Here is a 101,635-nt window from a genome sequence, read left to right as displayed (position 1 = left end):
AAACCTTGTAGAGTGCTGGTTTGATTGAATAGACCCCTCATTAAAGACAACAAGTGACCATTGGAGAAGGGCAGTGCAAATATCCGTTCCATGGGTCCGTTCTTCACAAATATCAACATTACTGTAGACTTAAAGCTCTACTGTACCGTTAGCTAGCAGGCTCGCAAACTCCACATGGTGAGAACAGTTACTGCAAAGAGCTACACAGCTGCACAGAAACTGCACATATTGATTCCCGCTGAACACAAAGGAAATTATCCCACAGTAAAACAGTTTAAACCTTTCCCCCTCCCACAGACCCCCAAAAAACTGCGACTTCTCTCCTGGATTTTATGCTATTTTTCCTTCAAACTAAAAAAAGATGCATGAAATTCAATGGAAGGATGTGCATTCATTTTACTTCAAACCTTGTGTGTGATGCATGTACTGTAAGTGAAGTGCTGCTTATGTACAGTCTTACATGGATTGCTTCACCTTTCTCTTGAAAATTTTTTTTCCCTTTTACCTGAGCACGACAGACCGCTGTAAACTGCATGAAGGAATGCCTATTGAGGTGATTAAAGGAGCAGGGAGCAGGTGATATTTAAGAGCGGGGTGGGGGGAGTGGGGGTGAGGACGGACTTCTTGAAAGGAGGTGAAAGTATGAGGCTCAAACCAGCGTGGACGAGGCTCCTGTAATCCTGCAGCAGAGTTCCATCCTGTTACATGCACAGCCTTCTGTTATTTATGTCAGCCACTCATCACTCACACATCCTGCAACAGGAATGGGATCCTGCTCAATTTGGCCTCTGTGAAAAAGCAGAGCCATTGAAAGGAGTGCCGCTGAGGTGATCCTGACCAGGATCAGATTCCCCAGCTACCTGGTTCATGTGTAGATGAAAAAACTCTAATATACTTTAAGGCTCCCCCCCTCCCCCGCCCCACCACCACCACCACCACCACCCTTTTCCGGGGTAGGGGTGGGAAGCAGACGGGGGGGCACCTGAAACAGTGTTGTACCCACCTTTTCAATATGAATGACTTTTCTTGTCAGGTCTGAATGTGGGATTAAATCTTTTGAGCACACCCACTTTGTAGAAGCTGAATGTGAAATAAAGGCTGCTATTGTGTGACGGCAGCTTCCCTCAGGGCCTTCACAGCTCCCCGGCCTTCCCAGCCCACCTCACACACTCTCTCAACCCTGAACCAGCAATTACACGGTCAAATCAAAACCCGGGCACTCAAGACTAATTGTTTCTAGCAGGCCTTTGTAAAGGGAGGGCCATGTTGTTTCCCATTCAGCGCGGCTTCCCTGCCTCCTCGTGTGTCAGATAGGGGAAGGCATCGTTCCAGCCGGGAGATAAGCCACAGGCTTTTTTTTTAATGCCCCAAAGTAGACTTAATTTTCACCTTCCTTTCACGGTTCAGGTGCACTTGTGTATTGAGGCGGTCAGAATCTGCAGTGGGTGGGTTGGCCTGACGGATACAGTACCTCACAGGATGTCATTCATCGGCTGCTTCCGGAATGTGTTAAGCAACGAGTGTGTGTGTGTGTGTGTGTGTGTGTGTGTGTGTGTGTGTGTGTGTGTGTGTGTGTGTGTGTGTGTGTGTGCGTGTGTGGTTTCACCACTGTCCTGCATTTTTCTCCCCTTTTCTGCACTTTTTCTGAAGACAGTGTGCCTCTCAGATGTGCGTAATGATGGAGTGGCAACATTTTTGTTCTTACAAGCATTACCTTCTTCTGGTCTCATGCTATGTTGAGCAAGTGAGCAGGTACAGTACGGTTATGTTTACCATTTATTAAACCCTGAAAAAAGTCAACAAGATTTAACATTCAAAGTAATAGTTTTATGTAACTGTTCTTTTCTTTCACAAAACACAAGAACATTTTAATTGCTGAATAACAACACTTCCCCTACACTGCAGCTTCATAGTCTTTCTTTCCGCCAGTTTGTTCTTCCCCATTCTTTGTTGAGGAGGATCGTCCACTTATCAGCAATTCAATCTCCGATGGCTGCAGTCCAAATGTCCGAGTGACCGACAGCAGGACACTGAACCCTAAACAGCTCCACTGTGTGAGTGTGTTCCAATGAAAAACATTTAGATCTGATGGGCAGGTTGACACCTTGTATGACAGTCTCTATCATCAGAGTATGAATGTGTGTGTGAAAAGTTGAATGTGCAGTCATGTAAAATGCTTTGGGTATAGTCAGAAGGCGCTGAGTCATAACAAACGGGGGAAACAATACACATATGACAACACTGTCTGGAAGAACAAACCACTCCTCAGTGATGGATCTCACTTTTGATATTTCCAGGGAATATCAACCTCACAATAAGAATAATGCAGCATATCATTAGAGACCCATGGACTAAAGCGTTATTGCTGACAGAGCATTAAGAAGATCTTACAGTAGCTAACAGGTTGTCAAACTGGGACCTGATGAAGCAGCAGGGACATTTAAATCAATATAACAGATTTCAGTAATGGGTTGATTATGAATGTTTGTCAGACTTCAATATAAAATGCTGTCAGCACTTGGATTAGGATCGAAACCCGGTTCCATAAAGACCTGGCTCTACTTTACAAAACTCGATCAATAAAAATCAGTAATGTTTGAGCTTATTGATGCAGCTATCAAGTCACATGACAGTATTGTGATGTGAAAGTTGTCCTGACACGTCACATTATATCTAGAGTCTGTTACGCCTCCAGTATAGTTTCTTTTTTGTTATTCTATAATGAAACACTACAACACGTCTTCCCTGGCAAAACCCTCGATAAACACTGTCAATAGAATAAAAGCTCCATTTTGAAACATCTCTTTCCCCAGCGTCCTCAATAATCCATGATGGATTGGAGGGGTCTCCTCGTACATCTTCTTTTTCTTTGGTGTAAAAGACAAACAGTGTCAGGAGAAGGTGTCTGATCCTTTCTGCACCCGGCCTCACTGAGAGCAGGCCGGGGCTGCTGCTGTTTGAATTGGAGTGTGACTGGAGCTATACTGGGAGCCATGGGGAGGGGGTGATGCTTGTCCATCACTGCCCCCCATGCATGCACACACTCTCACACACACACACACACACACCCTGCTGTGGACCCCTGTGTCTGCTGCTCAGCCTGTCAACCTGGTAGAGGACGGGGGAGGACGGGGGGGTTTGGAGTGCTGAAGTGAGGTATAGGCAGACATTTTCTCAGGAATGCTGGGAGCTATCAGAAGTGACATGTAACCGTATCCGCTGTCAGATCTCAGGCTTTATCTCTGCGCTGCTGTTGACTGCTGCCTCAGTCTGCTGATGCCTCCTGTCTGAACCTGAGAGCCGCGCTGGGAGCCGATCCTCCCGCCTGCATCACCTACAGGAACAGTTTGATCAGGATTCGACGAATAAACCCGCCATGGTTTCATTACAATTGTCTGTGTGAGCATCTCTGAAGAGTGTACGGATATTTAGAGGTACTCCCAGGGGGTCCCACTGTTACTAAAATAATATTTAGTTTCAACGTCAATCAAACAGTTTGAAGGGATCATTAAATCCTGCCGTTGATGTGAGCTGGTAATCAGCTTGGATAATGTTCTGCCTGTTTTCTGCTGCCCACATGGACTGTTTATCCTGAATACACCTCGGACCACAAATGTACTCCAAACAGAAACCAGAACACTTCCTATGCACATCCAGACCCGTGTGCAGATTATACCTTTTTAGGAAGAATCTGTAAATAGAGATAAAAAAAATACATGATTCACACATGAGCACATGTTTGTATATACCAACGACCGACAACTACAGGACAGAACTCAGAAAACTGTTGCACACCACTTGGATAGGTAGCTTAGTAATCGAGAATAACATCTGATAAAAAGTTGAAAATGGCGCTGGTTGTTGTCAGCCCTCGGTCTTAGTGGAAAAAGAAAAGCAGAGGCGGAGGCAACATATAAGGAGAAACCGCACTAATGGGTGAAAGCATGGAAACTACAGCGGCATGCTCAAGCAGCCAATCAGAGAGATCCCACCGCAGGCGATGATTCAACATGTCGAATCGGCCTAAAAAAGCTGACGTGGAACGAAGGGTGGCGACCGCTTAACGACGTTCCAACTAGGACCGACGATCTCCTTGGTTTGTCAGGGCCATAAGACAACCTAACATATTGACAAATTTAAAAGTAGTAGTAGTATTTAATGCATAACAAGTAATGTGTTGACATGAAAGACTTACCTGGAAGCCTTCAGGACATTAAGCCTGAGAATTCTTTCTCCTTTAACCCCGAGGTGCTGCTTCTGTCTGGTGTGAAACCAGAGGTCCACCACTTGGATGTATTGTTTTAGCCTGATTGTTATTGTAATGTTTATTATTGTGTTTGATATATTATTTAACTGGTCACCCTCACCACATGTCTAGCAGAATTTTTAGCTCTTCTAAGATTCTAAGTTAGATGCACAAACTATAGGCTACTTCCCGTTATGCTGGTTGTCACGGGCAACAAAAGGAAATTTGTGCAAATTTACCCAAATCTATGAATTACTCCCTATTTTATTACAAACTGCTGTGGGGCTTGGTTTGCTTCTGCATATCATCTTTAAACTACCTCTTTCCTCGTCCAGATATGCAAATGAATTGACCCTTTCCCCCCCAATAGGTGTCGTGTTTATCATGAAACCAACTCAGCCCAATTAAAGAGTAATTGAAAGCCAATTATTTACTGCATGATAGTGGTAACGCCTGTTTGAAGCTCCACCGCCATTACTCTGTCAGTTCATGCTTTTGTGACCCCACTGAGGGGGCTAATGGCATTACTGCAAACGTCTTTGACCCCCACCGCTGTTTGCTTTCTCATCAAGCAAAGATCAAACGCTGTTATCAGAGCACACACAGATAGAGGCCACTTGACCACCGACAACTCAAGTGAGATCCAGGCTTCTGACGGCACTAATGCTGCCTGTTAGGGTCTAATGGAGACAATACAGGGATGATATGTTGGGGCTGCTGAGCCTCCATGCTGGCGTGTCAGAGCCCCTCAGGTCCTGTAGAGACTCGCCCTGGGCTTGATGCTGCGGCTTCACAGGTGAGCAGAAACAAGAGACGCACTTGTGTTTTTTCTCTCTCTAAGTGTTTAAGTGCTGTCTTTGAAAGTGTCCTGTTACACTGCCCCCTCCATGACCACCTGACCCCACCCCCTCTTTCTGCACAGGTAAGACATTCTGCAGGATTTAAGCAACAACAAAAAGAAGACATTTCATAGAAATTATTTTAAAATGTTTAAACCCTGGGAAAATTGTCCTTACTCAAGACTCAAGTTGATCGAAAAGATTTTTTCCATCCAAGTAATAGATGTGAATTTTAATGATTTTTCAGGTTGAAATGTAAAACATGATTGTTTCAGCTTTTCAAATATGAGGATTTGTTATTCCTGGCAGTTTATAAAGACTCTTTTGGGACTGTTGTTTTGACAAAAAGCGATTATCGGTCCCTGCAGTTTTTTTGAGAATATTAAATAAATCATAAACATGATCAGTGGATATATTAATTCAACAGTTCCAGCTTCCTCCAGTCGATCATTTATTTCTGACTTTGTTGTTAAACTTCTGATCTTTTCTTAATCTGCCATGCAACACCTCTCTTGCCGACTGATGGCAGTTTTCCCTCCTCTTAGCCGAGGTAACGCCACACGGGTTCTGTTTGTTTGTGTCACTACGTCTGAGGAGCATGTGACTGATGCCTTTCTGAGTGGCTCGGTGCTTCTGTCCCCAACTTCAGAGTCGGCGGGGCCACTGAGCTGCTGAAGGAGCCTTAAGAAGAGTAACAAGAGGCTGGTAGAGGTGAGATGTGAGGAGAGATTGACCGAGTTTGATGGCAGCTCCCAAAGAGGTCACAGCCAGGTAAGAGGGCAGACAATACCTCATGTTATACAGACACACTGCACTAACGACTTCAAAAAAAAGGTGCCCCATTTTTCCTTAACCAAACTCTCAAAGAAATGACTGTAATGATGCACCTGTTGTTCATGCTGCAGTTTCCTGTTCAGCCTTTCATTGAAGTTTGAGCCCTCGGTAGACACTCTATTTCTTTTAAACATTAGAATTATTAAATGGTTTTTTAGAGTCTTCACACTTTTATATATATATTTTTTAATATTTGGTGATTGTTCAGCAGATTAGCAGGATGAGGGCTAATAACAGCTAACATACCACATCAAACTTTGTATAAGTAGTTTACATGACTCTGATCTACTGATGACAAAAGGCTAATACCAAGACTGTAAATGATATCCTTTAGCTCCCTCCATGATGTAGTGAGCATTATCACTGTCTTTCATCACACTTAACTATGTGCCTTTACTTGAATAGAGCACTGGTTACACTCTGATTCCTCCAAAGAAACTGAGTCATGGAAGCGAGCCTGGAATTCCAGGCGAGCTGTTGTGTGACTGCCAGTGTGGTTGTCGCCAGCCACCGAGTTGTAGGGGGACCACTTGTCTTGCCGTGGGTCTGGGGTCTGTTGTGTGGTAGGGGGGAAGGGGAGGGGGGGAGGGGCGGAGACAGAAAATAGAAAATGGAAAATTCCTGTGTGAAGTGCAGTCGCTGTTGATCAGGTGTGAACTGCAGAGCAGAGATCAGAGCAGGAAGGGGCGGAGGGAGCAGACAGCTGCTGCAGCCCCACATCAAGCCTTTCCACTGCAACACACCAGCTGGGACAGGGGCCCGCCGCTCCCTGTCAGAGGGGCCGATGCAGGGGGGACCTACCATCAATTCTTTCCTGCTGTAACAGATGATCTATTTTCATTTTTTTTTAACACTTACAGAATTTGTTATTTGTTATAAATAACAAGTTGCCACTTTTCTTCATTAAATGTGGTCAAATGGATTAATTACCGTCAAATTGGGTGCAAAAGACACACTTTTAATACCATTTTTTTCATCTACAAAATGGACTGTATACTACAGTATATTGTATACATACATCCTATACTAGTACAACCATTATACAAGAATAAAATGCTGAGACATGAACCTATGACACCACCATCACCCACTACATGAGACCTGACATGATTGAAAATTAGCCCCCTTTAATTTTTGAAGGTTTATTTGGGCTCTTTTTATGTCTTTATTCAGAGGTATGACAGTAGATGGAGTCAGAAGTAAGGGCGAGAGAGAGAGAGGGGGGAATGCCATGCAGGAAAGAGGCCACAGGTCGGATTTGAACCCATGCCGCCAGTTTGGAGAACTCTGTCTCTGTACAGGAAGTGTGTGCACTAACCACCTGCACCTCCAACCCCTGTGATTTTAACATATTTTCTCTTTCATGAGGACATAATCCTGCATTTAAAGAAAACAGTGATATACTATTAAGCAAATAAACTTTGTGGTTCGATTGAAAAGTCTCCTCAATTAAAGACAACAAATGACCAGCGGCGGTCCGCAGCGTGTCTCTAAGCAAATTGGCTGCAGGCTGAGGACTTCACATCCATCAGCGTTACAGTAGGCTCAGAGCTCAGCTAGCGTACTGTAGCTATCAGGATTGTAAACTACACATGGAGAAAACAGATGGTACTAAAAGAGCGACACAGCTGCACAGAAACTGCTCCTTTTGGACTTTGCTGAAGACCCCCCAAAACAGACTGCATCTTATTAACTGGTGCAACTCTTACTCTAGATTTTCCTGTGATAGATAAAGTAAATTAATTACTAAATCTTCAATCTCGTAAACCATCGGCTATTGTCTGATGATGACATACTGTGAACGATAGCCAACTTCTCTGTGATTTCAGTGCTTCCAGCAGCTCCCTGCCAAGACTCATTTTAACCTGCTAAGTTGTTTGCAGTCCAATTAGAAACTTCAGAAGAAGCCATGTGTTCAAAAGTAGTATGTAGAGAAATTCACCCCCTCTAGATATGTCTGCAAGAACACACTGTCATTTCTCGATTTTGTTCCAGGAAGTTGGGAAATCTGAAAAATTGATTGGCTTTTGTGACACAGGGTTGATCAGACTTGTCGCTTTTCAGTCTTTAGTCCTGTGATGATGTAATTGATATTAAAAGAAATTAAAGCATGTTGTTGTTTTGTGCTGGATGTCTTACTCGTGTTTAATATAACCTTTCAGGGGCTGCCAGAAAAGATGAGTGACAGTGTGTAAATCTGCACCCAGGGGTGAAATGTTTGGCACTTTACCCCATGCCAGGCTGGAATAAATCAGCAAACTCCCAAGCAGTCAAAGAGAAATCAAGAGGAATACATTTTCTGTTTTCTTTCCTTTGTGTTTGTTTCACCTACAGCCTCTGTGTCTCTCTGTGTCACAGACATTTCTATTGGAATAAACCACAAACGGACTCACAGTAACAGTTAACGTAGAGGTAATGAACTAATGTAAGATACCTTCACATTTATTTTAGACTGGTGCAAGATGACTTTGATAAAAGAACATCAACATATGTTTGAAATGATGAGTTTTTGTGAGCTGTTTCAAAATAATGCTATCTAGTAAGAAATATTTTGCAATTTAAAGACCGTTGGGGGAAGAAAAAATTAAAATTAAAACCGATGAAAGAAGGGAGGTTTTATTTTTAGTTATTGAGAATATGACCGGACATGTCCTGTTGATTTAGTCAAGATTGAATTTTCTCTTGTTTTCTTTGGATTACCTGCGTACTCACCTGGACTGTAACGACACTCTGCCTCGTTATGAGCTGTGCATTCTTGGGTCATTTATTCTTCTGGTTCTTAAAGGATAAAGGGAGGAAGGTGAGAAAAAAATTCAAAATTCTGAGAATTAGGTCAAAATAGGGAGACGTTTAAGTGTCAAAATTTTTACAATTGAAGTTAAAGTGCTGGGAGAGAAGTCCCCCTGTGTGGGTTCATTTCAAAATGTAACACATTAATTCAAGTGTCAACAACTAAGTCACAATATTTACAATAATTTCAAGATTTAAGGTATGTTGAGGAAAGAATAGAATAATTATGAGAATAAAGTTCAAATGTTGAATTGGATGTCAGTTTTTCTGAATTTATTCCATTGCATGAGAAAAAAATCTGCAAATACAAAATATAAACAAATATCTCTTCCTCTTGGGTCTAATAGTTTATGACAACATCACAGAAATAATCACGGACATAAACGTCATTAGCTGGTAACTCTTATCCCATCGTGATATTTTTCACTAAAGTGAAGGGTTAACTATGTCCTAATAAGAGAAAGTTAATTGTGTTCATTATGTAAACGTTTGGTGCTGTTCTTTATGTCTCACTCCACATATAGGATTAACATTTCTGTTGTTGACTTATCTTGTGAGGTAGAGAAAACCGTCCTTCTGGCTGCAGTTGTGTTTCGTCTTATTTTAAAGGATATCTCTGAAGAATTCCTCGGGGGTCTGAGACGTGTTTTGACTGCAGGGCCCAGTGACATCAACGACATATGTCTGTGGTCCTGCCGTCAACTGATGACAGAATAAATCTTGAAAATGGCCATCAACCAGTCCTTGAAATCCCAAACCAGTCAAATATAATGGCCTGATGTGTCCTCTGGGAGCAGGAGGTCACATGTTTCTCCATCCATAACTAATTTCTAATAAATGGCCAGTTTCCCAATGTGAGTGTTCAGAGGTCAAATTGTTTGCATGCTTTTTTTTCCCTCTCCTGCCACAGATTCTCCGGCGTACCTTTCCACTTTGCTGAGTGTGATGTGCTTTGCATGTTATTGGGCATGTTGGTAAAAACACCTTTATAGTGTCTATAGACATGATCCCTTTACCCCAATTTAAATGTGAATGTGACTTCAGCTGTGTTTTGGAACTGGGTGTTATTGTGGATGGGAGACCATAGCACATGGAATATGTTTCATTCACTCATATTCACACTGTGTTGAAGTACCCGAATTGCTTTGTCTTCTATTATGTGCTTCCCCGTTGCAGGAAATGTCATTACTGCATGTGTTGCACTTCATTATGTCATTTTCTTTTTAAGTGAAGCTTAGCTAAACTTTGATCACTTGTAACGGTCCACCATCGTCCTCTTCTCACAACTTTGTGGTCTATGCGTCTGGGTCACAAATTAGGTAATGAACAACATCTGAATATTTCTTGTACTTATTTCTTGATATCTTACTTACATTCTTATTCTATTCTATTAATATTTTATTACTATATTTCTACTGCTATATTGTATATTTTGGAGCAACTGTAACGATTGAATTTCCCTCTGGGATTAATAAAGTATTTCTGCTTCTGCTTCTGATCAGCACAGCGGGTCCTGGCTGAGAAGTACAACTTTAATCGAAGAAAACATTCTCACTAAAGGTTTCATTCTGACCAATTTATGTAGCTGTTAGCACCCACGAAGAGGATTATAAATTCAGGTTCCTTATCAAATCCACAAATCTCAGAAGGTTAGATTAGTCCTTGATACCAAATCCTACTGGTTACGTTAGGTCTAATTCATGGACCAGACAAGTCTGATTCATGAGTCTATCTTCTCACTAGCCTTTTTCAAACATGAACTCCTGACATTTGAGGACATTAAGGACTTAAAAGAGTCTAGAATTGTCCTGTCACACATGCACCTCATAGCAGGAGATTGTCAGTATCGGAAAAACTCGCAAAACTTGAAATACTCGGTTCAGGCGAAAAGAGTGTGTGTTCAGTAATGGTGACAGTTTCTGTGTTAATATATCTATAAACACACAACACAACAGTCAAAACATAATGCCAACAACTGAGGTGAGCAGTAAAGAGTATAAAGCAGAGAAACTGCTCAACATGTAGGACATCCTTCTGGACTATTACCTGCTGCATTCATACACCGACTCACCCCAACATCACACAGACTTTTCACAGGAAGCTGCAGGAAAAAGTCTGCTGTTTTTATTCACACATGAACTTCACAAGGACAGTGTGGGGGAAATGTACAGGAGAGTTGAATTTGTGTGTAAGGTACTTCGGACATGCATCAGCTCGGGTAAATACTATTTAAATATTTATTTTCAGTTGTTTGGACCTGACCATTGTCAGAATGAATTTCTTCTTTCAACTCTATCACCTATTGCGATGTTGTATGAGCTTAGCAAAGTAACCTAGCTTCTGGTAAATCCTCAAATTGCCTTTACATTTTTTAAAGCTGTTTGGAAGGTTTGCATAGCAGCAGCTTCTGATGCTTCATCTATGCTGTTCAAGAAGACACTCAGCCTATGATGGATATGATGCTATCATTTTCTTCAAAGTTGCTGATCAGCTATAAGAAGATGTGAAATGATAATAATGTATTACATTATGTATACGACTTGAGATAAAAAAGAAAAAAGGATATAACTGTCTCTACAGCTCATTCATATTAACAAAGTTCTCCAAAGAAGGTCTGCTATACAGCTATAGCAGACCCTAAATGGCCTTAATTGACTACACAGCTGTGTAGTAAAACAACAATTGAGCTTTCCCTCCTGAGTAGTGATGGGTGATACTAAACTTTTTCTAATCGAAAATCTGTCTGTGGGAGAAAACTGTGTATTTCAGTGTCTCATATGCATGGCTCAAATACACATGCAAGCAAAACACTCTCTCTCACACACAATCTGCATCACCAACAAACACAAGTTTACTAGCAGCTAAATCATAGAAACATGCCCTGTCGGCTGAAGTTTCCCAAATATATCCTGCCAACGTTTCTTTCATGACAGAATATTGAAGACAGATTAAACAGAACATATCTCTTGTTGATTTTTGGAGCTGTCTGTGAGTTTGTTCTGGCACTATCAGAAGAAAAAAAACCTCCCAAAGTTGGCTCATGGCTCTGCTCTCACTATATGCGAGTGTGTGCAGTTGTACCACCGAAATTTCAAAACATGCCAGAAAATTAAGGTCGGGAGGAGTTTATCGGACCGTGTTTGGCCAGTGTAGCTCAGTGAACACTGCATTACTAACAAACATTCCTTCTTCTCTGCAACCCTCTGAGTCAGGGTCCATGTGCACATGCCAGCACAATCAATTAAAAGCTAACAATGAATTTCTCAGGATCTTCAGTTACAACTTCAAAGCAGTAGCATGTGTGTCACTACCATTTACAACAGCGTTTGTCTTCAGAAAGCGATCTGGCTTCGGCGTGACCTTGCATCTAACCCTGTTAGATATGCGCCTTGAGCATGTTCATTGCTCAGTGACATTTTGCTCCTTAAAAATAACACAGATGCTGGGCCCTGTCTGACTCTGAAGCCTCTGCGTAGCTGGACGTCCGGCTATTTTCATTACCACCCCTTTGTAACCCCCCTACCCCACCCTCTCACTGAGTGTCCGCGGCTCTGAGAAGGGCATTTGTGTGAGTCACTTTATTAGTTTTGAAGTCCGACATGTTCCCAGTTTCTTGGCCTGCAGATGAAGCAGTCAGCGCCTGTCTGCAACTGGCGGGTGTTAATCACGGATCAGCAGCTCGGGTATCACCTGTCGGAGATCGCAGCGCTCGGGGACTCTGGGGGATTTGCACAGTCTGGTCACCCTGACAATGTTGTCTGTCACCTATGAGCTCTGACAGATCCTCTTTAGAAATACACAACATCATTCAAACATGCCAAGTTAAAAGTTTAAAGCAATGTTGTGAAGTTGCAAGGTTTTTTTTGTCTTTCTTATGACAAAAACAACTTGATCCCATGATTATCCCATTAGGATTGCTGGTATGTGTGCACGAGTGTGTTTGTGTGTGTTCAAAGGCTTTGCAGGGCAACACTCATTATGGATAAAGGGGGGTGGGGAAACTAGTTCAAATTTATTGCCCGCGTCAGCTGTGTCAAATTTGGCAAGCTCAAATGGTCAGCTTGCAAATGGCAGGGCGATACCTAAGGGTCAGCAGCTTCAGTAATAAGAACAGAGTTGAACATTTTTCCACCTGAGTGTATAAACTCAGCAGTCGTTTACATTAAAAAAGAGCCTTAACCGTTCTATTCTCGTTCCCAGCAGCTGAATCAGTCGACTGAGAGCGGTGAAGACTGACCTGATCGTGGGTACGGGTTGAGAGAAGGAAAAGAAGAGCCCCTCTGCTGCTGCTGAGAAGCAGGCTGCCCGTCCAAGTGAATCCTCCTCCTTTTTTTTTTTTTTTTACTTTTCTCTTCTTTTGATCATTCATAAAGGGGACCACCCACTTTCTGAACCCTTGCCTCTATTTTTGCAGGGTCAGAAAGAGTGGCCAGTTGCTCTTTATGGCGGAGAATTTTACGATGTGGTCAGAGCTGTTTGGAGACCACCAGTTCCCCTTTCACTTGTCACTGCAGCTACAGTCACCCTGAGGAGGCCGAGCTCGATGGGAAACGTGTTCCACTGTTTTCAAGTGTTGGGAAACTTGGCAGCTGATCAGAAGTATATCAAACTTTGTTTCCTCACAATAATAAAAAACCACTAGAGAACCTTATTGTCATGTCATTTACTCCCAGAGACATATACTGTGGTTATTAGTTTGAGATTGAGGGTATTTCTTGCTCCCATGCTGTTCTATTGATTAAAGCACATCTTAGCACTCACTATTATCAGCAACAATAAGAAACAACACTCATTCATATGATTTAAATTTACTGTTAAATAAGTAGGTAGCTTAGAGAAATGTTTGGTGCATTTGCCTCTCACTGCATCCTTTAAATGAACAGAAAGAAACTCACTGTTTGGGAAATTTACTGTACTGTCCACCGTTGGATTAACCTGCTGTTGCAGAAATTTGCTGTATTGTTCAAATCACTGAATGAGAGGAAACAACTCTTACATTCATACAGCATTGTAGACATTTTCAATATAAAGGCCTTTTGCTAATTAGCTCGCTGAAGGCAACAGACTCAACACTTGATATGAGGCGTGTCGTCAACAACATACTGTACGTCTATCGGTCTGTTTGATCCTGGCTTACAGACCATGGAGCTGTCTGATCTAAAATCAAGTCTTGTCCGTTTGTAAGGAGTGACTCCTCTTCGGTCTGCCGAGCTAACGTGAGCGCAACCTGGGTCTATGGTGTTCGCAGCGCCATGGCTCTCTGACAGCTAGTTTAGTAGAAGCGTGTTGTTCAGCTCCGTGCTTCATAAGATTAGGATGACTATTCTAGGCGCTGGACAGAGTTTTCCTTCCTGCCCATAGACATCGCCTCACTGCTATATTCTTGTCATTTAACTCGTGAAGGGAAAACAAAAGACATCTCATACCTCGTCCGCCAAACCATTGTCAATAAACCTTAATCTTGTGTTGTTGTTGGCTGATGCACTTACAGTCATGAGTAATGTGTGATTTTAAATGTTAGTAATTGTAATGGCGTTATTAAATCTTAAAAGTAACTACATACGCTACTAACACCGACAGAAGTGGCGTACATTTTTAAGTACAATTGTTAAAGTGTTTTGCACAAACATTTCTGGTTCAATTCTGGAAACTAATCCGGCCGTTATGTTGTGTTAAAAAAAAAGTTGATTTATTGTGTTAGTCCAACTAAAACTGGACTTTTAAATAGATGTAAACAGTCTTACTGAAGTCGAGTTTCTGAAAGTCAGACCAACCCACAGAGATAATGCAGCTGGAAATTAATTACCTCTTGCATACTGAACACCTCAATCAGCCCCAAATTGGCCAAGGTGTTCTGATCATGATCCCCAGATTCTGTGCTTTTGACTTGACCCAGAACAGTATAAAGGCGTAGAAGAAGAAAGCCCGGAAGAAAACAAGATGAAAGAATCAAAATGGCGAGTGCTTAAGCAGGAACAACACATTGTTCTGGTTAAACAAATCAAACTAAAACTGTAGCTCAACTTAACGGAGCAAGTTAACTTACTGAGGTGTTGGCCTCAAATAATACTTTTTGCTTCACACAGAACTTAAAATTTCTAGTTGAGAGTCCTGTTTTGTTTGATGCCTCCATGGCCCATGAATGCCAGACAAATTGGACTTTATTGGTCCTCCTGCTATGTCACTAAGAGTGTAAAATAATGGAGGCTGAGTTAACACCGGAGCTACCTGGAAGCCTGGTGCATCTCCTGCTGAAGATTATGTGGTTTATGAAGCAGTGAAACAGCTTTCATTTGTTTTAGTATTAACTGTTTCAACAGATTAAACCCAGGTGTATCAATGTATTCATTGATTTAATAAAGAAAGAGAAAGAGGACTCTGGGTAGTTGCTCCGAAAGGCTTAACTGAAGACAGCACTCTTTTGAGCTAAATGCTAACCATGCTAATATACTCACAATAGAAAATGCCAAGGCTGGAGTCTGTCATCAGACTCTTCCTGTCAGCCTGCGGTCATACCTGCAGCCTGAGTGCCTGACGGGCTGCCTCAGAGGCACTCAAAGAGAAGATCAGGTTCCATAGCCTCAGGTAACTTTGTAAACTTAAGTGTGTGCAACCGATTCTGTGCCTCGGGCCGTCCGCGAGAAATTCTGCCTGAAGACATGTTGTATATCTATATCCTTGTTCTCTATAGGTACACAAACAAAAAAACGTATTAGGTGTGTACTCTTTACACTTGAAGACACCAAAAATGATTTAAAAAAAGGAAGAAAGACCGAAATACCCAAAAGACATAAGCCACTTTGGAGTAAGAATTCATCTTATGTACCATCTGTGGATGGTAAATAGTCATGGAAATCGGTCTTGTTTTTAGTGTATCACATCATGGATCAAACTGCTCACCAAGTCTGACCAATAGAAGTAAAAAAAAAAAAAGAAAGAACATTTATTATTTTGTAATTGTAAAACCTGGCTGGAGAGCACATCCAAGAAGCATCACAGTGGTGCAGATATTTTAAAATAAAATAAATAATACTTTCAGATTGAGATGAACAGATAAAACCCAACTCTTAGCGCCACAGCCTTTTCTGAAGTTTGTTTTTTATTCAATCAAGTGAACAACCTGTATTTTTATAGTTCTTTTTATAGGCTTTGTCTGTACGACGGAAAACAGTGCATGTGGAGAGTGAACTAAAGTCTGATTTATACTTCTGTGTTGAATCTACGTGGTAGACTAAGCCTACGTAGGTAGCCTGACATGTACATCTTCAAAAATGTAACTATGCACCAAAACAACGCAACTGCGAGTTGCGTTGTTTTGCCAACTAACGTTTTCAGGCTGATTATTGCAGCGCTATAGGCAGACACACCAACGCTCAAGTATGTAGTACTCACAACAGCGTAGGCCATTACGACTTAGTGACTCTGTAGATTCAACACAGAAGTATCAACCATGCTTCAGTCCAACATAATGCAATCCTGGATCCTGTTAGCTTTAATTTATATCTTTAAACAGACATATTCATTCAAGTGTAGCAATCTCCATTCTTATATTGTTTCTCAACATTAGATAGTAAAACAATCCTGCGATCCTATACTGCTAACCGCTACACTAAAAATCCCCTTTAAAAGTTGACTGTTACTTCAGTTAGATGTTAGCCGATGTCTTCTTAGATTGAATGAGGTCCAATCTCCTCTTTTTCTTTCTTTATTCCTTCAAATAAACTTCTTACTGATTGCCGATATCTGTGAAATCCACAGAGACGACAACAGCTACTGCAAAAGTACTCGCATCCAAAACCAAAAGTCCTATTTTCTTTAAGCAGCAGACACTTTGTTTGGGTGATGCGTCATCATATAAAGACTTTAAAGTGTATTGACACACAAATAAAAAACCACACTTTCTGCACCGTGCATCATGCTGCAAATCATGGCCTGGCTCCTTTACATCACTCACAGATTTGTGTGTTTTAAGTTTAAAACAATGTAAGTTGTTGTGATGTAGGAGGAGCCCTGAGTGATGGATTGACGAGCTGACGCTGTGTTTTTTACAGTAAGAAGCGACAGGGACGAGTGGAATCAGATGCTGCTCTGTCAGAAGCAGATCAACATGTCAGAGGTGCCTAACTGCTGCATTTTATCACTTTATTGCCCATAGACCGGGGTGACCGAGGTGGTGGAGGGGTCAAGAGAACGTGAGAAGGGTAAGATGTGAAGGCACTTGAAGCTTCGTGTTACACTGTTGTTCATGGACACAAACTCTGCCAACGGGCTCTACCACGCTCGGGCTCAGGGGCCCAAAGGGTCAGGGGGGGGCCTTTGTTTGAGGAGACCCTTAACTAAGAAGTCAATGTAACATTCACACAGATACAAAACAAACACAAAAAAAGGGAGACAAAACAACACACTAGAGATACTATGTGACAAAAAAGAGTCATGAATAGCAACACAAGAGATGTGAAATCTAGAAGAAAAGCAAAGGGACTTCAAAGAGACACAAAATAACTTAACAGAGATGCTGCCAAAAATTGTAGACAGACTGCATGAGACACAGAATGAACCCCAAAAAGACAAATAATTGAGCCAAAAGTCTTCATTCACACTGCAGGCAAAAGTGACTGGTATCTGATTTTTTTTTTTATTTGCTCCTATGTGACTCAGATCTGATTTTTCTACGACAGTGTGAACAGCACAAGTCAAGTGGAATCTGATCTTTTCAAATTAGATTTGAAAAGATCATATACAGGACACATTTAAAAAAGCAACGAGAACAGCCAAACAAATACACAGCTCTGAGAGAAGATTTAGAATCTAGCATTAAAGCTTGCATTGTGAGCGTACATTAACCAACTACAAAGACAAACAAAACAACCTGACAGAGATACTGTCAATCACAATTACACACTAAAGTACCAAAGACACTCAACAGAACTAAAAGAAACATACGATGAGGGTACAAAGATGCAAATTGACTGCAACAAAACGCAAAAGTAAAAAAAAAAAAAAAACTTGCACAAAGGCCCGAAAAAGGCACCAAAGCTTTTGATTCTATTTGAAACGGTGACCGGGCCACACAGCGTTTGTGTGTTCACCAAAGAATAGACAGATACAGACTGAAACAAACATCTTCCTTCTCTTGTTCACAGTGTTAATTAAATGTTGTGAGAGGAAAAGGAAACAGTCTTCTGCCCGTCTTAAGGATGTTGATTGCTTCTGATGAAGAGATGAAACAGGCCTTTTGTCTCTATGATTTGTTTCGGCCTCCTTTAACATGAGCTGGAAGTGTGACCAGTTAACATAAGATAAAAGAGATGTAAGGGCTGGGGGGTGAGGGGGGGGGGGGGTTGTTTAACACCTAATTGCCACACCCATAAGGCAACTTATGAGGCTACTGACCTTTAAATACAATGCTGCAGTGATGATCTACATGATTTAGCGTCAAGGAGAGTTTCTGAATGAACTTGTTGCGTTTTCTGAAGAGTTGAACGTTATTTATTGATGTATTTATTGCATTTTGTTTTTCTAATCTTAAATTAGTTGAGTGTGTTCTTTTTTATCGCACATCTGCCTCTCCTATTAAATCATCATTAAGGGGTCCTGTTGCTGTGCCCACCCACCACAGCCTGCAGATTTCAGGGAGGGGACTGTGTGTCTCTACATTTAACCAGTGAGCAGCCTGATCCCGGGGAGACAGAGGGCTTTTTCAAAACCTGGACTAAACCCAAGCAGAGCAGCACGGAGCCGCACGGAGGTCCCTCACAGTCTGACCCGGGGATGTGCGAGAACATCTGAAATCAGCTTTCTTTTTCTTTTTTTTTGAAACAGGATGGATGTGGTTTTGACGCGCTGCGCGGATCTACTGAAGTCCTCACCTCTCAGTCAGCTGGATCAGGTTTTAGATAAATGTGAGGGGATATACTGCTATTAAAGACTCTGCTGGTTTGGATGGACAGGTCAGGAGAGCTGGATTTATTTACCGCATCCTTGTGGGATTTATCTGCCTCCAGATTCCTGATCGGATGAACTAAAAGGGAGGATGTATGGAATAAACCAGCGCTGTATTTACATGTAAGACGACTTATCAAGCTGATATTAAAACACAACTAACATTAAAATACTTATATTAACAACTCATCTTACGTTTATTGTCCCTCCTGCAGATCGTTTCATTTTTTCGTGCTGTGGTGCCATGCTCAGGTAAGCGCATTACACTTTTGACCTTTTCTTTAGTAGGACAATGCAAAGATATACACTGAATGCGTAATTATAAAGCGGATATTATTCCCTTTATTTGTTTAATAGTTTAAGGGAAAAATCCATGTATAACTTGTTATACAAATTGGCTCATTACATTTACTTTTTTAATATCAGATTAGAACGAAAAAAATTATGCATTTCATTTTTCCCTTTGCATAAAAAAAGGGGGAGAATCACCCGTCTCCTAATTTTAAGCAGTATGTGAGGACGCAGGGCGCAGTGACGGACCAGCTGAGCCGCAGACAGGTCCGGGTGTACCAGCTCTACAGCCGCACCAGCGGGAAACACGTCCAGATTCAGGGCAAAAGGGTCACCGCCACAGCTGAGGATGGAAACCTGTACGGTAAGAGCTGACCCTGCGCCATTTAGCTGTGCTCGGTTTTTATTTTTGATAGGCCTATTTCACTATTCACTACTATATGTGTTATAATTACAGTGGGATTGGACAAGCCCCAGAGATCCTATTTTAAATAAATGCCACTGATCTTTAAAAACCCAGAATAATGGTTAAAATTGCCCCCTTTACTCTGAAGATATTGCTAAAAACTCTCGAGAGGAAAAACAAATAGACTCCAGCCTGTTTCTCAAGCGACTCCTTTAGTTTAAAGTTTAATATTTCATCCCTATGAATGACTGTTTTTCAAATCAAAATAAAAAGGAGATGTAACAAGAAAAACATAAAAACGGACAACGTAACAGAATTTATTTTAATCTTTCTCTGCCAACAAAATCACACCGCAAAAATAAAAGTGACTCTTTCAAAAACGTATTTTTTTCCTTTAATTTCTTTAGCATAAACATTTTTATAAAAATATAAAATACTGGGAAGGACCATCAATGTAAAAGGCCTACAAATAAAACTCATAATGTAATGTGAATATTTTGGTAGACCTTGTGAAAGTGAGGTGAGAAGAGTTTTTCATTTCCAGACGTGATTTTTTGTCTAAATTTAGAAATAAAGTCACAACCTGGGAAACTGATAGAGAACCTTTTTTAATAATGAAGAGTGAGGAAAAAGCTTGTTAGACACTTATAACCCTTAGAGGGCGCTGTAACAAGGACATGTACCAATTTAGGTATAAATGCCCTAAAAATGTAAATCCTCATGTAAATCCTCAATCACACATGTTTTACATGAATTGATAATATTTAACAAATCCTGAAAATAGCCAATACATAACTATAAGAATCAATAATGTTCAATAAGGATTACATTAAAGAATATAAATGTATGTCCATGTTTCAAAATCTTTAATCATATTTAGCTTTTAGAGCTTGGATTTATCAGGGGGGCCTTTGGTTCAATTCATTGTAAAAACAGAATCATAGTGATTAAATTGATGTTGTAGAACACACCACCATATGCATGAAAACGTTAAGAAAATGAAACTCAATATGAAATATGATCAGTGAAATCATCATTTTATTTATCCCAATGCTTTTAAAATCCAATATATCAGCAATGATTAAAAAACAGCATTTCCTGTAATCTGTCACTGAGCATGGTATACATACAAACAGTACTGCATCAAAAACCACAATATCAACATAACTCAAATAAATGAATGAATGAACTCGGTTAGTTTAAATGCTAAGTAGCTGCCTGAAAAAGACAAAGGCCTTATACATACGAGTTTAAAGACTTGTAATGAAGAAATAAGTTGAGTGTTTTGTTTCATCTAATACAAAAAAATGTCTCGTTAGTCGTCTCTGTAAACTCATGAACCCTCTCCTCGTTTTGAGCTGCCTTTTGATTTTTGCACCACTGTCAGCTGAAACGTAGTACAACCTGTAATAAAAGCCAGAGACATCTGCAGCGATTCATCAGGTGAAAACCAGTCGGTCCTCAAAGCCCCCGCCGGGGTCTGACGTCCTCAGGCAAACCAGCAGGTGGACCTCCAGTGTGCTCGTCCCTCCCTCTGTGAGCCGCTCTCAGGGCCGTATATGTTAATTCAGCTCCCTGCTGCATCCATGAAGCCATCGTCTGGCAAATTAACAGCTGATTAAGACCACTGCTTTGTCTGTGAAGCTCCAATACGCAAGGCTGTTGTGATGCCAATGGCCATCATTGACTGCAGGACAAATTCAATTGAGAATGTATATTCCGCTCTTTAATGTGGCGTGAAAACATTTGTGTAATCATTTGGTGTTAGAGGGTTAAAAGTCAGAGAGGCTTACCTTTATTAACTCAACAGTTGGTGCTGTCTGTGTGGAGTTTCTTCTCGGCCAGAGAGATCGCTCAGAGGACTTAATTTATCTTAACAGGTTGATTTGTTTAGATGTATGGAATGCAGATGAGCCTCAAAGTAGCTGATCAGAAATACTTTGCAGATCTGATGTTGTGCAGCTATAGGAGCATCATGTCAAGAGGAAAATCATTTAGTCCAATTTTGACTAAAATTAAGTGAACGTCCATATGACACAAAACTACTTATAGAGTTTGAAAAAAATGTGATGTCTCTTAGTTGGTGATGTTTATGTGTTTATTTGAATCCAGCTCTTTAACTCTCTCTCTCTCTTTTTTCCCTTGCAGCTCGTCTGTTCGTGGAGACGGACACGTTTGGCAGCCGAGTGAGGATAAGAGGTGCAGAGAGCGGGCGCTACCTCTGCATGAACCGGAAGGGGAAACTTGTGGGAAAGGTAGGATAGTCACAAACACTTCTTGTCTGAGACCAAGAAGACTCGATGCATTAATACTGATCTGAAAAGTTTGGACTCAGTGCTTTCAGAAGAAATGAAAAAGCAGCTTGATGTTTAAGATGGCAAATAAGGCAGACATATTCTACAAGAAGACTTTGAAACCAATTATTTAAAAAAACGATCTTAATTAATAAAGTCAAATATTTAAGTCCCACTTCCCACGTGATAAACATTTCGGGGATACTTTTTTGAAGAACTGATGAAAACTATTTTCTTGCCCTTTAGTGTGACTCAGTGTTTAATGTTTTATTTTTAGCTAAATCTTTTTGAGTTGTTTTTTTCCCTCCATGAGATAAGCAGAAAACAAGTGTTTCTGGATAATCTTTCTGCATTATTGGATATTCAAACCAGCTCTCACCTGAAATAAAACTCAAGCCCTTTTTCTTATACTGGAAAGTTGTGCACTTCGCCCTCTTGTGTCTGTAACGGGTATTACAACAACAAAAAAACAGAAAACGCAACCATGCTTAATTTTTTTAAACCCTTTAGAAAACAAAATTATTTTAAAAAAAATGCATCCCTTTAAATCTTGATATTTTTACTTGCAAGAAAAAGTCAACATCCCATGTGTTTTACAGATTAAATAAAACTAAGAAGCTAACTCTATGAGGAAAGATTGTGCAGGTGAATAAAGGAGAGAAAACTCTTGAAATAGAAAAACAAACCTGTCCCTCCTTTTGCCTCTCAGGGTTTCTGAGATGATTTAATAGGTAAGGCAGGTGTTTGAACCAGATCAGCTCTCAAACAGGCGGACAAAAAGCTCTCTGTGTCTCTAAGAAAACATTCTTCAGTACAACCCTTTCATTTCAGAGCTTTTTCAGAGGGCTGTGCCTGCATGGCTTCACCTTATCGGATCTCACATCCACTAAAACAAACACTTGCAGCTCCCACACTGAAGCTTCACTCCATTGTCATTGTGTTCTCATAACTTGTCCGTCATCCCAGGACATGATGTGCTGGAAACAAGGATCCCTCAGAGGACGCAGTGAGTGTCGCTCCCTCTTATTGGCTGACAGCGACGAGGGGAAAGTTCCCTCCCATCATGCACTGGTCATAAGTCAACGCTCGACTTCCTTCATGGAAATGGAAAAGATAGAATCACATATCTGGCTGTCATGACAAGTCATAAATCTGTTTGTCATCATGGTGGCATCCCCGTTTTTTATAAAGAACAAAGCTTTTTTCGGGCGAGCCCAATGACGTTGGCTAAAACTTTTATTTAGTTGATATTTGACTTCAGCACATTAATTAGGTGATCTTTTACTGCACCTCGCCGAGGGTTTTAGTGCCTCTTTTAGAAGACTGCATCTGCTATTGTCTGTTTTTTTTAAAGAAAAAAACACTTTAATGTTGACTTTTAATTTTAACAGGACACAAACAGTAGTCAACATGTAGTGAGGATGTTCTTTGAAGATTAAACGTTAGCTATAACATCAGCTTGTGTCAAAAATACTACTATTGTTCTGTTCTTTATTGCTTAAATACATCTTTACTTTTATAAAATCAAAGTCGGATTTTTCCTCTTTAAACTTAAGAACTTAAGATCATAAATTACTTAAAAAAATTGCTGTAATGTGAAGAAAAAAAAACTCCAATTGGTTGAATTGAGATGACATGACTTGGATATCGCTACAGCTGTATGATGAAGAGCAGGACTAATACATTGGTTTGATTTGAAAAAGATTAGCTGATTACAGATATATTGTTCCATTATGTGCAGATATAAAAACTTTAATTTTTTCAATGTTGGAAACTTTGATTAAGAAAAGGTGTCATCACATAGTTTGTCCGGCCGAAGAAGCTCTGGCTCAATTGTTTTTTAATACTCTTTGCATTGTCTGCAAAGCATCACAGATGAGCAGACTCCTGTCTGATCCCAAATCTGATGAAAACATACACTGATGTAACATTTTCATTAAAAGCTACTGTGAGGAACTTTTAGTTTGAGTGGATTATGGCGTCTCCTGTGGACATCGTGCTACATTTGATCTCTTTTCTGATCTGGTCCTGTAGAGGTGAAAGTCTTGTTTTCTGAAGAAAAACCTCCTCTTGCTGATTTTTAACAGTTGAATGTATCACTTGCTGTGAATCTTTGCTGTGGGAAAACTTCAGCAAAGGCTACTCCTGCAGCGTCCAGCTAATAATTTCATCTGACACCTACCCTGCGGCAGACTTCAAAAATCAAAAATTATCAGGCTGATGGTCTTATTTGCTATAGTGGCTCATCCAGGGGCATCAAAAGTCAGATTAAGAAAGTAGCCTTTTGATTATTTTTGCATTGTCAAATTGGTGCCAAATGGTTGCACAATGCACAGAATAAAGTGTATAAGTTATTCAGCTCATAAATGCATGCATACCACTTTAGTAAACAGAGAATTTTACCCTTTCAGATTGGTTTTGGTATCAAAACGTCCATTTCAATGGGGTTTACTGTTTGTTGCAGCAGTTTTTTTGTTTGATTTGTACTTGAATGAAAGGATCGCAAACTTCCTACTGAATGTGCAATTAACTCAAACCTGTGTTCTCTCTCCTCGTGCAGCCCAACGGCCGGAGCAGGGACTGCATCTTCACAGAGAAAGTGCTGGAAAACAATTACACAGCCTTCCAGAATGCCAAGTATGAGGGCTGGTATGTGGCGTTCACCAGGAAAGGGAGGCCCATCAAAGCCTCGAGGACGAGGGAGAACCAGAGAGAGGTCCACTTCATCAAGAGGCTGCACACGGGCCCGCCTCCCTTCCCCAACACGGACCAAAGCAAACACTTTGAGTTCATCCGATTTCCATCCACACGTCGCGCGAAGCGGAACAGGAAATCACGTACCTCTTCCTAACACGCAGAGACAGCAAAGGACTGATGACAGAACTGTGATATATGGAAGAAACAGATGCAGTTTTATTTTTGTATATTTTTGATAGGTATAATGTGGTTAAAAAGCCATAAATCTAAAGTAATATTGCTGTAAAATGATCACGTGTAAATACTGAAAGAGAGTAAAGAAGATGGGTTATATTTAATCCTCCTTTGTGTGTGTGTGTGTGCATGTGTGTATGTGTTTGTGTTGACTGGTGGGAGGCTGGGATGAGGGGAGTCAGTCACAAACTGCTGCATAACAAAGGCCAAACTGCATCAGATTTAAATCACAAGGCTGTGACAAATACTTTCCCCAGGCTAAAAAAATCATGCCGTCTTAAAGGCAGGGTTGGTAATTTCCTCCAGATACAATTTTTAAGATTTTGGTTGAAGTTGTCTTTAGGTCCTGACAGATATTAATAACTCCTGTGCTCTGAAAAAGGAATGAAGAAAATACGCCATCTGTAGCAGTTGTAAGCCTGTAAAAACTTTGACCAATGTCTGCCATGAGGTACCAATCTGATGAACCAATCAGATGCCTCCCTGTCTCCCTGCTCGTTCTCGACCCCATGCGTTCACTAGCCAACACTCAAAATGGTTACCGATGACAGAGTTTATACTGGGAGTTTACTGACTGCTGAATGAGACAACATAGTTTCTACACAAAGCAAGCGATGAGCTGAGTCTAGTTCTGGAGCAACAACAGTGAGGGGACGTGGCTTTTGAGGGAGCACAGAGGTGGGGGGGGGGGGGGGGTGTGTGTAGACGGAGCACTGAGGGAATGCTACTTTCAAAATCATGGTAGTTTTCGAAAATGTCCAACCCTGCCTTTAATATGGAGCCAAAATACCCTGATAGCACACAAGAAATATTTAATCCTTTCACATCGATCATAAACGCGACATTCCCCTTCAACTTGTGTCTTATTTTATTCAAGTTTTTCTAAGTATTTAGTGTGTAGTGTTTCACATTGTTTTGAAAATGTTCTGGGTGAATTCTCCGTTCTGATTGGCTGCAGGGTGTCCAATAATTACTGACCATGGACACAGCCTGTTCACCGCTCTATATTAATGCACTAATGTTAAGATCGATGTATTTACTTGAGCAGAAATCATTGTTTCCATCAGATGAAAACTTTAGAAGATGGTACTGACAGTTTCAGGTATTATTCAAACCCTAAAGTGTTAAAAAGGGAGTCCAGAATCGTCTATTAATTCCTGATATTGGAGCCTGTTGGGCATTATACTTGATATAATGCATGCTGAATAATGCTAATCATAGTAATGTCATGGTGCTGGCAGTGCTTCAGTTTTTTTATCTGATTTGATTGCAGTTAACTCTCTGCTGCGACTTCAATCTACAGTATCAATCAGCACTCTGATATGAGAGTTTTCAAAACAATAGAGAATAGGCATGTCATTTGAAAAGTAAAACAGACTATTAAGAACATGTTAAAGATTTATTTCCTAAAATTTTGAGATTAAAGTAATCAATTTACGATTTTAAATTTGTAATGCGATTGAAATGAGGCTATGGTTGAAGTGATGATTCTGACAGGTTGTATCAGAAGAGCAGCTATCCGCCTGCTTGAAAATGATGAAGCAGGTCCTTCACAGGATGCTTCACGTTCCTCATTTTCTTACAGGCAGATGCTTCTCTTCTGATTTAACTGTCGACTAAATTTACAACTTTATTCTCATAAATTTACGACTTTAATCTCAAAATCTAAAATGTTCTTTCTCCTAAAGGTGGCCCTAATACTCCTTTGTAAAAAATATTGTTTTGTTATATTTTTTTTAAATATATACATCTTAACATACCTACAGCAATCATAAACCCAAATGCTCTGATAGAAAACAATGAAATGGGAACAGAGGAGAACATTTCTTATGCTTGAGCTGAGTGTGATGAGTCTTAAAAGCGTGACTCTTTGTTGTGTTACCAGTTATACAGACTTCAATGACAGCTGCTAACAAAGACACAAAAACAGTGAAGCTGACAGGAATGGCAGAGATTCAGAATAGAGTTAGTTACATATATGATGGCATTTTGCTGAGGACCGACCTGAAGGTGAAACATCAGACTGAGGGACTGACGAGGATGAGATGAGACTCCTTCATCAACAACCTGCACAGATTATGTCCCGCAGCAGAATGTCTCAGATCTATCTACACCATGTTTTGACGGATCAAAAGGCTATTTGGAGTTCAGCCAAACAATGAAGCTGTTCTAATGAAGTTGGCAGAGGAGGAAGACAGAGGCCTTAAAAAGATTTAACAATGACTGTAGGAAATGTGGCCTTGTTTATTCCGATGTAATGAGATCTATTTTTCGACGTGCTGACAGGAAAACATTTGATAACGGGTCGGTGGGAACACTTTCTGCTCCGCATGAAAAGTATTAAATGCCACCAACTCAGTGAGAAATATTTTAATTACTCGTCACTTGCTTTTGCCAAATTGCCTTTGATGGGCTCCACTCTGTTTTTACAGATAAGCAGGACTTAAAGGATCTCGTTAGACTGGAACAAAAGTTTAGACTAATCCTCCTGACCTTCTGCATTTATGACACTCATGTTATAACGCTGATATTGACTGATCTATGCAGGGAGTCAGTTTGTTCCACTGGTACTAATCAAAGCCTATCAGGACATCCATGCATTTGATTTCACTCTTCAGCGTGATGATGAGTAAATGTTGGTTGTTTTACAGAGATCGTGATTTATTTAGCGTCATATTTCATGCTGGTTTTCTCTTAATAACAAGTTAAATTTTCAGGATCTCGTGGAAAATGACTTTCATTACCTCATTATAACAGAAAAACCAGCGTTCAGTGGCGATTCAAGAGTCTGTTGGGTGTACTAGGTAAAAACCTCTTGGGGGGCCCTACAACAAGCATTCATCACCATCACGTCTGCCAGCCGACTCTTACTCCTCTTCCTCTTATTTTCTTTTTTCTCTGCTGTAGTCAGATTATTCCTCTTCCTTTTCCTTCGGTGACTTTGACAAACTTATCAGGGCAACGAGAATGAAAGGTGTCAGATGGGGCCCCCTCAGGGAAGTTTCCTACTGTCATTGCAAAATTTGCTCATATTTGGCCACTGCTTTGGTTTAAGTTTGTGAGCCCTCAGGGGCCCCTTACTGGTTTGGGGCCCCAAACAGTTGCCTGCCTTGCCTGTTGACAAGCAGCACCTCTGGCAGCATTGTCATCTCGAGATAAAGAGATAAATGAGTGGAGATTTCAATATTTCCTCTGGGAAAACTGACCATAAGAAAAGTTTGGATGAACGTCCTCTTAGGGCTTCCGTAATATTTACCTCCACAACTTTCAAGATTAAAGAATTTATTGAATTTATTTTGTGGTGAATTTGCCTCCATGTTGCAAGAATCTTAAAGTTGTGACACCAAACGACCTTTTCCAATTCATCTTCTACATTTTATGTCTGAGAGGACTTAAAGGCAGAACGTGCAACATTTAAAACATTAATACAGCAGAAATCAATATCCTGTGTAAATGTCTCTTTGAGTCATGACTGTCTACAATGAGAGAGAAGCTTGAGTCCCTCCAGCTGTACTGTTGTCAGAGCCGTGTTTACATCATGTTTACATGGCCGGGACGGCCTGGTGTATAAATCTGTTTTAGTCAAGGACTAGAGAAAAGAAGAACATAATCACTGCTTATTTGGATGTCACATAGGTGTCAGATCTCTGTCATTCTGTGTCAATTTATGTGCAATATGAAGCTACGTGCTAATCAAGGTGTGCTAACATTAGCCTGCTAACACAACAATGTAGGACACAGGCAATTGCAGCTCGAGCAGAGAACAATTGTGTCTGCTGCTTGTGCTTAATGGTGCTTAGTTATGGTGCATTCTTATCGGTAACTCCTTCGTGTGAACAAGTGGAGAGGGGTTAGAGGTGTGTCGCTGGAGGAGAGCGGAGGCTCAAGGGCGACATCTACTGGATCAAAAAGTCAGACATTCTTCCTTTGAGTTATATTCATAAATAGATTTTATTGATATCATTAAGTATTTATGACTCAACTTAAGTGGTTATTTCATGAAAATACTGTTTTTTCTCGTCTTACGGCACTGTTTGGAAATGTATTTGTCCGGCAGCACTTAATATACAAATAACTGTATAGATAAATCCTCTGCTTCATACATATTATTTATATGTTGAGATCAATAAAAAGCTCACTATTCATATGATGAAAGCCAGCTGGTTCCCATATTACAGTTCATAAATTATTGCGCTTCTGCATTCATATGTTGAAATCGGTCTATATCGATTTATTTTTATATAAAGAAATCCTCTCCTCCTCTTCGCCCTCACGTAAGGTCAAAGGTCAGGGCTGACTGAACATTACTTTCAACTCATGCTGACCTTGTACCACCGTCTTCTCCAGGACTATCTCAGCAGTAATGTAATCCTCTGACGGTCAAATATTTGGGATTAGAAAGTCATTCATTTGTCTTCAGCGTGGAGCTTTTTTTTTTGCTGGTAGTTTTTTCAATTTTTTTCCTTCTACAGATTTTTCTTTGATTTGTGATTTAATCCCAGACTGAACATTCCCTCAAAATACACAAAAACATAACTTTGCTTAACTTGTAATCAGGGTTAATGATAATCATAAGGCAAGGTCAGGCAAGGGAAATGTATTTATAGAGCACATTTAGGCAAAACAGACAACTAAAGGTGCTACAAACAAGACATCGAAAGCATCATGACAAAGGGAAACAGAAACATTTAAAAGGTGGCATTCAAATGATATTATCTCATACAACTTAAAAGCGAATACGATAAGGCAGTTTCAAAATAAAAGAGTAGAATTATAATTAAAATGAGTATAAAGAAAACTTCATTTAAGGAAGGCAGCTGTCAACAGGTAAGTCTTCAACCTGCAGTTTTATGTGAGTTTGATCCAGATAAACGGAGCATAGACACTGAACGCTGCTTGAAGACCTGTCCAAGACGACCTGAGCGGTCAGGATTGTTCATTATGAATCAGAAGGCCACTAATGCATTGTGTCCCTAAACCATTATGTGCTTTATAAACTGAAAGCAGTAGACTATTTTAAGTTTTATTCTATTTTTACTCATTTATTTAGAATTGTTGCTTGTTTTTCAAAGAGTTCTGACTTTTACAGTGTTTAGAGTGTTTAAGTTCAATAAAATCAATAAGTAATTGTGTTTAATAATCGTGATCTCAATGTAACTTTAAATAATCTTGATTATCATTTATGCCATAATCGAGCAGCCCTAGTTTTGGATCAGCTGCAGTTGTCTTATTGACTCTGATTATCAAGATTTACTTTATAATATTTGTCACTCTATACTAGGAGAGCAAAGTTACATACATTGTAAATACCATAATAAAAACAAAATAAAAAAATACATAATACAGAGTTGAATATTACCTGCGTTCACCATGTTTCTCTGTTGAGGCTTCACGTGAAATTTCCAAGTGAGGTACTGATTTGGCCGATTGTTTAAGAGTGCTTGAACGCAGCATTGGCATGCCGCTGTGTTTGTGGGTCATTTTGAAATCCTGTTTTTAGTCTTTGGCGCCCTCCAGCGGTCACTGCCTCTTACTGATTTGGGATCAGGTGGAAAGTCAGCTGATCGATTCCACCACAAACAGGAAGGGGAAGACACAGTTTAACAAGCAAGCCATGTAAAAATAGCTCACTCATTTAGTGCATTTCTTTTATTTTACAACAGAAGTTTTTAAACTAAAAAGATGTTCGTCGGGGACGATGAAGACGGAGACTTCCTGTTTCCCTCCGGAGGGTGAGTTTGTTTGCACACATCAAGCTAATGCTGCTGACTGGTGGGCGAGCTAACTAGCTTAGCCACTGTTAGCCATTCTGTCATATGTGCCAAATCTCACTCAAAATCTGATTTATGTACCTATGCGACTTCATTTGGAGGAAATACCTTTAAGTAAATATCTATAAGGTTTTTTTTTGCTCCTTGTATAATGCCTCTTAGATTTTCCTTTAACAATGAAGCAAATGTTTCAGCTTTAAAATGATTATTTGCTCACATAATTGATATGATAACACAAGTGAGGCACAGTGAGCAGCTTCAAAAACATGAAAATGTAAGAAAAATTAAGCTTAAAGAGGCTTTTAGATGCCGAATTATAAAATGACATTGTACTGCCAAATCTTTATTCAAAGTTAAAATTGTCCACAATAAAGGACGAGATATTGCAGGAAAGCTACAATGATATGTGTACCAAATTTACAAGTGTTCAAGTCATGGAGTAATTTTTTTATTTCAGCTCAAATCAGAAACAATCCAACTTTGATTTCATGTTTCATATGGACTGCATGAGTTATCACATGCCTGTCGTCATCTGTTGCTGCCCAACACTTTTTATGCCATGCTCAGGTCTGCCATGACATTTGATTTCACATTTCTATGAAAGCCACTTCGCTCATCAGCTCCTGTTATGAACACAATTACTTGATGTTATGATTTAAACAGTTTTTATAAAAACACCTCTGCGTTAAAAAACTACACAGATTGTCAGAACAAAGAATAGATCTGATCTGAAGTATTTTCTTTGTTTATATGCTGAAAATAGAGCTTGTAGTGATGTTGACAAACACATAAGATGCTTCATCAATCCAAACTGCTCCGTTTGTTTTGACACTGACTCAGTCACTATTGATACAACTCGACTCTCTGTTACGAGGCATTCAGTTACAGCTTTGCCACATTTTCAGCCTGACCACCATGTGTGATGGCATTGTGTGATAGCAGCAGCAGCAGTGCAGTGTGTGTATGGGCTCATGCAATAAGCAGCCTGTGTAGGGTAACCCTGCTCTGCTCCAGGAGGGAGGGGTGTTATGGCGGCTAATTCCTCTCACATGCTGCCAGTTAGAGGAGTAAGGTGAAGGTCCCTGCCACAGCCCAAAGCGCTCAGTGGAGAAGAAGTCGGAGCTCCTCGGTTTCTTCCCCCTGCTATGCTGTTGAATGTGCCATGTTGGTGTGAGGGCACCGGGGGGGAACGAGAGATCAGGGGTGGCCCGGGACGCAGCGCGTTGGAACGTACACTAGAAGGATTTCTACTCACACATGCAAACGGACTCCCCCTCCTCATCCCAGCTCCTTTCCTTCAAGGATGAGGAGGGCCTGAAGGCTCTCAACATGGCTGTTCTTGGGGATCCCAGTGATTACCATTGGAGGGAGTTACCGGGGTCAGTACAGTCAGCAGGGCAGATTTCCATGGCTCTTCACAATTTCAAACCAATGAAAAGTTTGCAGAAGTTTTCTAGTCTGGCACATTTTGATGCTAATGATGGAGGAAGTTGATGTAAGGGTGTAAGAGTTTTTAATGGTGTAGTAATAATCAAAGCTCATGCTTTAATTGCTGTTGATAAGACAATTATTATCCAAAAGATTTGATATTTGATTGAATAATGAAGTCTGCTGTCTCTGGTTCATAAAAAGGACGTGTTGCTTTATTGTCTCCGTCTTATGCAAATGTTAAGAACCAATATTTTGAGCTTGAAATGGGATCCACTTCCTTGTTGTTCGTTGGAGCTTCACTCGCTGAATCTCGGGGTTTTCCTCAGTGGACGCTGTTTGCCACTCGTCACAAAGGGCTGTCGAGCTAAATCTGCAGAAGAAGACCACGAGAAGCTGCCGTTAGGACAATCTGGTGTGTTGACATTGAAGCAGCAGTGTAAAACTTTGATTATGAGTTCATTTTGGTACCCCTTGTGGTCAAAAGTTGAACACTTGATTTTGTAGAGATTTTTTGAACGTGCTAGTTTGTGTCTTTGTCTGGAGAGGTAGCGAGTAAGAGGGAACTCCTTTTTTTGACGTTCTCGTCCTAACAAAAGTGGTTTCTGCCTGTGTTAGTTAAACTATCTAATTTTGGCTATAAGATCAACGACTGTAGTTTGTAGCATTGTGACGATACCAGATGATTCTAGTAAAAAAAATCATTTCTTGTTTTTTGGTCGCCAAAAAGTACAGACAAACCTCTGCACACTGTCTAAAATCTACAAAATCAAATGTTTGAGTGCATTTCAGACCGTGTGCAGAAAGTTTCATGTTATTTTTGATGGACTTATTCCTCTCCTGTGCACCTGTCTGATGATATACTGTAGATGTTGTTTTTTTAAAGCTTTGGTACGTTTGGACACTATTGACCAATTAAAACAGCAGAGATTATATCATTCTTAAAACATGGTGTTGAAAAGTTTGAAAGTATGGAACATTTTGACGACCATATATGATCACATTTACTCCTGTAGAATCGTTCATACAGCTCAGACTGCCCACAGCTAACAGATTCAGGGGATCTGTAAATAGGCTAAACTTATTAACATACCTACCTGCTAATGTGACGTCTTCATCACACTAAGCCAGCAGTATGTAACAAGACAAACATGAATGTACTGAATAAGACAGTAATGTCCACTGTGATCGTCTTGTACTGTACGTACAGCCACGTCTCGTAAAGTCTTTAAATGATGAGTTCAATAGACATTTTATTACAGACCTGTCGAGGAGGAAGAGTGTGTTTTCAGGTAGAGTCCTGATTTTGTCCGTGCTCGATCAGGGTGCATTAGTTGCTGTTTTTCGTTCTTCAGTTGATTCTCTTGTTTTTATCTCCTTGCTGATCATGTCCTCTGTGTTTGTGTGTGTGTGTGTCTCAGTGTGTGTGTGTTGTGCATGTGTAGTAAAAAAAATCCCCCTGCTTCCTTTTCACTGGCTAACATACCAGTCACCCTGAACCTTTGCTGGGAAACTGTAAACAAAGGCTCTTCAGTCTGCTGTCAATCGCTTCATCACAATCTGAGCCAGTGACGTCCTCCTGCAGAGGCATTGAGAGAAACTGAGAAGATAAACGTCTTCTCCTGATGGTCTGGTTTGCATGTTTAGGTCATACAGATGCATCATCAGGATAGAGTTAAAGATGGTTTCATAACCAGTTAACTCACTCGTCATGAAGCTACATGATGTCTAAATGAATCCTACCAAGATGGCAAGCTCCTCTTTAGTTTAGTTAAAGTGCTTCCAAGGTGAAGAATAGTTTGTTAAAGGGCGCCGACGGCCTAGCGGACAGGTCGCGCCCCATTTATGAAGGATAAAGTCCAAACCTGTGACTTCCCCACTCCTCCTGTCTGGTTTCCTACTCTACCCACTGTCCTAACAATATCATTAATGTTTGAATGGATGTTGTAATGTTTACTCACTTGTCACTGAGGTCTGCAAACATCAAATAATTACTCGGAAAAAGCTTAACTACTGAGTTAGACCTTTATATAAGGTACAAAGATGTTTTTTGTGTTTTGGCCACTAAAGGCATTCAAATCAAATATTGGTATTTCCACGCAAAACGACCCATTCTGCAGTTAGTTCTTAAGTTTTGCTCAAGTGATACGAACTGTTCATTCATCAATTGCTGAATTGGTCATTGTCTACACACTCTGATAAAAGTAGGCGGCTGCATGCACCTTCAACATGCTAGAAAGTGAAAGCTGCATGCTTTGTGTGTGATGTAAGCATTTTATTCTTCGTGTAATTCCTTCTGTTTTAACCAATGAAAAGAGTTTGCACAATAAGATGTTAATTCCACAAGATGACAGCCTTAGAGGTCTCTGCAGTTATGTTAAAATATTTCTGTATCAGAATAAGAACAAGTTGCAGAGTTTTCACATATTGGATATGGTGTTAACAAAATGAACCCTGCATCAATGGGCTTTGTGTCAGAACACTTTAGAAGTCATCTCCTTCGGCTCGAGAAAACGTCAAGAAGACGACTTTCAAAAAAAATCACTCTCTGACGTCTTCTACTCGACATCATTGTTGGCTATTCTTCATGAAAAACGGTGGAATTGAATGAAATCAACTCACAGAAAAGCCCTTCAGTTCTGCGGACAGAACGCTCATAATGTAGCCCATTGTGACTTTTAAACCTTTAGGGGGATTATTTTGGTGTAAGGAGCTGGTGAAGTTTGGAGCTACAGTATGAGCCGCTTTGTGGGAACTAGTCCCTCAGTGCAGCGTCCATATCTTACATCTGATCTGAGGGTGGGCTCCTTTTAGCGCCTTTAAGTGCATCCATACAGTGTGGATGATCCTTTTCATGGCACACATACCTACAGTATATCTCTGTGATCTTTACACTCATTCTCCTCACAGGGCCAAGCTGGCCTCCTTGTTCGGACTCGACCAGGAAGCCAGTCAGGGGAACGACTCGTTCCAGTACACCGCTCCCAAACAGCCCAGAAAGAGCTCCAACGCAGGTACGGTAACTCAGCGTCAAAACCTGAGAGATCTGTGGCTTCATATTGAGCTCGATGATGATGGAGGCTGAACTGATTGAGTCTTTTGTCTGTTTTGCAGCACCACCAGCACAGAAACCAGCTCCACCACCCGGAGCCCCTGCAGTGTTATTCGCCACAGCGGTCCAAGCCTTCAGATAGTGAGCATCCCTGCATTTGTTCCAGATCTGAAAGCAACTTTATTCATGATTTTTGTCTTTAATTTTCAAAAGATTACGAGTCTCTTGCATGCCAATATTCTCCCCCCTACAAGAGGCATCCATGCTAAGCTTAAAAACATTCAAATACATCTGTTTTAAATATAAAATGAAACATCTTTTCTGCCTTTTTTTTCTCCTCTGTGCAGTATTAATGGACAGTATGTGAAGCAAGGCAAGCTCGGCGCAGCCGTACTGGGCAGCCACACAACAAAGGAGGTTTGAACCTTTTATAAAACTGGTCATTTGTTTGAGATTATTGGTGCGGCTTTTGATTTTTCCTTTTCTTTTTTTTTTTGCAGTACAAGCTTCTTCTGTACTTGAGCCAACAGAAGCAAGTGACCGCTGCCAAGATTCACGTGGGCTTTATTTTCACGGTGAGTAGAGAAGTAAAGGATGGTGAATACATGTGGACGAACACACAATGAAATGTATCACACTTCACACTGAGACGACTGTGAGCTCTTATGATCCCTACAAACTAGGGCCCGACCGATATGGGATTATTGGGTCTGATATCGATATTAAGGAGAGAAAAAATCCCATTCTGATATATTGGATATCTTTCTTAGATCTATCTTCAATGTGTAGAGGAAGAACCCTTGTAGTTATAAAAGACTTGTGGAAAAGATTTATAATGAAAAGAAGATGGTCACTCAACTAGAAAGTAACTGTGCTTTACACTCAGAAGAGTGACAATGCTTGCTGTGATTCCATGTAGCGCCCTCTGCTGGTGAAAAACTGCTAGTCAATGAAACTCTAATGAAATGCTTTTTGACTGGTGAATAAATCTAGTAAAGTCGGCGTGTATCTGCAATAAAAGTAGCCGATACAGATAGTCACTGGATATGCTAATATCAGCTGGCTGATTAATCGGTCGTCTCTAGTGCAAACACATCCGATCATTTCCATGTCTGATAATCGTTGGAACTCAGAGGCTTTGTGAATATTTTTTATAATGTTTTTAAAAAAATCTGGTATAAAAATATTCATCTTATTGTGTTTGTTGCCTTAAATGGTCACTATGAAACACTACGAGAGCTACTGGTATTTAATACTCTGGACTAGTAGGATTATTATTCAGTGCCTTTCTAAATAGGAGTTTTATTGTAGTAGTACAAACATGAACTTCTACATGGTGTCATGATGATTTAATGTGGGTAAAAACATGAACTAATGTCAGTGTTGTATCTCTCTTTGGAGTATGATGTGTTTGACCCAGCAGGGGGCAGCACACCCCATGGAGCACTTAGCATTTAGGGCTGAATTTTTACTGCAGGGTTTGATTAGATGTGGATCTCTCTGACCACTCAGCGGTCACTTTCCATGTTATACAAAATCATCCTCAAAATGAATCTAGAAAAAAAACTGAAATTAGATGACAAGAAAAAGTACTTTTAAAAATAGAGTGGCAGAAGCTCTAAAGTTCACAGTTAATTTTTGACAGTCTGCAAAGATGAAATATTATGGGATGGCGCCAGGAGCCTATAGGTTAGTGTGTGCGCCCTATGAACGGAGGCTAGAGTTCTCTAAGCGGGCAGCTCGGGTTCAAATCCGACATGTGACCCCTTTCCCTCCTGTCATTCCCCACTCTCTCTCTCTCTCTCTCTCTCTCTCACAATTTCTGACTCTATCCACTGTCCTAGCTATAAATAAAGGTATGAAAAAACACAAATAAACCTTCAAAAAAAAAGAGATGTGTGTAAAAACCATGCATTGAGTCCAAGTGTTCTGAAAACTTGAATTGGAAATGCCTCTGAAGCAGCCTAAAAGGTTGGATCATTATGCCGTATATTCACTCCATAGACAACTCTGATAGCGCTATTTGATAGCCTCAGAGAAATCTTGTACAGGCTGTGATGCTTTGACACTATATGCATGTATCCTGACCAGCAGCTTCTATTGTAGAGCCGTAAAATAGAACATCAGGAAGATTAGTTAGAAATGTCTCACGTTAGGATAGAAAATAATAAAGGAGGGATTCTAGCGGAGAATTAAACGTCAGCCAAATTTGACAAAATGGTGACAATAATGCAGTTTGGATCATCCTGACTGTGCCGATACATGTTAGATACATAGATACATGTTTATAAAATTTTCTTTTTAATTTGTTTTTTGAACTGTAGGGCTTCAGCTAAACTCTGAAACTCTCCCCTCAGACCCCTAATGGCTTGTGTACATAAGTAATCGTAAACACAACAATAAGAAGAATGATTCATGACACGATCAAGTCCTTTAGGAACTAAAAGTACAAGTTTTTAATTCATACAATTCTACGCTTTTTATCCAAAGCGACGTACATCATACAGCTGCACAAATAACTAGATTATCGATCAAAAATGATGCATCTGTTCCTGATCAAGTCCCCTCAGAGTTCCTGACCACATGTTCTTTTTTCTCCTGCAGGTACAGCCAAACAATTACTGCACTTTTTACGACGACCAGAGGCAGAACTGGTCCCTGATGTTTGAGTCGGACAAAGCTTCATCAGACTTTTGCAAAGAGGTGAGAGACAAAGGAGGAGACCTTCCATCAGGTGTCTGAACCATATAAGACACAAACCCTTCACCGGGTTGCATGTGGTGTTTAATGGCTCTTTAATGTTCTCCAGGTTTGTCTGGCTAAAGCCAACAGCGTGGCCTCGTTAGATATTGTGGTGGTTCAGGATCTGAGTCTGGGCGAGGGCCAGGCGGTGGAGAACGGGGACTCACTGGAGGTGGTGTACACAGGCTGGCTCCTGCAGAACCACACCATCGGACAGGTACGGAACTGTTTTAACATTCTTCTACGACTTTAATCCTTTGTGTCTTAGCTTCATGTTTGGGGAGCTGTCATGTTGTCCATCTTTTTAACAGTCTGTGCTTTTTATAACTCATTCAATCTTAAAAATCATTTCAGATGTTTGACTCCAACCAGAACAAGGACAAGCTGCTGAGACTGAAGGTCGGAGCTGGAAAAGTGATCAAAGTGAGTCGAAATAGTGTCAATTCAGTCCTTAGATAAAATCATTCGAATGTAGATTTGATGGTTCTGTAAATACACCGAAGTTCAGATCTTCAAAATATACAAAGAAACATTTCACTGACAGTCTCTGACAGAATCATAGCATCCAAAATCCTACAAGCTTACGTAAGCTGTTGAAACCTCTCACACAGCACTGGAGAGCAGTCTTCCCCTGGCAGCCCTGCAGCATTTTGCCCCTCCTGAAGTCTTCTAGAAGAGCTGGCCAATCAGAAGAAAGTGGGCACATGGGAAGGGGGGGGGTCTTAAAGAGACAGCAGCGTAAACGAAGCGTTTCAGGCAGAGGCTGACATCAGGGCTTTTTCTGACTCAGGTTTAAGATAAATAGTTTTAGAGTTTAGAGTTTTTTGAGCTTCTAATCATGGAAAGCTGCTAAAACGAGGATAATATGTGAGTGAACAGGGAAATACACTGATGACTGTTCCAGTGAATTTGCAGGGTGTCCAACTGAACATGTCCGGGGTAGTTTCTTTAACAGACTTTTTCTGAGCCGATAGTTGAAGAAGTGGAGCGCAGCTTGTGATTCTCACATTCGCTGTTCTTTTCTGTGCATCAGGGCTGGGAGGAAGGGATGCTGGGGATGAAGAAATCAGGCCGGCGTCTCATAATCATCCCACCCAACCTCGCTTACGGATCCAAAGGAGTCCCAAACCGCGTCCCGGCTAACAGCACACTTATATTTGAAGCGGAGCCACGGCGGGTAACTTGCACTTTAATGTTCACTGCAGCCTTTGCTCATCTGCTCTTGTGTTGAGATGGTTAAATGGGGTCTTTGTTGAATGAGCGCCCCTTCTCACATGACCTCTTCACTCCATGTCACGTTGTGATATCGTGAACTGAACTTTGTTTTGTGCTTTAGGTGAAGTTCGCCAGGGACAACGGCTCTGACCGAGCGAGTGCCTGCTCCAGAGACTCTGCTGCTCCCTCTCTTGCTCCCTCCCTTGCTCCTTCCCCTGCTCCCAGCGTGGAGAACCTGGCCCTAGAGGCCCCAGCACAGACCCCAGCCCCAGGTCCAGGCAGACCAGGGTGAGAGTGAAACCTCAGGATCCCTTGCAGCATTATGTCTTTTCTGTCACTCTTACGACATTGATCTGTCTCTTTGTTTTTCAGGGAGCCACCAGTTCGTGTTAAGTCAAACTCACTCAGTGAACAGCTGGCGGTAAGTGTTTTTATTTTAACGGCAGACTTTCATATTCTTTCAGTTATTTTGCAGCCTTAATGACACTAGCTTTCTTTACTTTAGAATCCCGACGCCACAAAAGCCAAGTTGATCTCTCGCATGGCAAAGATGGGACAGCCCATGTTGCCTTTCCTGACGGGAGCGGCCGGCCAGCCCGAGTCCAGCGACTCTGAGCTTGAGGTGTGTTCACAGAATCCTAGGAAGTATATTTGTTCTGCAAACGGTCAAAATAGGAATCTGCTAATATTCTTTATTTCTCTTACGTTTGCTTGCAAAGGCCACAACCAGAGGGGGAATGTATCAGACTTAGCCTGATATAGCGAAAATATATATATTTCTAAGGTCAAGTGAATCCTGTCTGCAGTGCTTAAAAAGAAATGTCATTTTTGCATATTTTTCTTTGCGACATCTTGTCATGTGCTGCTCTGTCACTCCCCACAAGACTCACTCAGGATCAACTGCAGACTTCACAATTTTCAAATTCAGTCAAATTCAGTCATATTATTATTTTTCAAATAATAAAACTCCAAATGCATTCATGTCAAACGTGTCACTAGTGGAGGTCAGAATCCACTTTATAAAGCCACAATATACAGTTTGTTATTCATCGCAATTTTGGAAACTTATAGGTTGTTAATTTTCTCCAGATAGACTTTTTAAGATTTTGGTCTAAATTGTCTTCAGGTTCTGACAGAAATGAATAACTCGAGCTCTGAAAAAGGAACGAAGACAATCTGTCATCTGTATCAGTTGTTAGCAATGTAAAAACATGTAAATGTTAACCTTTTAACGAGACTCCTGAACTCTGTTCTTTCTCATGAAAAAAAAGCTTTTTATGCAAGGAGCTGCTGTGATTGGAGGCACTGATGTTTCCATCAACTCCACCTGTTGCTTACAGCCATATTTCCTCAATGTGAATCAAAAATGTATTTGTGGATTTGTTTAAATTTCATTGTTAGATTTCAGTGTTTACAGAGTCCCCGCCTCTTGCTTTGATCTGCAGGACACCAGCGGCGGCAGAGCGAAGGATCAGCCCACGGCTCCGTCTCCAGTCCCCATCTCCACCTCTGCTGCAGCTCCTGTTCCTGCTGCAGCTCCAGCTCCTGCTGCAGCTCCAGCTCCAGCTCCAACACATGGTGACCGTCTTCAACATATAAACACATTTCCCTTTGTGGATTTTAGTGTGTTTTACAGTTTCTTGGTAAATTCCCAAATCTGATCTTTGTTTCCCCTGCAGCACATCCTCATCCTCTCACCGCTCAGCCTTCTGCCTTACTTCCTGTTATGAGCACTTCTGTGCCGCAGCCCGGGCTGCCAGGCAGCAGCCACGCCTTTCAGGTACCAGCTCACCACATTATGTACATTATGTTCATACGGTATGATCAGAAAGTGCATAACTGACACTGTACTCTGTTGTGTCATAGCCTTACATGTACACTCAGACGTCTGTGGCTCCATCTCAGCTGCAGCAGGTCAGCCAGGTCTACCCTGCACCAGCGGTCTCGTACATGGGTAAGAATGTTACATCAAATTATGATAACAGGCCAGTGTGTATGTTGGTGTGTGTATCGAACAGGGCTGAATGATATATGCTTTAAAGGGGACATATTATGAAAAATCCACTTGTACAGTGTTTTTGAACATATTTGGGTAACCTGAGTGTCTACTGACCCACAAAATGTGAAATAAATCCATCCAGTCCTTTGTTTGTGGTCTGCATAAATCTTACAACACAGAGTAAAATGCTCTTTTTCAAATGTGCTCTCCTTGTGATGTCACAGTGGGATTCTGGTAAAAAAAAATATCCCTTCCCCATTAGATTATGTGACCTAAAGCACGTCATACTGCCAGTTTTCTGTTGTTTGTTGCATACATAAAAAGTTTTCTAATTTTCTACGACTTATCTACTATAAAAGTCTGATATCACCTTCAGTGGTCACAGAACTGACTGTTGTGCATGTGGAGTCTGTGTTTCCACAGCATGTAAAATGTAGACATTAAGGAGACGCTGATACTGTCGCATACACTCGAGCATGACCCTCGAGGTAGATGCTTATCTTTGCAAAGTGGATTTAATATGAGCGTATTCCCGGTATCAGCAGCATGGACTTGCTAATGCTGTGGCCACATATAGGGATGTTAAAGGAGCGGATTTGCTGCTGATTGCTTACCTGAGATTATGCAAATCAGGCTGATTGATTGATTGCAAATGACTTCACTGATTAACAATGGAAAAATGGAGAAGAGTTCTGTGTTTAGTGCTTCATTAAAAAAATAAAGAGTTAGAATAAGAACTGAATACCTCACTCCCCCCATTTCCCCAAACACCTAAGAAACATCTTTTAAAATGATAGATTTTTTTAACCCACCTAATGAGTTAATACACATAAAAAAACTCTTAAATATGTTGAAACTAAACAATCTTAAGCCCCCCACCTCATTAGCAAGGTCTTCTTTAGGGGTAGATCTTTTACCCCAGAACTAAATTTAGACCCTGGTTCCTGCGGTCCAGGGTTCCTCAAAAGTTCCTCAAAAGATCCGGGGGAAAGTTCCTGCGGTCGATAAGGGTCTTTACAGTACCTGAGAGTACCGGTCCACAACGCAGCTTCAACACACACTGAGTGTGAATGTGTTTCCTTTCCAGGCTCCAGCGATGTGACTTCATTCCTGATGACAGAGGCGCGACAACACAACACAGAGATCCGCTTATCTGTCGGGAAAGTTGCGGACAAAGTGGATCAACTGACCTCAAAAGTAAAAACCCCTCTGAAGAAGAATATTTTCATATAGTGACTTTAAACAGGAAGGAGATATTTTCTACTTTACTATCTTTATTTTCAAACAGATAGATGAGCTTCAGAAGCAGGGAAGCCTTTCGCTCGCTGTGCCCAGTATGTCGATGGAAACCTCCATGATCATGCACAACATCCAAAGAATAGTCCAGGTAAGCTCACCCTTCACGAACACCGATCGTCTTGTCATATGCTTTGGTGTTTCTGAACAAGTCTTTAAAGAAATCTCTTTTTTTTTGTGTAGGAGAATGAATGTTTAAAAAAGGAGGTGTTTGAGAAAAGCTCCCGCGTTGAGGAGCAGAACCGTAAAATCGGGGAGCTCATCAACGAGAACCAGAGGTGAGTTGAGAAATGTCAAGTAGTCACAATCAGTGCAAACAGAAGGCCAGATCATCATGTCCTGACATTATCTTTTTACACATATCACCCGCAATTGATCTGATCTGATGACGACAGCCGAGCTCCTCTAGAGTTTTCTTCAGTCATGATGTTTTGATTTTGTTCTGACATGTTGTTCTTGATCTGTTCTTTGTCGTTGCAGGTGCATGGAGCAGAGTAACCTGCTGCTTGAACAGAGGAACGACTCCCTGAAGTCGTCCAGCGAACAGAACCAGACCAGATTTCTGCAGGCCGAGCAGGACAAGGTGACACTTTGTTCTTTACGGTGAAATGTTTGATTGTTAGTTCACACTGAGACAAACAATATGGTACTCTATTAATAATAGTGACAGGCTGCTCTGTCAGTCAGAGGCAGAGATGGAAGGAAGTGACAAAAGTCTCAAGCCTATGCCTCAGGTTTTAAGCAAATCCTAAACTACCGTTCTGAAAATCAAGACAAGTTAAACTCAATTCTAATGAGTTCCCAAAATCCTTCTGATGCACGACAGTTTCCACATTACAATCCCCTTTAATACATGTGCTGTTCTTCAAAGTTTAATTTTACACCTTAGCAGTGTGTAGAAGGTTTTTGGTGGTTGCATATTTTGTCCACTAGAGGGCACCAATGTTCTTATCCTTCTCAGCACTGAAGAGGTTTCTTAAAAAATGTTTACCAGTCATTCATAGAGAAAAGTCAAATATACATGACGTGTTTAAACTTTTGGAAACAATATTTTTACATTTGTAATATCTTTCTGAAAAGAGCAGAAAGGAAAATGGCGGCCCTACTCGTATTTATTCTGACTATACCATCTCTAAAATTGACAGACACTTCACTGTTATGTTTTCTCTTTTCAAAGATCTTATAAGAGACTTGTTCTCTATTCCAGCATTTTTAAAATGAGGTTTCTAGGGGTCTCAAGGGATCAAAAAAGGCAAAGCAGACTAGAAAAGGAAGTACTGTTGTTATAACCCATGTCTCCAAAACTCTTACAGAAACATGAGAGAGCTTTATTCTGTGTTTTTACCAATCGGTAACATCCTCTGTTGAAAAATGAAGCCGAGGCGTGAGTGCAACATCCTGCAGTTTGTTGAGTGTCCACTAGAGGCCGGCTGCAGAAGCACAGGAAGTCGCATACACATACCATTCAAAAAGCCTGTTTTTACAGAATAAATTATCATGTTCACAGCCTGGTTGAAAGAACGAAAAATGTCTGATCATGTCTTGATCTGCACACACTGTACAGAGGGAGAATTTTTAATGACTCATCATTTTAGATTTAATGAAAGATAAGTGTTATTCACATTAAGGCACCGTGCTGACCTGATTGACAGGTGGGCGTGATGTAATGGTTTGTCAAGAAGTTTTAAACCCGCCTCAGCTCTCAGCCTGTCGTTAAGTAGACTCAAAGTTAGGCTGAGACAGGATTTCCAGCATGGCGTCCGCCATCGAGCCCCCTGCAGTCACAAGTTGGTGACATCACTCAGGCTTCGTCCAATAGTATTTACAGTCTATGGCGTTGACAGCTTTGAATTCAGTGGTCATTATTGTTTTGGAGAAGAGGAGACGTCGGCTTTACTCACTGCTTATTGACCCGTTTTAATCAGCAGGTTTCTGTGTTTCTGAAGGGTCATTCTTGATGCAGTTACTCATGTAATGTTATTTGTAGGGTGCGGCGAAATGGCCTCAAATCTATATCACGATTAATTGAACATTTGACCTCGATTACGATCAGTGGACGATTTTATGTTTTTTGTTTTTTGCCCTCATAGTTCACTGAGATGCTCTCTACTGTGAATATGCTCAATTATTAAAGCTGGGAGATTTGTTCTGATGAAAGAGTTCATATCTGATTAACTATTTTGTGGTTATTTATTGAATATTTCAAACTGAGATCGAAGCATTGCTTGAAATGAAAACATGGGCAAGACTACGTCGGCTAGAGGTTCTGAATCTCGGTTTTGATTAATTGCCCAGCCCTACTTTGTATACTGTATTATCAAAAACAAACGAGTCAGTACCGGTCGACTCAGGGTCTTCTTGATGAAAATTTGAATTTTCAACTTTTCTTTATAGATTAAAAATAAATCTTCACCAAAATACACAATTAAAAACATCTGATTATCTGAAGTATTTTCTGTCGTGAAGCTGAAAGAACAGAGCTGGTATCTGTGGCTCAAAAGAGGTGATTTGTTTTCAGTTACATTGTTCTCAAATGACAGTGACGCTTGACAATTTAAAAACAAAAACTAACTGAACACTGACTCTTAACTCTGTTGTAGAGATGAGTGGTTCTAATTCTCTCTGCACCGTTTATGTTGCAGACCTAAATGCTATCATTTCTTTAAACCATGATATCCTGGAGTCTCAGTTCACAACAGATATTAAGTTATGAAGCAGCTTTGCTTTTACTCACTTCAGCAGCACAAACTCAAGAAAAAAAAACAGATTTTCTTGATTTGGTCCAAATAACATCATGATGCAGATTAGTAAAATCAGTAGACATGTGTTCATGTCTGACTGTGTGTGTATGTGGAGCTTCTGCAACACCAAAATGAAATGGGAATTCAAAGAATGGGACGCCAATATTACACCATCGCGGAATAATTATGAATGAAGAAAGACATGCTGACAGCTGAGCTTAGTTAAAGCACGGTCTGAAACCAGAACACTTCCCATGCTAAGATCCCAGACCCTCGTGTGCAGCTTCTCTGTAAACAGAGATTAGGTTGATATTAATGTAATCTTTTACTCTGTTCCCTGATATAAATCTGTCACTCATTTTTAAGCGCCTCACTCTTTGCAAACTGCTCTCTGCTTCTTTTGAGAAAAATCTAGCATTTACTGATTTCTCTTCCCAGCATGCACTGCCTCAGGACCTGGGCTCCGGCCAGGTGAGCCTGTTTCTCTGTGTACCGCCAACAGAGTGGGGTCAAATAGTAGCTGCAAAACAAAGGGGGGTGAAATAAAGTGTGATGATAATTAGAAAGTGCTCCAAAGGTTATTCTTCCAAATCAACTCCTAACAAAGAAAACACAATTTGATGCTAAATCTGTCATTCATTTAGGATTAAAAATCTACTCTGTTTACCACAAATACTCCATGAACTGTGTCCATTTAAAGAGAGCACAATAGATACATACATGAGAGCATAAAAAGGTTACAGTCTCTGCAGATATTGACACAAATCTGCATAAAATATGAAGTATGGTTTTGAACTGCTATTTGACCCTCTGCTCCTGAATCATCCCGTTTACAGCCATACTCCATTTACAGTTTGACTAACTTTCTTTGTCTTCTTTTTCCCTTCTGTCTGTTTTTTTCCCATCACTCATCTCTCATCATTTTCCTCCCACAGGATCATGCTGCTCACACCACTGTAGCCACTCATCCAGGATGTCAGTCCGTCCTTCCACTGTCTTATGTGTGGCCTGGGTTTAAAGTTTACTCTCGACAGACACTGGTTACATCCTTTCCCCTCCCTCCTCTCTCCCCCTCCCCCATCTTCCATCAGGTTCGTCTGACGGAGGATCTGGCTTCGTCCGCGGCCCGGCTGTCTCAGCTGCAGCTGGACGCTTCAGCTCACCAGCAGAAGGTTCTTGAGCTGCAGGGCAAACTGAGCTCAGCGCTGCAGGACAGTGAGAGTCAGAACCAACGCAGCGCCGCCCTGGAAGCACAGCTGGAAGGTTTGTGTGGATGTTGTTTTATTATCATTTTTGTGAAATGCAAGAGAATTATTACAATTTAAATGTTGGCATTTCCTCTCCTTAAAACACATATCAGTTCTTAGATGTAGAGCCAGACCGATTTATCAGCCGATAATATCCACCGATATTAGCATTTCCAGTGACTATCGATATCGGCTAACTTTATTGCAGATATTACTAGATTTATTCACCAAATCATTTTAGTATTATTCTACTACACCAGCAGTTCTCTTTCACCAGCAGAGGGCGCTTAACAAAGCGTGTTAATATGTTTCAGAGCTGAAGGAGGCAGCAGAGAGGGCTCAGGCTCAGTACCGCTCAGAGAAGCAGAGACGCAAAGAGATGGAGCTCAGACTCAACAACATGGAGGAGGAAATCCAGGACCTGAAGGCCGACAAAGAGAGCCTAGAACGAGTGAGCACATGTCATGTTTTTGTCTTTCTGTCAGTGCAAGAGGATGAAATGTAAGCTTTCCCTTGAACATCACAGCGAACACTATCCATTATGAAAGAATGTAAGAGTTAGTGGAGTGAATGCTGACAGACAGGTGGTGTCTCTCCCTTTAAGAATCTGTTGGACAGGAAGAAGAAGTGGCAGGATGAGCGTCAGCATCGGGATGAGGAGGTGGAGGAGCTCCGCAGGAGCAGCCAGCAGGAGGTGGACAACCTCCGAGCTCAACTCCGCAAGGCCCGGACCAACACTGACAGCGCTGCATCTGAACAGGTTAAATGAAAAAAAACTGTTCAGTCAAATGATTCATGTTATGAGCATGAATGATAATGTTTCATCCTTAACAAAAAGCAGGAACTCTTAACATTGTCCTCTCAGAGTCTCCTGAGATATCCTCTCATTGAGCTGATCAATGCTTGTGTTGCAGTTGTCTCAGCTGCAGGCAGACCTGGAGGACGAGTGGAAGAAGAGGTGTGAGCAGATGTTGGCCTCTGCTAGAGAGCAGCACAGCAGAGAGTCGGCTGAACTGACTGAGCAGAGAGATTCTGTGCAGGACAAGCTGACACAGCTCCAGGAGAAGGTACACAAGCAAGCCACCTTAACACACAAATACACACTGTTCAGTTCATTTATTGAAGGATTGAAAATGAATCAAAGATAGCTGCATAGTGTGATGTAAGCATGACTCGTGGTTACTTTATTTTTTGACTCTCATCAGTTCACGGTTCTGAAGCAGTCGAGAGATTCGGAGGGAGAGAGTTTGCCTCCACAGTGCGGGCAGACTGAGGAGCTACAGGCCCTGCAGGACAAAGTAAGACACATGATTGGTTGTTTGTCAGCCTCTACTAAGAAAATGCATTCATAGAGATGTCACCATACTCAAGTAAATAATGTGTTTGTGTGCTTTCTGTGTTTTTGTTATTACACCCCACTGTCTTCACACACCATCCTCTGTATGTCATCGTCTTTCAGTACACCGCTCTGGAGCAGCAGGGAGTCTCTGTCCAGGAGAAACTGGAGAAGAGAGTTGCTGAGCTGGAGAATAAACTGGGAGAGCAGGAGGGTTCAGGAGACACTGCAGCAGAGGTGAGGAGTCAAACATGAGAAACATACACTTATTGTAAGATGACGATTGAATCTACTGCCAAGAATCTTTGTCTTCCACTTTAGACCATTATACTGAAAAAGCTGCTCCATTTTAATTTCCTCACTGAAGAATTTCAGCCATTTTTCTAATCCTCTACACATATTGAACTATAAAAGACTTATTCTCTTATTACTCCTGAGGTAAGGACATGACGTGGGAGTGGCAGATGATATATATACGATACTTAAATTAGAGTATTTTCCTTTATATCAGTGCTACATGTAGTTTGACTGAGTCACAATAGAAGTGTTGTGATACAGGCTGAAAAAGATGTATATCTATATATGTCAAAATTCTGACACAACGTTAAAACAAAGTGTGTGCGTGTGCGTGTGCGTGTGCGTGTGCGTGTGCGTGTGCGTGTGCGTGTGCGTGTGTGTGTAGGTGAAGCGTGTGATGAACGGAGTGTTTCACTCTCTGCGAGGAGAGTTTGACGTCAGCGAGTCTTACAGCGGTCAGGCGGTGCTCGGGGTGATTGTCACTACCATTAAGGTAAGTTCACTTTGTAGTGAAAAGCTGAAGAAGATGTCTGTCTGTAGCTGTGTCATCTTACCTGTGTGCAGTCAGGACATTTCAGAGCCCGGACATTTCACCTTTTAATGGAGTGAAGAAAATGAATCACTTCCTCTACATTTACCCGTCTCTTTTTTCTAAACAAGTATCTGTACTTCTGCTTGATAAAGATCGTGTGTGTACTCTGCTGCCACGTTTTGGTTCTTCCGTTATTAAAAGTGGTTCACATGTTGTGTTCAACACTCTTGCTTTCTCATTTTTTTTAAACTGAAAATGTAATACAGTTGTACAGAACCAAAATCACAATACAGGTTAAAGTTTGTCACTGTCCAAGTATTCATAGAGCCGACTATGACTAGTTAGTGTAAACGCATGAAGCATTTGTTACCTACTTTAAGTTTTCTTGGCTTTTTCAATTGAATCAACAAATGTATTTTTTTGCAGAATGTAACCCTGCAGCTGCTCAGTGGAACAGACAGACCGTCACAGAAACCAATTAAGAGTGAAGAGGAAGCAGAGAAGGAGGAAGAAAGTGAAGATGTGAGACAAAGAGAGGAGACGTGTCAGCAGCACGTCCATGTGAATGGAGAGAGAGAAGAGAAGGAGGAGGAAGACGAGCATGAGGATGATTCTAACAGAGTGGGCGAGACTGTGAAGGATCAGGAAGTATCAACAGAGAAGCAGGCAGAGGCAGCAAGTGAGTCAAAGACACAGGCAGAGACTTTAGAGAAAACTGATCCCAACCCAGCTTCAGCCGCTGAACCCAAACAACCAGAGACACCAGCAGCTGAGGCTGCAGCAGAGTCTACAGTACAAGAGGAGCAGGTGGAGCTCTCTTTTCCAGAAACCTCTACAGAGGAAAAAGACACCAACAGGTCTGCAGAGTCACAAGACGAACCTGAAGAGAGACCTCCACCTGCAGACCGACAGGAAAGTGTGTCAGAAGTAAAAGCTGCAGCGAGCAGCGAGATGAAGCAGGAGTGTGTGGAGGACAGAGAGCATGAAGGAGAAATACAAGCTGACTCTCAGAAAGCTTTTTCACCCCCGGTTAACCCCCCTCCACCCCCGAACGCCCTTCAAAAGAGCTCAGGAGAAGACGTGAGGTGAGTCCTGCAGCTGTCAGTAAAACCTCCAAAATGTTCAAGCCCCCAGCCTCCAGTGAATCCAGTGAATCACCGGTGTGATGGAGGTGATGCAGACTAACACACTGCAGAGAGGTAACCTTTCAACTACAGGAGATTTATTTATAGATTATTAAAGGGGAAGCATCTGGTCTAAAGAAGACTATATCTGTAAAAGAATAAGAAAGTAAAAAGGAAATATTCCAGTGTATATATTTAAAAAAGATACAAAAAGGAGGAAACATGATAAAATAGGGAAAGTATTTTCATTTATTTTTTTAACTTTATTTGTCCAATTCTTTCTATTTTAAATGATATTAGGGCTGTCAAATTATAAATAAATAAAAAATCTGGATCAATTGCTGAACATTAGTCATTAATTGCAATCAATCACATTTTTTATCACACGTTAAAAATTCAATTATTTTGCATTTCAAATCTGTTTTTAAGTCCATATGCACGATGTAAAGCAATTCTTATCAGTGTCTTGATTTTGCAATTAAATATTTGTAAATAAATGTACTTTATGACCTTGACTTTTAGATTTATTTTGTAAATAAATGCTGCACTGCTACAGCAGTGTGGTGTGACATCATGACTTCTTCTACAAAGTCTAACACTGTTATAAGAAGTGTGCATGTAAATGGACTTGAGCTTGTTTAGTACTACTCTTCTTTTACACTGCAGGCCACACCTACATTTGAATGTATTTGTTTAATAGGGACGATGCAGTTTAACATATTTTCAATACAGAGCATGTAACTGATGTGCTGCACACAGAGTTTATACTATTGCTTATTTACAACTCTTGTCCCTAGTTGGCCTTCAGGTAAATAAAAATGTAAAATGTACAACATTCAATCGAATACAACCACATAACACTATTATGAGGAAACATTAAAATACATATACAACAATATGACAATAGAAAATCCTAAAAAACAATTAAACTGACAGATTTAAGATATTCTATCCACACACTGATGGCAGAGGCTGCTCTGTGAAGTGTCCATCAGTTTTAAATAGTCCATTCATCCACATTTACATGCCGTGAACAAAGCAGCAAAGCAACTTGGGGTTAAGAGTCTTGCCTAAGGAGGACACTGCGGACATGTGGCTGCAGGAGCTGGAGATCGAACCCCCAACCTTCTGGTTGAGAGATGACCGACTCTACCAACTGAGTCACAGCCAACCCAAGTACGAAATGAGTCACTGAAGTTACTGTATCATCCCCGGTTAATGGGACAGCATTTGCACTTTTCAGGACATCCAGTTTAGTTGCTTTCTCTGTGTCAGCACTGTGAAGCAGTCATAGAGTCAAATAAACCAGCACAGTGGTGTCGTTATTTTTTTTTACTGCGGGAGCAGGATGATGCTTCAGTGACTTAAAGATGGTTCCCCTGAAGGGACAAAATAGAACATCATTGATGGAATTACAAAGAAATGACCACGTTCATTTTGGACTTTAATTGCGTCTCTTGTAGTGTGTAGATTCAGCCACCAGGGGGCTCTCAATTAATCCAACAATAACAAAAGATAACGTTGATGCTGGCGGGGAATTATGGGAGTTCTCTCTCCTAGTGTCTGTCATGGCGGCCGCCTCAACAAGACACGTCCCGTTACAACCATAAACTTACATTGTAATACAATTCTACATATTGTACGTTTAAATCTATAAAATGAAATATATTCATATCTTCAAACACGTAAATAGAGATATGCTGTACATGTGAGCGGGGGAGAGTCTGACAACATGTGCCAGTATTACTAACATGTTTATTTCATGTAATGTGACCACAGATGTAACATATTTGTGCCGCCGTCTCTAAAAATGAATGCATGATTCCCTTCAAACTAACCACCTCTATGAACTGCTGTTTCCTGCTGCTTTCTGCCTCTTCTTCCTCTTCTCCCCTGCCCCCTGTCCCGCCCCCCCTCTGCCCCCGACTCTTTTATTTCTGCTATTCTCTCAGTCTGACTGGGGGAATGGGTGAGGAAAATGGAGAGGAGCCATTTTTCCAGAACACAAATCCTGCCAAACCCCCCGCAGCTCCCAGTGAGGAGGAAGAGGAGGATGAGATGGTGAGAATGGATCTGTAGGGTGAAAGCTCTGAGGTTTAGTCCAGCACTCTGCATCCCTTCCCCTTGTGTTTTGTTTCAGTGTTGAGTCTGTCTTTTTGCTAAATATTCAGTAAAAAATAATGTATCAGCTAAATCTCTAAATAAAAGTTAAAAGGACACATTCATGTTATTTCTCTGCTGTCCCTCCAGAGTCTGAAGGGCCGCCCACCCCCCGCCCCTCTGTTTGGTGATGATGAGGAGGAGGATGATGATCTAGACTGGCTGAACTGAGCTGTAGCCAGGATAAAATCAAAGTCTGCGTCTTCATTTCCAGCATATATAAAAAGGCGCATGGTTCCTTCTGCAGCTGTGTCTGCCCTGTGGGAGCAGTGAAGATGACAGGGGCGGCCTCTGCGGCTGGATCTGATTGGACGAAGCGGATCTGAGCGCCCTCCTCTTCGTCTAAGAGTCGTCCTGCTGACTGACAGCTGCTGTCTGTTGAGAACAAAGCTGCTGCTCCAGACTCTGATTGTGGTTCAAATCCCAAGCCTGTAATTCACAGAAGAATCAAAACCACTTCATTTCATTTGTCATGTGTTGATGATGCAGTTTAATTCATGTTTCTACATGGCACTGTAGCAGATTAGTTTGTCCAATCAGCAGTAATCCTGTCGTCTGTTTTCTTTTTTTTTTAGACTGTAAACCATGAAATGGTTTTGATTATTAGCTCGCTGCTTTAGAAATAGAACTTTTAATAAAGTCTTTGCTAACCTGAAATTCATTCCAGAAAAATAAAGGAGGTGAAAATGTGTCCTCTATCTCTGTGAGTGGTTGAATCTGTTTGTCTGAAGTGAGTGATCATTCACTTTTATATCAGATGTTTTTAGAAACAAAGAAGCTTCTCAAGCATTAAATGTCTTAACATTGAATTTGAATGTTTTGTCTGTTTTTAAGTATCAAAGTGCATTTGTTTTATCTCCCAATGTAAACATTAGTAAATAACATTTTGTTAATGTTTAGTTTTTAAATGTCAAAACAACAGAGCCATTCAAGAGACTTTTACTTTGATCATTAACAATGAAAAACATTCAAACTTCACCTGTAAGAAGCAGGAAATAAAGCAGGTGTTCAGTTTTATTTGATCATTTTTAAGTTTATTTTTTCTTACTGGTCTAAATGGGCCTCCACACAAACAAACTGCCTCTCATACTAGTTTCACATTTTCTCCATCAGCTTTGTTTGACATCCTGCAATGAAGACAAGAAGAAAACACTTTGTTCCTGTTTGTTTATTTAGGATGTAAAACACCAGTTTGTTCAAACATCAGATCAGTAAACTCTGTTCAATCAATCCATCCATTAACTTTTGATTTAAGACTGCTTGATCAGAATCTCAGCTATGAAAAAGAAAATAATAACAATCTCATTGATTTCATACTTCAGAGTACATTTTTAATCAATTTAACTTTAAACAACAAAATTCATTCTGCAGAAAGAAATCATTCTATAAATTTAATTTGAGATGTTTCTAAATAAAATGTACAAAGTGGTGAAAACAATATCTACATGAAAGAAAAGGCCTGGTGCTTTCTCTCTTAACACCCTTTAATTAGTACAAAAACAATCAGTAGTCATTGTAAACACATTTAAAGTGAAGAAAAGTTGAAATGTTCATGCAGAGAAAACGTCAGTTCAGCTGAACAAAAATCTTCATGAGCAGTAAAGCCTCTGAGACTAAACAGAAACAGCTAAAGAGACTCAAACATTTACAGAACAAGTGAGAAGATGTCAAAGTACCGCCCATAAAGTTTGATTGACAGGTGAACAATGTAACCACAATCAGCTCTCAGCAACAAACATGAATAATGATCAAGTTGAAGGATTAAAGTTTAACCCACTGTTCCTTTAAATGACTTCTGTCTATTTCAGTTTACACAACTCAGCAGATCCAGAATAAATCCAAAATCCAGCATGTAGAGGCTGAGTGAATGTGGTCTGGACTCTGTGGAGGAGAGTCATGGTTTCAGAGATGCTGTAGAAGGACAGAATACCTGCTCTGTGATCCAGGTACACTCCTACTCTGGAGGACTGAGGACCTGAGACAGGAGTGCTGACATTGTTGTAATAAAAGATATAACTGTTGTTGTCACAATATAACGCCCAAGATTTGTCATTGAATCCAAATCCACTTTCAATCCCGCTTCCTGTTCTGCTGATATTCTTGTATGCGACTGCTACAAAAACTCTTCCTCCTCTCTCCAGTTCCCAGTAACAACGACCAGTCAGACTCTCTGGACTCAGGACCTGACGACATGTAGTGAATCTGTCTGGGTGACTAGAATAAGACTGTTGTTGACCCGTGCGTGTTACTTTTCTGTTCCCATCAGATAATAACAGCTCTGTGTGTGCTGTGTTTGGATCCAGTGTGATGTCACATGAATATTGTAAGAAGTCAGCTCTGGTCTTGGGCTCTGGTTGTGACAGTAAAACATCCACTTCAGTCACTCTCTGTGAGATGTTTGTCCATTTCTCTCTCAGGACGTCCTCTAGTTTATCTCTGACTTCTGACACAGCTGCTGTCACATCCTCAAAGAACCTCAGAGGACGGATATTGATGCTGGATGAGTGTGTAGATTCACAGAGTGGTGACAGTGAGGGGTAGTCGTGTAGAAACTGGTTGTGGTCCTGCGTGTGTGAGAGCTTCTCCAGTTCAGCGTCTCTCCTCTTCAGCTCAGTGATCTCCTGCTCCAGCTTCTCCTGAAGCTCTCTGACTCGACTCACTTCAGTTTGCTGCTGGGATCTGACCTGCTGCTTCACATCAGAGCGTCTTTTCTCCATGAGACGGATCATCTCTGTGAAGATCTTCTCACTGCCCTCCACTGCTTTATCAGCGGAGCCATTGATATCCTCCACCTCCTGTTGAAGCAGCTTCACATCTTTCTCTCTGTCCTGGATTCTCTGCTGGATGTTTTGTCGACTCACCTCCAGCTCTCTCTGCTTCTCGGTCCTCTCTGCTGCAGCTGAGACTGTGTCGTGGCCTTTATGTTCATCCACAGAGCAGAGATAACAGATAGACTGCTGATCAGTACGACAGAACATCTTCATCACCTCATCATGACGAGAGCAGACGTTCTCCTGGAGCTTCTTGGAGGGCTCCACCAGCTTGTGTTTCTTCCATGAAGCCACTTCAAAATGAGGCTGCAGGTGTTTCTCACAGAAAGAAGCCAGACATTGTAGACAGGACTTACAGGCTTTCAGTTTTCTCTCGGTGCAGACATCACAGGCCACATCTTCAGGTCCAGCATAGCAGTGATCAGCAGGAGCAGCTTGGAGTCCAGTCTTCTTCAGCTCCTCCACTAAAACTGCTAACATGGTGCTTTTCACCAGGACAGGCCTCACTGGGAAGGTCTGCCTACACTGAGGGCAGCTGTAGATTTTCTTCTCCTCCTCTTTATCCCAGTGGGTTTTAATACAGTTCATACAGTAGCTGTGTCCACAGGGAACAGTCACCGGATCCTTCAGTAGATCCAGACAGATCGAACAAGAGAAGGTTTCCCGGTCCAGCTGAACTCCTTTCTGCGCCATTTCTCCTCTCAGTGACAACGACTGTCTTAGTTTCACTTCCTGAGAACTGAAACTATTTCACCACTGATCTACAAAACATGTGTTTGTGCTTCAGCTGGTGTTGCTCACATCCATCTGCAAACTGTAGATCTAAAGGGGAGGGAACCAGGAAATACTGGGTCAGAGTGGAGCTGGCTGTGTTTGAGAGCAGGCAGGAGAGGGAGGGGTTATCAAGCTCTTTGAACCAGGAAGAGGAGCAGCACTGTGAATCTTTAACTTTGGTTCCTGCACATTTAATGGTCTTGTTTGCCTTCTTCTTATTGCAGGACATCAATGAAAAAAGTAGCTTGGCATGTGTTCTTGTTAAACTGTCAGTAGCAGTAGCCATACAGTCCATTTTTTATGATGAGAGGAAATGTTTTTAGACATCACTTTGGTTAGAGCATCAGAGTGGTGCATTTAAATATTTCCTCTGAAAAGTAAAGCTGGTTTATTTCAAACCATCTACTATATATTTGAAGTGTAGAGTGTTCAGCACAGATTAAATTAATGAAAACATTTTCCTCTTTCTCTGCAGAAAAAAACCTCTCCTCCTTAGACATGCCTGCTCATCTGGAAACAGGAAAACAAGACGATCAAGTCGTTACATGTTCATGAGGGATGATCGTGACTCAAACACAAATCTGTAGTCACTGGTGTGTAAACATGCAGCAACCAAGTATTCAAGGAAGTTAATAAATGTCACAATAGATTTCTTGCTCTGACTCATTTTTGAGTTCAGAATAAACAGTACAGGTGACAGCACACACCCTTGTGGAGAAGCAGTAGAAGTGCACTTTAGGTCAGACAGGGTCCCATTTACCCAGACTCTCTGTGTCCTACTGGTAAGAAGAGGAGAATCCAGCCCACCAGATTTTTACTCAAGGCAAACTGTTCAAAACGCCTCCTGGTTAAGATATGAGGCATTCATGCACGGCCTGCTCCGACCTGTACCTCAACGACAGGAAAGTGAGGACAACAGGAACATGAGGAATACAAAGTAGAAATCCTGCCTCCATATTATCCCATCTCCCCCTATCCCATTTTACTTCTGTAACATAACAACGAGTAAGGTCTCTACCTGCTCCTTTGTAAATTGTCTTGAGATAACAATTGTTATGAATTGGGACAAATGGAGATTGAAGACAAGACTGTCGTCACTGTAGCTACTTGTACAAAGGGCAGGTTTACACATTCTTCTTCCTCCTGCTGTTTTATAGACTGCCCCATTAACAAAATGGCCGCACCTGGGTTAAGCACAACTCACATCGGGAGTTTCACTTTTCTCTTACCGCAAAGAAATACAAATAAACCCTTACCTTTAACATCAGATCATTTACTCAACTACATGAACTTCAAATACTTCAATTATATTTGACCCGTAACTTACATAAGAAAGAAATGATGAGACAGAAAACATTTCTCAGAAAACAAAACCCTTTCAGATGGTCTGCTCCAGTGATGTCAGCGATGACATCATCAACCCTATAAATACCCAGGAAGTGCTGGACCAGCCCCTTTAACTGCATGGGAGCACATGGAGAACTGGACAACAGAACAAACAGAAGTAAGTCTGGACAACAGACAAACAATGATATATTACAACTCCAGAAACTAAATAAAAATGACTGAACTGAATCAAGACTGTGTGTTTGCTTTAAGTTGATTTATACTTTGATGTGACCTGTAACTTAATGCTAACACAAACAAACCCAGGATAGTAAGTGCTGCAATGTTACACAAGCAAAAAAATACATCATTGCAAAATACACAACTGTAAAGAATAACATGATTTGATATTAAAAGAAGATTTAGGTGACAAGTGGAGAATAACAAAAGAGCATCTCACCCACTTTGTCACACTTTATTCAAAGGTCCAATCTGTAAGATATTTACTGAATGAAACGATAAAGTGATCTTACTATATGATCAGACATTAAGGAAACATGCTATGTTGAAGTGCTGTCTTCTCTGACAACCAAACAGCAGCCAGTATGTCCTCCATCTAACTTTAGATTCTGGTCCTTAATGCTCTGGATTTGTTTGGACCAGAGAAGATAGAATCAACAGGTGTTGCAGTGATGGAAGCAGCAAGAGAAGTGGTTCAGATAGAAGTGATTGTACCCGACCTAAAAAGCCTCTGCATGTTTCTAATAAGCTCCACGAGCAGAAACGTGCTCAAACTAGGATCAATATTGGAGATGCTTTTGAAAAATGGAGAGAGGTTAGAACACAGAAAGGTTTACAGACCCATGCAGAGCTGGATAAACACTGAAGCTTCAGTGACCTTTATGAGCATCGTCTCTAGAGAGGAGGGGGAGGGGGTAGACAGCTCTCTCTAATGTTTTGAATCTGGACTGCAGTACCTATTTTAAACACTAGGTGTCAGAGTTACATATTGCTCCTTTAAGTACTGCTATACATCAGTAAGTTCCCAGCCCAGTATTCTGATTGGGCGAGAGGCACTCCATGAGTACTGAAAGTACAACATCACTTTGACTTCTGAATATACCGTAAAACTTCAAATAAAAGCTCATTCAAATTTAAGGCCCAGTATCTTTTCCTAGCCTGGTGTTGGTGCACGTTTTGATCCAACATATATTAACAAGGTTGTCTCCCTGTCTCCCCCACAGTCCAGCAGGTTGGTATGGTTAGGCTGTTAAAGCAAAGATCAAAACAAATAAGTGATTTGTGATTTAATTAGTTTATTCATATCCTAATGTAGTACAAAGGTAAATATTCTCTCTGGTGTAAATTTAATATTTTTAAAGTCTGTCCCATATTTTTTGTGTATAAATTTGTTTGAAAATAATTAAAGGTCCATCTCGTACGGACGGCTGTTCCAAATAAAGGCATAAACTGAAGGAAGGGGGGGCAGTAGCTCAGTCCGTAGGGACTTGTGTTGGGAACCGGAGGGACCCACAACAGCTATGGCTTGCTCCCTGCCTAACAGCCTCACTCTGACATCTCTCCACTAGTGCATGTCCACAGGTCCTGTTTGTACATGTGTGTGTGAAACATGTCTCAATAACAGAATGTAAACCAGAATTTCCCTCAGGGATTATTAAAGTATGTAAAATATATTTAAAAAATTTAAGCCCAGGCTTTAAATCAAAGTGTGACGATATTTTACAATGCCGTATGAAATGCTTGTACTTACATATACTCACTCATTTCTTGATTAAGTACTTCTCTATAATGCTACTTTAAACTTTTGTTTCAAACTGGAATAGCGATACCTCCGTTATTCTGAAGCCTCTCCTCCAGCGTCACACCTCCAACCCCCCTCCTTAGCGTCGGCACAAATGAGTTATAAATCAGATCGCATCATAATTAAGCAACATTAAGCGGCAGACAAAATTCTCCTTTGCTCGAGCTGCAATCGCTTGTGGCCTGCATTGTTGTGTTAGCATGCTAATGTTAGCACACTTTGGTTAACTTTCTTCTAGTTCTTGACTAAAACAGCTTTACACACAAGGCATGTAAACATGATGTAAACACAGCCCGACAACAGTACAGATGGCAGGACTCGAGCTTCTCACTCATTGTAGACAGTCATGACTCAGAGACATTTACAGAGGAGATATTTGGTTTCTGATATGTTTATGTGTAAAATGTCACACATTCTTCCTTTAAGTCTGAAATGAAACATGATGAACTTGACAAAAAATGCAACTGATGAAGATAAAAAAAGGTTTGAAAGAGCAACACAGTTAGATTTTGACAAAAGAAGAATAACTGTTGCATGAACAAACAGACGACCATCATACTCTTAACCTGAAGAAGAAGAAGAGACGAGTGTTTGGATAAGAACACATCAACAGTCAGACTTTGTGTTTGTTCCTTGTTTTCCTTTTAATTTGCAGAAGTTTGCTTTTTACAAAATCAACAAAGAGAGAATGCTTTTCAAGGAATAAATACAAACTTTCCTTTTTTTTTCATTTTTGTCCAAGACTTTGATTTTGTCTGGACAACAAAGAAGGCAACAGGTGATACAACAACATGATAAATTATCACTGCAAAAAAAAAGCCATAATGTATCTGCTTTAGGCACTGCATGTCCAGCATAAAGTACATCGGCACAACAAACTGTAAACTGCGTTTCATTGCATAGCACACACTGCCCCCTGCTGGTTGTTTGATGCAACAACAAACATGCATAAATAGAAAAGGCACAGTAACCTGAACAATAATACACTGCAGGTTATTCTAAACAGTCTACATTACATGAAGCTCTTTGTATCATATAGCAGCGGCGCAATTCAGCAAGTTGACTTTTTAATCTCCATATATTATTATCTTTTAAATTAAATAATAGAACCAAACCCATCAGGCACTGACTGTAGTAGAAATGCAATGGCAGAAAAAAAAGATGTTTCATAGCATCTTTGGTTTAAACACATGATGTTATCTGCCTTCAGAGGAGACCTAAAGGAGATAACATGATATGACTCCCCAGCACTTTGGATGAAGAAGTAAAAGCACCAGCAGTAGATATTTAGTTTTGAGTGCTGCCTGCTCCAAAGTCAGGCTGGATTGCAACAGCGACAAACACACTGACATACGTTCTTGTGAGGCTGCAGCTACGAGGGACTTTAATCCTTATTATGATTGCATATGGCTTATTGGTTTGAGTCAAGGTAAATGCATTACACTTCCTTCTCTCTGCATATTTTGTTCTGATGTTACAACCTTCAGTTCAATAGCAACCTTCAAAAGCCGAGGTTCAAGGTGCTTCTGCAGGTGCATGTATTGATGGACGGGGTTCTAATCTGGATGTTTGTCCGAGGGCTGTTCCCCTCTCAGAATTTGGTCAGCCTCATCAGATTTGGCTGATTTAGCTTCTACTAAATTTTTTTTTTTTTCAGTTTAGCTTCACAACAAATGTGTATATGGGACAACTATGACTTTCAACTTTAAAGATTCACAATCACACATACGAAACATTTCCAGCGGACTAGTCTCTAAAGACGTTTTCACAAATGCAATCCTGAAAATGTCCAGAAATTGTCAGACTCCTAGCCCTGTTTTTTTGTTGTTGTTGCAAAAGTGCCGTTACTAGTCTCAGCCTTCATCACGTCTTTGAACATTCATATTGATTCTGCGACGGCGTAATATCAGTGTCCCAGTCTGTGAATTCACATTCAGGGTTGCTGAAGCACGGCACAGTGAGAGCGCCACAGACACACACACAGTCAGACATGGACACACACACAGTCAGACATGGACACACACACAGTCAGACATGGACACACACACACACACACACAGTCAGACATGGACACACACACAGCGCTGCGCTCCCCCACTGACTCCGCTAAAACCGTCTCTCACCTGTAACGCTTCTGTTCCTACCACCAAAGACGGTACAGAGGGGGGGGGGATCACTTCTTTTGGTGAGTGGGAAAAGTGAAAAGGTTACCATTTGAATTTTTCTGAGTTACCAATCATCACCCAGCACCCCCGACCTAATGGCTGTGTCTCCAATGACTTTGTGTCCTTTACAAAAGGCGACTTGTGTCATTATTTTAAACTTTGTTTCAAGCTCTCATACGTGTTAATCTCCTCTTTCAGCAGCTAGAATGACCCTGGGAGAAGTCCTGCCAACTGTGCAGCAGTTGTGACGGATTAAAGCCGTTGGCGATGAGCAGTTTGTTAAAAGTGCACCTGTCGTACTCCAGATTCTGGATTTGGAACAAGTTCCTGAGGAAGAGCAGGCTGCGGGAGTACACGGGCCTGACACCCAGCACACGCAGACACAAACCCACATAGACGTCCTCCAGGGGGATCATCCTAACAAACCTGGATGCCCAGGAGATCCTGGCAGCCAGGTCTGCAGAGAACACATACCCGGCTCCAGACACATAAGGCGGGAAGCTGTCCTCGGGGTACAGCTCCTCTGACACATGCCACTTGCTGTTGATGTCCCGCCTTGGCTTGCCGTCCCATATCACTGAGCCGGTGATGAAGCCCTGCCTGGGAGAGCCCCCCAGGCGTCTCATGAGGTAGAACACATTCACAAAGATGTCGGCGTCCACTTTCATGGCATAGGAGACATTTGGACAGTGGGTCGCCAGCCAGTTCATCATCATCATAGTCTTGATTGTCAGGTTCTGATAACTGTCCTGGAAGTTCATCTGGATGATATCTGCGTGTTTCCTGCTCTCCTCCTCCAGCTCCTTCTGGCTCCTTGACCCCTGTCCCTCCTCAGGTAAGCCCACATAGAACAGGGTAAGGGTGTCCTGTCTTGGAGCACCCCATGTTTTTCTGATGGCTTCCCTTGCTGCAGCTTCCAGAGGTGCAACTGGTACCATAAACACCAGAAAGGGCTTTTTGTCTTTGCATACAGACGGCTGGTTGAGAAGATAGCGGTATGTTTCAGGGGATATGACTCTGTACTCCTCCGCGGGGAGGGGACTTGGCTCTGCCGGATGTTTACTCTGTGTTACTCTGTCCACTAAGATCTGAACAGAGAGGACAAGCGCAATGAAAAAGCCGAGTAACTTCACTAACCTCCAGGAAGAAGTTATCCCCATTGCCTTAGCATGTCCGCTTCACTCTGTGCTGCTGGAACAAGTCCGACATGAAAGTGTAGAGTCAAGGAAATCCCCCTCCCTCCTCTGACCCGCCGCTGGAATGGGGAGGGGTCTGACATGTGAACCCTCCTTTTATCACTCTCTGCCCAATTCCGCGATCCGCGGCGAGGACCGTCCAGATGGCGGCCGCTAGTCCCAGCAAGGACGAACCAGGGAATGGATTTCTACCGGAGACGGCATGGGGCGGTCAGGAGGGAGGTCCACAGCTGTGGGTATGATGTCATAGAAGCCTCGTTCTGATTGGTTGATTTCATAAATAATTCAAACAGAACTCAGGACTTCAGATAACGAGACAGCAAAAAATGAGACAGTGTAAGATCTATGTTCAGAACCATCAACAAGGAATACAGATCATTTTAAGAAATAAAGTTTTTTATTTTCTCCCCAAAATCAACTCTCTGTTCACGTTACAATAAATTATTAACTCTTAGTAATTCTTTAATCTGGCAAGATTTTATAACAAGGAATTCAACTTTTTCAACTTTATTTACAAAATGTTAAATACATCAGGATTCAATGACAGGAACAAAGTTATAATCGAGGTACTGCTACAAATAAATGTCTGAAACAATGATAACAAAAAAATAGAAAAATAAATCAATAAACAGACCATTTAAGAAAAAACAAAAATTACAATTCAAGTATATCACAAAAAGCTTTGTTTTCATTGCTTTAGGATTAGTGCAATAATGTAATGTCTCCAGGTAGGATTTGAAGTAGGACATAAAAACAATATTGCTGGGTTTCTGTTTAAATAATGTGCTTGTATGAATATGGAATTATGCTGATAAAATAACAAGATTGATGATGTTCTTTTCTTGTAGAGGTAATTCATGATCAAAAAGACCAAACAATATATATTCACTTTTGAATCTAAGTTGAACATCTTATTTTTGATTCAAAAAAAGGTTTAAATCAGTCCAAAAAATGTGACTTGAAGGACAATCCCAAAAAAGGTGAGTTAACGTTTCGTCTGCAACGTGACAAAATATACAAAGAGGGTCAATGCTTAGTCGATACTTACCAAGAGATGAATTCATTGGATAGCACAAAATCTTCCAAGACACTTCTCACACCTTATTTGACACAAAATATTTCCTTGGTAATATCCAAGTCTTTTTCCAGTCAATGCCAGTGTACAGATTATTCCATTCAAACATAGATGGAGGTTTACTTCTGGTGTCTCTCTAAATTATTTCTCTTATACATTTGTTATTCGTTTTAACACTTAGAAAAGGATCCTCGTCAAACGTGTCATGATGCCCATCATCCCTCACATAAATGGACAGAAGGATTTTTAAACTGGACGGGGTAGCATCAAATACAAAAAGCATATTCCCGAGGGAGTACAGGGGTTTAAAACATTGAAAGAAACTCTTCATAGGTTAACAACTGACCCTCTCTGTTGAACAATTGATGGACAAGTAGTATGTCCTCTTCAATCCAGTTCTTAAGAAACAGAGATTTACGTTTTAAACAAATATCCTTGTTATTCCAAATGTAGTGTTCATGAGGAGAGAAATGATGTTTGTATAACAGAGACCAGGGGCCCGTTTCGGAAAGAAGGTTTTGTGTAAACTCTGAGTCTGTTAACCCTGAAATGAGGGAAACTCTGGGTATTCCGTTTCAGAGAGGGAGGTCACTCAAACCCAAGAAAGAGGGGTAACTCCAGCCCGTTTCAGAGGGAGAGGTAACTTTACCTCTGAGTCAGTTACTATGGTAACTGAGTCTGTGAACCTGGTCGGGAGCAGGTTTTCTTCTATGAACCCTGAGTTTCTCTCGGTCTCCTCCCTCTTTCAGAGCCAGAAACGTCATTTAATTTCCTCATTCTTTCATTCAGTCTGTATCACGCCGTGTTTGTGATCTGTTTTTAAGTCGATTTTCTTCTGCTGGATTGCATCTTAATGAAAATAAATTGTAGAAACCAGGAAATACTGGGTCAGAGTGGAACTTGCTGTGTTTGAGAGCAGGCAGGAGAGGGAGGGGTTATCAAGCTCTGGTTTATTCCAGGAAGAGGAGCAGCACTGTACATTTCCAGCTTTGTTTCCTCATTCCTCGTACAGTTGATGGACTTGTTTGCCTACTTCTACTTCGCCTGGCATGCGTTCTTGTCAAACTGTCATTAGCAGTATTCATAAAGTCAATATTTTTATGATGAGAAGAAAGGTTTAAGGTTAGGTCCATCTTTCCTCTGAGATGGTTTCTTTAAAACTATCTACTATAAATCTACAACATATTTGAAGTTAAGTACATATATAAATTAATGAAGAAATTTTTCCGTTCTCTGTAGAAAGAAGTCCAAATTCCCAACTCTCCTCCTTCAACATGCCTGCTGATCTGGAAACGTGTATATGTCCTGTACCCACCTGTTTTAAATTGTGTATATTTATAGTGTATATTTTGGGTTGGGCAGTCAGGGGCTTCAGTTTTAAAGTGTCATTGAGAGCCTGTTGGAGAGTACAGAATATTTCTGACTATAAGCTTGTGAGCCTCGGGCATGTCCAGAACATACAGTATGTAAATGGTCAGCTGGAGATTAGTTTACAACAGTTACAAGCATCGCTATGATTGGGATATATTTTAGCTAGTTTAGAAGTACAGTGTGTCTGCCTCCCGGACCCTGACTGACAAAAGGAGAGTGGCCTGATAACTGAAGGCTCTACCTCCCATAGTACATTTAGAGACTGTAGGTACCACGAGCAGGCCTTCATTCTGAGACCTTGAAGGGTAGTACGGCACTATTAGCTCTTTAAGATTAGATGGTGCCTGACCATTTAGAGCTTTGTAAGTGAGAAGAAGGATTTTAAATTCTATTCTAGATGTTATAGGGAGCCAGTGCAGAGAAGCCAACACAAAAAAGGAAATAATCTTCAGAAAAGGTAAAGGGGTAATAATGGATTTGAAGTGTCTAAAAATGAATTCTTTTGGTAATGAAACAGGTATTAATTTTTACTAAAATCAAATCTAAGTTTTGAAACCTGGTGTCGCGACATCTCTCGTCCTGCATGAGTGAGTCTGTCCAGAGAAGAACGGCGAGGTCTTGAAGACTGGATCGGATATGAAAAGCCAAGATGGCCACCCAGAGATGAGTGTTTATGATAAAAGTGTCCTTATGTCCGAAAGAGAACTAGTCCCTTTTCCTAGTTCTAGTCAGTACAAAAGCTGCAGCGTTCTGGACTAGTTAAAGAGTCTTTAGAGACTTACCAGAGCACCCTGACAAAAGAGAATTACAATAATCCAACCTGGAGCTAACAAATGTGTGAAATAGTTCTTCTGCATCATTTTGCGACAGGATATGCCTGATCTTAGATATATTACAAAGGTGAAAAAAGTGTTTTGTGAGAGAGTTAAAGTATATCTTGGTCAAATAGGACTCCTAGATTCCTAACATTGCTGCTGGATACATTTATATCAATGTTCTGGTGCAATATTATCAATATTTTGTGGAAAATAGACATTTTTAGTTGATATTATTGGGGTTTCTTATACATTTTCATATCATTGAAAGTATGTTTTTTCTGACACAAATAGACACATAGGATGAGTCATTTCTTTTCTAATGATTGATTTTGACAGTGACCTAGCTCATCACATTGCTCCAGGTGAGTGGACAGTTAAGTTTGGCAGAGACATTGATGTACTGTTCTCCAGAGTCTCATGGAACTGAATGCACACGTCTATATTTTCCTTTTGACCACAACACTGTTATATTGCCTATTTAAAACTTTGCCACATTTGTACAGGGTCTCCCTCAGCAAACCACTGGAAGTTGTTGTGGTATCTTCATACTGGTGGTATATTGCTTTCCAGTCTCTGTTGGTTTTGTACTGTATTATTTGAAACTGTCATCACTTCTCAAATATTTTCCTTTCATAGTATGCACTCAGCCTGAGCACAGATGCTCCACTTCGGTTCACTGAGGTCAGTATTTTTCTTCAGTTATCGGAGCAGGTATAAAAGAAGAACTTGAATCCCTCAGTACGTTTGTCACAAGGCTAACTAAGCATCATCTAAAATGTACTTTAAACTACAGTATTAACCACACATTACAGTATGGTGTGACTATTTAACACGACTCTATAACTTTGTGTTGTACTCTAATGTGATTGGCTTGCATAAACTGCAACTACTGAGCAGAAAAATGGTGAAATACTGATTAGTGACTGAAAATGACCACAACTCCTGAACGTATGGTGAATATTCTATCATTTATTTTAGAAGGACATGATACACATCTGAAAATGGTGGTGCATTAGTCTGATGGAACAGTTCCTGATTGATGGGTAAGACAACTTTAAACGTAACTCCCTAAACTATTATTGATCATAAACTATGAACTATATTGTCACCTTATAGTGCTGGCCTACAGCTAAGTCTAAGAATCTGCTCGAGTTATGGCGTGCAGTGTGACATAAAGTATAACAGTAAGAAGAGTGTTGTCATGATTGATTTTTTTAATCTCTGATCAAGCCCTGAGTGTGGTAGATGAAGTCAAATATCTGTGACATATTATCAGGAATGATTTGAGTGATGATGATGATGATGTGCAGCGTCAGTGCTGCAAACTGTACGCTCAAGCTAATATTCTGGCACGTAAATTTCAAATGTGCACAGACAACGTTCAAACTGAGCTGTTCAGAGCACTGTACTCCGCTGTATACTGCTCACGTGTGGTGCAATTACAGTCAAGCTAAAATGAAAAAGTTACAGGTGGCATATAATGATGCATTCAGAATCTTTCTTAAGTTACCAAGATGGACGAGTGCAAGTCAGATGTTTGTTTTTAATAATGTCTCCATGTTTCATGCTGTGCTGAGAAATTGTATGTGTCGATTAGATAATACAGAAAACTTAATTTTAATGTGACTGACTCAGCCCACACTCAGTGACACGAGTGAGTTTCTGGAAACACTGGTGCAAATGTCTCTTTTATTTGAATCGCTGACAAACTGTGAAATGTAGTGATTATATCCCGTTGTTAATGTCCTGTATTTATATTTCTTTTTTTTTTATAATGATATGGACCTATGGGTCTGAAATAAAGTATAAAGTAAGTAAACTATCATTACTGTACTTTTTTATTCTTTGACTTGTATCTTAAGCAAAAGCCATGGACAGAGTTTTGCATTCTGGACCGATGAGTCCAGAGCCTTGCTCCAAGGGGGGGTCACTGATCTACAGGGTCCCAAAGGCCAAAAAGAGGCAACATGAGGTGAGCATGAAAGTGATGTCAGAGGATACCCAGTGGCGTGCTAATGTTAGTGATAGAGTCATTAAACATATTCAGGGAACTCTATGGATGCATACATACCTAAATGAATGAAAATCATGTTTCCCCTCAAAGGGTCAGATTGAAAAGGCCAACAGGTGCTTCATATTGGAGGTAATCTCAATTTGAATTCAAAATGTGTTTTATACTTTAACCTGTGGACACCTCTGAATGACTGCCCATTGAACATCAGGGGAATGTGTTATGATGTGATTTAGAAATTCTCACTATTCATTTTCAATCTTCATATTTCTGTTAACTTGTGTCCAAAAATCCTTAGTAGTCCCATTGTACTGTCAACAGTTTGTGTGGTGTCTGAAATATGCTTGATTTTTCCTGGCCTATATTTTACATTTGCCAACGTGTGTGCTGTTGGAAATCCTCAACAAAGTGTTACTCCAGGAGGGAGATGAGGCATACTTAACATTGGCTCTTGTGTGTACCACCTTCAGAGACACTATGTCCACTAACTTGTTCACATTCTCAGTGGCTTGACAGTAAGTGCTTCAGTAAAAGGTGCTGGGTATACAATACATGGAGCATAGTGTTAGTTCAGGCAGGCCACGGAGTCATGCTCTGTTATCATGACAGAGTTTCTGTAACAGCTGATCTCTCACAAGCCGCATCAGCTGATGTCCAGCTGATTTGCTTCAAAGAGTCCTATTGGCCAAATAGTACATATGCCGCCTTATTTAAACTGCTCTAGCCTGCCTACTTTTGCTGCTCCCTCTGCAAGCTGCATTTGCGTCCCTCCTCCTCCTCCCCACCTCCTCCTTTTCTGCTATTCTGACTTCATCAATGTCATGCTTGTCATTGATGCTTGCTCTGTTGGGGTTTGCTGCTTCTCTCCCTGCCTTATAGCTTTCCTTGAATGCACGGGAAGGACAGGGAGATCCCTCACAGAGCCATACCGCCAAATATAAATAATTGTGTCAAAGTATATCAGTAAATCAGAATCAGAAATACTTTATTAATCCCAGGGGGAAAAATCGGTTCAGTCAAAAATCAACAATCAGCATTGTTTCAATGATTGCTTGCTATCTGGGAAGTGAACGTTATTCTGTGGCAATCCTTCATTTTCTTTACTGAGGCTAGAAAGCCATCACCTGTTGGTAATCCCAAAATGTTTATTGGTATCGTAACATTACGACAAAACATGAATGTGGACTCCACAATGTGAAGCCTTTATTGTTTGCTTCGCTTTAAGTGGTTAAATTGTCCTCTAGTGTTCTCTAGTGGACAAAACATAAATAACAACTACATGCTGCTGAGCATGTAGTTGTAGTTCTGATGTGCAGTATGGCTCAAGGTTTGCTGTAGTAATTAGTCAAATTGCCTTTACTGTATAGGATAAACAGAACTACATTTTAGCATTAAAATATTTGAATATATTTGAATATGAAAACATCCCATGTACGAAGGCTATAGTCCTCCAAGCAGGCGGTCCAGGTTCTCTCACGCCCTGACTTCCAGCTCTATCCATTGTCCCATCTCTCCCATAGAGGCACAGAAAGCCTAAAGATAAACCACACCACTGCCAGTACCCCATCCTGACAAAAACTCACCACCTCCCCCTTGTGGCCTTCTCTGTCATCTACCAGCTGTCAGCCCTAATGCTGCCTTAAATATACAACAACTTTTGATTTACATGTTGTGATCAATAATAGGCCTTTCAGACCCATTGGAAGTTTTTTAAATGAATTTTCTGAACTTTTATCCTTTGCTGTCTTAAACTTTGACAAAGTTATTATTGCTGATGACTTTAATATTCATATTGATGATCCCTATAATAGTCTTGCAACTGAGTTTTTAAAAATCACTGAGTCTTTAAACCTAGTACAGCATGTATCTGATTTGATTTGATAGACCTTTAGTGTTACACGTCGTCTGAAATGTGTCTCGCATCAGAGCGGCTCCATTTGTGACATAAAAATTAAGACAAGATACAAAGATACAAACATTTGACACGACATTCAAACACCACACAGATATTCAGAGGCATTAAACGTGCTTTGATCTGGGATTCAGCTCCACATTCAGATTTAGAATTGACTGGTGAACACAAAAGAGTGTTTCAGTCTGAAGGTTGGGACCCTGTAGCTCCAGTTTGATGGTCACAGTTCATATTCTGTGTTCAGAGCGTGGTCAGGATACGATCTTTGAGCAGATGTTTAACTGTTGGAGCAGTTTAGACTTCAGAGTGGTGGACAGACACACATACCATGAGGTGTTACAATACTGTAGGACACTTAGAATCAAAGAGGTAAAGAACAAAACTAGAATCTGTCGACTCGCCCCAAAAGATCTCAGTCGACGGAGGAAATCAATTCTTTGTTTTGTCTTTTTACAGATGTAGTCAATGTGATCTTTCCAGGACAGCAGATGGTCGATCATTATACCCAAATATTTATCAGATAACACTTGCTTGATTTTCTCATTATGAATGAGAATAGGGGCCTTGTGATCATCTGATCCAACTCACAACAGGGGCCACACATTAGATTTAGTTTTTACCCTGGGTTTGAGCATTAAGGTCATTTGTGTGTCTACTTCAGTACTGTGTTTCATACTGCCCCAAAACACCCCAGAAGTACTATACATTCCTGTATCTTTAATGAACATAGTGCTTCTTAATTTTCTAATTCTTTTTCCCTTGGAATATTAAAGCAAACTCCATCTGTACTATCTCAACTCAGTGACTTAGTAAATAGCTTTAACAATCTCTGTCAATCCACTTTAGATGCTATTTCTCCAATTAAATACAGATCAAAGTCATCTCCAAAAACCTCTTCTTGGATGAATACCATCATACGAAGTTTAAAAAGATCTTGTAGAAGAGCAGAAAGGAAGTGGAAGAAGACCAAATTATATGTTCACTATCTGTACATGACAGACCTTCTGACTTCATTTAACAATGAAGTAAAAAACACAAGAGTCAACTATTTCTCCAACCTGATCATCAATAACCACCACAATCCACGATTTATATTTAATACCATTAATCAACTTATTAACTCTGCCCCCCCCCCAAGCTCTGTCAGCTTCCTCAAATGCTGTGAAAAGTATTTATCTTTTTTCCAGCAAAAACTCATTCATTTTATATTTTATATTGTACCGATGACAACTTCACATATTTACGATGATCCTGCCTGCTCTGAACTGCTCAGCCATTTTCAATTAATTTCTCTGACTGAGCTTATCGATACTGTGTCTCACATGCGTACCACCTCAAGCCTTACTGATATCTTACCCACCTCACTCCTGAAAGAGGTTATTGGTACAATTGGCCCCAGCTTACTAAACATCATTAACTGTTTCTTCACTTCTGGTCATGGTCGCAATTATTTTAACAGTGAGAGGAGGGGGTCTCAAGAAATGGATCGAGCAACGAACGTTTGGACACACAATAAAACACATTATTTATTATCTGTCATGGGTCATTTGATCTTGTTTTTACTAAGGTCTTTAGTATTGAGCACTGTTGTCACTTCATCATGTTTTCTCCTGTGCTGTCGTTTGTATGTAAAAGAAGGCCAACTCACTCACTGTAACCCAAATAGCTAAGGGTATAGTGAACCCCTGAGTGACGACCGACTCTACCACTGATCCACAGCCGCCTGATATACGTGATCAGATCAAAATGTAAATGTGTGAGGACTTCAAAAAATCATACAGAAGAGTCGTGCCAGCAATTTCTAGTGAATAAAGTGAAGTGTCTGTTTCTTATGGTGGCTGGGAAGTTAAAAGCAAAATTACAAAGTGTGAAACACTTTTACAAAATTTGAGACAAATTTACATTTTGAAAAACATTTTAACATTTTATAAAACAAATGTACAATATGTGAAACACTTTTACTAGTCCCCAAACAAATTGACTAATGACAGATTCTTGACTGAAAGGGAATATACCAAATGCAGGAACAGGAAGTGACCCAGAAGTGATTGAGTGAGGGTCATTGTGTTGTGTGTAAAGCGCTAGATGACTTTTACTTTGAAAATACTTATACTGAAAGCTACAAAGTCACAGACCGCCTTATATGCTGCTGTGTTTCTCGTCAACCGCCACCTACTTGTAAAATAAAACTCTGCAGAGCTGAGCAGAGAGAGAGAGAGAGAGAGAGAGAGGAATCGTGCATTGTCCGCTGTTAAGACTAGTTGAATGAATCTGTTTCAGTGTATGTTTTTCTACTTCAAATTTCTTTTTTTGTTTGTTTTGTGCAGCTGCTTGCTGCCGATGTGATTGTGCTCTCTCTTGGTTTTACAGTCTATGGTTTTGCTAAGTCGTAATCTCCCCGCAGTTAAGCTCACGTGTTGTGATACAGGACGAAGTGAAACTTTTTTAAAACAAGATCCCCCAAGGATGTTAGGAAAAATAAAAAGATTTATTGTTGAGTTTTTTGCCTTTATTACTCTCTCTGTTTATCTGTCAGTCCGACTCTCTCTCGCTCTCTCTCTCTCTCTCTCTCTCTCTCTCTCTCTCTCAGGCAAGTGCGATGGTCAAAGTGTCCTGACCCCTCCTAAAACAAAAATAACCACCCGGAAAAACGATATGGGCCTAATAAGATCATTGTATGACCATGTGTCACAGAAAATGAATCACAATCTGGATCATGTTTAAATTTTCATAGAGTTTGCCATTTGTACAAGTGCATAAACAAAACTAAATAATGTCATACTAAATTATATATCAGCTTTACATATAGGCTACTTATAGGCTAAAGAAACTCTGCAGGGCTGAAATGGTGCAGAAACAACTGATCCAGTCCATGTTTATACAAGTATTCAATGTTTTCAATGGTCAATGTTCTTTTGAAATTGGATGTTGCTTCTTTCTTCTAATGTAAATGTTCGAGGTGTTTTTGCCCCCTGGTGGCCACCGTACTAAACAACAGTTCTAAACCAAGGATTAAATGATCCATCAAACAACCAATGCAAAACAGGAGCCACTGTCTTGATGTTTTGTGACCATGTAGGATTTTTGGAACTAGAAACTTGTGTAGTGGAAATATTTTGGACTGAGGCTTTTTACCTCGTCAGCCACTAAGACATGAAAGCATATTTCCACTCTTCTTTCACTGCTCAAAAAATGTATTATTTATGTGGCAACAGAACATGTTACAGATATGATGACCCCTTTTACTAGAGTGCTAGAGAGAAAAAGTCTAAGTAGAGGCAGTCTTCTCATATTCAAGGAAATATGTGATGAATAAATCCAAAAAGGCATTATTAAGGAAGGAAGATCTGAAATAGAATAAAAGCTTTGAAACATGATGTGTCTGTATATTTATTTTTTTTGATCATTTTTCTGCTGAGGGTGTGCTTTTTGAAGTGCTTGATCAATTAAATAGTAGATGTTCATAACTTCATGTTTACTGTTTTGATTATCATTATTGACTAGATTTTTAGATTTTTTTAGAAATACTTTATGGTTAGACTTTGGTAAGTTCAGTTTAACAAATAATACTTCATTTCCATTAATACAATGCTCCATATTCTCCTTCCAAAGACCCACAAAACAACCAAAACTGTATCAACTCTCCGATCATATTGTGTGACGTCCCTAGCAGGCGCAGGACCGTGAGTCCATCTGAACACCCGAGCACATCTGGTACCTACACCAACAGGGATCTGAACCAGGGACCTTCAAACTGTGAATCAGAAGAACTAACCCCTGAACCACCATGTAGCCCAGTCTGTGAATGTTTGTTTGAAGACTGCTTGATCAGAATCTCAGCTATGAAAAAGAAAATAATAATGATCACATTGATTTCATACTTCAGAGTACATTTTTAATCAATTTAAGTTTAAATGACAAAATTCATTCTGCAGAAAGAAATCATTCTATACATTTAATTTGAAATGTTTCTAAATAAAATGTACAAAGTGATGAAAACATAATATCTACATGAAAGAATAGGCCTGATGCTTTCTCTCTTAACACCCTTTAATTAGAACAAAAACAATCAGTACTCATTGTAAACACATTTAAAGTGAAGAAAAGTTGAAATGTTCATGCAGAGAAAATGTCAGTTCAGCTGAACAAAAATCCTCATGAGCAGTAAAGCCTCTGTGACTAAACAGAAACAGCTAAAGAGTTATTTAAAGAGACTCAAATATTTACAGAACACGTGAGAAGATGTCAAAGTACCGCCCATAACGTTTGATTGACAGGTGAACAATGTAACCACAATCAGCTCTCAGCAACAAACATGAATAATGATCAAGTTGAAGGATTAAAGTTTAACCCACTGTTCCTTTAAATGACTTCTGTCTATTTCAGTTTACACAACTCAGCACTAGATCCAGGATGAATAAAAAGTCCAGCATGTAGAGGCTGAGTGAATGTGGTCTGGACTCTGTGGAGGAGAGTCATGGTTTCAGAGATGCTGTAGAAGGACAGAATACCTGCTCTGTGATCCAGGTACACTCCTACTCTGGACTGAGGACCTGAGACAGGAGTGCTGACATTGTTGTACCAAAAGTCATAACTGTTGTTGTTACAATTTAACATCCAAGATTTGTCATTGTGTCCAAATCCACTTTCATTCCCATCTCCTGCTCTGCTGATATTCTTGTATGCGACTGCTACAAAAACTCTTCCTCCTCTCTCCACCTCCCAGTAACAACATCCAGTCAGACTCTCTGGACTCAGGACCTGACACCATTTAGTGAATCTGTCTGGGTGACTAGAATAAGACTGTTGTTGACCTGTGTTGGTTACTTTTCTGTTCCCATCAGATAATAACAGCTCTGTGTTTGCTGTGTTTGGATCCAGTGTGATGTCACATGAATATTGTAAGAAATCAGCTCTGGTCTTGGGCTCTGGTTGTGACAGTAAAACATCCACTTCAGTCACTCTCTGTGAGATGTTTGTCCATTTCTCTCTCAAGACGTCCTCTAGTTTATCTCTGACTTCTGACACAGCTGCTGTCACATCCTCAAAGTACCTCAGAGGACGGATATTGATGCTGGATGAGTGTGTAGATTCACAGAGTGGTGACAGTGAGGGGTAGTTGTGTAGAAACTGGTTGTGGTCCTGTGTGTGTGAGAGCTTCACCAGTTCAGCGTCTCTCCTCTTCAGCTCAGTGATCTCCTGCTCCAGCTTCTCCTGAAGCTCTCTGACTCGACTCACTTCAGTTTGCTGCTGGAATCTGACCTGCTGCTTCACATCAGAGCGTCTTTTCTCCATGAGACGGATCATCTCTGTGAAGATCTTCTCACTGCCCTCCACTGCTTTATCAACGGAGCCATTGATATCCTCCACCTCCTGTTGAAGCAGCTTCACATCTTTCTCTCTGTCCTGGATTCTCTGCTGGATGTTTTGTCGACTCACCTCCAGCTCTCTCTGCTTCTCAGTCCTCTCTGCTGCAGCTGAGACTGTGTCGTGGCCTTTATGTTCATCCACAGAGCAGAGATAACAGATAGACTGCTGATCAGTACGACAGAACATCTTCATCACCTCATCATGACGAGAGCAGACGTTCTCCTGGAGCTTCTTGGAGGGCTCCACCAGCTTGTGTTTCTCAAAGGCAGGTGAATCATAATGAGGCTGAAGGTGTTTTTTGCAAGAAGAAATCAGACAGTGTAGACAGGACTTACAGGCTTTCAGTTTTCTCTCGGTGCAGACATCACAGGCCACATCTTCAGGTCCAGCATAGCAGTGATCAGCAGGAGCAGCTTGGAGTCCAGTCTTCTTCAGCTCCTCCACTAAAACTGCTAACATGGTGTTTTTCACCAGGACAGGCCTCACTGGGAAGGTCTGCCTACACTGAGGACAGCTGTAGATTTTCTTCTCCTCCTCTTTATCCCAATGGGTTTTAATACAGTTTATACAGTAGCTGTGTCCACAGGGAACAGTCACCGGATCCTTCAGTAGATCCAGACAGATTGAACAAGAGAAGGTTTCCTGGTCTAGCTGAACTCCTTTCTGCGCCATTTCTCCTCTCATTGACAACGACTGTCTGACTTTCACTTTCTACTACATTCACCTCTGATCTACACAACATGTGTTTGTGCTGTAAACATAGACTGTAAAAATAATATAATAATATGTTGACCAATATCAAAAGAAACTAGATTGTTAAGAGCCAGATCATTTGAATATCAATAAAAAGAATTTCCACACCAGAATGAATTTCCACACCTGTATATTAAATACACAAAATATGGTTCACACATACACAGATAAACAGGTATGACAGATGTGAAAACTAACAAACTAAAATGATGAAGTGCGAACTAAAAGAAAACCCTTTTTGTCCCTTATGAATATGTGTCAGTGTTTGTAATACCACACAATGAGCAAGGAAGGGAATATCCTTCTAAAGTCAGAGTCAAAAGCACGATCCGGCTCCCCACCCAGCCAACAGGACTGGGAATCTGTGCTTTCTGGAAACACTGGAATCTGTGAATATCTGGATCTGAGTACAATCTGGAAACCGTAGTCACCACCCCGTCACCACAACCTGACCTATAAATGATCATTTCTCTCAGTTATCAATCTGTAATCAAATCAATTGCTACAGGCTACTGTTTAAATAGAATGAGTGTAATATTTCAGTAAACCCATAAGGCAAATCAAAATATCAGTTTAGTTGTTCAACAATTCTTCTCAGGTATCAAAACTGTAAATATGTTAATAGACAAACTTTTACAAAAAAATCATAAAGAAAATGGCATAAATTGCATAGTGCAAGTTAACATTCATCAACATGAATTATTTCCTCACAGGACTTTAACTATAGTGATGTAACTTCGAGGCATTAAGATGTTTACGTGCTTAAATATCCCTCCGTGCACTGGCAACAGTGGAGAGAATAGAATATAGGCCCCTTTAATCACTATAAACACATAAAACACAATTAAATTTAACAGATATGTCATCATTCAGTTAAAGGGATACTTCACCCATTTGCATTAATCTTTGTATCATTAGAAACCTGTTAGTATTTTTGAATAGTCGTGCATCCCGCCGTCATTTTCCCCTGAGACGGGAAATCTTTGTATTTCTGAGTCTGAAAAGGAGCTTCCAGTGAGGCAAAAATCGTCATATTGCGTCACTGGAAGCTGTTGCGGTTAGCGGGGTGAAACTACAACGCTAGTTCCTCATATTTTCAATCACTGAAGCTACAGACCAATCACAGATCAGTGGGTGGGAACTCACTCCCAGAATCGAAACTTAACGTCCGCCATACTGCTTGGAAGCTATGCTAACAGGTTCTATGGAGAAGGCTGATAATGGCGAAAAAATATAAATATAGCGGCGAGACGGCTGCTGCCGACAGGCCAGTCTTGTGTTTTGTTTGTGTTTGTGTTGTTGGCCGCTGGGGCCGCTGGGGCCGCCGCTGACCGCAGCTTGCCAGCTCTGGCCGCCAGGGCAGCCACGACACAAAACCAGCCTGTCGGCAGCAACTATCTCGTGACTATATTGCTGCCAGCTCAGCAGCCGAGACATGAGGCCTGCCTGTCGGCGGCGGTGAGGACGAGGAGCCGGGCCGGTTCGAGCTGGGCGGACTGGTAGTGTCGGTGCTCTCACTGTTTGCTTATGGACACAGACATAGAGTTTGTTTTCTGACAGGAATTTCCAAGCTCAATTCTGGAAGAAATCTCTGAATCAGTTCTGGAAATGGCCTAATGTGTTGAAGTAAATATGTCTGTAAATGTTTTAATTACTGTATTTCTAGTGCTATACTGTATATTTTGGAGAAACTGCAGTGTTTCCTCTAGGTTTACAGCGTTGGGGGGGTGGGGACAAGCCGACACGCCGACACAAACACTTGAAGGAATCTTGGTGTTCATGTGTTACTTTTATTGACAGCTGTCCTTTTCTATCGGAAAGGTATCCTTAAATGACTTCTTTCCCTGATTTCCGACTCTATCCACTATCCTATCTCTACAATAAAGGCACAAAAAGCCCAAAAATACATCTTTAAAAAAAAAAAAAAAAACAATCTTTTTTTTTTTTTTTTACTTGATCTTCGGGGGCTACTACAGTTAGGTTTTTTTTAGACTAGCAGCATCAATTTTAGGGTTAAACACGAAATAACCATTGTGGGGCTTTGATAATTGGAGAGCCCTGGTTGATTGAATTCCTTTACTAATGGTAAGCCCCTGCTTTCCCATGGTGCCATAAACTTAGATTAGAAGTGCATAGCAAAATCTAATATTTAATTCAATCAGGCTATGGAAGCCCATTTCCGCCAGTTAAAAATATTAAAATTTAAACTTTGTTTTATTGCCCATATTAAGTCGAAATGATGAGATAAAAAGTCAGAATTATGAGATGAAAAGTTAATGCACTCCAAAATAAATAAATACAAGTATTTTTTGCATTTTAGGGTTGCATCATGTCCACTCTGGTGGAAATTTCTGTAACTTCTTCAGAATTATGAATTTAAAATAAAATAAATAATAATGTCACCTTGCATGTCCTAAAATTGCAAATTGCATTAAAAAAAACTGGTTACCTGAGATCATAATTCATGCATGGAAGGGTTAATATGTGCAAAAAAAAATCAAACAAATCTGGGGAATGTTATAGGCTACATGCAGAGTGTTTTCATGGTCAGAAGACTAGAAAAGTGCTGTGAGTCCAGTCCATTTACCATTTTGAATATATTGTAATGTAGTTTACCAAACCAAACACTATTAAGTGCTTGCTCTTTAAAAACACTTTGGTATGTTTTTGTTATAAAGGAGATAACACTTTAGGTGTGTTACTTGTGCATTTTACTTAAGTGAGGCTTTAGATTGTTTATTAAAGAGCCTTAGAAATCAAAGTAGCAGCCTCATCTTTATCAAAGCAAGAAAGGTTCAAATAGGCCTACCACACAAAGATAAGTAGAGGGGATTGAAAAACACATGTGTGGTTTGGTCAAGTATAAATATTATGAGGCTGGAGCACAGAGCTCACTGATACTTCAACCACCTGAATAACAGCGCCACCTGGTGTCCATTTTGTGGAAGAGGGGGTTAATCAGATAAAATCGAGAAAAACTGTGTTTTATATTTTTAGAAGTCCCTATCTGCAGGCTCAATTTAAAGACTAAAAGATTGGGGGGAAATTATGTGACAAAAAAAATAATTGGCAAAAAATAAATTCCAGTTTTGTATATTTAAAAAAATGTAGATCGTAGATTTAAATAGTCTACTTAAAATCTCCATAGTAACCCAGGTTGCCAGGAGACGATTCTAAAATTAAGTAATTCGAACAAAAGCAAAGTCAAAGTACTTTGAAACAAATCTCACTGAGAGACAGCAGCAAATATTCACTGTGGTGTCAAAGTTTGATATTTTCGAGGATTTCTTGGACAAAGATCTTCATCAAGGACTTTTTGTTCCCGAAACATCGACTGAACATCATCACGAAGCTCAAGAGTGTCAACACGGACGACGTGAGATTGATTCTTTGAATAAAACTGTTTTACTGTCCACACGATCGTAACTTTGAGAGTAAACGAGGTTAAAGTTTATTAAATTACATTTAAAACTCACATTAGCCGACACATGACAGACGTTTGACTCTAAATAGTAACACAATTTAATTTAAGGCTTCAGACCAGGTCGAGTTCAAATAGACAACAAAAAGATAACTAATGAAAGTAAGCTAACTTTGCCCCACATGTTGGACTGATGTGCGTTTGTCTCAATTTTCATCCTTTATTATTTTCTCATCGTTAGGGTCTTAATTCATGAACTTTATTTATGTTATTTTTGTCTAGGAGAGGCCTAGCTCATTTTTAATTTACATGTTGTAGCCTAGCTTAAATACACTTTTAAAATAAAGTTAGCTATATTAAAAAGTAAACAGCATTTTAAATCTCCATAGCAACCTGCTGCATGGTTGCCATGGTGATAGACCAGATTCGAAAATGAATTTATTTGAACAAAAACAAACTCAGAGACAGCAGAAATATCCAAAGTGGTTTAAAAGTTTCATATTTTCGAGGATTTCTTCACAAAAGATCTTGATCGAAAACGTTTCTCCTCATATCAACAAGTGTTTGAACATGCAGGATGTAAGATTGATGATTTGAATGAAACTAGATCGACACGATCACACGTTTAAAGTTCAATAAGATAACATGGACTCAGAGGTTTTTAAGACTATTCACTTTTTATCACAAACAAATATGAAAACATGTAATAAATTAAATATTAAAACATAATAATGTTAGCAGCTGCTTCTGTCGTGATCTTTATAAAAACTAAATGATTTTCTGTCAGACCTTTAACTGTTTTAAAACTCAAATAGTCTATTTCATTTATATTGTGTTGAGAAAGAAACAGTGAAAGTAGTTTGGTTCAGGATCTTTAAGTTTGATCCTGAATGAATCTATGAGTGTAAACTTTAATAACACATTAAACCAACAATATATAGATATTTAAAAAATACTTGCGACTGTAAATACTGAAAATGTGACTTTTAATCATTTAATGAATAATTATTGATTGTTGGTCATAACTTAATAGTGTGAGGATGTGAGGACTTTATTTTTTAGAAAACATGTTCTTCAATTTATCAGAGGTTTACATTTTGGGATTGTTTCTGTCTTTTAGACGAACCAGCGAGTCAGGATGGCCAACACCCTCGTCCAGGACCCGGACTGGTCCAGCCCGAGGGTGATCCTGAGGAGGATCCCGTCTTCAGCCGGCTCTTCAGGAGGTTCATCACCGAGGTCCCCGCCTGGAACTCCTCCTCGCTCTCCTTCCTCGCCTGCAGAGGTAATTATTCACTTATTTCCTTTGAACTCAACAGTTGGTTTGTATTTCATCTCAAGAATGATTGAAATCTTTTTTTAAACCCTAAAGTAAATCACTGATCCTTAACAACTTGAAGTTTCACTAAAAGTGTTGTTTACGTTTACTTATCAGGCCTTTTTACTGGTAAAAAACCTAATTTTTAATTAATATTATGTTGTGCATGAAACTGTGAAAGAAGTTTGGGTCAGATAATTCAGTTTCTATCCAAAATCAGTCTTTGTGAGTGTGCACTTTGATCTTTTGATAGGTGAAGCACATCACAGCAACAATAAACATAAAGGCTGACAGCCTGCCTACAAAACAATACAAATATGAATTACAGCAATTACTTGTTTGAATGACTTATTAACACTTATTGAATGTTCTTTATAACTTCAGACTTTGAATGTTGAAATGTTGGTTTGTTTCTGTCTTTAGTGCTCCCCCTGGACTGTCCACGACCCGGATCAGATCAGTCTGAGGGTCCCTGCAGCAGCCAGCTCTCCAGAACCGTCTCCACCCAGGTCCCCTTCTGTTTCTCCTCCTGCCTGTCCCTCTAACTGCTTGATCCTTGACCTTCAAGTGAGTTCCTCCTCTTCTTCCTTATCTTCCTCCTCCCCTCCCTCCTTCTCTCCCTCCTCTTCCTCCTTCCCCCTCCTCCCCTCCTCCCCTGCCTTCTCTTTCTCCTTCTCTCGCTCCTCTTCTTGCTCCTCCTCTCCCTTCTATCCCTCCTCTCCCTCCTCTTCCTACTCCTCCTTTTCTCCCTCCTCCCCTCCCTCCTCTCCCTCCTTCTCTGCCTCCTCTCCCTCCTCCCCTCCCTCCTCCACTACCTCCTTCTCTCCCTCCTCCACTCCCTCCTCCCCTCCCTCCTCTTCCTCCTCCCCTGCTTCTTCTTTCTCCTTCTCTCTCTCCTCTTGTTACTCCCTCTTCCACTCCGTCCTTCTCTCCCTCCTCTCCTCCCTCCTCCCCTCCTTCCTCTCCCTCCTTCTCTCCATCCTCTTCCTCCTCCCCCCTCCTCCCCTCCTCCCCTGCCTCCTCTTTCTCCTTCTCTTGTTCCTCTTCTTTCTCCTCCCTCCTCCTTCTCGTCATCAGAAGAGACCGGCTGCACGGGCGGAAGGAGAGCCTCAACGGAAGCGTCATCTTTCTCCTCTTTCTCCTTCTCTCTCTCCTCTTGTTACTCCCTCCTCCACTCCCTCCTTCTCTCCCTCCTCCCCTCCTCCCCGACCTCCTCTTTCTCCTTCTCTCTCTCTTCTTGTTACTCCCTCCTCCACTCCCTCCTTCTCTCCCTCCTCACCTCCCTCCTCCCCTACCTCCTCTTTCTCCTTCTCTCTCTCCTCTTGTTACTCCCTCCTCCTCTCCCTCCTCACCTCACTCCTCCCCTCCTCCCCTACCTCCTCTCCCTCCTTCTCTCCCTCCTCTTCTTGCTCCTCCTCTTCCTTCTCTACCTCCTTCTCTCCCTCCTCTTCTTACTCCTCCCCTCCCACCTCTCCCTCCTTCTCTCCCTCCTCTCCCTCCTTCTCTCCCTTTTCTCCCTCCTCCCCTCCCTCCTCTCCTTCCTCGACCTCCTCCTCTCCCTCCTTCTCTGCCTCCTCTCCCTCCTCTCCCTCCTCCTCTCCCTCCTCTCCCTCCTTCTTTCCCTCCTCTCCCTCCTTCTTTCCCTCCTCTCCATCCTTCTCTCCCTCCTCTCCCTCCTCCTCTCCCTCCTTCTCTCCCTCCTCTACCTCCTTCTCTCCCTCCTCTCCCTCCTTCTCTACCTCCTCTTCTTGCACCTCCTCTTCCTCCTCTCCCTCCTCTCCCTCCTTCTCTCCCTCCTCTACCTCCTTCTCTCGCTCCTCCCCTTGCTCCTTCTCTCCCTCCTTCTCTCCCTTCTCTCCCTCCTCTCCCCCCCCCCCCCCCCCTCTTCTAGCTCCTCCTCTTTTAGGCATCATCAGAAGAGACCGGCTGCACGGGCTGAAGGAGAGCCTCCACGGAAGCGTCATCGTCCTCTCGGTCCTCCCCTCCCTCCTCCCCTCCCTCCTCTACCTCCTCCTCTCCCTCCTTTTCTCCCTCCTTCTCTCCCTCTTTCTCTCCCTCCTCTTCTTGCTCCTCCTCTTCCTTCTCTCCCTCCTCTACCTCTTCTCGCTCCTCCTCTCCCTCCTCTCCCTCCCATCTCCTACCCCCCCTTTTCTTGCTCCTCCTCTGTTAGGCATCATCAGAAGAGACCGGCTGCATGGGCGGAAGGAGAGCCTTCACGGAAGCGTCATCTTCCTCCCCTCCCTCCTCCCCTCCCTCCTCTCCCTCCTTCTCTCCCTCCTCTCCCTACTTCGCTCCCTCCTCTACCTGCTCCTCTCCCTCCTTCTCTCCCTCCTCTACCTCCTTCTCTCCCTCCTCTACCTCCTCCTCTCCCTCCGCTCCCTCCTCTCCCTCCCCCCTCTTCTCGCTCCTCCTCTGTTAGACATCTTCAGAAGAGACCGGCTGCACGGGTGGAAGGAGAGCCTCCACGGAAGCGTCCTCACTAGAGAGAAGCTCCCGTGTTGATTAGAATATGATAAGATAGAATAAGATAAGTTAAGCTTAGATAAAGTCTGGTAATGCAGCGCATTGAGTCAGCTGGGCTTAAGCTGAACAAAGAAAAGTGCTCCATCAAGCAGTGTCAGCTGCGGTTCCTTGGACACCTCATCGACAGGTGCCAGCCCGACCCAGACAAGGTACTTCACCTTCTCCAGGCGACTGTCATGCTCCTCCTCTGTGGCTCCATATACAAGAATGTCGTCCATGAAGATTGCGACACCCTCCAGCCCCTGCAGAGTCTCCATCATCTTCCTCTGGAAGATTTCAGGTGCGCTTGTTATTCCAAACGGCAGTCGCTTGAAGTGGAAGTGGCCGAAAGGTGTTATAAAGGTAGTAAGCTTACAGCTGTCAGGGTGGAGAGGTATTTGGAAGAAACCGCTGGCGGCATCTAGTGAAGAGAACACAGTGGCTCCACTCAGCTTTGATGTTATCTCGTCTGTAGTAGGCAGGATGTACTGTTCTCTTTTAACGGCCAACGGTCAGGGGTCGGCAACATTTTCCATCAAAAGAATCATTGACTCACAAAGCCTGCAAGACTTCCACCGACTTTGTCTGTTCCAACTTTACATCTTAATCCAAAATGTGTCTAAACATCGGCTTTCAATGTTGTAGACGCTGACTTTATACTGCCAGCTGCTTGTTGCTACTTCAGCTACACGGAGAGCAGTGGAAACCTGTGGCGTACTGTTCCAGGCGCCTGACTGAGGCAGAGACCCGCTACGCCCAGATTGAAAAGGAAGCTCTGGCTGGTGTGTGGGCTTGCCAGGTAGGTGAAGTTTGACAGGTACCTTAATGGACTGGAGCAGTTCAAGCTTGTAACTGACCACAAGCCTCTCATCAACAGTCGTAGCGTGGACAACGTCCCACTGCGATGTCAGCGTCTTCTCATGAGGCTCATGAGATTCAACCCAGTGGCGGAGTATGCTCCAGGGAGAACACTCATAGTTGCAGATGCCCTGTCACACAGCCCACTGGCCAACACGTGTGCAGACACTGACACGCACAGTGGCGTGGCATGTTACGTTGCCAGCGTGGTCGAAGGGATTCCAGCCTCTGAAAGCAAGATGGAGGAAATAAGGAAGGCCACAGCAGCAGACTCTGAACTGCTTACTGTTGTGAAACTCATAAAGAGAGGATGGCCTGAACACATAAGCAAAGTTCCCATAAATGCTAGAGCTTATGTCCCATTGAAATCAAAACTGTCAGAGTACAATGGACTCGTCTTAAGAGGAAACAGGATTGTTGTGCCAAGGTCAATGAGAGCGGAGATTCTGAAAATCCATGAAGGACACCAGAGCCTGATCAAATGCAGAGAGAGAGCAAGTTCATCAGTATGGTGGCCTGGACTTTCTGCAGAGCTGAACAAGCTTGTGACATCATGCCAGTTGTGTTGTAAGCTGAGAAGAACACAACACAAAGAACCTCTCATCTCTACACCGCTTCCAGAACGACCCTGGAAAAGAGTTGCAATGGACCTTTGTGAGCACGAACACCAACACTACCTGGTGATCTCTGATTACTTCTCCAGATTCATTGAAATACTGCACCTGCCATCAACCACGACTGGGGAAGTTATCCAAAAGCTGAAGAAAATCCTCAAGCAGGATGATCCTATGATGGCTTTAATGAGCTACAGGTCCACTCCCTGTTCCACCACAGGATTCAGCTCGGCAGAGTTACTGATGGGGAGGAGAATTAGAACAACAATCCCTACTTTGGAGAAAAATCTCACTCCAAAATGGCCCAGATTGACGGCAGTGAAATAAAAGGACAACAAGGGAAAGGCTAAACAGGCCTACTACTACAACCACCGCCATGGAGCCAGACCCTTATCTGCCCTGCAACCAGGAGATGTTGTACTCTCCAAATTGGACCATGAGAAGTTGTGAAAACAACACATCAGACACTGTTCCTGTTTGTCAGAGTGAGGCTACCCCTCCGGCCTCTGTGCCTTGTCAGACTGTGACTAGATCTGGACGTGTGTGCAAACCAATCAATAGGCTTGACCTATAGTCACACAACAGACTCATGGCCTTTGGAGGGTTGTTAAAAAAAAAAAAAAAGGGGGAAAGAAAGTTTGAAGAAAAGTGTATTGTCACGGATGTTGCTGATGTTTATTTGTTGACAATTTATAATGGGAGATATTAACGTTGACAGTGATTTGAGTTTGTGAAAAGGTAAGAGTAACAAAACATAATTTTCTGAGTTTTAAAGAGAACAGTATGTTTTGATCAGTTTTGAGTTAAGAGATCTATAATAAGTGCTGTCAAGATGGCCACTTTCTGATACAGAGTTTTCTGTTGTTATTAAGATAATAACACAAAAAGGGAGATGTCATATAATGTTGAAAGTGCTTGCGCACTATTACATGTTATACGGTTACACCGTCAGCAGCGTACGTAAGGGTTCTCGTGAGAGTATACAGATGATGCACTTGTATGTGATGTTGGCTGGCTACCGTGGATGTGTAATAAATACAGCTCCGGCTAAAAGTGCATGAAGCCTCCAGTGCAATCTTTTACAGGCACATCACTAACTGAGCTGGGGTTCAGAGGATTGCAGGGCAGGAAGGCTGAACGAAGGCTGAGTAAAAAAAGTCAAAAAGTCAACATTTGGATTTAATAAGGGGACGTAGGATTTCTGAAGCTTTTATTATTGTCTGTGTGAGTGTGTCCTGTTCTCTCAGTCTTGGGTTACATGCTAGAATAAACTGTTTCCTGTTGTGTTTTGATCTCACAGTGAGTGTTACTGTTTTTCCTCTCAGATTGACTTCAGATCAGAACATGAATGTGTATTTAGAGGAAGAGGAGTACAAAGCAGAGTCTCCTGTACCCAGCTGTGTGTTTCTGAAGTCCATGGATCCTCCTATGAGCTTCAAGAATGAACCTGAACCCTCACACTCAAAGTAAGACGGCTCACTCACTTATTTTCACTTTAGATGTTTTTTTAATGAACATTTCTAAGATTCTATTTATTAACTGTGAAGCCTTCTGCTCATCAGAAGCAGCCTCAGTGTTTAGAGCTTCATAAATGGTTTTGTTGGTAGGGGTCACACGATCAGCAACTCATGAAATGGCATACATTTAGAAAAACATGCAGCATACAGAGGTGTCAAGTAACAAAGTAAAAATACTTTGTTACCTTACTTAAGTAGAAATTTTGGGTAGCCTATCTATACTTTACTGGAGTAATTATTTTTCAGCCGACTTTTTACTTCTACTCCTTACATTTTCACGCAATTATCTGTACTTTCTACTCCTTACATTTAAAAAAAATAGCCTTGTTACTCCTATTTCATTTTGGCTTGTCATTGTTCAAAAACACACAAAAAAAACCTATCCAGATAAATCGCGCCATCCGGATAGAGTGAATTTGATTGTGGTTGGATGAGAAGTATAAACATATACCATTCCGACACCCTATTGGTTTGTACACGATCAAACGCATCAAACTTGCTGCAAGTACAGAAACGAAACTTAAGTCGAAACACACACAACCAGAAAACCACAGCAAACAGAAACGCTGCAAGTTCAGCCTTGAACGGAAGTGCTCCAGGCCTGTAGGGGCGCTGTGGAACTGTACAGCCTGGAGCACTTCAGTTTAAGGCTGAACTTGCAGCGTTTCTGGGTTTGATGTGGTTTTCTGGTTGTGTGTGTTTTTACTTAAGTTTCGTTTCTGTACTTGCAGCATGTTTGAAGCTTATGCAGCGCATTTGTGTCTTTGCAGCGTGTTTCAACCTTTTTTGCATTTGTTGTGGTAGTTTGCATTTTCTTTTGGATGTGTAGCGTTTCTATATATGCTGCCCGTTTTTCTAAATGTATGTTATTTCATCAGTTGCTGAGCGTGTGACCCCTACCGGCCACAGTACAAAAGACCTGCTGCAGACCTGCAGACACACATCCGCTAAAACAGGGATGTCAAAGTTCTCTTGGGTTGGGGGCCGGATTTGTCCAAATGAGACCTCAAGTGGGCCGGACTAATTTTGCTGACATCACTATAACTCAACACATGGATATATAGGCTAATGTATGATTGTATAGAAAACTTTAACATTAACATTAAGCAGAGGGGTTAACTCTGTCATTGCAAACTGCATGTTGGCAGATGGAAATATTTAAATGTACCACATTACAGAAGAAAATATCAATACCGTAATTATGTTTTGTTTGAGATTATTATATTATATTTCAATATTGCTGTTCAAGGTTATAGAAACTTTGACTCAAGTTATTCTACCTGCCCTGGGATCAGTGCATTAGAGAGAGAGAGAGACTTTAGATCTGTGTGTGTCAGGCCACAGCACAGTTTGCACTCGTTAAGGTTCATTACTACGGAGTCCTGGAGGTGACATGGATGTTAATTTCTTTTATCTTGCACGCGCGAGTTACTGTATCTCGCGTGCACTCTGGCTCGAAGGATTGGAGGAATTGCCACTGTGAAAGGTAAACTGAAGGTATTTTAGTAAATGTTGTTTATATGATACTATATATACATCCATTGTTAATTGTTTGTCCTGATCGACAGTAGTCAACGTTATTTCATTCATTAATTATAGACCTTACTACTCTTACCTTGAAAACTTGTCCATCATCATGGCTAGCATAATCGCTAATACCATTAGGCTACACAATAATAATACACTTTATTAACGGTCAGGGATTAAAGTTCGACTAGGTGTCCTATTTCCTATTATACATCCCACAATCCATTGCGAATTATATCGTGTCTTCTTAATATTTCTTTCAGAGTAACTTTTGTCATTGTTATAGTTTTTATACCGTTAATACAAGCGTTGTACTATCTTGTAGTTTGTGTTGTGGAAAACATAAACTACCTTCACTGCGGCATGAAAAGGTCATTAGGTTAGTACATTTCGTGTTAGCTGACTAACTAGCTAGCCTGCTAGTGGGACTTATCTGTTCACATAAGGCGCTGAAGGGCGGGAAACATTGCCATGGTAACAGCAGGCTTAACCAATCAGAAACACTCTATGATCATGGGAAGTGTAGTACTATGCCCCGATTACGCAAATAGATCTTCATATATTATGTATAGGACACCGAGTCGATCTAAACACCTGAGCTCATCTGGTACCTACACCGGACACACTCCGTTAGGATAGGAACGTGCGTCAAGACAACAGGTGATACAACCATAGACTGTAAATACAACACAGCACCCACACAGAGCACCGCGTGACATGAATAACTTTTAAACTGGGCTGTTTGGTGACACAATTCTTACATGTCCTATTAGCTTAACAAGCTAGCACTAGTTTACTTTTAACGACTCAGTGGGTGGAAGTTATTAAGTACAGTACTGCACAAGTTCTGTCCAATGTATAAAAAAATAAGCCTTCCTATACTTCATAAAAATATACTTCTTACTCCACTGAATTTATAGAAAATGTTTAATTGGTTTGCTAGTTCCTTCTCAGATTCAGATTTAAAATGCAAAATAGGATGAATACACTATTTGTCAAAATATCTTTATTATATGCCCTGGGAATTCACAAGGTATCCAGCTACAGGTATGTAAATAACTCAGTTAGGATTAGCTCCCACATTAGCAATGACAACAAAATGAGGAACACATTAATGCATTAAAAATATATATAAATAGTATTCTGGAAAAGGTAAATTTCTGTGAAGTAACTATTTTTAATTTGTTACTCCAGACTAAAGTCTGATACCTTTGTACTCTAACTTCTGTAACTTGTTTGAGGGTATTTCTCTGTTGTTACTACTGCTGCTTAATGTTAAGAACAGAGTAGGCTTCTTATTTAGTATCAACAAAAAGGTCCTCATTTATCATGACCTGTTTATCATTTATCATCTCAAAATGCTCCAAAAAGCTTCATTTTAATGTTAGAATAGCTAGACTTTTCCTCCAGACCCCCCAACTTGATTTACTTTTCAGACTTTCACTTCTTTAAAGTTTTGGATAAAACATCTGCTGTACCTGTTAATTTATATAAAAAATTGCCTGGCTGTAGATCAAATTTGTTAAAAAGAAGCTCATATCTGTCAACCAAGATCTTGAGCTTCAAAAGAGAAAAAATGGTCAGTTTTATTCCTTAGACAAAAAACACAAATTGTTTGTTTTTTTTACTTGTTTTATACGTTGAGAATTTTCAGCAACAACAAAAATTCTGCTTCAATCCCTGTATTGTCTGTTGAACACTTCTAACGAGTGATAATTAATTTTCTGTTCTCCAAAAAGATGGATGATGACCTCCAGACTTTCCTGCAGCAACGCCTGGTTGCAGAGGAAACCATTGAAAAGATGGAAAAAGACAAGGTAAATTGAAGTTTGTGTTTTAATTAATTTAATTATTCACACATGTAACACTATATGCTCCTGTAGAAGTTGTTACACAGTGCATATAGAAACAATTATATTTTGCTTGTTTCTATATGCACAGTGTACCAAGTTCTACAGGAGCACATACCATTCGAGCACACAGCTTGCTCCTGGTAGGTTTACCATGGATGGTTACAACATTAATATTGATAATCAAATCCTGTATGGAGAAAAAGAACGGGATTTTCACTTCTGGAACCTCAGTTGAGCATACTTTTTCAATGTACTGATTTAAGCTATGCCATGTGTAAACGTGTATTTGTGAAATTTTGTACTCCTCTTTCAACTTATTTTTTGACATCAGGCTGCTTTATGAATGGTTTTGATTTTTATATGATGTGATATAGAACTGCTGTGATATAGACAAACACAGCAACCCTGGGAAAATAATCCCTTTTCACTATTCTTATAGTTATCTCATGTTTTGTGTTGCAGATTGATTCCTCAGTTATTCCTCTTACTGGGGAAAGTGATCTCACACAGTACCTCCCCAGTTATGGGGATAGGGTTGCTGTGATAGCCTTCTGGCGAAAAAGGGATAAAGACTCAAGAAAGGAAGAAATCATCGACAGAATTAAAGGCAGGTTTTTGAGAGAAGCTCAGGGTACTCAGAGAGCAGCACCACAGCATTCATCCGCATTAGGGTAGTTTTGAGGCTTGGTAACAAAAATGGAGAAAAAAAACAGAAGAGGTTAGAATTAGGGTGGATGGACTATGATTATGCAGAGCAGCGATTTAAGCAAGTACGAGCTGCTAAAGGAGGAGGTACAAGATCCTTGGCAATTGAAAAAACTAAAACTGCTGGTGAAATCAGAGTAATAGCAGAAGCCATTTATTTCCCAGATGGACATTCCAGAAGAAAAAAGATCTCTGACTATCAGACAGAACTCAGAGACTTTGCACAGCGTGAGCTTGACTCTTCCAGCACATTGGAGGCGCTTTATGATCAAACTAAAGTTCGTCTACTTAGATTATATCTTTGCACAAAACTCACCAAAGACGCAGACCAGTCCTCAAACTCTTCTACCTCCCAGTTCTGTGCTTCTCAGCACACTGTTTCCCAGTCCCTTGCTACACAATGCTATGCACTCGAGCCACCTGCCTCACAGGATTTTATCCTTGATCCCCCTACTTTACAATACTATGTCTTCGAGCCACCTACCTCACAGCACTGTGCCCTCGAGCCACCTACCTCACAGAATTCTGCCCTTGAGCCACCTACCTCACAGAATTCTGCCCTCGAGCCACCTACCTCACAGAATTCTGCCCTTCAGCCACCTACCTCACAGCACTCTGCCCTTGAGCCACCTACCTCACAGCACTCTGCCCTTGAGCCACCTACCTCACAGCACTCTGCCCTTGAGCCACCTACCTCACAGCACTCTGCCCTTGAGCCACCTACCTCACAGAATTCTGCCCTTGAGCCACCTACCTCACAATACTTTCTCTTCGATCCACCTACCTCACAATGCTTTCTCAACACGTCAACAATAGACAGGTATTTCATAACTTCCAGTGTTTGTTGCCAGGCTACAATCATTGATAATCATGGATAACTTGTGGCTTCCAATGTTACAAGTAAAAGTCCTGCAATAACATTTTTACTAAATATAAATAAAGTAAAAGTACCTCAAAATTGTACTTGAGTATGTACCGTTATGCAAATACAGTAGTCTGTTCCCAATGTAATTTTATGAACATGCTCCATACAGTACTGAGCTGGAGAGCAATTTGGATGACACACTGCCAATTATTCTTCAATGTATTAGTCCAGTCCTCCAATTACATCCTTCATTGTACATTTCCTTTGACAAATATATAGTATGGAAGTACTGTATTGTATATATACAGTACTCAGTCATTAATGTCTTTGAACCCTAAATGTTTACTGAAATAAATAATTTAACAATAGGTGTTTAAGACTTCAGATGAGTGTTTTAATCACTGTTGGTGACACAGACCCACTAACTGTATATCAGCAGGCTAGAGAGCAGACAGCAGACACAGCAGGAGACAGACCAGAAGATGGCCTGACCTACACATCACTGAGGTATACTATCTACATTGAGTGTCAGTTATAACTAAGAAATAAATATTCCTGCTTATTTTGTCCTTATTGAGTTAATTGACTCATTTTTATTTGCCTTTCACTCTTTACTTGATTTGGTAGTGACATTTTAGAAGACAGTGATCCTGAGGAAGAAATTGAAATGCTGTCATCTCCTCGCCCTGACAGTCCAGTCAGTGTGAGTAATGGCCATCTAGATTAATAGTAGCACATGTTTCTGTTTGTGTTCGAGTTGTCAAAGGGGTGACCAGAGCAGTTAGAATTAGAAACCAATTTTACTGACTGAGAAAGACTCCTTACCTATAGGCTCTTGATGACCTTGTTGAAGTTTTGAATGACTTCAGACAAACCAACACCTGTGACTACACTACTTTGACAGTGGTGGTCAGAAGAAAGCGCATTTTTAAAAGTGCCATTACAGCACTAGGTAATGTTCTTATAATTCTTTTCAGTTTAGGTATGGAGAATCCCCTTTACTTTTAGATTGGTCCTCAATGGCAGCAAGCTGTTACGGTTGAGATTGTATTTTCGGACCCAAATGCAGACAACGGAGACAGGAAGTAGTGAAGTAAAGATTTATTGTACAAACTGGTGCTGGAGGGTTAAGTGGATGAGATGAGGGGGGTTACAGGTAGGTAGGTAGGCAGGCAGGCAGACAGGCAGGCAGGCAAGCAAGCAAGCAGGCAGGGAAGGAGGGTCAAATAGAGCCGCCGTGGAGGAACTCAGGAGAACACAAGCAAAACACAGCAGAGTGGAACGGTGCTAGAGATCTCTGTGGAATGCAATAAAGAGAAAAGGCATGAGCACAAAGGCAAGAACGCAGAAAACACTAAGTAGCAGCACCATCAAGTCACTGTATAGGATGAAATAATCTAGCGCCAAAGTGTTGGGGAGACCAGACAGATATAGCCTCTTATGTGTGCCAATCTGCTGTTGCTGCTGCAGCTGCTGCCACACACAGACACAGAGACACAGACACACACACACACACACACACACACACACACACACACACACACACACACACACACACACACACACACACACACACACACACACACACACACACACAGAAGGAGCAGGTGAGGGAGAAAGGAGGGGGGAAAGGCAAAACATAGAAAACACAAACAGGCTGCCACAGCAGCACCGTGACACAAGCTAAATTGATGAGAATATAGGGTCATGTATTTATGATTGTTACCTTATTCAGATTGATTATGCAGTCACTATGGGTAAGACTACACCATCATCACTTTTTCAGGTAAAGATTACTTTGATTGGCACAAGCGCCCGAAAATTGAGTTTGTGGGTGAACAGGCAGAGGACCTTGGTGGGCCAACAAGAAAAATGTTCAGGTATGACATTGATTATGATTTTTTTATACACATACACACTCTTCCAAAAATGTAACTCAAATATAAGAAGACAATGTTTTAAAAGCAATTCCTCCCCATTCTGCCTTTATGAAGTAGACTACTGGTAGGCACCTTGTTACTAACCAAAACTATATTATTATTTTTGTGTTAAAGGCTTCTGATGAAGGAGGTCCATTCCATTGGAGTCTTTGAGGGACAGGAAGGAAACCTCTTCTTCACATATAATCAGTCTGCCTTAGATAAGAAATCTTCTTACACAGCAGGAAGACTGACTGCCTGGTCTCTCACGACAAAGTCTGTATTCTCCAAGGATTCTGATAAGATGCCTCTGGCTTAAAATGAAACCATATAAGGCTATGCTTCTAAGTATTTCTTTATGACACATACCTAAATTAAAGAAGAAAATGATGAGACTGTCTTGATCCATTACAATAGGCCTGCATTCACTGCTACTGCTTTTCTGTACTATCTGCGAGATAGTAAAGGAAGGAAAATTCCTCTTTACTCCTTAAAATTCCTCACTTATTATAAGTCGCGCCTGCGAGATAGTAAGTCGCGCGTGCAAGATAAAAAAAACAAACATCCATGTCACCTCCAGGGCTCTGTACATAACCTGCTCACATGAATAAGTTGTCACAAACACACAGAGTCTTTGATGCAAAGACCGAAGTCATCTTCATCTTCATCTTCAGCGTTGTGCACTGCAGTCTGATCAGCTCCGTGTGGAGTGCACATTTTTCAACTTAGTAGACTCAGTTAAACCACTTTTGATATGAGTCTGGCAGTCCATTCTTCTCCGTGTCCGCACTATCGTGATCTAACTCTGTCACTGACTATTTATGCGCCATGAATCTCTGCCATCTCCGTGCGCAATTCGAGAAAGCATTTTAGCGCTGCTCCTCGGTTAAACCAGCGGACCTCTGTATGATGCTGTGCGTGATATCGTTTTTGGATAAGGATTAAATGTTCAGTAATAGTTACATATTTACAGTCTGATGAAAGCTACAGCAGGCTACTGCATTTAGAAGTGATGTCGCGCTGAAACTTTTAGGTGATCAACACAACACGTTCACCTCTGGGTGACCTAAAAATGAACCATCTGTAATTAAAATCAGTTAATATTCATTTTAATTTACTGTTTTTACAATAACCAGAGGTAAAACTAGTCGGGAGATGCATCAGGCTCAACGTCTGGATGTGTGGAGACGGTCTGGGTTATTACGCATGGCGGAGATGATTGTTTTTTATTTGCACGAGCTGCTCTTTGTGGCTCACTCCATAGGAAGCTTTGTTATTATCACCCAAAACTTTTATTTTACATCAGTGAAGACAGGAGAAGCTGGTAAGAAGTCCCGTAGCTTTGATACGATTCTGACAACTTGTGAGCAAATAAAACTAAAGAAATATCGCTCCTTCGATCTCTCTTGAAATTGCATTCTGTGACACCTCTCTCAGGTGTTCAGCCTGTTTTCTGATGTGATGTATTACCAGCGTAATGCAGGAGCAGCTCGTGCTACTCCCTGCTGAGAAGATAGTTCAAAGTGCCCAGTTTAATTAATATTGGTATCATGATATCAACCTTTACGTTGCTCATTTTACATAGGTTTTAATACAATTAAAAAAAAGTATTACAAATATTTAATTTATAAAAAATCTCAAAATGTTTTTCAATACATTTCCTTCTTCTTCCCAAAACGTCTCACGGGCCGGATGAAACCTGTTGTCGGGCCGGATACGGCCCGCGGGCCTTATGTCTGACATCCCTGCGTTAATGAATGGTTTGTGTGTTACGTTTTCAACATCCGCAAAGCTCATGCAAGAAAAAAATATTTTCCCCAGGTATCTGAAGATTACAGCAAACTTGTTATTCACAGACAGATTTCCATCTAGTCACTAGTGTTTGTAAAGTTGATGTTTCCGATGGAGAACAAATACTGATATTAAAATTATGACTTTTTTGTATTACAGTCTGTTGGTCTTAGATTTTATAATTCTAAAAGTGTCATTGCTGCTTCTCGAGTCGTTGCTCATGACTAAATAACCTAGCTAAAGTTACTATTCAGTTTGTGTGTGTGCGTGTGTGCGCGTGTGTGTGTGTGTGTGTGTGTGTGTGTGTGTGTGTGTGTGTGTGTGTGTGTGTCTGCAGGTGAAGCGTGTGATGAACGGAGTGCTTCACTCTCTGCGAGGAGAGTTTGACGTCAGCGAGTCTTACAGCGGTCAGGCGGTGCTCGGGGTGATTGTCACTACCATTAAGGTAAGTTCACTTTGTAGTGAAAAGCTGAAGAAGATGTCTGTCTGTAGCTGTGTCATCTTTAACATGGACTGAAGTCATGTGACTTTACAAACAATGTTCATGGTTGGATGAAGTAACATGTAATGAAGATAATAAAACTAAACTCAGTTGGGACACTAGTCTGTTGCTTTCCACTGGATTCACTCAGGTGTGTCGGCCTGAACACCACTTCAGGCCTTATTCCAGAATATGAATAACAAGAGGGCAGATTTGGTTGAATGGCTGTTTACTTCTTCCTCATAGTGAAACAAAATACAGGCAACTCTGTGGCCATTCAATATGACAGAGTATTAGGTCTTGTTGTGGTTTTTCTATGAGAAAAAGAATAGCAGAATATATACTTAAGGAACACATCTGAATGCTTCATCTTACCTCTATAATAACATACAAAACACTATACAGTAATGTAATAGGTTATAATATGTAAATAAATAAAGGTAAGCTACATGTCTCTTTAACCTAAAGTATTAAGCACAGAAAGGCTACCGTAGGCTTAACAGTCATACAATCATTTCTCTATAAAAATACTACGATGCTTTTATTGTGAAGCACGGACATCAAACTTTCCTCCTCGTGCAGAGAGCAACACAGTTAGCAAGCATGTCGGGCCGTGACGTCGGCTAACTAGCATATCCAGAATACGCCGAACATCTAAGCTCTAAACTCTGGCTCCGCAGGAGTTAACAACTTTGCCTCAACATTAAAGAACACACAATGTCACATATAAGACTTCAGGTAAGTACTCACTCTTTTCATTCACGCACAACCAACTTCTGAAGTGATTACTCTGCACACTGATGGCTCATCTGTCATCGACTGATGCACACTGCTCATTACTACATGATGTAATTCGCTAAAATGACCAGCAGGTGACACCTCTTCCCTATTGAGCACAATATCATCACATTAAACTGAACAGGAATCAAACACTATTGTAACATAAAGCAAAAACCTTAACATGTAACTTTGGGGCCTTTTCTACATAACATTTCTTGTATCTAAAACAAATACAGTGAACTCCTGGAGTATTGGGACACTGACATCCTTTTGTTTTTTTTTGTTTCTGTACTCCACCATGATGGACTTGAATTAAAACAACCAGTTTGTGTTAAAGGATCAGACAGTCAACTTTAAATTGACGGTATTAAAGATTTAATGGTTATACTTTGCGTTAAGCAATTTCAACTTCCATGGACGGGACAATAACACAGCTGTAGTGGCTTGATCTTGCGTATCAAAAGTTTGCCACTGAGGGGCTGATAGCCTACCGTACTTAATTGACGCGCTGTTTCCGTGTTTCGTGGCAATAACTCAATCAACTCCGTGCTGTCACACTCAAAACGGGTTTATCTGAATCGTTCATTTACATATTCTGGTTGTCTACATACACTTATTCCACTATAACATGAATGTAAAACAAAGCCAGGATAAATGTTCCATTCACGATACATTTCAACAGCGGTCAAAAACTGTGTGCCTCTCACGGTGGGCTGCTCACCTGTCCGTGATTAACTCTTCCTCTACTTGTAACCTTCCCAACACCAAAGTGAATGTGCCCACTACTGTCACCACAAGGAACTACCACAGAGCACACATACATACTGAACACACAAATGGCTCTAACAACAGCTAAGAGACAGCTATGTGATGTCTGTGAGCCACAGGGAGAACGTGAAACCACATGGATGAAAGTGAAGCAGCCAACATGGCCGACAAAAAGCAGCAGATTCAGAGCAGAGAGACGTTCTCCATCCAATCACATTGTAATGTCCTCCAGTATAAGAGCTGAGCCTCAGGTAGCTTTGCAGCCTTACCTGTGTGCAGTCAGGACATTTCAGAGCCCGGACATTTCACTTTTTAATGGAGTGAAGAAAATGAATCACTTCCTCTACATTTACCCGTCTCTTTTTTCTAAACAAGTATCTGTACTTCTGCTTGATAAAGATCGTGTGTGTACTCTGCTGCCACGTTTTGGTTCTTCCGTTATTAAAAGTGGTTCACATGTTGTGTTCAACACTCTTGCTTTCTCATTTTTTTTAAACTGAAAATGTAATACAGTTGTACAGAACCAAAATCACAACACAGGTTAAAGTTTGTCACTGTCCAAGTATTCATAGAGCCGACTATGACTAGTTAGTGTAAACGCATGAAGCATTTGTTACCTACTTTAAGTTTTCTTGGCTTTTTCAATTGAATCAACAAATGTATTTTTTGTGCAGAATGTAACCCTGCAGCTGCTCAGTGGAACAGACAGACCGTCACAGAAACCGATTAAGAGTGAAGAGGAAGCAGAGAAGGAGGAAGAAAGTGAAGATGTGAGACAAAGAGAGGAGACGTGTCAGCAGCACGTCCATGTGAATGGAGAGAGAGAAGAGAAGGAGGAGGAAGACGAGCATGAGGATGATTCTAACAGAGTGGGCGAGACTGTGAAGGATCAGGAAGTATCAACAGAGAAGCAGGCAGAGGCAGCAAGTGAGTCAAAGACACAGGCAGAGACTTTAGAGAAAACTGATCCCAACCCAGCTTCAGCCGCTGAACCCAAACAACCAGAGACACCAGCAGCTGAGGCTGCAGCAGAGTCTACAGTACAAGAGGAGCAGGTGGAGCTCTCTTTTCCAGAAACCTCTACAGAGGAAAAAGACACCAACAGGTCTGCAGAGTCACAAGACGAACCTGAAGAGAGACCTCCACCTGCAGACCGACAGGAAAGTGTGTCAGAAGTAAAAGCTGCAGCGAGCAGCGAGATGAAGCAGGAGTGTGTGGAGGACAGAGAGCACGAAGGAGAAATAGAAGCTGACTCTCAGAAAGCTTTTTCACCCCCGGTTAACCCCCCTCCACCCCCGAACGCCCTTCAAAAGAGCTCAGGAGAAGACGTGAGGTGAGTCCTGCAGCTGTCAGTAAAACCTCCAAAATGTTCAAGCCCCCAGCCTCCAGTGATTCCAGTGAATCACCGGTGTGATGGAGGTGATGCAGACTAACACACTGCAGGGAGGTAACCTTTCAACTACAGGAGATTTATTTATAGATTATTAAAGGGGAAGCATCTGGTCTAAAGAAGACTATATCTGTAAAAGAATAAGAAAGTAAAAAGGAAATATTCCAGTGTATATATTTAAAAAAGATACAAAAAGGAGGAAACATGATAACATAGGGAAAGTATTTTCATTTATTTTTCAACTTTATTTGTCCAATTCTTTCTATTTTAAATGATATTAGGGCTGTCAAATTATAAATAAATAAAAAATCTGGATCAATTGCTGAACATCAGTTGTTAATTGCAATCGATCACATTTTTTATCACACGTTAAAAATTCAATTATTTTGCATTTCAAATCTGTTTTTAAGTCCATATGCACGATGTAAAGCAGTTCTTACCAGTGTCTTGATTTTGCAATTAAATATTTGTAAATAAATGTACTTTATGACCTTGACTTTTAGATTTATTTTGTAAATAAATGCTGCACTGCTACAGCAGTGTGGTGTGACATCATGACTTCTTCTACAAAGTCTAACACTGTTATAAGAAGTGTGCATGTAAATGGACTTGAGCTTGTTTAGTACTACTCTTCTTTTACACTGCAGGCCACACCTACATTTGAATGTATTTGTTTAATAGGGACGATGCAGTTTAACATATTTTCAATACAGAGCATGTAACTGATGTGCTGCACACAGAGTTTATACTATTGCTTATTTACAACTCTTGTCCCTAGTTGGGCCTTCAGGTAAATAAAAATGTAAAATGTACAACATTCAATCGAATAAAACCACATCACACTATTATGAGGAAACATTAAAATACATATACAACAATATGACAATAGAAAATCCTAAAAAACAATTAAACTGACAGATTTAAGATATTCTATCCACACACTGATGGCAGAGGCTGCTCTGTGAAGTGTCCATCAGATTTAAATAATCCATTCATCCACATTTACATGCCGTGAACAAAGCAGCAAAGCAACTTGGGGTTAAGAGTCTTGCCTAAGGAGGACACTGCGGACATGTGGCTGCAGGAGCTGGAGATCGAACCTCCAACCTTCTGGTTGAGAGATGACCGACTCTACCAACTGAGTCACAGCCAACCCAAGTACGAAATGAGTCACTGAAGTCCTCCTGTATCATCCCCGGTTAATGGGACAGCATTTGCACTTTTCAGGATGTCCAGTTTAGTTGCTTTCTCTGTGTCAGCACTGTGAAGCAGTCATAGAGTCAAATAAACCAGCACAGTGGTGTCGTTATTTTTTTTTACTGCGGGAGCAGGATGATGCTTCAGTGACTTAAAGATGGTTCCCCTAAAGGGACAAAATAGAACATCATTGATGGAATTACAAAGAAATGACCACGTTCATTTTGGACTTTAATTGCGTCTCTTGTAGTGTGTAGATTCAGCCACCAGGGGGCTCTCAATTAATCCAACAATAACAAAAGATAACGTTGATGCTGGCGGGGAATTATGGGAGTTCTCTCTCCTAGTGTCTGTCATGGCGGCCGCCTCAACAAGACACGTCCCGTTACAACCATAAACTTACATTGTAATACAATTCTACATATTTAAATCTATAAAATGAAATATATTCATATCTTCAAACACGTAAATAGAGATATACTGTACATGTGAGCGGGGGAGAGTCTGACAACATGTGCCAGTATTACTAACATGTTTATTTCATGTAATGTGACCACAGATGTAACATATTTGTGCCGCCGTCTCTAAAAATGAATGCATGATTCCCTTCAAACTAACCACCTCTATGAACTGCTGTTTCCTGCTGCTTTCTGCCTCTTCTTCCTCTTCTCCCCTGCCCCCTGTCCCGCCCACCCCTCTGCCCCCGACTCTTTTATTTCTGCTATTCTCTCAGTCTGACTGGGGGAATGGGTGAGGAAAATGGAGAGGAGCCATTTTTCCAGAACACAAATCCTGCCAAACCCCCCGCAGCTCCCAGTGAGGAGGAAGAGGAGGATGAGATGGTGAGAACGGATCTGTAGGGTGAAAGCTCTGAGGTTTAGTCCAGCACTCTGCATCCCTTCCCCTTGTGTTTTGTTTCAGTGTTGAGTCTGTCTTTTTGCTAAATATTCAGTAAAAAATAATGTATCAGCTAAATCTCTAAATAAAAGTTAAAAGGACACATTCATGTTATTTCTCTGCTGTCCCTCCAGAGTCTGAAGGGCCGCCCACCCCCCGCCCCTCTGTTTGGTGATGATGAGGAGGAGGATGATGATCTAGACTGGCTGAACTGAGCTGTAGCCAGGATAAAATCAAAGTCTGCGTCTTCATTTCCAGCATATATAAAAAGGCGCATGGTTCCTTCTGCAGCTGTGTCTGCCCTGTGGGAGCAGTGAAGATGACAGGGGCGGCCTCTGCGGCTGGATCTGATTGGACGGAGCGGATCTGAGCGCCCTCCTCTTCGTCTAAGAGTCGTCCTGCTGACTGACAGCTGCTGTCTGTTGAGAACAAAGCTGCTGCTCCAGACTCTGATTGTGGTTCAAATCCCAAGCCTGTAATTCACAGAAGAATCAAAACCACTTCATTTCATTTGTCATGTGTTGATGATGCAGTTTAATTCATGTTTCTACATGGCACTGTAGCAGATTAGTTTGTCCAATCAGCAGTAATCCTGTCGTCTGTTTTCTTTTTTTTAGACTGTAAACCATGAAATGGTTTTGATTATTAGCTCGCTGCTTTAGAAATAGAACTTTTAATAAAGTCTTTGCTAACCTGAAATTCATTCCAGAAAAATAAAGGAGGTGAAAATGTGTCCTCTATCTCTGTGAGTGGTTGAATCTGTTTGTCTGAAGTGAGTGATCATTCAGTTTTATATCAGATGTTTTTAGAAACAAAGAAGCTTCTCAAGCATTAAATGTCTTTACATTGAATTTGAATGTTTTGTCTGTTTTTAAGTGTCAAAGTGCATTTGTTTTATCTCCCAATGTAAACATTAGTAAATAACATTTTGTTAATGTTTAGTTTTTAAATGTCAAAACAACAGAGCCATTCAAGAGACTTTTACTTTGATCATTAACAATGAAAAGCATTCAAACTTCACCTGTAAGAAGCAGGAAATAAAGCAGGTGTTCAGTTTTATTTCATCATTTTTAAGTTTATTTTTTCTTACTGGTCTAAATGGGCCTCCACACAAACAAACTGCCTCTCATACTAGTTTCACATTTTCTCCATCAGCTTTGTTTGACATCCTGCAATGAAGACAAGAAGAAAACACTTTGTTCCTGTTTGTTTATTTAGGATGTAAAACACCAGCTTGTTCAAACATCAGATCAATAAACTCTGTTAAATCAATCCATCCATTAACTTTTGATTTAAGACTGCTTGATCAGAATCTCAGCTATGAAAAAGAAAATAATAACAATCTCATTGATTTCATACTTCAGAGTACATTTTTAATCAATTTAACTTTAAACAACAAAATTCATTCTGCAGAAAGAAATCATTCTATAAATTTAATTTGAGATGTTTCTGGTGAAAACAATATCTACATGAAAGAAAAGGCCTGGTGCTTTCTCTCTTAAGACCCTTTAATTAGAACAAAAACAATCAGTACTCATTGTAAACACATTTAAAGTGAAGAAAAGTTGAAATGTTCATGCAGAGAAAATGTCAGTTCAGCTGAACAAAAATCCTCATGAGCAGTAAAGCCTCTGTGACTAAACAGAAACAGCTAAAGAGAGTTATTTAAAGAGACTCAAACATTTACAGAACAAGTGAGAAGATGTCAAAGTACCGCCCATAAAGTTTGATTGACAGGTGAACAATGTAACCACAATCAGCTCTCAGCAACAAACATGAATAATGATCAAGTTGAAGGATTAAAGTTTAACCCACTGTTCCTTTAAATGACTTCTGTCTATTTCAGTTTACACAACTCAGCACTAGATCCAGAATGAATATAAAGTCCAGCATGTAGAGGCTGAGTGAATGTGGTCTGGACTCTGTGGAGGAGAGTCATGGTTTCAGAGATGCTGTAGAAGGACAGAATACCTGCTCTGTGATCCAGGTACACTCCTACTCTGGAGGACTGAGGACCTGAGACAGGAGTGCTGACAGTGTTGTACCAAAAGTTATAACTGTTGTTTTCACAATCTAACGCCCAAGATTTGTCATTGCCTCCAAATCCACATTCTTTCCAGCCTCCTGTTCTGCTGATATTCTTGTATGCGACTGCTACACGAACTCTTCCTCCTCTCTCCAGTTCCCAGTAACAACGACCAGTCAGACTCTCTGGACTCAGGACCTGACACCATTTAGTGAATCTGTCTGGGTGACGAGAATAAGACTGTTGTTGACCCGTGTTTGTTACTTTTCTGTTTCCATCAGATAATAACAGATATGTGTGTGCTGTGTTTGGATCCAGTGTGATGTCAC

The 101,635-nt window shown here is 40.9% G+C and overlaps 7 protein-coding genes and 1 long non-coding RNA gene across 10 annotated transcripts in view; 3 read left to right on the top strand and 5 right to left on the bottom strand.

Annotated features, from left to right (window-relative positions):
* The first annotated feature begins 18,397 nt into the window (after nt 1-18,397).
* fgf17 (fibroblast growth factor 17) lies at nt 18,398-25,205 on the top strand. 2 transcript variants are annotated; one of them, XM_065963246.1, is made up of 5 exons: nt 18,398-18,774; nt 18,867-18,903; nt 19,162-19,306; nt 21,497-21,603; nt 24,203-25,205. In XM_065963246.1, the coding sequence occupies exons 1-5, from the start codon at nt 18,743-18,745 to the stop codon at nt 24,491-24,493; spliced, it is 612 nt and encodes a 203-aa protein (XP_065819318.1). In that variant the 5' UTR covers nt 18,398-18,742; the 3' UTR covers nt 24,494-25,205. The 2 variants fall into 2 exon arrangements, with proteins under 2 accessions (XP_065819318.1, XP_029134575.1); XM_029278742.2 differs by having other exon boundaries at nt 19,129-19,306.
* A 4,930-nt stretch (nt 25,206-30,135) lies between these two features.
* On the top strand, nt 30,136-52,204 carry fkbp15b (FKBP prolyl isomerase family member 15b). Of its 2 annotated transcripts, XM_065963218.1 has the most exons (30): nt 30,136-30,305; nt 34,683-34,786; nt 34,887-34,965; nt 35,172-35,241; nt 35,325-35,399; nt 37,429-37,527; nt 37,634-37,783; nt 37,921-37,989; nt 38,600-38,743; nt 38,903-39,069; nt 39,154-39,202; nt 39,287-39,403; nt 40,227-40,359; nt 40,461-40,561; nt 40,648-40,735; nt 41,868-41,977; nt 42,069-42,167; nt 42,260-42,354; nt 42,557-42,659; nt 45,256-45,288; nt 45,909-46,080; nt 46,379-46,515; nt 46,669-46,824; nt 46,979-47,131; nt 47,270-47,362; nt 47,524-47,637; nt 48,083-48,190; nt 48,656-49,314; nt 51,306-51,414; nt 51,604-52,204. In XM_065963218.1, the coding sequence occupies exons 1-30, from the start codon at nt 30,256-30,258 to the stop codon at nt 51,682-51,684; spliced, it is 3,717 nt and encodes a 1,238-aa protein (XP_065819290.1). In that variant the 5' UTR covers nt 30,136-30,255; the 3' UTR covers nt 51,685-52,204. The 2 variants fall into 2 exon arrangements, with proteins under 2 accessions (XP_065819290.1, XP_065819294.1); XM_065963222.1 differs by lacking the exon at nt 45,256-45,288.
* On the bottom strand, nt 30,771-33,836 carry LOC136181271 (uncharacterized). The gene is made up of 2 exons (XR_010667626.1): nt 33,037-33,836; nt 30,771-32,145 (listed from the first exon to the last, which is right to left on the bottom strand). It is a non-coding gene; the product is annotated as an uncharacterized lncRNA (long non-coding RNA).
* Nucleotides 52,205-52,665: 461 nt separating the features above from the next.
* Nucleotides 52,666-55,032, bottom strand: LOC110004470 (tripartite motif-containing protein 16-like). Its single transcript, XM_020660004.3, has one exon. It carries the CDS (start codon nt 54,975-54,977, stop codon nt 53,313-53,315), a length of 1,665 nt encoding a protein of 554 aa, XP_020515660.3. The 5' UTR covers nt 54,978-55,032; the 3' UTR covers nt 52,666-53,312.
* A 3,793-nt stretch (nt 55,033-58,825) lies between these two features.
* Nucleotides 58,826-61,780, bottom strand: LOC110004473 (beta-1,3-galactosyltransferase 2-like). Its single transcript, XM_020660005.3, has one exon. The coding sequence runs from the start codon at nt 61,529-61,531 to the stop codon at nt 60,566-60,568; it is 966 nt and encodes a 321-aa protein (XP_020515661.2). The 5' UTR covers nt 61,532-61,780; the 3' UTR covers nt 58,826-60,565.
* Nucleotides 61,781-72,794: 11,014 nt separating this feature from the next.
* Nucleotides 72,795-74,796, bottom strand: LOC110003599 (tripartite motif-containing protein 16-like). The gene has a single exon (XM_020659165.3). The coding sequence runs from the start codon at nt 74,794-74,796 to the stop codon at nt 73,132-73,134; it is 1,665 nt and encodes a 554-aa protein (XP_020514821.2). The 3' UTR covers nt 72,795-73,131.
* Nucleotides 74,797-94,052: 19,256 nt separating this feature from the next.
* On the top strand, nt 94,053-100,013 carry LOC110003598 (FK506-binding protein 15-like). The gene is made up of 4 exons (XM_020659164.3): nt 94,053-94,212; nt 96,471-97,129; nt 99,117-99,225; nt 99,415-100,013. The coding sequence occupies exons 1-4, from the start codon at nt 94,117-94,119 to the stop codon at nt 99,493-99,495; spliced, it is 945 nt and encodes a 314-aa protein (XP_020514820.2). The 5' UTR covers nt 94,053-94,116; the 3' UTR covers nt 99,496-100,013.
* A 461-nt stretch (nt 100,014-100,474) lies between these two features.
* The window catches only part of LOC109992743 (tripartite motif-containing protein 16-like), a 2,416-nt gene continuing 1,255 nt past the window's right edge, over nt 100,475-101,635 (bottom strand). The window contains exon 1 of the mRNA XM_020645481.3: nt 100,475-101,635. This exon is cut by the window's right edge and continues 1,255 nt beyond it. Within this exon, the coding sequence (XP_020501137.2) occupies nt 101,118-101,635 (518 nt within the window). The 3' untranslated portion in view covers nt 100,475-101,117.

The sequence above is a fragment of the Labrus bergylta genome, chromosome 2 (genome assembly GCF_963930695.1).
Source record: "Labrus bergylta chromosome 2, fLabBer1.1, whole genome shotgun sequence".
Taxonomy (NCBI): domain Eukaryota; kingdom Metazoa; phylum Chordata; class Actinopteri; order Labriformes; family Labridae; genus Labrus; species Labrus bergylta.
The sequence above is the reverse complement of the archived record's forward strand: the minus strand, read 5'-3'. Positions and strand labels throughout refer to the sequence as shown.

Bases quoted from the DNA above. Each gene is read 5' to 3' on its own strand.
- fgf17 (XM_029278742.2), top strand. From the start codon at position 18,743: ATGTATGGAATAAACCAGCGCTGTATTTACAT. The intron at 19,307-21,496 runs GTAAGAGCTGAC...TTTCCCTTGCAG, and splicing joins TGAGGATGGAAACCTGTACG to CTCGTCTGTTCGTGGAGACG. The intron at 21,604-24,202 runs GTAGGATAGTCA...CTCCTCGTGCAG, and splicing joins AGGGGAAACTTGTGGGAAAG to CCCAACGGCCGGAGCAGGGA.
- fkbp15b (XM_065963218.1), top strand. From the start codon at position 30,256: ATGTTCGTCGGGGACGATGAAGACGGAGACTTCCTGTTTCCCTCCGGA. The intron at 39,404-40,226 runs GTGTGTTCACAG...TTTGATCTGCAG, and splicing joins CCAGCGACTCTGAGCTTGAG to GACACCAGCGGCGGCAGAGC. The intron at 47,132-47,269 runs GTACACAAGCAA...GACTCTCATCAG, and splicing joins TGACACAGCTCCAGGAGAAG to TTCACGGTTCTGAAGCAGTC.
- LOC110004470 (XM_020660004.3), bottom strand. From the start codon at position 54,977: ATGGCGCAGAAAGGAGTTCAGCTGGACCGGGAAACCTTCTCTTGTTCG.
- LOC110004473 (XM_020660005.3), bottom strand. From the start codon at position 61,531: ATGGGGATAACTTCTTCCTGGAGGTTAGTGAAGTTACTCGGCTTTTTC.
- LOC110003599 (XM_020659165.3), bottom strand. From the start codon at position 74,796: ATGGCGCAGAAAGGAGTTCAGCTAGACCAGGAAACCTTCTCTTGTTCA.
- LOC110003598 (XM_020659164.3), top strand. From the start codon at position 94,117: ATGAACGGAGTGCTTCACTCTCTGCGAGGAGAGTTTGACGTCAGCGAG. The intron at 94,213-96,470 runs GTAAGTTCACTT...TTTTTTGTGCAG, and splicing joins TGATTGTCACTACCATTAAG to AATGTAACCCTGCAGCTGCT. The intron at 99,226-99,414 runs GTGAGAACGGAT...CTGTCCCTCCAG, and splicing joins AGGAAGAGGAGGATGAGATG to AGTCTGAAGGGCCGCCCACC.